We start from the raw sequence: 144,179 nt of genomic DNA, 5'->3' as shown, positions 1-144,179 counted from the left end.
AGATGAGGTGCGAAAAGATGATGTAAATTGATGTAAAAGTCCAATAAGATTAGATGAGATGTATTCTGAGTATTCCACTCACTTGATGTATATGAGAATAATCATATTTTGGAAATAGTATTGAGTACCGACTTAGGCAAGAGTTTAAATAACTCAATCCCCATAAACTACATAGCCAACATAAGATATGATTGTGTCATTCATTCGGTTGATTCCTTATAGTCCCAAAAGAGAACTTTTTATATAGATTCAGATATGATGAGATGTCTCTTACCCTGGCAAGGTATTGGACGGTTGTGGCAATGACACCTCTTTGATGTATCATCGCTAGCTCATAAGTGATGGTTGCCGGCTAAAGAATCTTTCTAAAAAGAAAGTATTATATTTTAATATATTGAGTTGTATTTATTACTGCATACCATTTTAAAGCACTATCTTATGTTACTACATTCTTTATTGAGTTAAGTTACATCTAGAGTTGAGTATCCTGACGTAAGTTTCTTTTGACATTTTACATACTCATATATGCCACATACTGACGTCATTCAACATGCATCATTTTACTATGCAGATACAGGTGTTAGAGATCATCGACAGGTGCACTATTGAGGATCTATCTTTCATAGCCTTTGGTGAGACCTCTTTGCATTCAGAGGAGATTCTTCATTGTTAGATTTATGTTATTTCATAATTTTTTGAGGTAGTCGTGGACTTGTCTCGGTACCTTCCTAGCAGTTAGTAGAAGCTTCATAGACTGAGTAGAGTGGAGTCATGTTAAGTCTTCCAAAGTCTATTTTGAAGATACGACTTTCATTATTGAGTTATGATATTGACTTATATTTTTATATGAGTACTTTAAGTTATCATTTAAAGATGGACGAGACTGTTTTTTAAAATTCCCACTTGATGTTACTCCTTTATTGAATTAAGTTTTCCGCTGAGTGAGTTAGCCAGATCAAGTGGTTCGCTTGAGAGCAGGAATGGTTTATGAGTGTTGGCCACGTCCACAGTGTAGGCTCGAGCGTGACACCTAGCTTGGGTCTTGACATGTTGTGATGATTATGTGTGAGGATGAGAGGAAATAGGAAATGGGTCACACGTCCATGGCAGATTCATATTGAAAGGAATTAGGAAATGGGCCATATGTTCATGGCAAATTCATATTGAGAGAGAATAGGGATCGGGCCATATGACCGTGGTAGGTGCATTGGACTGAAAAATCCCCCATAGGTCCCGGACTGAAATTCAGCAGGTGTGCATCGCTAGGAATCATGCATCACTCTATATGACAGTGCATTGTATTGCATTGCATTTCATCTTTGTATTCTGATAATACGAATGATGTTATTATTTGTCATTGTTGAATTATGGGAGACTTGGTGATGTGTGTGTATATATATATATATATACGTGTTGAGGTGTAAGTTCTGATATACTATTCATGTTTTGTTTTATTGAGTGAGATTTATTGGGTTGGACTGAGTTATGTGTAGGTTATAGTTGTGGAGTTCGGATGGATTATGATGGGATACATGCATTCTGTATTTCTTTACTTAGAGTTAGTTGTTTGCTTGTTGAATACCATTGTTATTTGATACTCACTTTCTTTCTTCTGCACTTGTGTAGGTTACAAGCTCAAATCTTTGTAATTATTCCTTCTTCCCTTCTACATCCGAAGCTTGTTATTGATAATTTGTGAGGTAGTTGTTTGTCATATCGGTGGACACCTCTTACTCTTTCATTATGTTTTTGTTTTGCTTTAGAAATAAAGACATTCGAACATGTATTTCTTTCAATTTCAATGTAATACTTAGAGACTTGTACACGTGACACCAGTTCTTGGGGTATTTTGAGTTATGAGTATAGTTACCCAAAATGTTGATATTATACTTGCCATTTTTTTTCTATTTTACTTCCGCATTTTCTTTACTATTTGGGCTTTAGGCTAGCCTGTCTTGGTGGAATAAGACATGTGTCATCACGCTAGGCATTTGAGTTGTGACACTTAGATACTCATGAGTAGTATTACTAGTTCCTAGTTTTGATATATTTTCTTGTGATATTATAGTTTATTTAAATATCATTGTTTATCCATCTTATTTTCCTATTTTAGACTTTATCATCTGATATTGGATATGCATTCGTTGTTTGTTGTGTTTGGGTTCACTAGACACATGATATGTTGGATATCATCATAATTTAGGTAAATTATAATGACCTATTCTGTCTTTATGGATAGTTAAAGTTATAGTATCTCTGTATAAGTATTCATAGTTAATGAGTTAGTGAAAATTGAAAATGGGGGATGTTTTCTGATTCACTTCCTAGTGCATCGTCATAGCGAAGTGGTGACTCTGCATGAAGAAGGTCCCCAAGTCTAGGAGGTTCACCATAGAAAATCTTTTCTTCGCCATAGCAAAGGTCGCGAGACACAACATGACTTAAGTCAGTTTTCACTCAAATTTTTTGTCAGAACTTAAAATATTCGACCTAGAGAACTTAGAGGCGATTTTTCCAAGGTCTAGTACATTTTCTCTCTAGAGGTAAGTGTCTTCATCCATATTTTCAACCTTTAATTCGATTTCCTCTTAGAATCGAAATGTATGATTTTTATGAAAAATTATAGTTTTGAACCCTAGAACTCGTAAACTGGGTGAAACAACATGTGGGGATTATATTTATGCATACTTTTATCTAAATTATTTTGTTTCGCTTCTTAGTATGGAATTATGAGTTTAGTTACTAATTATGATATTAAAAAATCTAAAAACCCCATAAAAATAGATTTATTGAGCATAGAAGTGCTCAAGAGAGCCTAATGGGGCTGAAACTCCATGAATGGGATTCATGTGATTATCAAAACTATTCAAATGAGTAAATAACCTTTGGGTAAATGATTAGACCTTCTTAAAATATAAAATTAGGTGAATTTGAATACCCAAGATCTTCAACGAGTAGATGATTAAACAACAACAACAACAACAATAACCCAATGAAATTCCACAATGTAGAGTCTGGAAAGGATAAAGTGTACGCAGATCTTACTCCTACCAAGGTAGGATGGCTGTTTCCGAGAGACCCTTGGCTCAAAAGAAGCATAAAAAGAGGTCAGATAAGGCTAAGAAGTTCAAAGCGTTATGGGAAAGCAAATAACGAATAACACAAATAACAAAAGCAACACAGATTAAAATACTAGGATATTTTATTTTTCTTAGACTTTAAGCAATCACAGATTATTTAGAGTTAGATTTTGCTTAGTTTTTGGTATGTGATATGAGTTGTATATCATGTTGATTGGTCTTCGAACATAGCATGTGTTGTTATAATTAAATTAAAGAATGCTTGAATGAATAACCATGTGAACTGTTAAACTATCTAGTTGTTCGATGATTATAATTGTGAACATGTGATCATTATATATTTAATGTATTGTCCTGAGAGATAAGTGAAATTGTGAGCATATTAAGATATGTGGATACAGTTAGAATACCTCTACTATTCTGATGGTGAGTGGCTTGTGTCTGATGTAAGCTTACGAATAAGTGATTGCGTGAGTGGTTGGATCAGGTACCATACTGGTACGATACATGAACAACTAGGGTCCCTTGTAGATCATGAATAAATGGTTAGAATTAAAAATCCTAGCATGTGTGTACAAATAAGAAACAGACTTGTAATTTATTGGGTGAGTGCTAGAGATGACTGTTTATACAGCTGGAAGGCAAGGGCAGATATAATTTCCATAAGTATGTTTGACTATTTTATATTTGACAAATATGTTGATGATTATTGTATTATTAATGATTGGTTGTTCGTTGTTTGATATGACATGTTAGAAAAAGGGAGGATATGGAATATGATATATATATATATACACACACATACTTGCATTTATAGAGTGTTAATGTGGTACTGTGCACTTGTTTGCTCACTGATTAATGATTGGAATATTCTAGAAGCGTATATATATGCCTATGATTGGTGATGATTTTAAGAAATGGTGAAACTATTGTTTTGTTTTGACTAGGTGCGATGAACTTGTCTACTTGTTCTATGACTGATATTATATACGTGTTACTTATCTTAGTCGACCTATAATGCCCACCAGTACATAGTATTTTTACTGATGCTTCTCCTGCACTTTTTTAGTGCAGACTGTGATTCAGAGATGTCCACGCGACCTCATATTTAGCACTGTTATGTTACAGATCTGAGGATGAGCTACTTTCGTCCAAGTTGCTGCAGGTCTTCTCATGAGAGATGCCTTCCTTCCAAACATTGATATATTTATTATTTATTTTTGCTACTCTTAGATAGTCACTAGTTTGAGTCTGAGTACGATAACTTTTGAATTTTAGGGATGTAATAGGTAGACTTTCTCTAATTTTTATTTATTTTAATTTGAGATTTCTATTTATTATGCTATGCTTCTACATTTCTGTCTAGCTACTTAGATGTGGCATGTGTTAGTATTTAAGTTAAGGTCCACCCACAAAAGAATTGGTTTGAGTGTCGGTCACGATAATTTGAATCATAACATAAATTGAATCTTGACATTATCAAAATAGACTCTAAAATTATTGAGGAAAACTAAATTATGAGATCAATTTTCGTATCTGAATTTTTTTATGTGTTTGTGGGAGGGGAATATTGGCGAGATCTCGAAGAGGGGTGATGGAGAAGGAAGACAACAAAAAATTCAGTGGAGACGAATAAACACTAGGTAATTCTTTCCATCTACTCTAGCCTTGGTGGACAGTGTTACATGATAGTTGTTGCTGGTGAGAGGTAACAGATATTTCGTGAAATTAATCGAGAAGCAAAAAAGTTGACCCGAACACCACGATCATAAAAAAAGGACAACAACAAAAAAGAAAGTACAAATACAGAAGGAGGGGGGGCTTTTATTTATTTTTCTCATTTACTACGAGACCAGCAAATACGATTCGGCAAACAAACGTTGCCATAAGACATGTACTATTTGTCAATTGTCATGACTAGTTCAAAATAAAAAAAATCACAAGATAAGAGAAATTGAGGGCTGTTTGGACATGGTTTGAAATCAGTAATTTAAAATCAGATTAATTTTAGATTGAAATTTTATTAACATTTAATTTTGATTTCTTAATTTTATTAAATCCCATATTTTCATATTCCTTTTATAAATAAATATATACGTTTACATGTCATTATAACCTTTCAAATACACATAATTTTATTAAGATTTACTGGTTCAAAAAAATCAACAATAATAGTTCCTAACTATTCTTTAATATAATCTTTCAACATGGTACAAATAATATATTCACATTGAGCATGACTTTTTTTTTTTATAAAACTTAAAATAATTGATCTATTTTATGAAATATAAACTTATGAGTCCAATTTTAGGTTTTGTTTTTAAAACAAAATTTAGATTTTGAAATTTAAAATTTTAGGTGATTTCAAAACAAAAATTGGCCTAAAGGTACACATAAAATTGGGATAGGAAAAAGAGAAATGAGGAGAGGATTATAAAGCTACAGAGTAGAAATTCAGATAGTTAACAAAATTACTAAGATTCTTCTAAATAATTGATTGATCTATGTTTATTTTTTTTAATAAAAAAACTTGAAGGACCCAAGGAGTAAAGTTGTAGTAGACTACTATATTTTGTGTAAAATACCTAATCACACCAATTGGCTCTCCCAATGACCCTCTTTTGTTGTTTCTTCTTTCACACAAAGCATCACCCACCATTCACGATCATCATAATTCTCTGGTTTAAAAAATAAAAATAAAGACATGAAAATTTGCGTTCTTACCTCTATTTTTCTCCCAATTGAAACTACTCACATGTTTTTCCTTCTCAGGAAATGTGTTGTTCATCATACTATTTCTTGTTGGCCCTCCAAACCCTTGTGATCCAAGATTCACTTTCCTTTTATATATACACACACTTAACCTCATCCCATCCCAATTACTACCTCCCTCTATCTCTCTCAGCTAGCCAACGTGTTTTGTTTTCTTCAGCATAGTGCCACTTTGGTAACAAGTTACAATCATCTTTGTATCAAAGCTGATGCCTTTATGAATTGATTAATGTAGCAAAACAAGATTCTTCTGCATGCTCTATTTTATCATTGACTTTATTCAGTTTCATCCAATTTCTATTTATTTTTTTTGGGCATGTTTGGTGTTAGATTTAAACGGGTCTAAATGGAGCAGAATGGGTACTGAGGATTTATCTTTTCCAATTTAGATTTTTGAGGTTTATCTAATAATTTTAACTAGGTCTGAAACAATTAATTGGTTTTAAGTTTATCCATATAGTCTCTGACTTGTTACTATGTTAAATTAATGATAAAGTGATAGTTTCATACGAAATGATTTTGTCGTTAGCATGATATATGTTGGAATCTATATATATATACTAGCTTAAATTTTGAAGGGGATAAAGGAGGGTGCGATAGGCTGACTGCTAGTGTAAAAGTAATCTAAGTAAGGTAAATCCTCTAACTAGTTTGGATTTAAGGCATACTTGATTGAAATATTGCTGGTTAGATTTACTTGTGTTATTTGCCTTGTAATTTAGGCCGTTCTTGATAATTTTATAACATTATAATTTGTTTCTTATCTGTGGTTTTTCTAGGAATGAAAAGAGCAGCGTACTACAACTGTGTACCCCAAATGCAGGATCATTGGCCTATCAAAAAGGCTCTGACATTGTCTGATGTTGATATCACTCATCCATTCCTCACTTTGTCTCGGCAACAAGTGGAAACCCACATTGTGTTGCATATGACAACAGAACAACAGGAGCATTTGAGAGCCCAAGGCCAAGTAGATTTTAATGCCCGAGATGATGATACAGGTGAGATGTATGTGATGAAGTTGAAATGGCGGGGAAGCTATTACAATCTTATTGGTAAGTGGGGCAGAGTTGTACGAGGGAAAGGACTTGATGTAGGGCAAGAGATTAAAATATGTTGGGAAAATGGGTGCTTGCACTTCTCGGTCCCACAGCAGCAGATTGTTGCAGTCCCGCCAATTCGGATGGTTGCAGCACCAGTAGTGCAGGACCACTGGCCCATTAAGAAGATCTTGACGCTCTCCGATGTGGACACTAATCATCCATTTCTCCCTCTGCCCTGTCGATTAGTTGAGGATCATATCCTTGTGCATTGGACACCTCAGCAACAAGAACAGCTGAGAAAGGAGGACCATGTGATTGTAAATGCCCGAGATTATGATACTGGCGAAGGTTATATAATGAAATTTAAGTGGAGGGGGAATTACTATAACCTTATTGGGAAATGGGGAACAATAATTCGGCAGAAGGGACTTGGTGTTGGGAAAGAGATCAGATTGCGCTGGACAAATGAATGCTTGTTCTTCTCAGTTCCCCAGGGGCGGTATGTTGCCACAGCCTCGGCAATGGATAACTGGCCTATTAAGAAGGCACTTACATTGTCTGATGTGGATACCAATCATCCATTTCTTACTTTGCCCGGCAAGGCTGTTGAAGATCATATTCTTTTTTACTGGTCACAGCAAGCCAGAGAGCAACTGAGAAATGAACATCAGATGAATATTAATGCTCGAGATGATGACACTGGTGATGCCTATTTGATGAAGTTGAGATGGCGGGGGAGTTACTATAATCTCATTGGAAAATGGGGAAAAATCATTAGAGGGAAGAAACTTCAAGTTGGAATGGAGATCAGACTACACTGGGATAATGGATGCTTATTCTTCTCAGTTCCTCAGCTATAGCATTGGCCAACCTGTAAATTTAGGTGAACCACCAAATGGCTTCTCCCATTTCAACATGGAATGTGCATTGGAAATTAAACTATTTCAGGCGAATGGCTTGGCAGAGCTGGATTTAAATCTATCCAGGCAGCAAGTGACTGACCAAGCACAAATTTTATCAGGTGATGCAAAGCAATGCAACAGTTTTACTTCTTATACTACTTCTGTGAGAGTCTGACAAGTGGCACCTTTACACCTGGGATAGTTCCACCCCTGCCTTACCTTTTGCGTGTAGTTTGGATTGGCAAGTTGATGTTATAGGATTGCTTTTTCATTCATTTGATCTTTGGTATTCCCCATCTTTTTATACCAAAAATTCTAGTTTGTGGCTATGGCTCCCTTATTTCTTTTTCATTTTTGATGTTTCACTACAATTGGAAAGGCATTACTTAAATGCAACTTCTTTATATCAATAAAATCTATCATTACTTGTAAAAATAAAATAAAACGAAATGCAACTCTTGCCATGTTCATACAATGCTTCCCTTCTTTTTATTTCACTCTTTTTTCTGATCAGTAAGGTAAGTTCTATTGATTTCAGAAGCACTAAGATGGGCTGGAGTGTGCCAACTTTTCCTCAACTCCTTGTTCTTTTCTTCTTTTTTTTGGATCAGGTAAACAGTTTCATTTCAAAAATCAAAAGCCAAAAATCGGCAGTAGACAGGAAGTATACCTAAAAATAAAGAAACTGCAAAAAGATATGGTTCTCTACAGAAACATTCAATCCTCTATACAATTCAGAACTACATGGGTGCTCCAAAAATAAATAAGGGATCGGACACTACTCCTTAACTGCCCAAAACTCAATTCTACCCCTTCAAAAGCCTTCTTCTTTCTCTCTCTCTCCAAATGATCCACGTCAAAGCCAGAGGAACAACATTCCACGCCTGCTCTTCCTCCTGCTTCTTCCAGCTTTCCACCAAAACGACAAATCGTTCACTGACTTTGGCATCACTCAAGACATACCAAACTAACTGAACATATTCCACCGCAGTCTCATCACATGGCAAGACTGCAGTGTAGTAGACGATGATAAACATCTTCACCTGCCTCCTTGCATAAGTAACACCAGCTGATAAAACAACTTTCCTTTTCCGAAGGTTTTCCGCCGCCAAAATGACCCCTCTAGCAGCTTATCATGTGAAAAAGCACACCTTCCTTGGCACCTTAGGAATCCAAATTGACTAGACTGGAAAAACCTCCTCCGCCCTCACCAAAGGCTTCTCATAAAAGGACTTGGCAGAAAAAGCGCATTTGTTCCCCAACTTCCATCTCATGGTATCAGATCATTCGACTGGCTCACAATGCTCTCAAGTCCTTGTTCCTTCATTTGTTTCTTCAACATTCTAGCAGCTCAGATACATGACTCATGCTCCTTAACATTCATAATTGCATTTGACTGTGCTGATTCGATTACTTATCCAGTTTAATCATTTCCTTCCAATTTCCCATTTCAAAGAATTCTTTGAGCAAAAAAAACCCAGTTTACATAGTCATGTTTTTCCAATGTCGAGTTTGCACGTTATACCTGTTTTCCCCCCTTTTCCATCTGTCTAAGCATTCATTTGTTATGAGCACCGGATTTATAATTCGTCTCCTTTTAATAAATGCCATCAACCTGCTTGGAAACAACTTTTTTAATCATTCTGTGGGGAGCTTTGCAAATATCTTATCGAAACTATCAACATGAGTGATAGGTCTAAAATCCAAAAATCAGTATGGTCTGTGTTTTGAATACTGTAACTCCCATCTTTTGGTGGTTTCGATCTAGAATGCCTTCCAACGATGATGTTGAAGGAACACATGCGCACAAGCAGTCACAAAATGTTACTCCTTTGTCCCACTTGATATGACATATTTCCCTTTTTAGTCCGTCCCAAAAAAAATGGCACATTTCTATATTAGAAAAAATCTAACTTTAATTTTCTCATTTATTTTACTCTTCATGACATTATCTTATAGCCATTTAAATCTCATTTTAAAGCAAAAAAGTTTTTACTTTTTCTTAACAGTTTGTGCCCAGTCAAACACCTCCACAGAAAATTGGATGGAGAGTAATATTTCCTTTGAAGTTGGGTGGAGGTATCAATGTGGAGAAAATTCGTTCGCAGTCCCAAACAGTGCATTTCCAATCTGCCACTTCTCTGCAGGACCAAAGCAAATGCGTATGTAGGCCAAATAGGATTTGGGTTAGTGTGTTACTGTTGGAGAAATATGTTCAGTCCCCAGACATTGCATTTTCCAACCTGCCACTTGTCTAGAAGACCAGTTGAAGACAAATGTGGGATGAAGCAGTACTTTCTGCGAGAAGACAGTTTGGTCTTTTGATTTCTCTTCTTAGAAAGTTTCTTATTTTAATTACTCACTTGAACTAGATTAATTTTTTCCCGTTTCCTGCTTGTTGATTAATGCTTATATAGTGGCTTTTTTCATTTATTTTGTTTCCCTAAATAATTATCTAAGATATTTGTAAATATTCTATAATTTATGACTTAGATCAGGGAATACACAATATATCAATTATTGTTTTCTAGTAATGTGTGCATTATTTTCTATTTTGGAACATGCATACACACTGTTTGACCCCTAATAGCTTCAGAGAGAAATCAAGTTGTGCATTCTCAATATCTCTCCCTCTCTTCGGCTTACTCTACAATTCTGAAGGACAACACTGGCTTTTGGTTATTTTGAGACTTAACTGCTGTGTCCAACTTTTTCAGGCTCTTTAAGATTTCAAAGACAAATTACCCATGCTATAGGTGAAACCTGGTCAACTGGATTTTGTCTGGACCAACAGATTGTCTCTGGTGAGCCTTCTGCTGCAGATTGCACGCATATATTTTCTGTTCAACGATAATAACTAGATGATTCCAGCTACTTGGAAGTTTTCAAGCCAGTCATAATCCTTGATGAGCTGTTACAACTGCAGTCAATATGACCTCGACCTTTGCTTTTGCTGAGAAAGGACAGTTGCTTTCTACCTGATGTTTATTAATTGGTTCTTTAGTACAACCAATTGGATATTCTTGTTTTGTGGGAATTCCTTTCTTACCAAAAATTATTAGGAACCTCGTAGGTTTTGGGCCCTCAAAGGAGAAATTCGGGAAGCCCTCAGGGTTGTCGTCTATTGGTAAGAGCACAACGAGTGATGTTTGGATTAGGTGCACGTCACAAGTTCGAACTCTGCCGCAGGCAAAATCCTAGTATTTAAGTGGAGAAGGGTTAATGTACAGGTCCATTATTCATCGAGCTTCAGACCGTGCACCAGTTGGCTCTCGAAATTTTTTCAGTTGTCAACAAAAACAGAAGAGATTTTGGGAGCATATACCTGTGAAAAGGAAGGGTACATAATTTCTGCATTCAAAAACTGGTAAAGCTAGGGTATCAGAAGGTGACTGCATCATAGGAGTTATTTGCTGTCATTAGTCTGCTGAAACTGAAAGCAGTAGACCCGAATACAGGATTTGATCAAATTGCTTCTCTACCTGCAAGAGTTTTTTGCATCTGCTGATGTATCCAAGTAAGCATCAAGTTTCATTAAAGTGACTTAGGCTGCCGGCCGACAGCTGTTGTTTCATTCTGTGTGTTCCCTTAAGTAGTGATGTTTTCTTGATCATGATTAGTTAGGATATTATTCGATTGTGATATATCAGGACCAAAGCTGTACCATGAAGGATAAGGTTAAGAATGTTGTTTGTCTTTATAATTTATGGTTTTGCTAGGAGAAGATTGAGAAGAGCATACATCTAAACAGGAAGTATGCTAATTGCCTAATGAACATTTCCCCTTGTAATATTGGACAAGAAAGCTCAAGAGCCAAAAATGTCTAGTGGCATACGTGCGCAAGTCATCCTTTATCTCTTGGTCTTCAAATATTTTGGACCAGAGAATTTTTTGTTAAATTGTGAAATTAGCATAGGAGACTCTGTAAATCTGGTGACTCGTACAGTGTGCTAGCATGTATGCTTTAACATAACTTGTGATGGAAACTAGGTTAGATCGGGGAAAATAACATGTTACCTATTCTCAGGACTAGCAGTTTCACAATTAGTGACTTCTAAAACTGAGTGAAGCCTCTTACTATTTTGGATGGGAAGATATGTTATCCCTATTTGAATTTGGTCCAGCATAAACAATTGATATGGCAATTTATTAGTAAAAAATGTTAATTTCCCCCAACGTTTACTTTCTCTTCCAATTTATATATTCTACATCCACAATTTTTGTCATTGTCGATCTTCTTCTTTCTCTCTTCTATTTTTCGTCTATCTCTCTTCTTTTCATATTTTTGTTACATCTCCATCCATCTTTTTCTGTTAGATATGTCGCATATCGAGGAAGCAGATATATAATCGTGGTGAGTATTGTTATCTAAAAATTCTGAGTACTCCATTGAACTCAGGTCGTAGATTTTTTGGATGCAAGGCTTCAAAGATTTATAACTATTCAAAAAATAAAAAGAATTGATTTTTTTTCTACATTTTTTCAGTTCATTACTGTTTTCTGGGAAAATGATGGATGTGGTTATTTTAGATTGATTGATCCGTCGCCTGAAACTGTTGATTATCAATTATCTATGGTGTCGTGTTTAATGAATAGATACAGAAATGGTGAAAATCGAGTGAGCGACTAAAAGAGAAATTGAAAGAGCTTGAAGAAGAGTGGGATACTTTGAAACTGAAATCGAATGAAAATGAAGATAAAACCCAAACCCAACAGACTTGTGATTGTTCTTCTGTCTATTAACTACAAAATGGTTCTCTAATATGGAGTAGTACTTAACATTATATTGTTAAGTTGTGTAGTTGTTAGGCCATTTTTTTTTATATTGAATTAGTTGGTCGTGTTTTGTATCAAATTGAAAGGGTGAATGTGAATTAGTTGACCTTGCTTTGTATCCATTGAGATAGTGAATGTCTTTGTGTACACTTGGTTTGTCAATAACAAATTGTTATAATTCATTTGGTTCTCATTCAATAATAGTACGGCTCATAATAACGCTCAAGTATACATCAAACAATTGAAGTATAAGCGATTATTTGCTATTTTTATCCCTATTCAGGAGTCAGGATTGAACCTATGAAAATAAGTATGACTTTGGTATTCAATTTTTGTGTGTAATTCACAATTCACTATTTGTTTGCAAGTTATGGAAATTTAAATTAGAAAATTTAACAGCTAAAAGTATCAACAATTCAATGGAATTCTATTTCGAACTTTGGTTTATCAATCAATAAAGAGAACCGGGGGATGTTCTAGAGGCCGTTTGGATTGACTTATAAGTTGTTTTCAGCTTTTTTTGAGTGTTTGGCTGACCAACTTAAAAGACATTTTGTGCTTAAAATAAGTCTCAATAAATAGTTGTGTTTATTTGGATGAACTTATTTTAAGCAGTTTATAAGTTGAAAACAGTTTATAAGTTAAAAAAAAAGTTGGGCTTTACCTACTCTTTTTTTTAACTTATAAGCAGTTTTCAACTTATAAGCTACTTAAAAATAAGTCAATCCAAACAGACTACTAGTTGGGGCCAATGATACGTAATTGGGTCATAGGATTTACTTAAAAAGGGCAGCCCGGTGCACTAAAGCTCCCGCTATGCGCATGGTCATAGGATTTACTTAACATAAGAAATTGCCATGGCAGCATTGATTCAAGCTGAATTTGTTGCTTCTCAACACAACCACATTTCACTTTGGATTTTCTCAAACCCAAAAGAGTATCAAATAAAACAATCAATTTAGCTCAAGTAAATCACTCTATTTCTAGCAGTAATCATTAAAGGAAAAATAACACATCTATTTAAGGGTTTATATTACAACTTATAAATGGACTTTTATACAATTACTATTTATAAATTATTAATTAAGGACTTTAACAAATCGTTATAATTCAATTTTTTTAATTAATTATTTTAATATATTTAACTTTTTCAGTTTAATAAGAAAGAAAAAGCAAAAAATGGTCCATTAATTATGTATAATGATATTCACTACAATTAAGGGATCACTTTTCCTTTTTCAACTGACACACGCCTCCAAACCCTAACGTCTCTAATGTACAACAACCTCCGTCAACTTCTCTCTAATTCCTCTTTCTTCATTTTGTTTCAACAATAGTCAAAGAAAAAAACCTCTATCTTTCACAAGAATTCCATAGAAACCATGATTTTTCAAATACGTCATTTTCAGTATCGTGTATAGAGGATTTGTGTAAGATGAAGAAAGCACAAAAAGTTGATCACACAACTCGGAAGAGTCCCAGATTTATCGAAGAAGAAGTTGCAGTAGAGATTGAGCCACCAAATTTTAATATATTAATCCAAACACCAGTCAAAAAGAATGTATCACCCGTTAAGAGAAATATCACCACTGCGATGAAGAAACTAACTCCTTTGAAGAAGAAACAAAGCCCAATAAAAAGGAAAGAAACCATGGCAAAGGGGCAAAAACGAAAGGAGAAGATGGTGGAATCCTCGTCAGATGAATGTTCAGACACAGATTTCGATTTTGTTAGTGAAAAACAATTCAAAAGGCCAAAGTCAGTTTTCAAAGGTGAGCTTTCAAAATCCTCCAAAACAAAAGACCCAGTTCAAGTCTCAAAGCGTATTCAAAAATTCCTAAGCCAAAAGAGGTCAAGACTGTTGTAAAGGTATTATTTAATTATTATTTTTTACAGATTTGGTTAATTTTTGTATGAATACCATGTTATTGAAGTTAATTTTGAAAGTACTATGAATTTGATATAACCTAATTTTTCTGTCGAAACTTATGTAATGCCATAAAAATGGTATTTTATTTGAATATATATATGTGTAAATGCATATAAAATATATTTGATTTTGGTATGAATTTTGTAGTGCTAAAATCTGATATGCACTGTGTAATATGTATATATAAAATGTCATTAAATTGATATGAAATTAGTATGCATCTGCAAATAGTATTTTTCGAAGTTAATTTGAAAGTTCTATGAATTTGATATAACCTATTTTTTTATTGAAAACTTATGTAATTCCATAAAAATAGTATTTTATTTGAATATACATGTGTTAAATGCGTATAAAATAGGTTTGATTTTGGTATGAATTTTTGTAGTGCTAAAATTTGGTATGCACCATGTAGTGTGTATATATAAAATGAAATTAAATTGGTATGAAATCGGTATGCAACTACAAATAGTATTTTTTTTGAAGTTAATTTGAAAGTACTATAAATTTGATATAACCTAATTTTTTTAGTCGAAACTCATGTAATGCCATAAAAATAGTATTTTATATGTGTTAAATACGTATAAAATAGATTTAATTTTGGTATGAATTTTGTATTGCTAAAATCTGGTATGCACTGTGTTCTGTGTATATACAAAATGGCATTAAAATGGTATGAAATTGATTTGCATTTGCATCATTTATTTGTGTTAAATATTGTGAATGATTGTGAAGTCTATGTAGTGATGATCACCATAAAAGTAGTTATTTTCATATATCTGAGATAGAAATTGGGATGCAGATGTCATTTTTATGTTTGTTTGTTTTCCTTTTGGAGAAGGAATTAAGGCTTCCCCAGTTATTCGGATAATGACTTGATTTACTTGATTTTAAAGAGCATTTGATTTAACATTCTGCTGAATTGTGGAAACATTGCGAGCTATGTTTATTTATCTCTTTATGTCATTTCTTGAATCGTCCTACCTTTTTCTTTGCCGTTGGAGATAATTGAAACATGAATTCTAAAAGTTTGCAAAGGGCAAGAAACATGATTGTGCTAAACTGTCATTTATTGACTTCTTTACCTATTTCAATATTTTTTTACTCAAATTTGTGTTAAATCAGACATTTCATATAATGTATAAATAGGATGGTTGAAATTGGCATAAATTTGATACTTTTTGGTGTCTTATTTCGCATTTTTTTGTACATAATTGATGTCCTATTTGAATATAAATGGTATGAGATATAAATATAATTGACATATTATTGGCATATCCAATCTATTATTTTTTATAGTTTGTACATGGGTGGTATCCTATTGGAATATAAATATTTGACATATTATTGGCATATCACTCTATTTATTGTTTTTTATTTTGTAAATGGTTAGTATGCATTCCGAGTATAAATTGTATGAAACATAAATATGACAGATAAATTTGACATGACAATTATGCCTTTAAGTTTTGAATTTTATGTTTTGTATATTTTATAGTTAAACTGGTATGGCATTTGTATATAATCTTATTATTTCAGGAAAGAAAGAGATACACACATTGGCAATCATGCACCAACATGAAAGTGTTTGATGATCTTAAAACATTCTTAACGGATGAGCAGTTCTGCGAGTTTTTGCAAACTTCGTTCGGATTTTTCAACGACATACCTTTTTAAAGTATCATCAACCCTTTTTTTTAAAGTAACACACAAAGAAAATTTGATGAAGAAATCACTGTTAACTTTTCTTTGATCCAAATACACACGTACACCCACATCATTATGTATCATTATTGGTGGACACCTCTCGCTCATGAGATACTTAATCTCCAATCTATCTACAGATGTGTCCACTCCTAACTGTGGAGATATTGCATTAACAAGGCCATCGTATAGAGTACTAATTTCATATATAATACCCTCCATTTGAAATCCAACATATTTATCTGTATAAAAAATATATACATAACTTATACAGAGCGCAGACAAACTAAGATCAAATACTGAATAAAAAAAAATTATTACATTATATACAAATTTCATACATAATTTATACAACATAGATACAACTTATTATTAATTTATACATAATTTATACAGCACGCATACCAACTAACACCACATAATTAGTAAAACAAAAATTTTCTAAAATTTAATTACAAATTTATACAAATATTACTGCCAACAAAAAAGTACTGACCATGCACATTTTCAAACTAAAAAAATAAAAAAACAATTATACACATTGGATATACAAAATAAATATCAAATATATATAATACAAAATGTATATTACTATCAAACAAATTATTAACATCGCATCATACCAAATTTACACAACTCAACTTATTATTTAATCAAATTTTATACAATATTCATACAACATATATTGAAATGAATTCATTCAACTATCGCAACAAGTAAATTGAACCCGGATTTTCAATATTTTGAATGAACAAAAAAAAGTTGGTTATTACTAACGTTATGCCGAAAATGTCATTTCATCATTAACTCTTACTGTAATGACCCGTTAGGTCATTTTGAGAATGAGTCCTCTTTCTTTCATAAAAGACCCTTTGCGTAAATTTTAAATTGAAAATTTTGGACTTTCGGTGACCACAGTTAATTAGTTGAGGGATGATTTTAGATAATTAATTTAGTTGGTGGGCAAAAGTGTTAATTTATATAATACGTTATACCACTTTATTTATTAAAATAAGAGAGTTTGTCACTTTTAGTACATAATTAGTTTGAGAAAAAAAAAGAAGAGAACAACGAGGAACTTTATCGTGCGGCGACTACGAAGCATAAGACCTGATATTCTTCAGGTAAATTTCCCATTTGATGATTGCTATTTTCTTTCTTTCGTGTATATATGTATATAATTGTGTAAAGGAGCATATCTGCTATTATTAAATGGGTAGAGTAAAAGAAAAATCTTGATGTAATAGTGATTGGGGTTAGACGTTGCTGCTGCACTATCACGGGAAGAAGAAAAGTCTATCATTATTGGAAATCATTGCTAAATAATTGACATAAGTGATAGTTGCATGTTACCTTTAAAAAAAATATGATCAATAGAATTAGGATAATGGTTACTACCATTGGTTCGTTACCAGTGTCTTCGATTTAGCTATTATTAATTTGTTATCAAATTATAAATTAAGTTTTGATATATTGATATAGGTAATTAAATGTTAGGTGTATTATATTATATGAATTCCATTAAATTTATGATATTGGAGAAATTGAAGCTTATTCCTAGGTTTGAAATTCAGAAAATGTGGGTGTTGTTAGTTTCGAAATCTTATTGTGATTATTTATTTGACTAGATTATATTGATTTGGAGGCCAACGAAAAGGGAAGGCTCAAGTCCCGAGTGATTTCTTGATTATTTGAGGCAAATGAACTTCTAAATCTCCGTTTAAGTTTGTAGATGCTAGTATTTCCTTATTATATGCGTAGGAGAGTAATGAAAAATTGAACTGGGTTATTGACTATAAGAGGTGAGGAGTATAAAATGACAATCTAATGATGTGTATTGGTGTGATCGATGTGATGAGATTATTGACTTATCTTGGACATGTGAAACGACTATATTGATATGAGATATGAAAATTATTATTGATATCATGGTATTATCGTGAATTGTATGAACATGAATTAATTCCATTGGTTCTGATATACTGTGCTCATACTGAAAATGATATGAAATAAAAAGGGCTCGGGCCACATGCTCCATGGCAGGTATTATGAAACAAAAAGATCGGCCACACACTCCGTGGCAGAATATGTATATTGAGGGGACGGGCCACATGTCCCGTGTCAGGTTACATGGACAGAAATGTTCTTCATGGATTTTGGACTGTGATTCAGCGGATTTGTACCGATATGACAAACATGCATCATTTCATTGCATTGCATCGCACCTTTTTGATATTTGTGAATCTTGTTTACCCCATATTGCTCTGTATATGCTGAACTTGACTTGATATGCTTCATTTGATGAGAATATTGATGAGTATTTGTGGACTATATTATTACTATTGTACAAATTGTAGAGTTGGGTTGATTTTTATGTAGGTTGTAGTTAAGGAGGTTCGGTTGGGATGACAGGAGTACTTGTAATCTATTGAGCTTTGCTTAGTTTTAGTTGTCCACTTGCTGAGTATCGCGTTGTTTGGTACTCACCCCTTGCTTCTACACTTGTGTAGGTTGTGAGTCTAGACCTTCTTGATCTCGTAGTGTTTCCTACCACATCCGATGTTATCATTTCGAGTGTTAAGGTAGTTGTTACATCCATTTAGCGGACACCTCTAACTCTTTTATTATGTTTTACTCCTAGTCTAGAGGCAAAGACATTTTCCGACAAGTCTTTCTGAATTGGAAGAGCAAGAAGCGGTGACTGTATTTTCTTTCATACTTCGGTACTGTATTAGTGGCTTGTACACGTAACAACCAATCTTGGGAGATTTTGAGTTTATTTTACGTATTTTTGATTAAGTTAAAGTTTGATTCATTTCATTTTCTTCCGCATTTACTTTCCGTTGGGTATTAGGTTGACTTGTCTCGATGGATTGATATGAGTAACATCACACCCGGATTCAGATTGTGACACTTACATCCACTGAATTTGTACAAATTTTATCATACGTTAAAATGAATTTAAGATTACAACTACGTAAAATCAAGAGTATACATTCAACAAAAAATAAATTAAATTTTCACCACAAATAAACTTTCTTAATGAAAATGAAAGCTAAATCACTGATTAACGTACCTGAACAATCCGATCTTCCACTATGTTAAACAAGTATTGATAAGAAACTTTCACTTTTCATGATAAATCTAATGAAATTTCTTTCAAAATGATGAAAAGTCGTTGAATGAAGGGGAGAGAGAAATGTTGGAGACAAAAATTCAAATAAAAATTTCAGTGTTGGAATATATCTTACCAGATTTTCAACTAATTGAAAAAATAAAGGAATTTAATTTCAGCATCAGTTATTAGAGTCCTAATTGAATGTTAATTATGTATTGCTATTAATATATTCGTTACCGTTTTTCATTTCTTTATTACATTTTTTTATTTCAATTTATTAATACTTTAATTAATGCATAATATTTTCAAATCTATTATAACTTATAAGTTTTTTATTGCTACAACCTGAAAGTTATAAACTATTGTCACAACTGGAAACTTCTTATATTAAATATGACATTTAAAAAAATTTCACATTATTAAATGGGTGTAAACCCAAGTCCTTATTAACTAATTCTTACCACTTTTTAAGCAAAATAAAAATTAATAACATAAATAGAGTTTGCAATTTCTAAATCAGAACAAAACATGAAGAACTCATTCATAATCAATATTCATTAATTAAAGCAAATCCGAGTAACCCAACTACAAAGTGTGACCCAACATCACACACCCTTAGATTAGAGATTTTAGCTACACATGCTGAAGGAAGCAAAAGATATACCAAAATTGTCTTCAATATCAGCTATAATCAATAGTAAGAAATCTTCAGAATCAATCACTAACAAAATCCAAGCTTCAACAATGGAGTAGTTTTCTTTCCAGAGGAATCTACATGGAATAGAATGTTACAGTTGTTTCATTCCCAAAAACGTTTACTTCAATTTTTCAAAAATGGCCAAAAACTCTGTACAAAAATACCCCCACATCATATAGTGTCCTTCACACTTGGCCAAGTGTCTTTTGCACTTAGCCCGCGAACTGTTCAATTCACTGTCTCACAAGTGCCTTTCATTTTTCCGCACTTCAAAGGGTACTTGATAATTTTTGTTTTCTTCTTTCAAATTCAGAGTGTTATCCAATTTTGCTGAAGTGCCTTTAGCACTTGAGAATTTTTCTTCTTTAATCAATTGTTGCATCATTTTCTTAGCATCTTTGGTCGAAAACTTGCTCATCTTCTTATGTTTAAAATACATGCAAATATGAGAATTTAGACACAAAAATCACTCAAAAATAGTGTTGAACAAGGCAATAATCTAAGCTTAACTATTCATTAAGTTCGTAAATTACCAATTTATCAAACCCCCAAATTTAAATTATTGTTTGTCCTCAAGCAATTAAGACATTCCCATTAGGTAAGAAGAAGATTTGACTCCATATTTTCACAAATGACTTCAATAACTTGACAAAAACACATAATTTGGTTGGCACTCCAATCACTCTTTGGCACAAAAGTTCTTGCTCAAAATATTTTCTCATTTTTACCAAAAAGAAAATGTATTTTTTTCTCATTTCCAATGAATGCACAATGTAATTCCACTCAAAACTAAAACTTCTCAAGGCATGAATCTAAACCTTCAAAACTTGCCTTCATTTCACTATGTACTTGTCTTTCTCACTCCCCTCAATTGAGAGTAAAATTTCACATCCTCATATTGAGGTTGAAATGCCACTCCCCAAGAGTGAGGATCCCACACACAAGAAACACTTATCACAAACGGAATGCTTGATAGAAAAAAGAAACACACTCTCACAAAGAAGTTCTAGATGAATGCAAAGAGAATCATAGAATTTTCCTTCATGTAGTCATTACTAATATAGATTCACACAGCTCAAAATCATCTAGGACTTGTGGTAATCATGATGGATAAGGTAAGGGAATGTAATATGGATAATCAAGTGACTCAAAATCTCCCTAAACTCTATTTGTTGAGCAATTTTATTCCTCTTCTTTTCTCATTTTCACCTATTTTTTTCTTCAAATACACAAAAAGCTTTTTCATAAGGCGGGTGCCCTCTTTCATTGACATATATTTTTGGAGCAGAATTTGCAAATTACATGATTATAAACTCTTTTCAACATGAGTGCTTTACTTTCAACAAGATTTTCCACATGGAACACCCCCTAAATTTAAACTTTTAGCCTGAGTTTCATCTATTTTAGAACCAACTTTCTCTTCTCCTTTTTTTCACAAGCATTTAAACACAGAAGGGTGTCAAACTGCAAAGTCTCAAAAAATGATAAGGTATATAATGTGGTTGCCATGGAAAAGATTAAGGGTCAACAAGGTGGACTAAGGCATTTTACAAATGAGTTGGTAAATATGATCAAGTGATGGTTCGAAGAAAGCCTAAGTTAATCTTCTGAGCACATGCTATCTAAAGTGTGATGAAGAGAGAATATATAGATGATACAAAAAAATTGTTCTTTTATATTTTTCATTATAGGTATATGATTATGTGACTATGCTAAATTTTAAATTATAATATTCTTAACGGAAAAGGGTAAAAAATGTCCTTAAACTATGCGAAATGAATAAAAATGTCTTTCATTTATAGTTTGGTCTAAAAATATCCTTGCCGCCAATACTTCGATCCAAAAATATCTCTATTATTACTTAATGGGTCAAAAATGCCCTTTTTCAAATAAATAGATTATTTATTTACCTTTTGAATGCATTCTTTTTCTAATAATATTTTTTTATTAGTAATTATTTATCCTACTCTAATTTGGAAAAAAAACTTATTTTATTATAATTATTTTTTTATCATTTTCTAAATGAAAATTAATGATGAGTTTACTATGAATTATGATCTCTTAAATGTGGCATATATTATCCATTAAAGGATTCATAAAGTCACTCTATTTTAATTGATATTGAGAAGGAAAAAAATTATTTCCTACATTTTTATTAGTTAAAACTAGTATATGTACCCGCGCGTTGCATAGAGAATTATGAATTAATTTAATTATAACAAATAGTTTTCATAAAAAATTGAAGACATATACACTCTCATAAAGAATTTCTCACATTTATTTTTGTTGTATGAGTAATGATAATGAAAGCTTTCCTTGTGATTGTAACGATCCGAACCGTCGTTAATTAAGACCAGGAGAAATCGCAAGAAAAATAATTCAACTAGGCCCCACTACACCGCCAGAGTAGGATAGTCTCGCCACAGTGAGGCCACTTCAGCAGAATTCCTACCGCCAGAGCAGAAAATAGTGGGACAGAACTTAAGTCACAATTTTCTTATTCCCCCACTTCTTTCAAAGGGTAAGTTGAGGGCGAGGGTTACTGCAAAACCCTCAAAAAGGCTGCTCAAGACTTGGAAAGAAGGGAAGAAGGAATCTAAGCCCCGGAGAAATTCTAACCGGTAGATTTCAAGCCTGTCTTGCTTGTGTAACATTTGAAATCAAGGATTAGAGCCGATGTAACTCTCTACTGCTGCTTGGAGCTCAGGTAAGCTCAACTTCTCTTTTATGAATAGTTAAATCAATACCTTTGCGTAATATGAAGGGAGTTAATGATAGGTTTCATAATTAGGCTCTTGGTCACGGGTCATGGGTGGAATTATAGGTATTTCAGTGGTCAAACTTGATGTGACCTGGGTAAGAAAGTTGTATGATGAATTTGGGGAAATTGGTAGTGGTTTTCTAGTATTTAGAATTGTGTGTTTGTAACTGCCCTAATTGTATGTTTAATGGTAGAAACTAAAATGAGAAGTATTGTGATAAACACTAAAGGTTATCTATCTATTTAATTGGGGGAAAGAGCCTGAGTAGTTATATATGCATTGACTTATTGCTTATTATGAATGTGCATGTGGATTGTTGTGGTTGTGAGGATTGGTGTCACGTTTGGACATGTTCTTGGATTGGGTGTGATATTTTGACAGATTAATGGATCGGGTGTCATGTTCTGATACATTTTTAGATTGGGTGTCATATTTTGACACATACATGACTGAGTCTAGATCCCATAAGAGGGCTAAGTATGTGTGGATGGTCCCATGAGAGGGCCCGATGATATCTGTTATTTGTGGAATAGTGAGTGTAATTGTTAATGAACTAAAGAGTAAGATTTTATGAAAGAGCCCCATCGATGCTAAGGGTGTTAATAGTTGAGGGCTAAGAGTCAGTATAGGCTCATTCGTGAGTAATAACGCGGACACTTATGAGGCTAGGTTGTGATATGTGGGATATTCTATATCTCCGGGCTTAATAGAGGAGGTGGCTTGTTGGTTGGGAGTTGTTGTCATTGGAGATTCGCTCAGGTGGTAGTGGTTGTAGTAGTTGTTGCATAAGAATCAGAGTTAGTCATTAAGTGTGTTTATGAGATGGTAGGTCATTTTTGGTAAGGTAAATAGGTCAAGGCTGGTGGTAGTTATGTTGCCCGTGAGTGGCTAAGATTGTCGACTTGGTAAATATTAGGGTGATTAGAGGAGGCATGGTGGGCTGATAACCCACAAGTCTCAAGTTTATAAATCGGAGTTGGTGGTGAACCCGTGGTTAGTGAAAGGGTGAAGAACTCCAAAGGGTGAGAGTAAGGAGTTTATTAGCACGTTGGTGGTGAACAAGCTTATAACGTTTAATTGCTTATGATCTCTCTTATTTATATATATATATATATATATATATATATATATATATATATATATATATATATATATATATATATATATTATGCGGTGGGTATCAGATTGATCGATGATGCCTATCAATACGTATTATTTGTACTGATACTACTCTTGCTATGCTACTAGGCATAGTCTGGTTCCAGGATCAGTAGAGTTTCCAATGTGAACATAATTGCGTGGACTTCTATAAATAGTGGTTAGAAAGGGGAAATCATGACTGAGTGGTATGCAATAGCCTAATGATAAACCGTCATATGATTTATAATGTAAAATTCTAACCTGATTAAGTGATGCATTTATTTGATGGAACGTTATCCCTGTTGTTATAGAATACCTATCGTGAATACGGTAGGGGACAAAAATAATGAGTAACTGGACAAACAAAAGAAGGGAAAGACGGGTGGTTACGGGATTCAACAGCACTAAGAAATTGATCACCGTCACAAGAGCTTTGTGAAGTCTCACTGGTGAACTTCCTGGTTTTTGAGATGGGTCGTATCGCAATTAACTTATTGTTAAGCATACCGGCATCCGCACGGGAGCAGATTTATCGATGGATGGAAGGCTACTACTCTGTCTGCTATCGAGTTAGAGAAAATCTAGATTTAAGATAGTCGAGAATGGTTGGGAGGTCATGCAAAGTGGGTGAAGTTGTACCTACTAGACTGTGGTTATAAACGGGTTCTTTAAAAATAAATTTTTTGATGTATTCTCCCCAATAATCATAGGCATCTCTGAGTGTTGCGCGTAGGTTGTTATGGGGGGAGGGGTTTCCGAACGTGTAGTGCTGGGTAAAATTCTGTGAGAGACCATGTTGAACTTCACCAAGAATAAGTCAAGTGGGCTAAATCATAGCCTTGCGAATCGTAAAGGGATAGGAGACAAGAAAAACTCTAGGGGAGTTTTTCGAGGGTTCTGTCCCAAAAAATCTCACCATAGCGGGAATATCCCGCCAATGTGGGCCTGCCAGAGCAGAAAATATACCGCTAGAGCAGGTTGAAGCGAGATGGAATCCCTAAGGGTAATCCCCTGTTTTCCCCTGTTTTGAAAGGAAACCCGAGGCACAGTATGAATAAATCTCAATGGTCAATGTAGTACCCAACAAGTATGAACAGTGATAAGTTGGGTTATATATGCATGTACGAACTACGTTAGTAAAAGATATAGCATCAATGTTCTTACAAAATACGAGAAGTAGCGAAGAAAGTAGTAAATTATTTGTTATATGCCCAAACGAGGAAAACCAAATGATAACAAATCCTAATGGGGTGAAGGGGAGTGTCAACATCCGAGTCGAGGTCTTTTAGTGGGCGATGTCCTATCTAGGCCTCATTCAGGAAATGGAACTCGATGAAATCTATTGGATCAACACTGGGGATCTCTCTCTGGGGAGCAACGCAGGAGAAGATCACTTTAATGTTCTCCATATTCGGGCCATCAGGCAGTCTTGCTCAGTGTTCTTCCTACATTCCTATCGCAGCTGGCGGCAAAGCATCTCGACCTCCAAAGCAGTGGAAGGTGGCACTAAAGCAGAGGGTCTGGCAAAGATACCTAATAGATGACTTTGGACCACGGCTAAGTCCTCCTCCATACATGAGGCTGAAAGAGGTGGTTGCAACTGAGTGAAAGGGACCCCTTCCTCCTCCTCTCCTTCATCCACCCATCCCACCATTGCCGGCTACTCTTGTCCCTGTCCGTCTTCCTTTTTTTCTACCCTCGTGAAGAAGCCCGTCTGATTAGTAAGGGGAGAAAGGTGGGTTCTATAAGAAGTACCTTATCAGAATCCAAAAGCAGCACCCCGACCATCTTGCACATGGCGAAGATTAGACTAAGCGAGAAGAACGCCTTCTTGTTGCTCCGATAGAACATCTTCCATTCTAACATGATCTGGGCCCCATACTTAGGCTTATCCCTTGAATGAAGCAAGCCACCACTATAGCCTATGGAAAGGTCACATTAGTGCGGTTGTCGAAAGGGCAGATCCTCTTGGCCACGAGGTGTAGCCATCTCTTGGCATCGTCTGACTAGTAAGTACTAGTGATGCCCTCTGTAATTTGCCAATAGACCCTGTTTCGGTGCTCTGGGATACTAAAGTGTCCCTTAACCACTCCAAGTTCATCTCCCTCAACTTGTCCTCATACTCATCATTAGAGACATAGGTTACCTCTAGCAAGACATTTATGTAGTGGAGACTCAGTGGGATGTCCACTCCTCGGATATGGATGGTAGGGTGAGAGTCATCCCAACGCACCATAGGGAGTAGGGAGTAGAACTCTCTCACCTAGCTTGTGCATGTAGAGGAAGGAATTTCAGTCAAAAGGACATACCCAAACTCCTCCAACCGAGCATAGACAGTGGGTGCCTTGTCTGCCACTCTAGTCATAGAGAATCCCCTCTCAACTAAGAATTTGGTGTTCTTGTAGTCATTGCATCTCTCCCAGTCAGCGTCATAGGGAAAGCAGATAAGTGGGAGGTCAGCGTCATCGTTATAAGCCATAGTATTGAGAACTGCAAGTTGTCATGAAAGTACAATTAGAACTCAATGGTATAAGTATAACAACTGAGGTTAAAAGAACGAGCGGGAGGAAAAGACTCCAAAAAGCGAGGTCACTGCCTGGCAAAATCCCACTAAAGCGGCAGGATCCTGCCAGAGCGACCCCACCAAAGTGGGATAAAGGCCGCCAGAGCAGCCTTCATCTGGGATGAACACCCATGCTTGTTCATGGAACCCCCCACCCCACCCCAAATCACATGTTTTCTTCTAAGTTTTTATAGATCAGTGCTCTTAAGTACCTAACACCCTTTATTACAAAGAGTTTTGTTTTAAAATTCTAAATAAATTAAATGGACTAATCGATGTTTTGGCCAATAAAATCCTTGCAACTTCCACTCCCTTTTCAAAACTGATTCAGGTGAGATCCTTTGTCAACCTTACTCCCAAGACGTCATGAAGACATTGTGAACATAAGGGAAGGGTCCATGCTATGTTAATCTATCAATGCAAGCAAGTTATTTCAAAAAGTTAAAAAAACTACCCAGGGCCCTTTTTACTCTATTGATTCTCAACATGCAATCGTTAGAAGTTAAATCATAATGTAATCTAAAGATTGAGTTAGATTCTTACTGTAGAGTAGACGTTCGGAGTGAGGAGTTAGAGAGTGTTTTGGGAAGTTTGAGGGTGAGTGTAAGAAGAATTAGGAGAAATCATTCTTCTCCCCACCCTTACTATCCGCCATATCCTGCCAAAGCAGCAAGAATCTCGCTCCGGCCGCTGCGCTCCAATGGGATGAATCCTGCCAGAACGGGATGGTATGGACAGTAATGTTTGTTAGTCGGGGTCAATTTCCTTTTGTAATCCTCATCGAGTGTATATTCAAGGTAATTTTATTCATGTCGTCCAGAGTACATGGGCTTTCCATAGGACTTGGACAATAGTCATTCCTTCAAGTGTGTCGCGATGAGTTTGTGCCCTTTCTCCCATATATCTTTCGGGGATGAACGAAGGATAAATTGGTATCTATTGTAATAACCCGAATTAACGTTAATTATATTCAGGAGAAATCTTAAGAAAAATAATTCAACTGGGTCTCACTATCCTAGGAGAGAAGGATAGTCCCACCACAATGAGGCCACTCCAATAGGATTCCTACCTCTAGAACGGGAAATCATGGGACAGAATTTAAGTCACGATTTTCTTATTTATCCACTTCTTATAAAGGGTAATTTGAGGGTGAGGGTTACTTTAAAAACTCTCAAAAAGGCTTCTCAAGACTTGGGAAGGAGTGAAGAAGGAATCTCAGCCCCTAAGGAATTTCAACTAGCAGATTTCAAACCTGTCTTGCCCGTATAACATCTAGAACCAAGGATTAGAGTGATGTATCTCTCCACTGCTGTTTGGCGCCCAGGTAGGCTAGACTGCTGCGTAATATAAAGAGAGTTAATAATAAGTTTCATAATTAGGCTCTTGATCACGGGTCACGGGCGAAATTATATGTGTTTCAGTGGTCAAACTTGATGTGACCTGGGTAAGAAAGCTATATGATGAATTTGGGGAAATTGGTAGTGTTTTCTAGTATTTAGAATTACTTGTTTGTAACTGGCCTAATTGTATGTTTACTGGTAGAAATAAAATGAGAAGTATTGTGATAAACACTAAAGGTTATGTATCTATTTTAATTAGGGGCAAGAGCCTAAGTAGTTATATATGCATTGACTTGTTACTTATTGTGACTGCGCATGTGGATTGTTGTGGTTGTGAGGATTGTTTTCATGTTCTGACACTTTTTTAGATCAGGTGTCACATTCCGATACATATATGGTTGAGTCTAGGTCCCATGAGAGGGTCAAGTGTGTGTGTGGATGGCCCCATGAGAAAACCCAATGATATCTGTTATTTGTGAAATAGTGAGTGTTGTTGTTAATGAACTAAATAGTACGATTTTATGAAATAACTCGGTGGATGCTGTGGTGTTAATAGTTGAGGACTGAGAGTCATTATATGCTTATTCGTGAGGAAGAATTCGGAAACTTATGAGGCCAGGTTGTGATATATGGGATATTCTTTATCTTTGAGCTTAATAGGGGAGGTGGCTTTTTAGCTAGGAGTTGTTCTCATTGGAGCTTTGGTCAGGTGGTAGTGGTCATAGTATTTGTTGCGTAAGAATTAAAGTTAGTTATTAAGTGTGGTATGAGATGGCTAGGTCATTTTTGGTAAGGTAAATGGGTCAAGGATGGTGGTAATTATGTTGCTCGTGAATGGCTAAGGTTGTCAGCTGGCTAAATGTTAGGGTGATCAGCAGAGGCATGGTGGGATCATAAACCATATGTCTCAAGTTCATAAACTGGAGTTGGTAGTGAACCCGTGGTTAGTAAAGGGGTGAAGAACTCCAAAGGGTGAGAGTAAGGAGTTTATTATCAAGTTAGGGTGAACAGGCTTATAACACTTAATTGTTTATGATCTCTCTTATTATTCTATATATATTATGTTGTGGGTATCAGTTTGATCAAGGATCCGATATGTGTTGTTTGTACCGATACTACTCATGCTATGTCATTTGACATAGTCTGGTTGCAAGGTCAGTGGAGTTTCCTAGGTGAAAGCAAAGATGATCCCCTAGCAGCTCCTACATTTCCTCCCTTGTAGTTGGAGCTGTATCTTTTCGTTTGTCTTATGTCCTGTTCTATAGAGCTCTTGTACCTGTTTAGACTAGCATCCTTGGGGGTTTAGAACAAATCTTGTATAAAACTTGAGTTTGTGACTTATTGTTGGCTTAATAGAACTTCTTGACTTATTATTTAATTTTTTTTAACTTCCGTAATGCTTATTTCATATAAGGGATTAAGGATTTTTCCTACTTAGGTCATAGAGTGGGTGCCCGCACAACCCGGTGGGTTGGATCGTAACAGTAATGAACTGTGAATATCTATTAATTTGTAATTGGTAACATCAAACACCATATCCATAAACAACAATCCTACAACAATAGATCATTATCAAATCAATGATACCATAAATCCATATTCAATCAACATATAATTATCTAAAGCCTAACCACAATACACCCTCAACTAATTTTTGAATATCTTCACAACATATCACAACCCGATTTCTCAGGTCATGATGACATCTTCTATAACCCACCAATAGGTAAGCTAACCCGTGAACCTGGAACGACAGGTAATGGGTTTAAGAAAAAAAACTAATCAAGAATGGAAAATGCCCAAATTAAACAGAATAATTAAACAGAAGTAAAACCAAAACCTGATATATACAACTAAAGATCCCTCCCAGATCCTAGAGGTCATAAGTACAGAGCTACTACAAAATAAAAATACGAGTACAAGTCTCAAAAGTGGACTAAAAGTATATAAAACAACTGTCTAGTCTCAAAATGGCAAAAGACGAGCCATTCATACTGAAGGAGACAGAAATGATCCTAAAATGCCAAGCGCTCACCCTAGTCTCCGAGCTAACTGGAATAGGCTTGATCTATCAGTGAAGATAACTGGTGCTCGATCTTGAATCTCAAAAGTAGATGTAGAGTGTAGTATGAGTATCAAAAAAAATAGATATCCAGTAGGCATCATAGGCCGACTGAAAAGGAAAGCTAAAAACAATATGACAATGAGGAATGAACCTAAATAGGAATCATAGCAAGCATCTAAAGTAACAGGGTACGATCTAAGATACTACAGCCAACTAAACCCAACTGGGCCCCCATAAGCCCAATCGGAACACTCGTACGCAAGTTAAATAAAAACCCTATAAGTCCATCGAGTACACAAAATAGCTACAACTACCAAAGATAGAAACCAAGAATTTGAGATACCAAGGGCCGAAGAATTGCGTTATTTTCGAACCAAGAATCTCCAAGAGTTGATGAACCAGGAATGCTTTAGGGATTGAGGCCAGTATTGGGATCCATATGCTCTCTCAAATATTCAATGTGACTAAGGCCGGGACTGGGTACCCGAATGCTCGCCATAATATAAAGGTACAGTTGAGGCTGGGGTCGGATACTTGGATGCTCGCCGTAACATATTAGTAAGATCGAGGCCGGGTCTGGGTACCTAGATCCTTGTCGTAACACATCAATACAATTAAGGCCTGAGCTAGGTACCTGGATGCTCATCATTCTAGTAAGCCGGCAGAGGCCAGGGCTAGGTACCCGAATGCTCCCCGATGGACTTTCAAAATGGAGGTCGGGACTGGGTACCCGGATACTCACAGATGATTTATCCCATGGTACCAAATATTCTTCTTTCAAACTGAACGATAAAAGCTTCGAGGATCTCCTCTCTAATGAATCAACAATAAATCGCCAAGGCTTGAACAGGGGCCGAAATAGAACAATCGCAAGGTCTAGTGTCGCTAATGCATCTCGAAAGTCATGATTATGTCGAGGTATGAGTAAGGCTATTCATAAGAGCAAATTTATTGCCTAGCTAAAGCCAAACTATCAGGCACTAGCCAGCTACACCGTTCTACAAGGATCTAAGCCTGCCGGAGCGACACTGGGGCAACTAAAGCAAGTTTACAACCTATGCTAAGGCCAACCTACTCCACAATATCAACAACATAATCATTCAACTCCTCTTACAATACTAAAAATATATCAGAAATGGTCACATGCTTTCAATTACCCAAAAAACCCAATAAAAGTCTAAAACATGATTTCTAATAGGGGTGGGCATAAAATACCAAAAACTGAATTACCGAACCAAACCGTTTATTTTGGTATTCAGTAATTCAGTAAGTCGGTTCGGTATTCGATACTGAAATATAACATTCGATATTTCAATTTTGGTATTTGGTATTTACAATTATATCGTTCGATATTCAGTATTTATCGAATACCAAAATTAAATGACCAATAGTCCAATATTAATTAATATATTATATGTCTGTAGGGCCTAAAGGACTCCTTTTAAACATAAAGGGCTATAGGCCCATTGTAAAAATATTTTAAGTCTAACCCAATTGCCCAAATCCCTAACCCAGTAATCCAAATGACAATGTGTGATAATATTTTTATTTCTTTTTAGTACCTACACCACTCTTTTCTCCTCTTCAAGTTCCAAAAGTTTCTTTCCAAAATGTTGCTTTAGCACCATGGTATCAAAGCCTCCATAAAGTGGACTTCGACTTCAATATGGTATTACTGAATACCGTACCGAACCAAAGTTTGATTTACCGATTAACGAATTACCGAACTAAAGTTTAAAAGTTTGGTATTTGGTATATACTTTGAATTATCGATTATCGAATTACCAAACCCGAACTTTGAAAATATTGAATCGAATACTGAATGCCCATCCCTAATTTCTAATACCTAAGATATAAAAACAAGATACCTAACCCAAATTCCAACAATCTCAACATGTTTTCACACAATTCAGCTCAATCTAAAGAAAGGAAAGTCGAAGCCTACCTGTAGGCTGAACACGCACTCTCTAAATCACTATGTCGGAGCTTTTCCCTTCTGAACGGCCTTGAAATGCTGCCACACTGTAAAAAAAATAGAGTCACAACATTGTTACGGTCGTTTAGACATTAATTTTATAATTTTTGAAGACGAACCAATTTTGGGGTCTAAAATGGAAAATGTGGGACACACGTCCAAAAATTCTAAAATTGACCCCAAAAATAGGTTCTGAACAGCACTCCAAGCTCGAGGATCAATTTACAACACAATGCAAGGTTGGAAAAATCAAACGAGTCGATCATGTAATAAATTCCTAAATTTTAAGCTAAAAAGATGAATATGGCAGCATCTTTGACCAGTGATTTCTCTCAAAGAAATCTCTACAACTCAAACCAAATATACTAAGATGTTTCTTGTGAAAACCCTCACATTGTAGCCTCAAAAATTACTAAAAATGGAGCTAAAATGGCCAAGATACAATCCTTCAAAATTCAACATAAATTAAATCCGAAAATGACAAAAGGCAGCAACTAGTTTCATAAATTACCTCACACGAAACCTCCCCTCAAGTTTCCGAGCTCACCAACGGATTTCCCATGAAATTCTCTTGAACTTAGACCCTTGAACCACCAAAATTGGGTTTATATAGACCAAGAAATAAATTCTCAAAAATCTTCAAAAATTCACTTCAAAAATGGACATTGCAGCAACTAGAATCAAGATTTTACCTCAATCAAATGCCCCAAATCAGTTTCTGAGCTCCCCAATGCATTCTTCTCAAAACATCTCACAAGTTTACCATTTGAATCACCCAATTTGGAGCTCTAGAACTCAAGTAATGGGGTTTTAAAGTTGGAGAAAATACACAAAAATGGGTATTTAATTTGCACCAGCAATGCACTGTTGCACCCTCTTTTTGGCACAGTCCAAAATCTTCGATGGGGTCCTCAAAATTTATTCAGAATTTGATAAAAATAAACCAGATATGCTACCCCACTAAATTCGATGTTTCGGACTCAACGGCACATTCAAAATTATCATACGAGGTCATTTTAATGAAAAGTAGATCCCACACCCAAGTGTCATTTTAAGTCAAATTTTACAATGGGCCTCGAGATTAGAACGGAAGCCTTGGGAAGAGAACCAAGAGTCGTTCTAGATCAAACTCAATATTTTGTAACTAACATTGCTATCACAATTTTCATCCGAGCGCGTTTTTCAAGAATGTTGATCAAAGTCAACTATATGCTAACTTTCAAAGTCAAAAGAGACAAATAACTCCAAACTCGTATCGATTGCCTCGATACTCATTCCAACCATTCTTCTAACCTAATTTGATCATTCCGAAGCTGATGGAACCATCAGAATTTAAATTCGAAGTCTCCTTGACCCGAAACTCGAAAAGACACAACTAAACTAACTTAGGCGTTCAAAATATAAAAACGGGCTTGGGACCTCTAAAAATTCAACCAACACTTCTCCTACACCAAAAATCATCCCCCGAATCCAATAGAGTCATCGTAATTCTATTCCGAACATCGAAAATTTAAAACTTGACCAAAGTCAAACTTTGGCCTAAAATTTCTTAAATTCTCAACTCAAGACCACAAATCTTCATTACAACTCCAAAATTGATTCCGTAAACTCTTCTAGGCGAATTTTCACATTTCGGAGCTACTAAAATTGACAAAATTTCATTCAGAGACCCGTAGCTCTGGTTGACCTCAAATAGTACTTTTGAACACTTACAGCTTATTAAAACTCAAAATTTTCAAAGACTCAACTATTGATAGAATATTTTAAAAACCAACACCCAGTACCAATCATAAATGACTCGAGGCAACTAAAAGGAGGGGTGAAATGGTCATTTTATAAAAATTCTAAAAATGACCTTCAGATCATTACACAATATTATTAAATTGAATAACTCATTATAGAACTAGACATATCTACTATATTTAGATAAACTCTCAAGAGCACTTTAAACAAAAAAAAATAGTCAATCATTGAATGAAAAAAATGTATAACGTATCAATGAGTGAGCTAGATCAATGTCTATAGAAGAAACTTATGAATAGTTGTAATAAATCCCATTTTATAGATTAATGCACATAAAAATATTATTTATAAAAGGAGAAGACTTCAATAGGTAATCTTTGTTGCTGTAATAAATCACAAAACAAATTACTTTACTTTAAACTAAGCTCCATAAAAAAAGTCTTTTGCAAAATTAGAAGACTTCAAGAGGTGATGACCCTTTGTTGCTTGTGGCTTGTTAAGATAAATAATTAATTTTAAGTTATTTCCAAGTAGCTTGAAAACGACAATATTTATTCAAATAAAGCAAATAAAATATGAATACATATAAATAAGTTAAGTTAAAAGTTATTTTCGTCAAATAAATAGCTTCTTTACACCAACTCAATTTTATTCAAAATTTATAGTTACCTAAATCAACCTATGCAAATGCCCACCAACGATATAAAATAAGATTTTAACAAATGTATAATATTAAAATATGTACGAAATTGTTGATATGTGTACCTAGAATATCCAATATTCTTGTTTCTTCGGGTAGGACGTCATCTAATAATAAAATTCATGTTGCCTCCCAAACACATTCAGGTCGTGACATTGAATTTGATAATAGTAGCATAGCAAATAATTGTCGAAGATTAGATGGCATTCTCCAGTTACTTGCCTCCTTTATGGCATCCTAACTGCCTCCTTTATGGCAGCTACATATTCTTTGTCATCATCTAATAAATTCAATGCGTAACATGCATCTCTAAAAATTAGATGAACATGATTGTTTATTGTGGGAAGATCTTCATAGAACTCTGGACCTCTAATTACATTCAGCAATATTCTGAGGTAACATTGTTCTCCACTTCCGGGTGGTACAAAGAATATTCTACTAATAGAAATGCAATTTTTTTCTTTTTCTCCACTCTTTCAACTTTTTATTCCATACAAATTTAAGAGGAAATTTTGCATAAGTTAATTCTCATGCATCTTCAGATATCTTATTTGCCTCAAACCAACTTAAAAATTCTCTCTCTCTTACACTAGACCTATTGGCAACATCATCAATAGGATCATCATCATAGAAAATAATTGATTGTTCATTTGGTAGATGAAATGAAAGCTTTTTTACTACAGGTTCTCTATGATGAATTAGAAATCCAAAAATAGCCCAAGTAGCTTCACATGGTGATATTTATCAACAATCATAATACATATTAATTTCACTAACAGTGGATGAATCTTCCTCATGCACACTTTTTGAAAAAGCAACAGTAACACGATCATTTTCCTTATTAATGTACTTAAATAAGTACTTTATTGATGTAGATTGATTGCACCATTCCACATTAATATGTGCACCATACTTCAATAATAAATATCTATTGTGTGTCACCACATAACTGTTATCCAAATGAATACCTTCTCTCTCAATAGTTCTACCATTATCCCTTCTTTTATACTCAGGATATCCATCTTCATCGATTGTGGTATTTGATACAAACTTTTTAGGAAAGTGTTTTGTAAATCTGTTCCCAACACATATTATATCTTAGATTAACGGAAGATTTCATGCCTAGGCCTTCGGACACGGAATCTGGATGGTTGAATGATTGTCAAATTGTTGTTTAAAGCAGGAATGCATGATATGGGTTAGGATTGCTCTATAACCAGTGGTAGTGGTCTGATCTGTGAACGTAAACCTTGGTGAGAACTGTTGAGAAGAACAATGACTCTTGTGAGATTAATTGTAGGAAAATAGTTGATTCATAATGAGATCGTGAGACTTGTGGGTATAGACTATTGTGTACATATAGGGAAACAATGACTGTATGTTCATGCTGACTATTCCCTGTAAAAACTGGAGTAATGCGAATCATGAAATAAAGGGTGAATGTGAATAATTTCGTGCTGATAAACCTCATTCCAAAAATCTATTTGATTTTATATGGCTGTAGATGATGGGTTTTTTCCCGTCTGTGTTATATGTGCTTGTTAACTTCATTGATAGTATTGCATGTGTGTATCTGAATATGGGAAAGATGGAATGAACCTAATGAAATGTCTATTGTGACCAATTGCATGCAATGAATCTGTTACTTAATTGTGTAAGAGTGTGAACTATTCATTGTGGATTGTGATTATGATTGTTGGAGGGGGTGTCATGCTGACACATATTGAATTGGGTACCACGTCGGTACATATTGGATTGGGTGTTACATCGACACATATTAAATTGGATATCACGCCATTACATATTGGATCGGGTGTCACGCCAACACATATTGGATAGGGTACCATACTGGTACATATTGTATAGGGTGTCACACCGACACATACTATGTAATGACCCTGAAGGTCATTTTTAGAATTTTTTATAAAATGACCATCTTACCCCTTCCTTTAGTTGCTCCGAGTTATTTATGATTGGTACTAGGTATTGGTTTATAGAAAATTCTATGAAAAATATGAGTTTTGAAAAGTTTGAGTTTAAAAGGCTTAAGTGTTCAAAAGTGGTATTTGGGGTCAACTGGAGCTACAAATCTTAAAATAAAATTCTATCTATTCCAACAGCTCCAAAATATGAAAATTGGTCTAGGAGAGTTTATGAAATCAGTTTCAGAGTTGTAACAAAGATTTGAGGTCTTGAATTGGGAATTTGAGAAATTTTAGGCTAAGGTTTGACTTTGGTCAACTTTTAGAGATTCGATGCACTGAATAGGATTCCGACGACTCCGTTGGATTTGAGGGATGGTTTTTGGTCTAGAAGAAGTGTTGGTTGAATTTTTAGAGGTCCCGGGCCAACTTTTTGAGTTTCGGGTCGAGAAGACCTCAAATTCAAGTTTTGATGATTCCATCAGCTCTGCAATGGCCAAATTAGGCTAGTAGCATTGTCTTCATGAGTATCAAGTCAATCGATACGAGTTTGAGGTCATTTGACGCTTTTGACTTTGAAAGTTAGCTTATGGTTGACTTTGATCAACATTTTTGGAAAGCGCACTCAGATGAAAATTTTGATAGCGCGGTTAGTTCTAAAATATCCAATTTGGTCTAGAACGATCCTTCATTCAATTCCCGATGCTTTCAGTCTAATCTCGAGGCTCATTATGGAATGTGGCTTAAAATGGTACTTGGGTGTGGGACCTATTTTTTATTAAAATGACCACGTATGAGAATTTTGAATGCGCCATTAAGTTAGGAACGTCGAATTTAGTGGGGTAGCATATCTGTTTTATTTTTATTGGGTTCAAAATAAATTCTGAGGGTCCATTCGGATGCCTTAAATAAGCCAAAAATCAGAAAAATCTGGTGCAGTGCAAAAAAAAATCAGTTTTTTCTATCAACTTTGAACCTCAATTTTTTGAGATTTTCCAGACAAATCTAGCAATTCAAGAGTCAATATTCAAGAGATTTTATGAGGAATTTGTTGATGAGCTTCGAATCTTGAGGAGAGGGTTCCATGTGAGGTAACATTTCGAATTTATCCGTTGTTCTTCTCATTTTCGAGCAAGATTTTCTATGAAATTTGAAATTCGATTTTCTGACCGTTTTAACTTTGTTTTTAGCAATTCTTGGGGCTAAATTGCAGTGTTTTTCACAAGAAACGTCTTGGTATGATCAGTTTCGTCCGTTGTAATGTCATTTGAGGTAAATTCCGTCCCTACGGGACTGCCCTATTTCTTGAATTCTCCATTAATTATGAAAATTATGCATGTATTGTTTTCCTTCATTTTGAGCATAGGAATGTGTTGTAATTTGGAACACAAGTTCATTAAGCTCAAATGCACCTTTTCACGGAATCAATTTTTGGATTCCCATCATAGGTCCGACAATTCCATTTTAGACCCAATTTTGGGTCCGTCTCCAAAAAATTCAATTTTAGTGTCAAAACATTCGTATTAAAGAGGTGATAAATATTTTAATGGTGTAAAGGTATTTGGAGTCATTTTTGGAGCAAAAAGCTACCAGAAAGTGGACTTGTAGCGCGCATGCTCGGCTTTGAGGTAAGCTATGGTCTCTCCCTTTTTGACTGAACTCTATTAGATATTGTATAGTATATTTTACATGTGTCTTAGGTGAGTATTTGTTGATATTATCATTCTCTTCATCCGATTCCGTCTTCTTATTCCCGGGTGAGCTTTAGGCTAAAATAGTCATATAATATCCTTAGATTAGGTTGTGGGTCTTGGTTGTGGTGTTGACTTAGCATTATTATCCTGTTTAGGGCTGATATTGATGGACTTAGGCTTGGTTTGAACCTTAGGTGCTTTATTAGGTGTTTATTGCCCTCTTTAGCGAGGTGTAGCTTTTGATAGGCTTATTATGGATAGAATACCCTTTATGCTAGTGCCTAAGACCTCTAGGCTCGTCATAGCTGTCGGTTTGGCTTAGTTGCGCTTGTTAGGAGCTGAGGTTCCATATTTTGGGTAAGGTATCGACCCTAGAGATATTTCTACTCTTGGTGATTTGATCTATGTCTTGATTGTTCGCTTTTATTTAGTGATAGGTTTAGGATGCCTCTTTTTCTATTAACTTTTGATTGGGCTCGAGGCCATGCTCGAGGAGCGACTTGATTCCATGGATCCCAGGTTATTCCCTTTTTGCTTAGGCAGTGTGGTTTAGCTCGATGTTACTGTTTGTATTGTTGTGGTTCTTGTTTGGATGCTGGTGATGGAAAGCTTGCATTGATTGAGCATATTCACTTGTTTTGTGGTACGATCCTAGTATTTCATTGGTTTTTAACTATAATTTTTGAGAAGGATTTCTCATACTTTTACTACTTTTAAACTAGTTTTAAAGGGAGTCGTACCAGCTGGCATATTGGATACTAGTTTTGAGACCTACGAGACATTAAAGACGTCCTTATTTATACTGAAAATTTTAGAGGCATCGAGGATGAGCTCAGTTTTATTGATTAACCAGCGCGGCGTCGCCCTTTTATACATTGGCTACATCCGAGATGTCTTAGCCTGTACTTGATTATTCGATGCGGCATCTCTCTTTCTATATTGGCTTGGTTGCTCGCTCTCCAATACCACTACATAGATTATATATATATCTATGTAAGACCTGGTTCGGCCTCAGACAGTGTACACAAACTTCTCGTATCCCCTATGGGCCCCTCTGGCCAGTGCACCACTAAATTAGATGAGGGAGTCACATTGGTCCCACCTGGCAGGTCGGAGGCCGGGGTGGGTCTATACACTTGTTATTGTTGCTGATCTCTGAGAGCCATCGATGATGTTACTAGATTTTACTACAAACTTACATTCATTAGCATCGCTTATTACTAGTATACTTGTATGGTGTGGTCCCCCGATTTTTTGGGGGTCGAGAGTATGTTTGTTATTATTTGTACCTTCTAGGGCATGGGCATCCGGTCGGTTATTGTCTGATTTTACCTGTTCTTAACTCTTATTGCACTTGTTGTTGGGTTACAGCGTGTCTTAGTTTGGGTTGTTATGGTTGGGGTTTTCCTGTTAGACTCAGTTGGTTTGATTCTTAGTTTATATGTGATTAGCTGTAATAGACAGTGTTTCTGTCCTTGTTTAGCTGGCTCCTTTAGCGCTCATTTCTATAAAATGGTTGTGGATGGCGTGTGCAGTGCATTTTTTGGCTCATCTTCTATAGCTATATATATATCCTACCTTTTTAGACTCATTTCCTGGTTCACTTTGTGTTAAATCTTAATTGTTTACTTTTGTTATATTTGTTTGATTACTTCTGAATTATACTTGCTTTATCTGTGGAGCTCAATCGATCTATGCCTATTGATTACCATTCGTTTGGTACTCATACTACACTTTTGTCCTTGTAAATCATAGTATGGGTTATCGCAATTGATTTGGACTGGTGCAGAGCAGCTTCTGATTCAGAGATTTGGTGAGCTCCTAGCGTTTGGAGTTGCCAATTTCCATCCATGCTGAATTAGAACTAGTCTTTAATTCCTTTCGAAAACTGTCTGTACTCATATTACATTTGTAGAAGTCTTGTACTCCTATTTCAGTTTCTCTTTTTCTTCTCATTATTAATTATTTTCCACTTTATTTATTCATCTTTCACTTGATAGCCCATTGCCTTTGATTTTGGGCTAAAGATTAAGGGTTGGGCTTACCTGCTGGTGGGTGTTAGCAGGTACCTTCACGGCCTAAGAAATTGGATCCTGACAAGTTGGTATCAATGCTCTAGGTTGACCGACATCATTAGTTTGTGGGCAATGCCTAGTAGAGTCTTGTGAATCGGTGCGAAGATGTCCGCATACTATCTTTGAGAGGCTATGGGGAATTTTTAGGGAATTTTGTTCTTGACCCCTTATCATGTGTCCTTGTTTTGAATAATTACTAAAATGATCATTTGGAATCCGTTCCTTTTTAGATGGATAGCACGAGTTTCTCGATGGACACGATCAGAGCGTCAGTATGTTCTACCAGAGTTTCTGTAGGTGCTTCTCAGTCTAATTATGAGTTAGCGGTTCATCGACAGGGTTCATCCTCAGTATAGCTTTATGTCATGGAATTTCTTGAGTGGGATGGGAATAACTCCATATTATCCCCTACGTATTTGGATATGAGTCGGGAGTTCATCGGGAGATTATCTTTGCCTCTCTATTTAGCATCGGAGCATTTGATAGAAGCTGGGTCTACCTTTCCCCAGATTGCTAGCCACGTAAGGGCAGTGGAGTAGGCATGCTTTGAGGCGTACGGAGGTAGTGGTAACATGCTTCTCTATCAGCACAGTGGTGATAACATCCCACTTCACGATGAGTATCAGTATCGTGAGGATCATCTTTCTTCTCGACCCATCAGGCCCACAATGATAGTACCTTAAGTCCAGAGGTTTTGAGGTAGGATTTGGGGTTTACAGCGGATAAAGTTCAGGTCAGACTTCTCAGGGTGAGTATATTGGGCCTTTAGGTATTGGAGCTTATCTTATCCTATTTGGGTCCTTTCAGCGGGATGTCATTGGTGAAGGTTGCTATGAGTCTAGGGAGCATCGCAGGGCCCTGTGCAGTGGACTAGGGGAAGGGACACTTATAGCAGTCTACCCCATCAGAGTGGTCCTGGTGTGGGCCAGCGCTCAAGAGGATTAGATTCGCTCTCTTCCTATCATGGCAGAGTGATTACAGGGCGTTTAGCATCAGGGTGTTTTGACTGTGGTTCACTTGACCACTAGTCCCGAGAGTGCCCCAGGTGAGATTTGATATTTTAGACTCCTCATAATCACCAGATCAGAGTTGTTGGATTTTTTCGTACCTGTGGAGAGCTTAGACATTGATCTAGAAATTATCTCCGACATAGGACCCATGCATTATTTGCTCAGCCAGGTTAGTATCAGGGTTTTATGCTACCTTCAATTAGAGGTAGAGCTCATAGGGTTTCTGATGATGCTTTATTTGTTCAGGTCGAGGTCACGATCCATTCTATGCTTTCACTAGTCAGTCTTAGGCCGAGGATCAATGTATCAATCAAATTGCGTAAATTTTATTTCTGGGACCTTCATTGCTTGTAGTGCTTGGGTGTTGGGTTTTTCGTACCTATCATTGTTTACTTGACCTATTATTTTCATATTGTAAGTCGGATGGCTTCTTTACTTGGATGTATGTGGGTGTGCTTACTTAGCATGATTACTTGCCTATTGGTTTCTATAATAATTTTACTTGAAACTATGTGTAGGTGTTTGTCTTATGTAGGTGATGTATTTTAGTAGTGGATCATTTTGGTTTTACAATTAGGTTGTAGTAGGGGTAGAGTTATACCTTGTTGATGTTAAGCTTAGTTGATTTCTCTGGTGGGCTTCGTTTAGCTATTAAATGGTTCTCTTGGGTTAGTTTGTCCCCCCTAGTATGCTTAGCTGGTCTGAGGTTGCTGCGAGAGAAAGGTGTGTCAGTAGTTGTGGCCCTTGTGGTATACTATAGATCTTGTGCGCCGATTCTTTCTTTTTTTAATTTCCTATTCTTAGTTTCTAAGGTGGCGAAGCTAAGGTTTTCCCTTCGGATTGGTTCGGCTGTCTCTTCAGGGTAAGTTTGATGGTTTAATTATCGGTTCAGCTGGTTATATAATGCGGTGTCAGACGGCTATGTTTGAGTTGAGAAAATTAGAATAAATTATCTCTGGTTATTCTAAGTATGGTGATGTTTTAGCTAGTAGTGTCATGTCACAAGGATTCTACTGGGTTTATGGAAATGGTGGTTTTATTAGGTTGTGACCGACCAATAATTAGCAAGAAAGGATGATCGTGGGGCAAGAGCATTCATATTGATGAGTCGTGGTTTATCAAAATTGCCTTGTTGTACTCCTATGATTATTGGAATTTTAGGTGATTAGTCAATAGGTTTTGAAAATCTCAGTCAAAGGCTTGTTCTACCATACAACTAGGACTACCTTTAGTTTTGGTGATTTCGTGTCATACCTTGGTTCTACCGATAAGCTACTATGAGTGTGTCGATAGTTCAAAGAGTTAGATTGTTGAATTGGGTCTTTTGTATGGTATGCTTTGACTAATTCAAACCCTTGCTTCCATGGGCGAATAGAATTTCTCAAATGACTCTCCTTTAGAATGGAGTCAAAGTAATTCGTGGAATCATATTTTTGTTTCTTGTTCAGGGTGTGAGATTCGCGCGTATTCTTGTGGTATTTCTTAAGGTGATAGTGGTTATAAGATGGAGGAGCTGGACTTAGTGCGGCCTTGTCCTTCTCGGGGTAAATTGGCCCTTTGGAGTGGAGTGTTCAGTTCAGAAGGTCAGTTTCAGCTTGGTTTCATATTTTTTGAAGTTGAGATTGGGATTTGGGGCTTTGCCCGGGGCGTCTTCTTGTTTTGGTTGTTTTCATCCTTCGATGTTCAGATAGAGTATGTAACGCCTTCGAGGTTAGTGTTGTATGGTTTAGTAGGCAATTTTTGGATGGCGTTGTAGGTTTTCAGGATAGCTAAGGATTGTCAGAATGCTCTTAGTGTCTTGGAATAAATGATTTGGAAGCATAAGACAAGTATTTGGAATTTTAAGTGAGTTGTATCTGCCATGGTCCTGTATTGCTCATTTTGGTGGTTTTGGTTTAGTTTGGTCGCCCTCAGTTGAAATCTGGAGTTTTTGGTCAAGTTTGGGCTAAGCAAGCGAGAGTTGGAGCCCAAAAAGGACTAGAGGAGTTTTGGAGTTGGAAGTGAATTTGAGGATTTTCCTCTCAGCCTAAGTTCTGTGATGGCGTTTTTCAATCTTAGAGGGTGTCCGAGGTTCTAGAAAAGTGTGCGGGCCTGAAACCCTCATCCTTTCTTGCCTCCATGTTGTGACTATACTTTTATATTTGTGGATGAAATTTCTTTTAGTAGTGGATGATGTAATGATCCTGAAGGTCATTTTTAGAATTTTTCATAAAATGACCATCTTACCCCTCCCTTTTAGTTACCCCGAGTCATTTCTAATTGGTACTGAGTGTTGGTTTTTAGAAAATTCCATGAAAAGATGAATTTTGGAAAGTTTTTTAGTTTACAAAGCTTCAAGTATTCAAAAGTGGTATTTGGGGTCAATCAGAGCTACGGGTCTCAGAATGGAATTCCATCAATTTCAGCAGCTCCGAAATGTGGAAAATTGTATAAGAGAGTTTACAAAATTAGTTTTGGAGTTGTAACGAATATTTGAGGTCTTGAGTTGGAAATTTGAGAAATTTTAAGCCAAGGTTTAACTTTGATCAACTTTTGGAGATCCGATGCATAGAATGGAATTTCGATGACTCCGTTAGATTTGGAGGCTGGTTTTTGGCCTAGAAGAGGTTTGGTCTAGAACGATCCTTCATTCGCTTCTCGAGGCTTCCGGTCTAATCTCGAGGTCCATTGTGGAATGTGCCTTAAAATAGTATTTGGCTGTAGGACCCACTTTTTATTAAAATGACCTCGTATGAGAATTTTGAATGAGCCATTGAGTTCATAATATCAAATTTAGTGGGGTAGTATATCTGTTTTATTTTTATCAGGTTTGAAACGAATTCCGAGGGTCCATTCGAATGCCTTAAATATAGCCAAAAACCATAAAAATTAGGTGCAGTGCAGATTTTTTTTAGTTTTTTCTCTCAACTTTGAACCTCAATTTTTGAGATTTTCAAGTCCAAATCTAGCGATTCAAAAATCTATCTTTAAGAGAGTTTCACAAGAAAACTGTTGGTGAGTCAGAATCTTGAGAGGAGGGTTCCATGTGAGGTAAAATCTCAAATTTATCCACTATTCTTCTCATTTTTGAGCAAAACTTCTTATGAAATTTGAAATCCGATGTTGTGGTCATTTTATCTTCATTTTCAGTGATTCTTGGGGCTAAATTTTGGGGTTTTTTACAAAGAGCATCATAGTGTGATTAGTTTCATCCGTTGAAGTGTCGTTTGAGGTAAATTTTATCCCTACGGGACTGCCCTCTTTCTTGAATTCTCCATTAATGGTGAAAATTATGCATGGGCTATTTTCCTTGATTTTGAGCATCGAAATATATTTTAATTTGGAACACAAGTTCATTAAGCTCAAATTCACCTTTTCATAGAGTCGTTGTTGAGATTCCCATCGCGGATCCCACAATTTCATTTTTAGACCAAATTTTGGGTCTGTCTCCGAAAAATACAATTTTAGTGTCAAACGGTCGTATTGATGAAGTGAATAATATTTTAATAGCATGGAGGCATTTGAAGTCGTTTTTGGAGCAAATAGCTATCAGGAAGTGGACTTGGAGCGCGCATGTTCGGCTTCGAGGTAGGCTACGGTCTCCTCTTTTTTGACTGAACTCTATTAGATATCATGTAGTATATTTTACATATGAATTAGTTTAGTATTTATCGAGATTAGCATTCTCCTCATCCAATTTTTTCTTCTTGTTCCTAGGTGATCCTTAGGCTAGAATAGTCCCGTAATATCCTTAGATTAGGTAGTGGGTCTTGGTTGTAGTGTTGACTTAGCATTATTATCCTTTTTAGGGTTGATATTGATGGTCTTAGGCTAGGTTTGAACCTTAGGTGCTTTATCAGGTGTTTATTGCCCTCTTAGCGAGGCATAGCTTTCCGTAGGGCTTAGTATGGATAGGATACCCTTTATGCTAGTGCCTGAGCCTCTAGGCTCATCATAGCCGTAGGTTTGGCTTAGTTGAGGTCGTTGGGAGCTCATGTGACATATTTTGGGGTAAGGCGTCGACCCTAGAGATATTTCTCCATTCTGCTGATTTTGAGCCATGTCTTAATTTTTCGCTTTTGTTTAGCGGTAGGCTTAGGATGCCTCTTTGTCTTGTACCTTTTGATTGGGACCTGAGGCTATGCTCGAGGAGCGATTAGATCCCAGGTTAGTCCCTATTTGCCCAAAAGTGTGGCATAGCTCGATGTTACTATTTGTATTGTGTGGATCTTATTTGGATGCTGGTGATGGCATGTTTGCATTGGTTGAGCATATTCACTCATTTTGTGGTATGATCCTGGTATTTCATCAATTTTTAACTATGGTTTTTTAGAAGAATTCCTCGCACTTTTACTACTTTTAAGCTGTTTTAAAGGGATTCATACCACATAGGATATTGCATACTATTTTTGAGACCTATGTGACACCGAAGATGTGCTCCTTTATACTGAAAGTTTCAGAGGCATCGAGGATGCGCTTAGTTTTATTAATTATTCGATGCGGTGTCGCCTTTTTATACGTTGGATGCATTCAGAAAGACTTAGCCTGTACTTGATTATTCTGCGCGGCGTCGCCCTTTCTACATTGGCTTGGTTACTCGCTCTCCGGTACCACTATGGAGATTCTATATGTCTATGTAAGACCTAGTTTGAACCCAAACTGTGTATACGGACTTCCCGCATACTGTATGGGCCCTTCTGGCCAATGCACCACTAAACTGGATGAGGGAGTTGCATGGGTCCCACCTTGCAGGCAATGGGCCGAGGTGGGTCTATACACTTGTTGTTGTTGTTAATCTTTGAGAGTCACCGATGATGTTACTAGATTTTACTACAAATTTGCATTCATTAGCATCACCTATCACCAATATACTTGTATGGTGTGGTCCCCCAATTTTATGGGGGATGGGGTATGTTTGTTATTGTTTGTACCTTTTGGGGGTATGGGCGTCCGATTGGTTATTGTCTAATTTTACCTGTTCTTTCCTCTTGTTACACTTGTAGTTGGGTTGCAGGGTGTCTCAGTTTGGGTTGTTGTTGATGGGGTTTTCCTGTTAGACTCAGTTGGTTTGGTTCTTAGTTGATGTGTGATTAGCTGTGATAGACAGTGTTTCTGTCCTTATTTAGTTGGAGATTCTATATGTCTATGTAAGATCTGGTTCGAACCCAGACTGTGTATACGGACTTCCCGCATACTGTGTGGGCCCCTTTGGCCAATGCACCACTGAACTAGATGAGGGAGTTGCATGGGTCCCACCTAGCAAGTAGTGGGCCGAGATGGGTCTATACACTTATTGTTGTTGTTGATCTCTGAGAGCCACCGATGATATTACTAGATTTTACTATAAATTTGCATTCATTAGCATCACCGATGTTTGTTATTGTTTGTACCTTTTAGGGGTATGGGCGTCCGATCGGTTATTGTCTAATTTTACCTGTTCTTACCTCTTGTTACACTTGTAGTTGGGTTGCAGAGTATCTTAGTTTGGGTTGTTGTTGATGGGGTTTTCCTGTTAGACTCAGTTGGTTTGGTTCTTAGTTGATATGTGATTAGCTATGATAGACAGTGTTTCTGTCCTTATTTAGTTGGCTCCTTTAGTGCTCCTTTCTGTAAATAGGTTGTGTCTTGCGCGTGCAGGTGCGTTCTTTGGCTCTGTCTTCTATATATATATATATATATATATATATATATATATCCTACCTTTTTAGTCTCATTTCTTACGTCACTTTGTGTTAAATCTTAATTATTTACTTGTGATATATTTGTCTGATTACTTCTGAATTATACTTGCTTTATCTATGGAGCTCAATCGGCTTATGTCTACTGAGTACCATTCATTTGGTACTCATACTACACTTCTGCCCCTACAGATCATAGTACGGGTAATGCTGTTGATTTGGACTAGTGCGGAGGAAGCTTTTGATTCTAAAATTTAGTGAGCTCCTAGCATTTAGAGTTGCCAAATTTCCATCCATGATGAATTAGAACTAGTCTTTACTTGCTTTCAAAGATTGTTTATACTCATATTGTATTTGTAGAAGCCTTGTACTCCTATTTTGATTTAGATGCTCGATTACTGATGGATGCTAGGTCTTGGGGTGGTTTCTTGTGTTGCTTCAGTTTCTCTCTTTCTTCTCATTATTACTCACCTTCCACTTTATTTATTCATCTTCCGCTTGATAGCCTGTTGCCTTTGATTCTGGCTAAGGATTAAGTGTAGGGCTTACCTGCTGGTGGGTGTTAGCAGGTGCCATCACAACCTAAGAAATTGGGTCATGACATATTAACTATTAGAAACAGGTGTCACACTGACACACTAACAGTCTGGGTATGAGTTTTGTGAGAGGACCAAGTATGTGTTATGATTCCTTGAGAGAAACAATTGATTGTTATAACAATAATTAATCATACCCATTATGTAAACTGAATCAAGTTAAGGACTGGAAGTCCAAGTGGTGCTATAATATGTGATTGTGTATTTTGATTATATGTGTGATGATAAAGGAACTGACACCATTATAATTAAGCATGCTCATTCTGTGTAATAATCGATATGAAAAAGACCAAAAGTCCAAGTGTTTCCAATTTTCATACCTTAGTGGTGTCGTTTGTGTTATTACGTTGTGGTTTCTCTATGCATCCATATCATAGGTATGAGGTCATGGGTATGCAAGTAAAGAACAATTTTTGTGTTGTTAAGTGAGATTAGTGACTTAAAGTCAGATATTATTAGTGTCATGTTGGTACGTGTGTTAATGAGGGATTTGGAAATGATTTAGAGATTTTGAGTATCTAGAAAAGCATGAATGTTCTGTTGAAAGAGAATTTTTAGAATCTTAGAATATAATGTTCAAAAATAGTAAAAATTAGAAAGAGAAAAAATAGAAGCAACAAACAAATTTATATGTGAAAAAAATTGATAAAAGTAATAATGATTGTGTACTTGCATTAGTGTTAGATTTCAAGTTGAAAGGCAGAAATGTAAGATTGTGGTTCTCAAATCAACAAAAGGATTTTTCGTGTTTCATATGCACATTTTGTTCTTTCATGTGACTTTTTTATCTTCTTCTTTATCAAATAACTTAGAAATGAATTTTATGTGAAGTTACATAAAACTTTGTAATAGAAAGAGCACTAGTTAATAGTGTCACGATCTAATTTTTCAGATCATGATGGCACCTACTATGATCCACCAGTAGACAAACCGACTCATATTTTGAAACTGTGAGTAATGAGATGTCAGGATTAAAGACCAACTATTTAAATGTAAAATAGTAATAAAATAACAGGAACACAAATGAACGATTGAAGAAAATCAAAAAATATATATACAAATAAAAGATGGACCACAGAAACAAGATTGTCTCAAAAAGCAAAAGACAGACAAAATATATATACAGAGGGAGACGGGTAAATTCAAAACGTTGTGTGCTCACCCTCGCCTCCAATCAAGACTGCAGCTGGCTCGAGATCAACGCGGATAGCTAGCACTCATACTTGCATCACGAAAATAGATGTAGAGTGTAGTATGAGTACCAAAATAACAAGTACCCAGTAGGCATCATTGGTCGACTGAGCAAGAAAAGCAAAAGTAAACTGAAATGCAGAAACTAACACAACTAGAGACAGCAACAAGAAATAAACTAGGTATGTACACGAGCGTACTCACACACAAGGGGAAATAGAGAAACTAGCTAAATCTGTTGGGCTCCCATAAACCCAATGGGTATGCCTGTGCACAAGTCTAAAAGTAACAACCCGAATGGACCCCTATAAACCCGACAGGATCAAAGATAGTTAAAGCGAGTCGAAGGAACCTAGTGAAGTACCAGTAGTGCCATAATACCCCGCGGATTTGAACCGGACCATTCCAAGTACCTAAAGCTTGCACCCAAAGCATGAAAGAGTTAAGGACTTGAACCGAAAAAATATAAGAGGATCAGGGACTTGAACCAAGATTTGAAAGTAACCAAGGAGTTGAACTCAGGTTTGGATATTTGTATACTTGAACTATGTGCAAAAGAGACCAAGGACTTGAACCAAGGTAATAGTAGCTATGGACTTGAATCAAGGCTAATAAGTAGCTATGTACTTGAACCAAGGCTGATAGCGGCGGTGGACTTGAACCATAGCTAAGTAAAGCCAGGAACTTGAAACGAGGCACTAATACCAAGGCAAGGACTTGAACCGTGCTTGATGGAGTGATTTGGAGACTTAAACCACGAATAGAGGTGAATCGATCAGAATTAGGGTCAGCGGCCAATCTAGCGTCATAGGGAGTACCCCCAATCCGAGTACTATCAATAAATCACTCCAGCCAGAACCACATCCAATCAGAACTGACGAATAGACTTCCCAAACCAAGAATCAGGTGCTACAAAACCGATGAAAGGTGAGAATTATGGATATAAGGTTCCAAAAATATACTCCTACCTAAGGCCCAGACTATCAGACTTATGTCTGCTATACCAGTCTACAAGGAGCTAAGTTTTTTGAAGTGACGTCGGAGAATTTCCAAGGCCTAACAGCTCCAAAATCAGGCAAGTCTATGGCAAACACTAGTCTAAGCCTAGACTAAGGCCAAACATGCTTTCAATTACATAAACCAAACACATAGTACACACCACAAGGTACGGATGATCAACACTAATAAGAGACATGCTTCAGTAGCCCGAATTTTCCAGAAATAGAGCCTACGACATGAATTCGAGGAATTTAACATGCTCGACACCCAAATACCCCCAAACTCATACAAACCAGAATACAATTGCCTAAACATGCTCAGTCTAAAGAGGGAAAAGTCGTAGCCTATCTATAGGCCGACTGCGCATGCTCCAACCCAAGAACTGAAACGTTTTTCTTTTAAACGACCTCAGAATGCTACCACACTATCAAAAATATAATCACAACGTTAACACATTCATTTTAACACTAAAATTGCTAAATTCAGAGATAAGTCAATTTTAGAGTCAAAAGTGTAAATGTGAGACCCACTCCGTAAATTATAGAATTGACTCTGTGAAAATGTCTTAAACTCTATCTGAACTTGTGTTCCCAAAAAGAACACAATTCGAGGCTCGAATCACCCCCAACAACCAAGATGCACCAAATCACAACTTTAAGCTAAGGAATTCATGAAGGACAGTAGATTATAATAGGATTTTACCTCACACGGCTAGTCTCCAACTATTTTTGAACACCAACCCACGTAGCCTCGATAATTTTGGATATTTAAAGCTTTGAATCACTAATTTTTATGAAGAAACGAGAGAGATATGGGGTTTTGAATCTTTGTAACTGATGTTGGTTTGTGTCTGATCTTTAATTAAAAGACCAGACGAACTACCCATCCCGATAGCGGAGAAAAGAGATCACGATCGCGAACAGCCAAGGAAAAGACCCTTGCGATCGCGGAGGTTTGACCTTGCAATCCCGATGACCAAAAATGGTCAACGAGTGTCAACTCCTCTCCGCAATCGTGATAGGGGACAACGCAATCGCGAAGGGCAAGGGACCAGACCCTCGCGAACGCGAAGGCCATAGTGCCCTATACCGGCAAAGTGCTGCAACAACATATTTTGGCAGTGTCCAACTCTCGGACAGAGTACTCGGAATTCGTTCGGAATCCCGTGCTGCACAAACAAAATATGCTAATTCACCAAATAGGCATTTTGGACTCAACGGAATATTTAAAACTCCCATACGAGGTCATTTTAATAAAAAGTGGGCCATACCCAGTGCAATTTTGAGTCATATTCCACAATGGACCTCAGAATTAGATTGAAAGTCTCGAGAAGCAAACGAAGAGTTGTTATAGACCAAACTCGATATTTTAGATCTAACCGTGCTGATAAAATTTTCATCCAAGCGCGTTTTTCAATAATGTTGATCCAAGTCAGCCATAGGCTAAATTTCGAAGGTAAAAAGGCCAAACGGCCCCAAACTCGCACTGATTGCCTTGATACTCCTGCCGACCATGCTATTAGCCTAATTTGGCCTTTTGGAGCTGATGGAACCGTAAGAATTTCGTTCTGAGGTCATTTACCCGAAGTAATGACCAAAATCACTTTTTCAAGTTATAAAAGCTTCAAAAACAGAGAAACAGGCCTAAAATCCAAACGAACGACCAGGCGACCGAACAATCAGTGTCAGCAAGTCATAAATGACTTGGGGTCGCTACCGGAAGGCTCTAATGACGAAATGAATGTTTTAATTAAAAAATGATCTGAAGGGTCATTACAAATAGGGACATGACAATATTTTGCATTTTTTGTAAAATTTAATTATCAGTTCTTTTTAAAATTATTTTAAAGTTAACTAATTTTTATTATAACAGGAATTTCAGATATATTATAACATCAAACTTTTATAAATAGAAGTTTTCATAGATTTTTGCTTCTTCATTATATATTTATAAAATGTTAAAAAAAATATTTTTTCTACTACATGATAAGAAAATATTATTTTACAAAATGTAATTTAAAGAGAGACTCTTTCAACAAAATGATAAGTAAATATATTTTTAGAAAATGTAAAGAAAGTATCCTTTCAACAAAACAATTAAAAATATCTTTTTTAAAATGTAAAGAAAGTATCTTTTTGACAATGATAAGAAAATATAATTTTATAAATGTAAAGAAAGTAGCCTTTTTAAACAGGATAAGAAAATATTCTTTTACAGAATGTAAATAATATTTTTTTTTACAAAATAATAAGAAATATACTTTTACAACGGTAAGAAAATTAAAATTTCTACAAAATGTTACGAAAATATACTTTTAAAAAATGTGTATAAAGTACCCTTTTTAAATGAAAATAAAAATATATAATATAACGAAATGTATCAAAAGCATGTTTTCTATATAAAATATGTATACTATTATATTTACAACATGATTAAAAATTAATTTAATAAAATGTAAATAAATACCCTTTCCAATAAAATGATTTTTAAAAAATGTACTTTTAAAGAAAGTGAAGAAAGCACCATTGCTAAAACATGACAAATAAATAAATAAATAAATTATAAATGCTAAGAAAGTAATTTTTTTACAAATGTTATGAAAATATAATTGTAAAGAATGTAAATTAAGAACCAAGCTACATATTGCTTTTAGAAAATTATAGAAATGTAGGGAAAAAAGTGTACTTTCCAAAATGATAAGAAAATTTTAGAAAATGTAAAAAAAGTACCTTTTCTAAAACATGATAATAAAATATAATTTTAAAAAATTGTAAACATAGTACCCTTTATGCGAAAGGATAAGAAAATATACTTTAACAAAATGTATATAATGTACCATTTATAAATACGTAATTATTTTCATAAAATATTGAAAGTAACAAGAACAAATTTAATATATAATCCCACATAGCAGGGTCTGGATGGTAGAATATTGAAAGTGATATAAAGAATCGAAGTTGAGTATTAAAATTTCAGTGACACTATTTAGGATAATTGATAAATAAAATATTAAATTGGCTGAATAGTTAAAAATGTATAAACAGTTTAAAGATTTTGTAAAAATAACTTTTTTCGACGAATATAAACGTGTGTTTCAATGTAATCAAATTATTTCAATTTTATCAATGTGTAATATTATTTTAAATTAAAAAACAGTTGTATTACGGTTTATGATAACTACTCTACGTAGAGGGTAATTATGATGTGTAAATAATTGTTTTATATTTGTTTTATGTATTATTGATATGTGAAAGTGATAATTAGTTGAGATACATTAGGAGTTGGTAACTTCTCTATTTTAAATTTTTTATAATTAATTAATTTTTATTAATAAATGTGATTTTATAAATTTTTTGTTAAAATTTTTTAATGTATTTTTCATTTGTTTTATTGGTTATTCAGAATGTGTTGGATTAGAATGTGAAAGTGAGAAATACTAGAAATATATTAGGAGTTGATAACTTTCAAATTTCAAAATTTAAAACTAAATTATTCTTAATCCTCTACGTAGAGCGTAATTATAATGTGTAGAATGTGAGTGGGAAGTAGTGAAGTTATATTAGGAGTTGGTAATTCATTTGTTTTATAAACTTTTTTGTTTTAGACGTGATTTGATAAACTTTTTTCGTTGAAGAGTGTGGTGAACAATTATAAGAGAAGTTGTAAACGTGATTTGATGTTGGAGCAGTTGATAAAATATAATTATAAATAAAATAATTGGCTAAATATTTAAAGAATTTATAAATAGTTCAATATTTTAAAAAAAATAACTTTTTAAATGAAAATATACTAATCAAATTATTTCAATTTTATCCGCGTGTAATAATAATTCATTTTAAACGTATTTCGAAAGTGAAAAGTAGTGGAGATATATTAGGAGCTGATAAAGATTAAATTGTTTTTCTTCATGTATGTGCATACTGCATAGGGCAGTTTATATGCATCATTTTTTACTTATTTTGTTTAGGTCATTTTCATTTGGTTTTTTTATTCAGAATGTTTTGGTTTAAAAATGTGAAAGTGGGAAGTAGTTGAGATATATTAGGAGTTGATAACTTCCAAATATCAAATTTAATTTTTTTATTCCGATATAATATTTTGACTTCCAAATATCAAATTTAAATAAAATATTAAATTGGCTGAATAGTAAAAACTGTATAAATAGTTTAAAGATTTTATAATGTGAAAATGAAAAGTACTGAAGATATATTAAAATTGTTAATCAAATATTTAAAAATAACATTTATACAACACGATAAGAAATTATACATTAATAAAAAGTAAATAAAATACCCCTTCTAGAAATAAAGTGAAAATTAAACAAAGCTTATGTAATGACCCTTCAGGTCATTTTTGGGTTAATGCATTCATTTTGTCGTTTAGAGCATTTCTATAGCGACATTGTCACGATTCGATTTCTCAGGTCATGATGACACCTGCTACACCCACCCATAGGTAAGACTAACCCATAACCCTTAGCCCGGAACCAGAGGCAACATGCTACCAAGCAAAGATGAACAAATAAAATGGATGGTAATAGCAATGAGAAGTAAAAGAACAACTTAAGTAAAACACAAGGAACCCCTCCTCCCCAAGACCTGGCATCAGTCGATAATCGAGCATCTAAATCAAAATACGAGTACAACACTTTTACAGATACAATATAAGTGCAGACAGTCTTCGGAAGCAAGTAAAGACTGGTCCTAATTTAACATAGATGGAAATCGACAACCTAGGAAGCCAGGAGCTCACCAAATCTCTGAATCAAGCTGCTCCGAACCAATCCAATTCCGGCCCCTCCGCATCAAGATAGTCAATCGAGAAAAGTCATTCGCGCCTGCGTCAGCTCAAAATAGGAAGGAAATTCCTACGGCGATAACCCGTACTATGATCTGCAGTGGGCAGAAGTGTAGTATGAGTAACAAACGAATGGTACTCAATCACCGCATTTGGGAGGTACATGTCGCATTCACGGAGCCTGATGGCTTTTCCCTCCGTGTTCGCGGTGGCCCTACCTTGTTCGCGGAGATTTGAGGGATTAGCCTCCGCATTCGTGGAACTTTTCCTCCGTGTTCGAGGAAGAGCATTTCACTAGTCTTTTAATTAAGACACTAACGCGAACAACCCTGACTCCCTTTTTTTCTTCTATTATGTAAGCTAGGGAGCTCCAATTTGAGCTATTCCAAGTTTAGTGGGTTCGTATTGATTGTGTCTACATGTTGGTATATTTGGAAAACTATGCAAGGCGTCGGTTTGAGGTAATGTTTGCCTCAAAGGGGCTGTCCTAGCTTAGTTTCAAGCTTTAATGGTGATTTAATTTGTTGGGTTGATTTCTTCCATTTTGAGCATCCATTTGTGCCCCAATTTGGGGTACAATCTCAATAATGCATTTAGAACTTTTTTATAGAGTTAAATTCGGAATTCCCATTGTGGGTCCCACAATTCCGTTTTAGACCCAATTTTGGGTCCATCTCCAAAAAATATGAATATGGTGTCAAAACGTCCGTATTGACGGCATGGTCTTTATTTTATTAGTGTGGCGGCGATTGGAGATGATTCGGAGGTCAAAATCTTCATTTTAGTGGACTTGGAGCGCTTGTGTTCGGCTTTGAGGTATGTTATGGCCTTTCATTCCTTTGATTGAGCTTTATGAGGTTTTTTTTAGTATAAATTACTTTTAGTTTGGATTGTATATGATGGGTTACTTCCTAGGTTCTTGGTTCCTTGTCCGATATGAGTCGTAGGCTAGGTTGCTTTTATGAGACCATCAGTTTAATTGGTAAAATTATTGATTATGCCTTAGTTTGGCCTTGATTATCCTATTTTAGGTGGCTTGATCGGTATTTATGTGATTGGCTGAATTGTGCCATAGGATTGAGTTTGAATTGACCCTTAGTTTATATAGCCGTTGTTGGGATTTTTGAGACTTAGTGTCCTTCACTATTGGAGCACCTATTTTGGAGTCTTGGTGTAGTGATTTTCACCTGATTAAGATTGTCAATTACTGTTGGGTCCCATTTCTGGATTTAGAGTTAGAATCATGTATGCCTTTATTTTGCAGGTTTGGAGGAGCTAGCTATGTTTGTACTTTTGTGGTTGTACTTTAGTTGGATCTGGAGCTATTAATTGACTAGTTGAGCACCCATTTCCTCATATCCTCATACATATTTTCTAGTTAGGGTTGATCTCCCTTTTGGGCCTTGTTGTTGAGTTAGAGGAGTAAAGTTGAGCCCTAGGCCTTGGTTAGAGGTCGATTGCATGTGTTGTCCTGTTTTTATACTCTACAGGGTAAGGTGTTTGTGGTGTCATTATTGTATGTGATTATGTGTGTTGTTTGGGTGCTGGTGATAGCATGCATTGCATTGGACTCTTGTTTTCTCACGGATGTAGACGACCCCGGTGCATGCATTGGTTCTGGACATTAATTTGAGAAAGCTGGGTTGTAACCCAAACTATTCTATACTGATTTTCTAAATAGAGGTCGTACTACCTTTATTACTACTATTTACAATGGATCGGAAATATCGAGGATAAGCTCATCTTCTTATATTGGTTTGGTCGGAAAGAGTTTCCAACCCTTTATATATTGATTTGACTATTTATCTCCAGTCACCGCAACGGAGCGAATTCTAAATGATCGGCTATACAAATTGATATCTATATTGATATAAGACCTGGATCGGGACTAGAAAGGTATATAGAGGTATTTCTAAGCCCTTGATAGCGATCCTAGAGAAGCGCATGGGTCCTACTTCCTGGCCGAGACTGGAAGTAGGTGTATATATCTTGATATGAGGCACTTGGCACTGATGGTACTACTCATTTTTTTGCATAACTCTTATTTATATATGCATTGACTATCACCGGCATAGTTATTTGTACCTGTTTGTAGTATGGAATGCCGTGTGGGTTTACCTATTTATGAGTGAACTTCCTGCGTACACAGGGGTTCGGAAGGTATTGTCTGGCTATTTGCGAACTTGTGATGGTATAAAAGGTGGTCTCTTGTTTAAAAGTAGTTTCCTCCCTTGTTCGTATTAATCTAACCTTTCTGTCTAGGAATTTAGTTATTGTGGTCCTTTGGGCCTTTATGTGATATTTGTGTTTACTTCTGTTAGTAGGTCGTCACTTAGTTGTCCTCTTTCATAGTGTGTTGTTGTGTTTAGGTTCTGGGCTGGCGCCACTATGTACGTCCTTTGTTTCCTTGTTTGTTTCCTATCTTCTTCCTTCCTTGTATCAGATGTTTCTTATTGCAGGCTTCTGTATTATTCTTGTTAGTCACTTATGATATATACTCCTTGCTTACATGTTCTTTATACTTGCTTTATCTTTGAAGCTCAGTTGGCCGATTCCTGCTGAGTGTCACTTGTTGATACTCATACTACACTTCTGCACCCCGCAGATCATAGTAATAGTTTTCTCTACTGATTTGGATATTGTGCGGAGTAGTTCTTAGATTTTGGAGACTTGGGTGAACTCTTGGCGTTCGGAGTTGCCTATCTCCCTCAATTTCAGTTTGGACTAGTCATTATTTTGCACTCAGGGACAGTTATGCTATTATTGTATCTATAGAAATCTTATACTCCTTCTTTATTATTATTATTATTATTATTATTATTATTATTATTATTATTATTATTATTATTATTATTATTATTATTATTATTATTATTATTAGTATTAGTATTAGTATTAGTATTGTTATTATTGTTATTATTATTGTTGTTATTATTATTGTTATTATTATTATTGTTATTATTAACAACAACAACAACAACAATAATAATAATAATAATAATAATAATAATAATAATAATAACAATAACAATAATTATTATTGTTATGGTCGTTGTTGTCGTTGTCGTTGTTGTTGTCGTTGTTGTTGTTGTTGTTATTGTTGTTGTTGTTGTTATTGTCATCGTTATCGTCATTGTCATTGTTGTTGTTGTTATTGTTGTTATTGTTGTTATTGTTGTTGTTGTTGTCGTTGTTGTTGTCGTTGTTGTTATCGTTGTTGTTGTCATTGTTATTGTTGTTGTCGTCGTTGTTGTCATTATCATTGTTGTTGTTATTATCATTGTTGTCATTGTTGCTGTTGTTGTTGTTATTGTTGTCATTGTTGTTGTTGTTGTCATTGTTGTTGTTGTTGTCGTTGTTTGTCGTTGTTTTTATTGTTGTCGTTATTGTCGTTGTTGTTGTTGTTATTGTTGTTGTTGTCGTCGTCATCATCGTCGTCGTCATCATCATTGTTGTTGTTGTTATTGTTGTTGTTGTTGTTATTATTATTATTGTTGTTGTTGTTGTTATTGTCGTTGTCGTCCTCGTCCTCGTCCTCATTCTAGTCCTCATCATCCTCGTTATTCTTGACATTATTGTCGTTGTTGTCGTTATTGTCGTTGTTGTTGTTATTGTCGTTGTTATCCTTATCGTTATTGTCATTGTTGTTATTATTGTTGTTGTTGTCGTAGTTGTCGTTGTTGTCATTGGTGTCGTTGTTGTGGTTATTATCGTTGTTGTCGTTGTTGTTGTTGTTGTTGTTGTTATGAAAATTTTGTCATTAGTTAGTTTCGGAATATCGAGTTTGGTCTGAAATGACCTTTTATTCATTTTCTGAGGCTTCCAGTCTAATCACGAGGCTCATTATGAAATTTGGCTAAAAATGGCATTTGAGCTTGGGACCCACTTTTCATTAAAATGACTTCGTATGGAAATTTTGAAACACTGTTGAATCTAGAACGTCGAATTTGATGGGGTAGCATATCTCATTTGCACGCACGGGATTTTGAATAAATTCCAAGTACCCCGTCGGAGACTTGGATAATGCCAAACTTCAAGGTTGCAGAAGTTTTGGTGCAAGCCTCATTTGTGCTTCACGTTCGTGGGTCTCAAGGACGGATTCGGGGAATCCCATCCACATTCGCGGAGGCTTATGGGATTGCCTTACGCATTCGCTGAGTGTCTATCGTGTTCACGGAGGCCAAGGCACTTTCTTTTCACATTCGTGAAGGCCCATCCACGTTTGTGAAGGCCAATTCTTGTGACCTCAGCGTTCGGCCCCTATGGCCGTTTTGCGAAGGCCAATTCCCTAGTCTTTTAATTAAAGACCAAGGACGAACTCAAATTATTCTCCAACTTTCAAAACGTGATTTCTCCCTCAATTCGGGTTAGAATTTGATGATTCAAACTCCTATGGATTGATAATTATTGTGGCTACGTTGATTTGTGATCATAAAGTGTCGAGGAAGCATCATTAGAGGTAATTTTTTTGTCTTAGGCTGTTGTCCTAGCTCTCTTATGGTGCTTTAATGGTGGAAAATATTGCATGTCTGTGTTTGGTCTATTTTTGAGCTTCGAATTGTGTTTCATTTTGGAACACAAGTTAGAAGAGGTATTTAGAATCTTTTCACAAAGTCAATTTTAGTAATTGGAACGGGTTCCACATTTCTATTTTTGACTTCAAAATTAATTCGTCTTCGATTTTGATAATTTTAGTGTTAAAGCAATAGTAATAACATTGTGATTTTATTTATGATAACATGATAGCATTTCGAGGATGTAAGAAAGGAAAAAGCTCCAGTTACGTGATTTGGAGTGCGCACAGTTAGCCTACATGTAGGCTACAACTTTCCACTCCTTAAACTGAGCATGATTAAGCATTTGTATATTGACTTGTATGAATTTGGGGGGATTGGTGGTTGAGCACGTTAAGTTCCCAGAATTCATGCCTTAGGCTTTATTTTTGGGTATTTCGGGTTATTGAAGGATGTCTATTGTAATTATTGATCATCCATACTTTGTGGTGTGTATTTGTGTAGTTTGTTTATATAGTTGGAAGCACGTTTGGACTTAGTATAGGCTTAAACTAGTGATTGTCGTAGACTTGTATACTTTTGGAGCCGTTAGGCCTTGAAATCTCTCTAACATTACTTTGGACGGCTCACCTCCCTGTAGACTAATATAATAGACTTAAGTCTAATAGATTGGGCCTTATCTAGGCAGTAATACCGCTCTTGGAACCTCTTATCCATAATTCTCTGATTTTGTTAGTTTCGAATTGCTTGATTCTTGGTTTTGGAAGCTACTAGTCGATTTTGGTTGGATATGGTTCGGGATGGAGTGATTTATTGATGACACTCGAATTGGGGGTATTCCTCGTGATGCTTAGTTAGCCACTGATTCTAATTCTGGACAATTTGTCTCTATTTGTGGTTCAATCCACTAGGCATGGTTCAAGTCATTGCCTTGGTATTATAGCGTCGGTTTAAGTCCCTGACTTTCTTCAGCAGTGGTACAAGTCCACCGCCTTTTGCAACAGTGGTTCAATTCATAGCTACCTTTAGCCTTTGTTCAAGTCTATAGCTACCCTTTAGCCTTGGTTTAAGTCCATAGCTATTTTCACTTTGGTTCAAGTCCTTGGTCATATTTATACGTGGTTCAAATCCACGATTATCCTTATCCTTGGTTCAAGTCCTTAATTACTTCAAATCTCGGTTCAAGTCCTTGATCCTTTCATCTTAATCCGGTTCAAGTCCTTGATCCTTTCATCTTAATCCGGTTCAAGTCCTTGACTTTTTCCAGCTTTGGTTTAAGCTTCAGGCTCACGGTTTGGTTCAGTTCAAATCCGCGGAAAGTTGTGGCATTGATGGAAACTTTGTCGGTTTCTCTTATTTTACTTCTAATCTTCTTTGCACCTGCCGAGCTTATGAGAGTCCACTCAGGTTTTACCTTTAACTTGTGCAAGAGCGTACTCATCGAGTTTATGGGAGCCTAGTCAGATTTAGTTAGCTACTCTCTTTTTCTTTGTGTGTGAGTACGGTCGTGTGCATACCTATTAGATTTCCCATTCTTATTTCTGGTAGTGGTTTAGATGCTCGCATTTCATATTACATTTGCTTTTCTTGCTCAATCGGCCCATGATGCCTACTGAGTACCTGTTGTTTTGGTACTCATACTACACTCTGTATCTATTTTCGTGATGTAGGTCCGAGCACCATCTATCAATGTTGATCTCAAACCAACTGCAGTCATATTTGGAGGCGAGGGTGAACACAGCATCGTGGATATACTCGTCTCCTTATGTGTGTGATATTGACTTGTCTTTTGCTTTTTGAGACAATCTTATTTCTGTGGTCCACTTTTGGGACTTGTACTCATTTTGTTAGTAGCTCTGTACATGTGACTTTCAAATTCTGGGAGAAATATTTTATTTGTATATAGTTTGGCTTGCTTCCGCTCATTCATTTATGGTTCCTATTGTATATTATTATTTTTAACTGAATGTTGGTCTTCTATCCTTACATTCTATTACTTGTAGTTCCGGGATATGGATTAGCTTTCCTACTGCTGGGTCGTAGTAGGCGTCATCATGACTTGAGAAATTGGGTCATGACAGCTTAATAGGATTCATATTATAGAAATCGTATAATTACATAAAATCATATATTCTTCTCCTTTTTAACAACTTTGCAGGCCTTATTACTAGAGAGTTGACAATTCAAGTTGTCATCTACTATGACTGATTTCTTTTTATTTGAGGATCTAGTTCTCTTGTCATATTTCGTCAAAGGAGACATCATGTGATTTTCATCCATAGACTCCTATAGAATAAAAAAAAATTATAATTAGAATAATAATCACATATCCATCCACATTTATAAGTAAAAATAGGTGTACTCATCTTTGTATAAAATTTTAAAGGAATACGATGTAACTACCTTGCATTCAATCTCTGCATCTAAGCCTTGAGTAGTGTGGAAGTCTGTAACGTCCCATTAGGTCGTTTTGAGAACTAGAGGTCTTATTTCATAAAAGACTCATACCATAAATTATTAATGGGTATTTGGACTAGTCGATAACTACGGTTATTTAGTTGAGGAATAAATTTAGATAATTAATTTAATTAGTGGATTAAATTGATAATTTAGTTAATATGTTATACCACTTGTCCCATATTTATTAAAATAAGTTGTGGAATTTAACTATTATTTATTTATTGGTTCATAAATAATTACCCTAATTTGTAAAAGAAAACAAACAAATAGAGACAGAAGTTTACCTGCTGCGTGAGACGAGAGCACATTGCCGCGTCAGGTAAGAGCTTCGAAATTTTAGCCCTTGAATGCATATTAGTTTGCTGAATTCATGGGTTAAATGGTGCTCTAGTAATTGGAGAAAGAATATTATAATATGGGTGTTGAAACCAATTGAATCATCCAAATTGATACTGCCTGCAATTGTGATCTCAATGTTTAGTTTTTTTTACATGCTATCGTATGATAATTCAAGTTTTGGTAAAATTAGTATATATAATTAAATATTAGGTCTATTGTATTATATGAAAATCATTAGAGTTATAATATTGGAGGAATTGGGGCTTAACCCTAGACTTGAATTTTAGGGAATTGATTATAGAATTAGGTGAGTTGTTGGGTCTAGGTTAAACATATAAATAATATTGGTGTCTACGGACTAGTTTACTTATAAATATTATATATTTGATATATTGAAAATGGTCTGAGGCATTGAAGAAAGGAAGGACATTGGTGGATTAGCTTGCTTTACTTCGGTTCTTCGGTTGAGGTGGTTATGGTTTTATTCTATATCATAGATAGACTCTTAATAGTGATTGATAGTCATTGAGTAATGCGTGAAGTTTACTATGCATTTAACTATTGTGGTTTGGATGGTTGGTATGTTGTTGTGATTTTCTGAAATCTCAAGACCGTGAAATTCATAATCTTGAACTTGCTCTATCAAAAATGGTGCCTTGAATAAAGAAGGCTTAATGAAATATTGTTAATGAAGTGGAATGTAATCATAAAGAATGATAAATTAATTATATTTGGATCGGGTGTTACGTTCCGACACGGTATATTTGGATCGGGTGTCACATTCCGACACGGTATTATTAGATCGGGTGTCACATTCCGACACGATAATATTAAAGAAAAACAACTTAAAATAACTTAATGCTACCCAATCTTCAATAACTTATTTCCCAAAAGAGCGTGATTTGGAGGCCTTAGTTCTCATGTGTGATCTTGATATTATTGACTAGTTATGTAATTGTTCATTACGTTGTCACTTGATCTTGTTCTTGTTGGTTGCCACCTGTTAAGTGCTATGGTTGATTTCCCGCTATTACTTTATGCATATTAATTTTTATTTTGAGTCGGCCGATGATACCTACTTAGTACATATTGTCCTATACTGACCCCTACTTGTATTTTTTTTGTTTTATTTTTTGGAGTGCAGCGAGTGTTCCATCAACTTCGACTCGACCTCACCTCTAGTCAGTCTCCAGTTCATCAGATTGCAGGGTGAGCTATCCTTCTAGCTCGTGATAACTTCTCTCGTTCATGGCATGGTGTCCTTAGTTTTCGGACACGTTATGTTAATTGTTTATTCTGGTGTTTGATATTTTCAAACTTAGTTTTAGAATTTAGATATCCTTTATGTGATGACTTTCAGAATTTGGGGAACGTTACGTAATAGATTTTAGTGGCTTTTGTTATGTCTTACTTTAATAAGGTTTGAGCTTCCGTATTATTACCGTGGTTTATAAGTTGAATCGTTAATGTAAGTTGGGTTTGTATCGTTGGTTCTCCCACCTAAGAGGTTAAGTGTGAGTGTCACTCATAACCCATTTTGGATCGTGACAAAGTCAAGGTCCTATGAAATATTATAGCATAACTTTGTTTTAAAATTCATACTAATTATGAAAAGTAACATAAATGCGCTAAATAATTTAGTATGACTTTTTGTAGAAATATGACATACAATAAAGGCTTCAGATTCTTTAGGTGTGTATTTCTTTATCATTTCCTCATCATCTATAAGCTTAACCACATTATATACTTCATCATGATTATGAATGTTTGAGATCTTGACAATCAACTTAAACATGAGTTTTCTGTGTAGAATATTATCCAAAGCTGATAGATATGCAAGGTCATCATCAATGCTAGTATTCTAGAGAACATATTTTAGCGTTAGATATTATTTAAATAACAAAAAATGAATGTCATTATTAATTATATACTCAAGTAATTCCTTTTGCAATTCCTTAGTGGACTTGCCAATAAGAGACACTGTGTCGATGTTTCAGATCATGAGTGAAATAGATCCAATCCCGTCCATGACATTAACCTTAATCTTGTACCTAAATATTTATTATTTTAGATATACATATTGTTTTGAGGAATTAACAAACTAAAGAATATATTATTATCTAATGACCGCTGAAGAATCTTCATATCTATATTTTATGTTCGTACAGACATAAATGTTTTCCACTTGTCTTATTTTTTTCTGACACTTATTGCAACCTAAATATGACCACCCTCTGTCAAATTGTATCAATTCAGTAGTTGCGACAATTCAGCAATGACAATCTTCATATTTAATAATTGCATCAATTCATCACATACGTATATAAATGCATGAATAAATAACTATTTTCGAAACACAAAATGACAATCATAATTTAACACATTCTTTATATTAAATACTGAATTTTCTTAATATATTTTTAAGTGAAGAAGATAATATCTAGAACAAATAATTAAAATTATATACTAACTTCCATGATCTACAATAATTTGGCAATTGTTTTAACTTGAAGGGTGCCTTTATCTAATTCATTTGATACGAAGAAATTTTGTTGTGAGATTTCTGAGTTAATTTGTCAGAGTTTATATATCGAACTGATATTAATTTAAATATAAAAAAGAATAAAATATTACTACGTAAAATAAGATATAATACTTGAGTTTAATGAAAAAAATTTAAAAAGTATATTAAACTGTTTTTAAATTCTTCAAATTGATGATCTGTTGAATTAATACAAACCCTTGATGCATTTCAAGTATTGTGCACAAAATATGAACCTACCATATATTGTATGTGTTATATATAATGAATTTTTTTTCCTAAATAGATATGAGTACATAAGTTTTACCTTGAAATCTGTGTGCTTATATAAGTTGGAGAACGACAACAACGAGTTGAGCCAAATAAAATAGATATAGAATTTATAGTAGATTATATTATGAATTCCATATGTAATCTGCAAATAATTTTTATTCTTACTCATCATTAACTAGTTCCACATTCATAAACCTTCTAAAATATCCACCTATGTTGTGCGTGTGAACTTGACTAAAACTGATGATTTCTCCGATCACATTAAAATGTAAAATATGTTAAAAACAATAATAGAAAAGATAATACTTAAAAATTTAAGGTGTTATTTTTTTTTACCAAATAACTTACGCTCGTCCAAGTCTTCCCTATTTATCAATTAACTGAATGGTCGAAAATCAAAAAAATTAATGGGAAACAGTGGATCAGATACTTCTATCACATTTGTTCATTGAGTAAAGGTAAGCCTCAACTTATGTTTTGTGGTACTTAACTTCTGAGTATTTTTACAAACTAAAACGTTCTCCATAAGATATAAGGCACGCTCTTTAATATTGGATTTGATGAATTATTTCAGCATTGATTTTCCCACATAAGCATGCATTCGATCTCCCTACAAACAAATAATTTCTATTAAAAATTGTGAATAATAGAATAAAACAAACAAACTTAATTTATTTTTTCAAACTGGATAAAATACTTTTTCATCTTACAGAATCAATTCTTTTGCGAAAATAGTATCACGATTCGATCTTGAACTTCTCATAAATGAACTACCAGAACTTTCAACTTTCATTGCATTTTTGTTATTGTTATATCACTGATGAAGTTTGCCATTTTTAAAAAATATTGAAAGAGATATAAAGAAGTGAAGTTTAATTTTAAAATTTCAGTGTCACTACTTAAAGTAGGAGATGTCGTATTTCGAAGAGTAAGATGAGCAAATATAGGGGAAATTGTAAACGTGGTTTTGATGTTGAAGCAGTTGATAAAGGATAAAGGATAAATAAATGACTGGCCGAACATTTAAATGATTTATAAATTGTTTAAGGATTATCAAAAAATAACTTTTTAAATGAAAATATACCTGTGTTTTAATGTAATCAAATTATTTCATATTTTTTCGTTATCAAATTATTTTAATTTTGCATTTTTTATTAATATACATGATTTTATAAAAGTTTTTGTTGATTTTTTTATTTATGTATTTTTCATTTGTTTATTGGTTATTTAAAATGTTTTTGGATTAGAATGTGAAATTGAGAAGTAGTAAAAATATATTAGGAGTTGATAACTTTCAAATTTCAAAATTAAAAATTAAATTAATTTTAATCCTCTACGTTAATGTTTAGAATGTGAAATGAGAAGTAGTAAAGTTATATTAGGAGTTGGTAATTGATTTGTTTTATAATTTTTTTTCATTTTTACGTGACTGTTTAAACTTTTTTTGTTGAAAAGTGTGGTGAGCAATAATAAGGGAAGTTGTAAACGTGGTTTGATGTTGGAGCAGTTGATAATGTATAATTGATAAATAAAATAATTGGCAGAATATTTAAAGATTTTATAGACGGTTTAATTATTTTGAAAAAGTAACTTTTTAAATGAAAATATACGTGTGTTTTAGTGTAATCAAATTATTTCAATTTTAAAATAATTTTTAAATAAAGAAAACAAGAATAGAATTCCTTAAAAGTAATATTCTTATTAGGAAGGAGATGTGTTTAAAAAGAAAAAAATATATTGCATTTTTGACCTATTTGATAGCAATAAAAGTATTTCTGGACCAAATTATTAACAACAAATGTATTTTTGAATGAGATTATTAACAATAATGATATTTTTTGATCAAACTATAAATTAAAGGTATTTTTTGTTCATTTCACATAGGACATTTTAAACCATTTTTTTTGTATTCTCAATTTTTAAAAGAAAATATGCATTTTATTATTTTTATAATATTAGTTTTAGGAAAAAGACTCATAAATACCCCTCATCTAAGAGAAAAGACACATAAATACCCTATTTTAACTTTTTGATTTAAAAATATCCCAAACCTATTTTTTTGGCTCAAGAATACCCCTAACATATTAGTGTCAAAAAAGAAGAGTTTAACTTTGGTGTATTGTCAGTGTATTATTTTCTTACACTATCAGGTAATATGACCTACTATTACAGGTTACCAAGTATTTTTGATTTATTTATTTATTTGTAAAAAGATTAAATACAATTATTATATTTTCTCTTTCTTCTCTATCGTTCTCTCTCTCTTTGCTTCACCTTCTGTCCTCCTCACCATCTGTGTATCTTTCTCCTTAATTATTCTACAAGCATACATACTCATTTCTTTCTCCTTCAGTGCAGTCTTTTGTGCATCCTTCTTTCAATCCATAATAATTGCATTTTTTCAATTCTTTTTTTTATATCTACAATCAAAGCTAACTTTTTAAGATTAGTTTTTTTTGTTTATTGTTTTTAGGATTTGTTGGTATTGTCTCATGAAATTAAGAGCGCGTTTGGATTGACTTATAGGTTGTTTTCAGTCTTTTTGAGTGTTTGACTGGCCAACTTAAAGTCATTTTGTGCTTAAAATAATTCCTAATAAATAACTGAGTTTGTTTGGATGAATTTATTTTAAGTAGCTTATAAGTTAAAAACAGCTTATAAGTCAAAACAATAAGTTGGGCTGCACCAACTTATTTTTTTAAACTTATAAGTCATTTTTAACTTATAAGTTGCTTAAAATAAATCCATCCAAACAGACTCTAAGTGTTTTCTGAAGTGTTTGTTTCATCATTCTATTGTTGTATTTCTCATGAAACACAGAAAATTTCTCGGATAATTTCCTATATCTTTCATCTCTTTCAAAATCTTTCGATTACACATTATATTATAAATATAAATGTCATGAATTAGATTTTCTTAAAATAAAAAATGGAAGATGAACATACTAATTTAAGAAAATAGAAGGAATAAAAAGAAGAAAAGAGAAGAACTATAACACCGTCGTTTTGTGACTGTCATGGCAAACCTACGCTAAAGAAAGAGATAGTGTGCAGGACTAGGAAAGAAAATAGTCTAAAAACTAGGAAGAAATTTAAATATACACATTACATTTAATATTTTTCTAAACTTAGAATTATAATTTTTTTTCGAAAAGGTGTAAATACTACTTGAAAAAATTATGATAATTCTCGTTAAAATTATCTAATAGTGTAAAAAAATGTGTACACTTAGAGTGCACCAAAGTTAAACTCAAAAAAGAATACTCCTAACCTATTGGAAATGGCTCAAAAATACTCTTCCTCCACCTTTTGGTCTAAAAATATGGATATGCACAAGTACCCCCTAAACTATGATCGTAATCCCAACGACATACCTTAACTTAACTAGGGCCCTATTACCCCTCTAAACTATTTTAAAATAGAATAAATATACCCTAAAAGCTGACGTGACATAGAGAGTGTGCACTCTCTCTTGAAGGCAAGTGATAATCGAAAAAATGGACACATGTCTTTTTTAATTGATAAATTTATGTTAGTTAGTACACATAATTATTGATATTAATACTTATATATACTTAATTATTTTGATTCTTTCTATGTAAAATGTTTATTTTAATTTCTTCCTCACTTTAAACTTCTTTTTTCTTTTATTAATTTCTCATCTTTTCACTTTTAATTATTTTAAAAATATTATGTGTATATCTGTTAATTTTAATGTTTTAATTTTTTTTAATGTTTTATTTGATTTTCTTCACTTATTTAGATATTCTTTCAAAATTATTTGAGTTTGGACATCTTTTCTTCACTTATTTAGGTAAACAATGTCAGTGAGGATGGACGTTTGGACATGGTTGAGTTAAGATTTGAAAAAGGAATAGAAAAAGGCCAAAAATACCTCTGAATTATAGGAAAAAGTTTAAAAATACCTTCCATCCACCTTTTGGTCTAAAAATACTCTTTCATCCACCTTTTTGACTAAATTTAACCCTTGAAACTAACAACCCTCTATTTATTTTATATTTTTTAAAAGTATTTACCATATGTAATTTTCTCATTCGATGAAATAAAAATCTACCTCTACTAATTTTTTTCATAATTTATCTAAGCCAAAAAATATACCTCTTCAAGATCCCAATTTTTTTTAAAAATATCTAATAGTTTTTTATTGGTATAACTTTTTCTTCTTATTTTTTTTATAAAGTTTGTTTTTAGATCATGAAGAGGGATATTGTTTTGATTTGGATAAATTATGGGAAAAAATATAATTTTTTTCTGTAGTTTTTTTTTTAAAATTTAGTTTTTATGGTTATCAAACATGTATATTGTTTTGGTTTGGATAAATTATGATTTGTTTTGAAAAACTTATTTAAAAAATCTTTTTAGTTATACGTATTATTACAAGATAGTTTTACAATAACTATCTAAATACTATCTTGTAATAGAAAAAAATTATTTATTTATTTTTAACTATATTGTAATAATTAATTTAGTTTAATTTTTTTTTACTATCTTGTAATAACTAAAAATAATTTAGTTATGCGTCTAACTAATTTTTTGTAGTTATTTTATTTATACACATTGTAAAATAATAATAATTATTAAACAGTAAAGAACAATTAAGTCAAGAACTAAAACAAATCTCGTCTTTTTTTTTTCTAGTTAATCGGATAAAAAAAATCTAGTCTTGTTTATTAATGTAGCTTTAAAAAAAAATTGGAGGGGGGAGGGGGTCTTGAAGAGGTATATTATTTTTGGTTTAGACAAATTATGAGTTTTTTTTAGTGGAGGTGGGATTTTTGTTTTATTCAATAAGAAAATGACACATGATAAATACTTTTAAAAAATAAAAAATAAAAAGAGGTTTGTTAGTTTCAAGAGCTATATTTAGCCAAAAAGTTAGATGGAAGGGTAAATTTATACCAAAAAGATAAGTAGAAGGGTATTTTTAGACCAAAAGGTGGATGAAAGGTATTTTTAAATCTTTTTCTATAGTTCAGGGGTATTTTTGGCCATTTTCCGGAAAAAAAAGGTCCAACGTTGAGTTAAGATTTGAAAAAACAAAATAATAAAAATATTATTTCAAAAAATGTTTATATAAATAATTTTTTTCAGTTTTAATATTTTTTTTCTTTTTTGGATTTTTTTCTTTCATTAGTTTCTTATCTTTTCACTTTTAAATATATCTTTTAAAATTCATGTGTATTTTTTAAAAAACTAATTAAAAAGTGTCCGTTACTTTTAATGTTTTAATTTTCTTATGTTTTATTTATTTTTTTCACTTATTTTGATATCCATTCGAAATTAATTATTTTAAATACAATGAATTTGGAATTAAATTTAAAATCAAATCAAAACGGAAGACAGAGAAAATAAAAAGAGTAAATAAAATCAATAGAAAAATAAAAGAGAAAAGACAAAGAATGAAAGTAAAAGAAAATTAAAAAGGTTTAAATACAAGAATTTTTTTTATAAAAAAATTATGTGTATTAAATTATTTTAAATACAAGATAAAGAAAATAAGAATATTTAAAAATAATTTAAAACTTAAGGAAACTAAAAAATTATTTTTTCAAAAACAAAATGACGTGACAGGCGCGTGTGTACAAGTAAAGTCAATTTACTTGATTGAAGGTGCCACGTTAGCATAAAAGGTGCACGAAAATGCAAAAAAAAAAAAGCTCAGGGGGTAATAAGACCCTAGTTAAATTAAGGCGTGTCGCTGAAATTTTCGGAGGGGGGGGGGGTACTTATGCATTATCCCTCTAAAAATATCCTCAACTTTTGTTATTGGTTCAAGAATACCCCTCCTTCCACCTTTTTAATCTAAAAATACCATCAAACTTTGTTATCTCTTTATATTTATATATCTAATATTTATGATTTTAATATCGTTTAAATTTTTACCATATAAAAATCTGTAATTTTATTAATTGAACTAAATTAATTTTTTTGTAAATAGTAAATTTTTACTCGACTAAAAAATTAAAATCGATTAGAGAACTTCTACTTAAAATTTGAATCAATAAATAGTTACATATTTCTTTTTAGTATTGAGGATAAATCGTTAAGTCTATGAAATGTCGATTAGAATGTGTCATCTCTAATATAATATTTACACGACTAAAAAAATTAGTAAGTAAACATCTTACTAGAAAATCTTCTACTTATAATTTGAATCAATAAATAATTATTTTCTTTAAGTCTATAAATATATTAATTAGCCAAATTTTATCCTTTTCTCTTTAATCTCTGGTACTAAAAAATTTGAAAACATCAAGAATTTATTTTCATTTCAAATATAGTTAGACTTAAATATTTTGGGATGAGCTAATATTAAGAATTTGAATAAATAAAAAATTATCTTTTAGAAAAATACAATAATTAATTAATTAGTAAAAAAATTCAATTCAATTGAATTTGAGTTGATGATATCCCTGGGGAATTTTGGAAGAATGCGGGTAGGGTTGGATTGGAGTGGCTGACTACGTTGTTTAATGTCATTTTCAAGACATCGAAGATGCCGGAAGAATGGAGGTGGAGTACAATCATTCCCATATACAAGAACAAGGGAGACATTCAAAGCTGCAACAACTATAGAGGTATCAAGCTGCTAAGTCACACTATGAAAGTGTGGGAAAGGGTGATGGAAATGAGGGTGAGGAGAAGTGTGTCTATTTCAGAGAACCAGTTTGGATTCATGCCGGGGCGCTCGACTACAGAAGCCATTCATATTGTAAGGAGATTGGTGGAGCAGTATAAGGAGCGAAAGAGGGACTTACACATGATATTCATTGACCTAGAAAAAGCCTATGACAAAGTGTCAAGAGAGGTCCTATAGAGATGCTTGGAGGCAAAATGTATACCTGTGGCGTACATTAGAGCAATTAAAGACATGTGCGATGGAGCTAAGACCAGGGTAAGGATGGTAGGAAGGGACTCAGAGCACTTTCCTATCACGATGGGGTTGCACCAAGGATCGACTCTTAGCCCATTTCTATTCGCCCTGGTGATGGATCAATTGACAAGACAAATACATGGTGAGGTGCCTTAGTGTATGTTGTTCGCGGATGACATAGTCCTGATTGAAGAGACTCGCAACGGAGTTAACGACAAGCTGGAGTGCTGGAGATAAACGTTGGAGTCTAAAGATTTAAATTGAGTAGGACCAAGACAAAATACTTGGAGTGCAGGTTCAGTGGCCTGCCACGTGAGGCTGATGGGGAAGTGAGGCTTAGTACCCAGGCCACTCAAAAAAAAAGAAGCTTCAAGTATCTTGGGTCTATTATACAGGAAGATGGGGATATAGACGACGATATTGCACACCGTATTGGTGCAGGGTGGAAGAAATAGAGGCTCACCTCTGGAGTGCTGTATGACAAGAAAGTGCCATCAAAACTCAAAGACAAGTTCTACAAAGTGGTGGTTAGACCGACTCTATTGTACGGGGCAAAGTGTTGGCCAATCAAGAAACTTCATGTCCAGAAGATGAAAGTCGCGGAAATGCGAATGTTGCGGTGGATGTGTGGGCACACTAGGATGGATAGAATTAGGAATGAAGATATCCGAGACAAGGTGGGAGTGACTTCGATGGAGGACAAGATGCGGGAAGCGAGACTGAGATGGTTTGGGCATGTGAAGAGGAGAGACACAGATGTCCAATGCGGAGGTGCGAGAGGTTGGCTATGGACGGTTTCAGAAGGGGCAAAGGGAGGCCAAAGAAGTATTGGGAAGAGGTGATTAGACATGATATGGCACAATTGCAGCTCATCGAGGACATGACCTTAGATAGGAGACTGTGGAGGACTCAAACTAAGATAGTGCGCTAGGTGGCTTATCTTTTCTCCATAGTAGTCGTAGTTTTGCTCATTTGTTTATTAACATTTGATTCCTGCTTATATTTGTTGGTCCGGTTTACTTTGGGTATCCTATTTATCTATAGTAGTTAATGCTCCTTTCTTTCCGGTCTTTCCTACCCTGACTTTCTCGCTCTCATTTCTCATATTTTTATATTATTTTCGATATGCTTGGCTCTATTGACCTATGTCTTGTTTCCCTTGTTTCTCCTCTCTTGTTCTTCTCTCTTAAGCCGAGGTTTTTTTTGGAAACAGCCGCCCTACCTTTCAAGGTGGGGGTTAGGTCTGTGTACACTCTACCCTCCCCAGACCCCACATGGTGGGACTATACTGGGCTTGTTGTTGTTGTTGATATTTTTAAACTAAAAGATAGAAGAAGGGGTGTTTTTGAAGTAAAAACAAAGATTGAGGGTATTTTTAGACCAAAAAATAGAGTAATTTTTTTTTCCTTAATTTTATGGTGGAATATTCTGAAGATTTCTAAGTTGGTCCACATTGAATAATGATACGAAATGAGTCATTAAAATGGGGAGTTGATATAGCATGTATATGACCTATGAATTAAAACTTGAAAGAGAGAAAGCAAGAAGGTCAGTAATGTTGAGTTGAATCACTTTTGACATGATGAATCTTTCTTCCATTCCTATTAAAGCTAATAATGCAAACCAAATGACCCTCCAACTGCAATGGAGAAGGCCAAAAAACCTAGTGACGAGAAGAAGACATAGTACAAGTAAGACATCTTTATTTATTTTTAGAGATATGAAAAATGCAATTTTCTACCATTATTTTTAGAGAGATATAAAAAGGCCATTCGGTTGATGTCAGTTCCTTGTAAAATTTGATAATTACCATATTTCTGATTTATTTTTCCGTTTAATTTAATAAATTAAGATGTTCCTTTCCTTTCCCTGTGAAGTAGAAACTCATTTGCACCATTCCCATGGCCTTATCCTCACTATCCCCTCCACCAACACATGTTGTTACTCATTCTTCAACCAAACTTTATCTCTCTTATTCCACATCTCTTTCTTTCCCTTCTATCCAAAATCCTCATAATACCAACACTTGTCCTCTCAATAAAAAATGGCAGACCAATGTTTCTTTCTTCCCTGCTTTCTTCAACAGGACCAAAGACCCTACACCCATTAAACAAGAGCTTCTTCAGGCCATTGCACCTCTTCATCGTGGCGCTGACGCCACTCCTCAAGACCAGCAAATAGTTGATCAGGTTTGCTTAATTCTCTCTCACTTTCTTTTACTCACTCCAAAAAGATTATATGTACACTTGTATACTATGTGATATTGGCTTTTCCATTTTGTTCTTAATTACATGCTGTTAACATGATAGGAAAATGTTATGAGTCAGGTTAGTAAGAGTTCCTAGCAAAGATGATCCATATAATTGGTTGTTTTATCTTCTGATGTTTTCTGAGAGGTTGTACACATCATGTTTCTTATAGTCTGTCATCCTTAACAATGTTATTTGATTAGATTGCTCGCAAACTTGAAGCTTGCAATCCAACAAAGGAGCCCCTCAAGTCAAGTCTTTTGAATGGGAAATGGGAACTTATATACACTACATCAAAGTCAATTTTACAGATTCAGGTGAAAACTATAACCATCATAAAATGTTTTACTGAATGTCATGAAAATTCTGCCTGTAGGTTCTTTAATGGAACTGTATACGTTGTTTAAATTCGAACCAACTGGGTAGATTTTTGAGTTTGTGAATGTCACGATCCAATCGTATATAGGCATTTTATGATCAACATAAGGGTCGATGAAGACAATCTTAAATGAGTTTGTGAGAATCTATACAATGCTTCAAAAGGAAATGGAAATCTGTACAGGAGATGGGGAAGGAAAATCAATACATACATCTATCGAGTCTATCAAAATTATAACAACTTTGGCTGCTTTGTAAGAATTGAAACATGGCTAGGTCACCAGAAAAATGCAATTCATTATACCAGAAGCAGTACAAACAAAGGATGGGGAGACATTGCCACCAAAATTCTTTGATTTCTGGGAAATCAGAGCAATCTCAGATTTAATCACATGTTGAGTCAGCTAGGCTTCCGCAATGGTCATCTTCTACCAAGGTTTTCCCCAATGAAACTCAAAATGGTAATGTTGCAGATCTGGATATGGAAAGCTCTCAAGTTCTAGCCAGAAGTTTGATCGGATGCTTCAACAACTCCTTTCATCATAGCCCCAATCCAGAAGGGGGTCAACTTTGGTGCTAATCAAGGAGGTTGGTGGTGGAATGGAAAAGTCCAAGGCAAAGTGGAAGCAAAGAAGGATGCATATACAAAGTTGGTGGAGTGCGTGGACGAGGAAGAGAAGCGACACTTAAGGAAGTCTATAAGACATGAAGACAAAAGCTAAGTTCGGTTACGACAGCTAAGATGGGAGCTTTCAAACACTTGTATGTCGAGCTAGGGGACAAAGGTGGGGATGCCAATTCCATTTCGCCGGATTGAAAGAGCCATCAATCACTATGATCTTTTTCTTAGAAAAGAAATTGCGTAAATTTTGCCTTTTTTGATTCTACTCTAGCGAGAGAGAAAAAGGCGTGTAACTTGGATCAAGTGAAGTGCATTATGGATAAGAAAGGCAAGGTGTTAGTGGAAAAGACCTCCATTAAAAAAAGATGGCAGACATGCTTCCACAAATTCTTACGGATAAAGACATTATGTTGGGTGATTTTGTGCACTCTGAAAGACTTCAGAACTTTGGGTATTGTAGGTGTTTTAGGATTGAGGAGGTTAAACGTGTTAGTAATAGGATGAGCAGGGGAAGAGCGATCAGACCTAATGAGATTCTGGTGGATTTTGGAAGAGCACAAATAAGACAGGTATGGAGTAGTTAATTGTATTATTTAATGCTATTTTTAAAACGGCAAAAATGGCCGACGAATGAAGGTGGGGTGCAATGGTTCAATTGTACAAAAACAAAGGCGATATCCAAACTGTAACAATTACAAGGGTATGAAATTGCTAAGCTACACTATGAAAGTTTGGAAGAGAGTAGTGAAGATGAGGGTGAGGAGAGGGTTGCCCATTTCTGAGAATCAATTCAAATTCATGTTGGGACGATCGACTACTGAAGCCATCCATCTTGTATAGAGACTGTTGGAGAAATATAGGGAAAGGAAGAGGGACCTACATATGATATTCATTAACCTTGAAAAGGCCTATGACAAAGTCTCGAGAGATGTCCTCTGGAGGTGCTTGGAGGTTAGAGGTGTCTCGATAATTTATATTAGAGCGATAAAAGACATACAATGGAGCCAAGATTCGGGTTAGAACAGTGGGAGGAGACTCAGAGTACTTTCAAGTTGAGATGGGGTTGCATCAGGGATCAGTTCTTAGCCCTTTTCGATTTTCTTTGGTGATCGATGAGTTGATGCGATTCTGGAGGAAGTTCCATGATGTATGCGGATGACATAGTACTGGTTGATGAGACACGAGATAGAGTTGATGCGAGGTTGAAGGTTTAGAGACAAACTCTGGAGTCCAAAGGTTTAGGTTGAGCAGGACCAAAATGGAGTATTTGGAGTGCAGATTCAGTGTTGTTTTGGATGAAGTAGACGTTAAAGACTTGAAGTTAGGCTTGCCGCACAAATCATTACCAAGAGAGAAAGTTTTAAGTATCTTAATTCGTAATCTAGGGTAGTGGATGACGTCACACATCACATTGGGGTGGTTGGATGGAATAGAGGTTTACCTTTGGAATCTTGTGTGCTAAAAATGTACCTCCTAAACTTAAAGTTAAGTTCTACAGAGTGGTCGTTAGACCGTTCTTGTTGTAAGGGGTGGAGCGCTGACTAGTCAAGAACTCACATGTTCAGAAGATGGATGTCGCGAAGATGAGGATGTTGAGATGGATGTGTGAGTATACTAAGAGCAACAAAATTAGGAATGAGGTTATCCAAGAGAAAGTGGGAGTGAGTTCAGAAGATGGATGTCGCGAAGATGAGGATGTTGAGATGGATGTGTGAGTATACTAAGAGCAACAAAATTAGGAATGAGGTTATCCAAGAGAAAGTGGGAGTGACCTCTGTGATGGCCAAGATGAGGGAAGTTAGACTGAGATGATTTGAGCATGTGAAGAGGAGGTGTGCAAACACCACAATAAGGAGGTGTGAGAGGTTGGTTGTAGGGGATACACGAATGGGTAGAGGTGGGCCAAAAAAGTATTAGGGAAAGCTGATTAGATAGGACATGACACAACTTCAAATATTACCGAGTACATGACACTAGATAGGAAGGAGTAGAGGTCGCGTATTGAGGTCGAAGGTTAGTAAGGGCAGAGTATTGTCTTGACTTCCGAAGGCTTAGGCTTGTTATTGCTTGTCGTAGTACTAGTCATACCCTTATAATTCTTGCCATATGTAGTTATTGTTTCTTTCTTGTAGACTTTTGCACTACTTTTCTTATTAACTGCTATGCTTTCTTCATTGTTTTCTTCTTCCTTTACCAAGGTTTGGTGCACTTGGGCCGAGGGTCTTTCGGAAACAGACTCTCTACCTCCATGAGATAGTGGTAAGGTCTGCATACACTCTATCCTCTCCAAACCCCAATTAGTGGGATTTCACTGGGTATGTTGTTTTATCCCAGCGTTTAATCAAAATCCTTGTCTAAAATAACCTCAAACTGAGCTTCCAATATCCAAAATGGGTGGTACAATGAAAGAAATCCAGAAAATCTGACTTTTATACTCGGGTGAACCTTCATCACGATCGTGACGTGCCCACACGCTTGCGTTACAGCTTGATCGAGACCCAACGCGATTATTACCGCGCTTTCGGAAAGGCCAAAAAGCCTAGACTTTGACCTTCTATTGACTCTACACAATTGCAGCAGGGGGGTCCGCAATCGTGATGCGCACCATTTTCCTTAACTGCGACCGCGATACCATTGCCTGTACCAGAAATCAGCATCAGCTGAAATGGAAAATTGTATGCGAAACCCCTTAGATCTCAACCTAAACTGTACCAACAAGTCCTAAAATATTAAACCAACTAGTAGGAAGTTTCAAAACATAAAATTGAACGCAAATACTCCAAACTAGGGGTTGGGTTATCACGTAAAATACTTGTTTGAGGTCCATTATTGATCACTTCTCTTTTGTAGAATTGCTTTATTCTCATGTACTGAACTGTCATCTTTATGAAGAGAGCATAAAGATCCTTCAGATCATTCTGAATTGGACCCTAGTTGGCCTAAGTAGTCACCAGACCAACTTGCCATTGTTACCATTTAATGGCATATGCAGTTACAAGAGAATATTATGGTTGTAGGATCATTATTCACCTATGACTGGTCATGCTATGTTCATTGCCAAGTATGACAGCTTATATTCATATTTATTGGCAGAAACTTAGTATCCCTTCTGTTAGCTGAAGCAATTTTACTTGTAACGGAAATTCCAGTTTTGTAATTGATGACTGGAATTAGTTCTCTCTTCTATTTTACGGTACAAGGAAGTCAATTTACTAGAGACAAGATTTCCTTGATGTAATTGGTATGTGATTGCGTGCTCAATTGCTAAGAAAGGTTAGGTAAAGGAAGAGGGTGAGATACCGAGTGCCTAGCACTTTCTAGTTCCCATATCACAGCTACTGATAATCAAGTAGCCAGTATTGTGTTGATGTTAGTCTTCTTGTTATTTCTAACAGTTATATAAATGGAGGCACTCATAGCTTAATATTTTGAACAGAGACCCAAGATTTTGCGATCTAGATTGAACTACCAAGCAATAAATGTAGATACACTTCGGGCTCAGAATATGGAAGGATGGCCCTTCTTCAACCAGGTATTTGATTTGGAATCAATTTTTTTGTTTTGTTTTAGACATACCCAACAATGTTATATTGAAATTCATTGAGAAGTTAACTCCCTTGTTACTTGTTAGTACTAGTAATCGTGGAAATACTCTCTATTTATGAGCTTGCAGCTTCAAACCGATAAATTGACTTCAGTATCCTTCCCCCTTTTTGGATTTTGTTTCTACGAAATGTCCTACTAAATGTCCAAAGGCTAGGAACTTGCAGTTTCTTTTTTTTTTTTCTTTCCTTTTCGTCTTTCAGACAAACATGAAACTAGAATTCATGGTTGAATTATGGGGAAAAGAGGAAAGAAATGTTTAGATTTCCTTTTGTAATTCAGATAGTGATACTTTAAATTTGATTTGCCCCTGAAGTTTGGTGATAGATCAAACCTCAAAGGGAAGTAACTTTTGTGTTTGAGCTGCCATTTCTGATATTTTCAGACTTTTAATTTAATTATCCCTAGATCGTTATGAGCAAAATTACTATAGTTAAATAATATAAAAGTTACTTTATTACTATGTCTAGGAGTACTTCCATATTCACAAGCACATAATTGCAAATTACATTGTGAAAGTATGAGACTGTAATTTCAGGATTTGAGATTTTTTAAATCTTAACTATGGCTCGGTTGTGTAACTATATATACATGCCCATCCTTTACCCCTTTTATCCCATAAAAGATGTTTGCACAATATAGTTAAATAAAAAATGGTAAAATAATAAGGGGTAATTAGTTGTTTTTTATTTTTTTACACTAATAATAAATAAGTTAAAAGATTTTTTGAAGATCAAACTAAGGGAGGTAAACGTAGTATTATAAACCACAAGGAAGGTTAGTGTGATGAGGCGAAACCTGAGGGGAGGTCTCTGAAGTTATTTCTAATATTTAATTTCATAACTTAATCTCAAATTGACATATAGCTAAAGTTTCAATGATTTTCTCTGGATAATATTTATACTATTTGAAAATTTTCTGAAAAGTGAAACGGAGAGCAAAATTATTTAAAAACTGCAAATTAAAGACCAAACTGATGTGTATTTATTGTGTAAGGTCCAGTCCATGAGTTTATGGAAGATGTTTTATTTTCCTTTGGTAAAAATTATCATGCCTTGGAGATGTGGCCAACCGGCCAAAATATTTGTTCACACTTTGTTGAAATTGACAAGCGGCCAAAAGATATCTTCACACACCTTTGTTGAAATTGGCAACCGTTCAAACGATATTTTCACACACCTTTGTTGAACCGACCAAAAAGATCTGTTCACATTAAAATATTGAAATTTCTACATTTGCTTATGTCATCAGTGACATAGGGAGGTTTTTTTATCTTCTTATAAATAGGACACTCTTGCTCATTTGTTAAATGACACCAAGATAGAGAGAAAAAAAATATTAGAGAACAAAGTGAGGTATACCATAGACTATAAGAAATAGTCTGTGAAGAAAAATAGAGTGTGAGAAATATTTTAGTAAGGTGGAAAACCAAAAGAGTGTTATTCCTTTTGAGTGTATTGTGGTCACTTTGAGTATTGTACTCGTGACTATCTAGTGTAAAGTTCCTTACTATAGTGATATCAGTTGCTCCTCTTGGCCCGTAGTTTTTTCCTTATTTAAAAGGGTTTTCCACGTAAATTCTTGGTGTCATTATTTTTCCATTTTAGTTCCGCTTTTTTGACCATATATATTTTTTTGTGTTAGTCCGTGTTTTCCCAACATATTGGTGGGTATACATTAGCTTCAACTTACTCTATTCTTGTAATTTCTAAGGTCCAAAATCCCAAAAGGACAAGTTTGGATGTTAAATAGTAAACAGACATTATTACGTTAGGGAGGAAAGTAAAAATGCACCAATATTTCAAATATGGAGGACTTCTAGTGTTCCATGTTAAAGGTGCTATGTCTAGTATTCAAGGATTAATGGTACTTTGTCAGAGTTCTCAGAATGCATTGAGAGGTCGAATTAAAAGATCCTCCTTTATTTGGAGGGTCTTACACTTGGAGAAGAGGTGAGAATCATCCAACTGCCTCCACAATTGATAGAATTATATATTCATCTCATTGGGAGGAGTTTGTTTACCCTTATTAAGCAGTCCACATTACCTAAATTGGGATCTGATCACAACCCAATCCTTTTGACTTGTGGAGATTTGAACTTCGAGAAATCTTACATCAATTTGAAAATTGATGGATGGGAGTTGTGAAGGCTTCAAGGAGAAGGTGATTCTGTGGTGGCCATCTAAGGGGCTCCAGAGTTTATGTTAGCTGAAAAGTTGAAACTTTTTTTAAAAAAACTGAAGGAATGGGGCAAGAATAGCACGAACAACTAGAAAGAACAGAAGGAAGAAATTTTGGACCAACTGACCATGTGGGAGACTATTCAAGAACAAAGAATGCTTACCAATGATGAGCTTGAACAGAAATCAAACCTAGCTGTCCTTATGAACAAGTGACTGAAAATGAAGAGATAGGGTGGAGACTAGAATACAGTGGCTGACACATGGGGATAGAACATCAAATACTTTCATAGGAAAGCTACTTCTCATGAATGATTCAGCTCTATAGATTCCTTGAAGGTAGATGGAAGCAATACCAATGATCCTTTTATTTTTAGATGAAGTAAGATGTTGTCATTGATATATGACAGCTGAAAGGTGCCAAATTACCAAAGCAGAAGCCAGTAGGCTTTTGAAGCAAAAATAACCTGTTAGCCCCTATTACAAAAAACCTATACCAGTACCATGGAGCTAACAAAGTCCAAAAAACTGTCCATGCTATTAACAGGAGTAAGAAAATTCCAGCTAAACAAAACAACTAAGCATCTAGCTTTCAGGGGTTGAGTTGGAGTTGATATCCCATCGAAACACCTACGGTTTCTTTCGTTCCACACAACCCAAAAGATGACTGGAGGAACCATTTCCCAGACCTTCTTGATGGTTTTGTCAACTCTCCAACAAATCCAGCTAGTGTAAGCTTCCTTTATGGTCCGAGGGAGGTTCCAAGATAGTCCAAAAATAGATAGGAAAAAATTCCAGATTTCAGAAGTAAGAGAGCAGTTAAGAAGTAAGTGATTGGCACTCTCTAGGTTTTGATGGCATAGATAACATCTGTTAACTAAAGCAATTTTCCTTTACAGAGGTTGTCTTGAGTTAAAATTGCTTCCCTGAGAGCTGTCCAGGTAAAGCAAGAGACTTTGAGTGGCATTTTGGTTCTCCAGATATGTTTCCAGGGACTTTTCTCAAGCACACCATTTTGAGAACACAACATTGTAACCTTCTTTGACTGTGAACTTCCCCATAAGAGCGTATCTGGTTCCTGATCTGTGAATGTGAAAGTCTCCAAAGTGGCTAGGAGAGTTATCAGATCAATGATCTCCCAGTCATTTAGGTTTCTTCTTAGGAAAGGTCTCCATATATTGTCCTCTCTATTTTGAGCCACAGATGAATCCTGGTTGCTAGCAATAAGGCATAAGCCAGGATAAGAGTCCTTAAGTGTTTCATTACCAATCCACCTATCTCTCCAGAATTTCACATTCAAACCATTTCCAACTTTAAAGTATATGTTCTGAAATAGGGCCTGATGGAAGCTGCTGATATGTTTCCAGGGGCCAACACCATGAGGATCTGTGCTATCCTTTGGACTCCACTGATTCTGAGCTCCAAATTTGGCAATAATGACCTTTTTCCAGTAACCTGCATCTGGTTGTCCATACGTCCACAACCTTTTCATTAGCAAGCTTTGATTATGTAGTTTAAGATTCCTGATGCCAAGTCCTCCAACAACTTTTGGTTGGGTGACAATGGGCCATTTCACCAAAGAGAATTTGTGAGTCTTGTTGCTGCTTTCCCACAAAATTTCCTTCTTAAACAGTTCAGTTGTTTTAAGACCGGGGCTGGCATAGGATATAATGACATAATGTAGGTTGGGATGCTGTCGAGCACACTACTTATCAAAGTCAATCTTCCCCCCCCATGGATGGGTACTGCATTTGCCATGTTGCAAGCCTTTTTTCCACTCTTTCTATCACTCCATTCCAGATTCCGGTGGATTTATAATTCACACCCAAAGGCAGCCCAAGGTATGTCGTGGGTAAGGCACCAATTCTGCAGCTTAGAGCTTTTGCTAATACCTACAAATTTTGAACGTCATTGACCGGATAGATAGTGCTCTTGAGCATGTTAATGTGAAGGCTTGTTAAAGCTTCATAGAGGAGTAGAATGAGGTTGAGATTTATGACTTGAGATCTCTCAGCATCGCAGAATATCAATGTGTCATCTGCGTATAGCAGATGTGTAACACTGATTGAGTCAATTGGGTTACTGCCCACCTAGAAACCTTTTATCCACTGAAGCTCCTTTGCTTTACATAGCATCTGAGTGAGACATTCCATTGTGAAAATGAAAAGGAAAGGGCAGAGAGGGTCCCCTTGCCTTAAGCCCTTACCAGGGGAGAAGAAACCTACAGGATTTCTATTAACCAGTACAGAGTATTTCACAGTTGAAATACAAAATTTTATCCACCTTATCCACCTAGCTCAAAATCCTATTTGTCTTAGGATTTCAATGAGGAAGGACCAACTCAATTGATCAAAAGCCTTTTCAATGTCTAATTTGCACAGTAGACCTGGTTCACCACTTTTGATTCTCCAATTCTGAACCTCATTAGCAATCAATGATGCATCTGTGATTTGTCTGTTCTTAAGGAAATCACTTTGTTGTTCTGATATCAGTTTGCCAATGACTCCCTTCGATCTCTCTGCTAGTGCTTTGGCCACAATCTTGTATACACTTCCTATTAGACTAATAGGTCTATAATCCCTAAGCTCTATTGCCCCCTTCTTTTTAGGGATGAGAACCATGAATGAGGCATTACAGGATTTTTCCATGTGGCAATTAAAGTGGAAGTGATTGATAGCCCCCATTAGATCTGCTTTGATGATGCTCCAGGCCTCTTGGAAAAAGACCATTGTGAATCCGTTGGGCCCTGGAGCCTTATCAGGAGCACAAGATTTTAGTGCTGCCAAAATTTCTGCCTCTTCAAAAGGTATCACCGGACCCTCTCTCTCTTCTGCTGATAAAGGGGTCAGGTTCTCGAAGGTTGCAGTTGGTCTCCATGCCTCCTCTGTATATAGTGCCTGATAATAATTCAAGATTTCCCCCTTTATTTTATCTTTGTTCTTATTGCTATCAAAAGCTTTTGCCAAAAGCTTACAAGGAAACAGAGGAATGGAGGCCAGAGCTACAAGTACAACTACAGAGGGATACATGCATCTGTCTGGACGAGCAGATAGAATTGCAGAGACCATTTAGGGAGGATGAGATTCTGGGCTGCAGCAATCTATGTGCTATGGAAAAATCCCCTGGAACTGATGGTTGTCCTATGTCATTCTATCTCACTTTATGGGATTTAATGAAAAAGTCCAGGGTATTCCAGAATTTCTATATCAGCCAAAAGAAAGAGAGAAGCTTCAATGTTACTTTTGTGGCACTTATTCCTAAGAAGGCAGGTGCATCTGAATTGAAAGACTTTAGATCAATAATCTTGATCACAGAAATGTATAAGGTGCTAGCAAAGATACTTGCAGAAAGGTTAAAAAAGGTAATGGATAATCTAGGTTCCTCAAAAAAATGGTAATGGAAAATCTAGTCAACAAAAATCAAATGACATTCATTAAAGGAGACAGCTAATGGATGTTGCTCTTATTGCAAGTGAATTTGTTGACTCAAGACTGAGAGGAAATGACCCTAGGGTAATGTGCAAGCTGGACATTGAAAAGACATATTGATCATGTAAACTAGAAGTTTATGTCGAACACTTCGAAACAAATGGGTTTTGGAGATTGATGGGTGGGTTGGACAGATTCTGCATCAAAACTGTCAGGAATTCTATACTTGTGAATGATGAACCAGTGGGATTTTTTCCACCAGAAAGGGGAATTATACTGGGTGATCCTCTGTCATCCTTACTGTTTATCCTGGCAATGGAAGGTTTTGATAGTTTGATGGGGATAGCTATACAAAAAAGCTGAATTAAAGGCTTCTAGATTAATGGAAACAATGTTGAATTTAAAGAAATTTGCCATTTATTATATGCAGATGACACAATCGTCTTCTGTGAACCCAAGGAAGAACATATAAGATTCATCAAAACAATTTTACTATTTTTTGAAGCTGTCACAGGTCTAAAAGTGAATTGGGGGAAAAACAATTTGTTCCCTATTAAGGAGGTGGCCAATATTCAGAGTCCGACAAATATTCTGGGTTGCAAAGTGGATAATATGCCCACAGTTTATTTGGGCATGCCTTTGGGTTATAGACACAAGTAGGGCTGAACACGAACCTAATCAGAAAACCCCCCCGACATTTATTTAGTTTGATTTGGTTTGGTTTTTAAATTTAAAAACCGACTATATTTGGTTTGGTTTTGATTTTAAGTCTAAAAAACCGAAAAAAACTGACTTTATATATACATATTTTAAAAATTAAATTTGTATATATATGTGTGTGTATTTTAATTTTTTTATGAAAAAATTACAATTTATATTGGGTTTTTATACTCTTGATCTTGGGCCATGCTTTTGAATTATACTAGATTGGGTCAAAATATTTTGATGGACTATTCTTGGCAATACTATTTCAACTAAGTTTAAATTCAAATAGTGACTACAAGGTGTTTTAAAAACCGACAAAAACCGACAAAAACCGAATAGTAAAAATCCATATAGTTTGGTTTGGTTTGGTTTGACAATTTGAATAACCGACTCAATTGGTTTGGTTATTTTTTAAATAAAAACCGATCCAAACCGAACCGTGATCACCCCTAGACACAAGGATGTGGAGATATGAGAAAACATAGTGGAGAAGACAGAAACGAGATTAGCCAGATGGAAGGGACAATATTTATCACTAGGGGGCCGGCACATTTTAATAAACTCAGTGCTAGATGCTCTTCCAACTTATGTTATGTCACTATTCCTATTACATTCAAAGGTGTTGAAGAAATTGGACAAAGAAGAGATTTTCTTTGGCAAGGATGCAAAAAGATTAAAGGTTACAACCTATTTAAATGGGAGATAACTCTGAATAGCAAAGATAGATGAGGCCTGGACATTAGAAATTTGAGGAAGCAGAGCAATAGCTTGTTGATGAAGTGGTTGTGGAGGTATAGTGAGGAGGAGAAAGCACTGTGAAAGGCCATGATCAAATGCAGATAAGGAGAAGATGGAAACTAGAGCAACAATGCCAACACTGACACTTATGGAGTGGGGATATGGAGAACTACAAGAAATATGTGACCAGAACTAAAGGTCAATCTGCACATAAAGGTGGGAGATAGTAAGAGAACTAAATTTTGGATGGATCTTTGGATTAATCAGTTGCCTTTGAAGGACTATTATCCAGATCTGTTCTTATTAAGCAACAACCCAGAGGCATGTATTAATGAATGTTGGACAGCACAAGGTTGGAACCTAACCTTTAGAAGATTTTTGAATGATTGAGAAGTGGAGAGAGTTGCCAAACTGTTAGAAAAAATAGGGGTTTTCCAGGCACCAACAGTGAACCTAATTCTGTGAGATGGTCACACAGTGAGGATGGAGTCTTCACTGTTGGCAGAATATAAGATGGAGAGTCTCCAACAGGGCAACAATCAGCAAAACCTGTGGAGAAAGGTATGGGAAAATTCAACACCAGCCAAAGTTAAATGTTTTACTTTGCTGGTTGTTAGAAGGGCATGTTTGACACATGAAGTTCTAAAGAAGAAAGGAATTATCATAGTATCTTGGTGTTCACTATGTGGGAATACAGAGGATACCAACAACCATCTATTCTTGCACTGCAGCTTCACATCATAAATCTGGGCCATATTCCTGAACAATTCAGATATTAAGTGGACCATGCCTGAACACTCTGCAGTTTTATTTAGTTGCTGGATTGGGACAGGGGGTAGTAAGAGACAAAAGACATGGCGGAGTTTGATTCCACATTGCATATGGTGGACAGTTTGGACAGAAAGAAACAGTAGAAATTTTGAGAATATTTCCAATTTGATTCATAAGGTTTAATGGAATTGTATTGTATCTTTATTTTTTTGGTATATTTAATTGGGACTTGAGGATTACCAAGTTAAAAATATAAAATGAAAAAATTAGGCCTAGAGGTTTCAGAATAGTTTTAGAATTCTTGGATTCTTGTTAATATTTTTTTTTTCAGTTTTGAAGGTCCCCAACATCTCCTTAATGCTGAAGAATACAACATTACGATTTTCCAAAAAAGAAAAAGGATGTCTTTGAGTTTAAAGTCAAAGTTAAGAGGCTATTTTTGGCCTTTACTCCTATTTCTTATAAGAAGAGTAATATATAGACAACAAAAAAGGTTAATAGGTCTTGGAGAATGAGATAAACAGACCTATTGAGTCTTGGATAGAATGAGGGACTTTGACTAAGTCAAAGATGATTAAGTGAGTTGGATGCTGATTATAATTTTTAAAATGTTGGGGAACAAATTCCTTCTAAAAAAAAATGTTGGGGAACAAATAGTAACATCGAAATATTTTCACTTACATAGTCAAATTTAAATTTCCTCTCTTCTCTCTTTCTTCTCTCCTTCGCCCTCTTTTTCTTCCTTTTCTTCTCCTTGCTTAAATCCTTCGCATTTTTTTTCTTTGGCTTCTTATTTTTCATCTTCCTCCTTCCTTTTCTTCATCTAACGTCTGTCTTCTTTTTCTTCTTTCTGATTTGATTGTGAAGATTTGGGAAAAAAAGTTTTAAGATCACGGAGGAATTTTGCAGTCCATCAAAAAATAATAGAATTGTTTCAGTAACTGAGAAACGTTGTTTAAACAACTGAGTTATGTAAGCAACCCTGGTCGTTTGGTTCAAACAAACTGAAGGTGTTTAAACATTAGAGAGATGTTTAAACATTTGGAGAAATGTTCTAAACATCCTCAGTTGTTTAGTTAAAACAATGAGGAAAATTTTAAGCATCAACTAGTTGTTTGGAGAGATGTTTAAACATCTGCTAGCTGTATGAAAAGATGTTCAAACATCTACCAGTTGTTTGAAGATGGTGGTGGAGATGGAGGAAATGGCGGTGGTTGCGGAAGTGGAAGAGAGGCGATGGTGGAAGAGGGGGACGATGGGGCTGAGGGGGAAGAGTAGTGGCGGTTTTCTGTAAATAAGAATATGGATTTTTAAGATACCTGTCATTAGCACTAATTAAAAAATGTCCCTTCTACCTACTTTTTAAGATTTGGGTCTTTGAAACTTAATTAATGTTTCAAAAATCCCTAATAAGTCAAAGGACAAACTATTAATTCTTTAAAATTTCGATTGTACTGTTCCAAACTGTTCGTGTTCTATTAAGATGAATCTGAAGTTCAGTTAGACCCCCCCCCCCCCTCGACTCCCCCAATCTCTTTCCTACATAAGGGTTAAGAGCACCCTTCATATCATAGTGACTTAACCTTTGTCCAGTTGAAAACGATAACACAATGGTATATTTCCTTGCACATTTGCTCTATAGAAGAGAGAAAGCATATTAATTAACTAGAAAGCAAATACAAAAGTTAAATGATTGTTGCCCAAGCAAAATATGTACATATATCTTGTCATTTCTTTCTTTCTTTAGTAGCATCTTTCCAAATTTACCATTTACATCTTCAATCAATGTGTGCTGAAGGTTACTGCAGATTTGACTCCTCTGAATGCAGAAAAGGTGGCAGTAAAGTTTGATTATTTCAAAATTGCTGGACTAGTAAGTTCCACATCCTTTACTCATCATTTTACTACAAAGGGGTTATTTTGCTTGTAATGCATTCTATACACTTAACTGTTTTAAATACAGAAAGATGAGCTGCTAATGTAACTTCATGACAGCTTGTGAGGGTTTACATAACATGAGAATACAAATATGGATCAGTGTTTTTATAATCATTTTTCTAAACATTTTGTTTTCTCTCAATGTATCCTAACGTACTTCGGTCTCGTCGTTGATGGCTGACAGATACCTATTAAAGCTCCTGGAAGAGCTCGAGGTGAGCTTGAAATTACTTACTTGGATGAAGAATTGAGGTGAGTTTATGTATTGTGTTGTAATTCATGTATTCTTGAGTCTTTAGATGCCGAGGCTTAATTTTGTTAAAATGATATGTCTATAACATCATAACTGGTTTCTTGGTTGCATGTGTTTGCTGCGTCACATAGTACATAGTTTTGTAAAATAAAATCAATATTATTAAACAAAATTTTGAGTAAATATTATAAGGCATGAAACATTGGCAGTCATAGCTTATGTTGCTCAAATTAATATTTAAATTAGTTTCTTTCAGAAACAGTCTCTCTACCTCGGAGAGGTAGTGATGAGGACTACGTACACTCTATCCTCCCCAGACCCCAGTTTGTGGGATTTCACTAGGTGTGTTGTTGTTGACATATTAAAAAAAAGTTGTATGGTCTAGTAGAATACTTCATATATAATAAGAATTGTATAATTGAAGTCTTTCAAATATTAATTTTTACAAATTTTAATAGCAATGTTTCAGTGTGAATGTGCTTTGGAGTGATGATAAATATTGGTCGAATATGTCAACTTTTCATCAGTTTGAATTTGCATTTTCTCCCCCTTCAAAAGGCACATCCAGTTCTGCTAAAGTGGTGATGTAATGCATTGGCGTGATGCTGACGTGTATATTCATTACTGTAAAGTGTTTTCTTGTTCATTTCCCTTTTTCTTTTTCTTTTTCTTATCCTACATTTCATTCTTTTTTTCTTACTCTCTGCTACTTCCACCTTATCTCTCCCTTTTTTCTTCATTTTTTTTTCTTTTTTCTTATTCAATTTATTCTCTTTTCCATTTCTTCTTTTCTAAAATCAAATTAGCAGAAACCTTCCTGAAGACTGTTATATGGAGTAATAGAAACTTAGTAATTATAAATTTTTTCCTCAATAATTTAGAAATTAAGAAATCAAGAGAATTGAACATTTTTTCCTCTATAATTTTAAAAAACATCAGTTCATGGAGTTAAAATGGCTTGTTATATGGAGAAATATTTTGTATACATTTGTGTTAAAATGTGTATATATTTTTAAGATTGACCCTTTCTTGTTATAAGGTGGATTATAAACTCAAGAAGGGTAAAGAGCAGCTCTTTCTTGATCAACAACAACAACAACATACCCAGTGAAATCCCACAAGCGGGGTCTGGGGAGGGGAGGATGTATGCAGACCTTACCACTACCTCATGGAGGTAGAGAGTCTGTTTCCAAAAGACCTCGGCTCAAAAGTCACAATTCCAAGTACGAGAAAAAAACAATATATATAGCATAATAAAAAATAAAATAACTAATAAAAATAAATATAAATAAATAAAAATAAAAATAAAGTGCAATGCAAAATTTACAAGACAAGAACAATAACTATAGCTATAACGATAGCAAAGTACTGCGATAATCAAAGGTAATAGCAACACAACTATAAAGGCACTCCTAGACCTACGACCACCCTAAACCGACACACGACAAGACACCATTCTATCCCTACTAGCCTTTTATCCTAATCTGCGACCTCCACTTTTTTCTATCTAAGGTCATGTCCTTGGTGATATGGAGTAGTGCCATATCTTGTCTAATCACCTCGCTCCAATACTTTTTCGGTCTATCCCTATCCCTCCGCATAGCCCACAAATCCAACCGCTCGCACCTCCTAATTGGGGCATCGACACCCCTCCTCTGCACATGCCCAAACCATCTCAGTCTCGTTTCTCTCATCTTGTTGACCACAGATGCCACTCCCACCTTCTCCCGAATAACCTCATTCTTGATCTTATCACTCCTAGTGTGTCCACACATCCGTCTCAGCATCCTCATCTCTGCAACATGCATTTTCTGAACATGAGAGTTCTTTACTGGCCAACAATCCACTCTATATAACAACGCTGGTCTAACTACCATTTTATAGAACTTACCTTTAAGTTTAGGTGGTACTTTCTTATCACACAGGACTCCAAAGGCTAGCCTCCATTTCAACCATGCTGTCCCAATGCGGTGTGTGACATCATCATCGATGTTCCCACTATTCTGGATGATGGATCCAATATATTTAAAGTTTTTTGTCTTGAGGATAGGTTGGGTGGCAAACCTCACTTCCCTTCCCTCTTCATCCATCGTAACATTAAATTTGCACTCCAAGTATTCTGTTTTGGTCCTACTCAATCTGAACTCTTTGGACTCCAGCGTTTGTCTCCAAATCTCCAACCTATCATTAACTCCGTCCCAAGTCTCATCAATCAAAATTATGTCGTCCGCAAATAGCATACACCATGGAACCTCCTCCTGAATAGACCATGTCAGCTCATCCATCACCAAGGAAAAAAGAAAAGGGCTCAGCACAGATCCTTGATATAGTCCCACCTCAACAACTCTTTCTTGATCAGTAAAGAAAAAATTATTCAACAACAATAACATACCTAGTGAAATCCCTCGAGTACAGAGAAATTTATTCATGCGAGTAAAAATTAGGGACAATTTCAAATATATACAATAAACTAATTAGTTTACAACAATATAACCATGCTTTATTTATATAAAAAATAGTCAAAATCATAGAAAATATACAATGACTATACAATATAGCTTGCCAAAAATTATAGAAAGTATACACTGACTATACAATATAGATTACTTATACATGAGCTATACACTGAATATACATTATGATACACTCTATACATAAAATATACATCGAATATACATGAATATACAGTGAATGACCATTTTTTTGGTAATTAAAATGACCGAATGTCCATCTACTGTTTATCCCTAAAAATTAAATATAGATTGTGACATAATACAAAGAATGAAGACATATCAATTAATGGAGCAATAGAAACTGAAAAGGCAAAATAATAAATATAGCATTTTCGAAATGAATCTATTTCCACAACAATGCACAATCTATATAGATAAGGAAATTCAGAGTTGCACTTTTGGATGAATTCAGAATTTGGACACTAGCTTCTTTTCTTATATTCTTTTAATGATTTTTGTTAGAATAGGAACAGGTGTACACAATCGTTCTTTGAATAGGAATAGGAATAAGAATAGTATATAGTATCCTACTTGGTAAATGATTGTATATAGTGTCTATAAATAGGGTCTGTGTAATAATGTAAATCCACAATTCAATATCATTGTTTTCATATATTTCTCACATAGTATCAGAGCATTGATGAGAAGATTCCAGGGAAGAAACAAGTCATCGTGCGTCAATTTCCGGTGGCTGTTGGGACTGATTTGTGTCATCTTTTATTCTATGGGCTGTTGTGCGAAAACCAACACCATCCTGAGGCTTGGAAAGCTCAGGCGATCGAACCTCAGCCAGAACCATCGGAAAATATCACCCACGTGCTCTCACGCGTAGATCGGAGTTGATAGTTTCTGGCGAGATCTGGATCACGCGCTAGTGTGTGACAACTGTTTCGGTGGATTTTTCTTTTGTTGGGATCATCCAGCCATTCCGACCAGACCCGTACATTTTTTGGACCAAATCTGATTGCCGGAATTAGGGTTCCGGCGACAAACAAGTTTTCGGCGAATTTCTGGCAAGATCTGGATTTTCGACAGCCAAATCTCTGTAATCAAGTGTTTCTTGCTGTTTTCAAGACAAATTTCGCATAATCTTTTTGGTTCCAAAAATATGGGGATTGGAAGTTCGAACCCGATAATCACTTTAGAACCATTTATGGGAAGTTCAAACTATTTAGCTTGGCTTCTTTGGTTGAGTTGTGGTGCAAGGGTCAAGGTGTCCAAGATTACTTAACGAACAATGCTTATGTGGTAGATGAAAAGGCAAAGGCCAGTCAGGAATATGCAAAAGTCAAAGCACAATGGGAGAAAGTGGATGCTCAATTATGTAGTCTCCTATGGTGCTCTATGATTCCAAATTGATGCCCTTGTTTCGTCCATTCCAGACATATTATACAGTTTGAGAAAAGGCTTGTGCTTTATACACTAATGATATATTATGATGTGATATCTCAGATGACCTACTTAAAGAAATAAGAATCCGACATGTCAACTTACTTGGGACATGTATAGGCAGTCATGGAGGAATTTGAGACATTGATGCCAGTCACTATGAACGTGAAAAAACAACAAGAACACATGCAAACATTGTTTCTAGTTCTTACACTCGTTGGACTTCCTACTGACCATAATTTGGTGCATGATCAAAATTTAGCTAGTCTTATAGTTCCTACAATTGATGGACTATTTTCTCGTCTACTTCGTCTTGCTGCACCTCCCAGTCACAAAATAGTTTATCACTCCTGTTGACTCCTCTGTTCTCTCATCTCAAACCATAGAAAAACGAACATCAGTCTATGGAGATTTGGTGGTGAAGAGGGTGTTCTTGGAAACCTCGATCCAAGTGTAGTCATTGTCATAAACTTGGACACACTCGTGACATATATTATATTTTGCATGGTTCACCACCCAGTTATGATCCTGTTTCTCTAAAGGAATATAATGAGTTCCTTCGGAATCGCACAAGTAAGCAGACATCTCAACAAGTAGCATCTGATGCTTCGCCTAATCAACCATCCAATAATGCTCATATTGCTTAGATAGAATATGATGAGTTCCTTCAGTATCGAGCAAGTAAGCAAACACCTCCATAAATAGTTTCGGTTGCACAACTTGATGTTTCTGTTGCGGGTATTCTTTTGCTTGTGTTTCACAGTCTAGTACTCTTGGATCATGGGTCATGGGCTCAAGCGCTTCTGATCATATCTCTAGTAATAAATCACTTTTTTCCGATATTGTTTATTCACAATCTCTTCCTGCTATTACTTTAGCTCATGGGATCCAAACAAAACCAAACGGGGTTGGAAAACCCAAACCTTTATCTTCTGTCACTCTAATCTCTGTTCTTTAAGTCCCTGGTTCTCCTTTTATTCTGTCATTCGTTAGTCGTTTGACGCGTGCCCTACATTCTGGCATAACTTTTTTTTGATGATTTTTTTCTCATGCAGGACTGTAGTATGGGATATGTGATTGGCATAGGACATGAATCACAAGGCCCTTACTATCTTACCACTTCAAATTCCTTCACAATATGCTCTATTATAGATATCTTCTAGATTTTATTCACAAACGTTTGAGACATTCGAGTCTATCCAAGCTGCAAAAGATGGTGCCTAGTATGTCTAGTTTATCCACATTAGATTGTGAGTCGTGTCAACTTGGGAAACACACTCGTGCTACATTTTCACGTAGTACTGAGGGTCATTCAGAGAATATTTTTTATTAGTTCATTCTGATATTTGGGGTCTTAGTAGAGTCATTTCAACCTTAGGATTTCGCTATTTTGTTAGTTTCATTGATGATTATTCAAGACGCCCTTGGATTTTCTGAATGAAAGATTATTTGGAGTTATTTTCTATATTCAAAAGTTTCTTTGCTAAAATACAAAATCAGTTTAGTGTTTCTATTTGTACTTTTCATGGTGATAATGCCTTACAATACTTGTCCTCCCAATTTCAGGAGGTTATGACTTACCAAGGAATTATTCACTAGACATCTCTTTCGTACACCCCTCAACAAAACGGTTTATCAGAAAGGAAGAATAGGCATCTCATTGAGACCACTCACTCTCTTCTCATTGAATCCCATGTTCTGCCGCCTTTTTGGGGAGATGCAGTCCTTGCGTCTTGTTATTTAATTAATAAAATGCCCTCATCTTCTATTCAAAATCAGGTTCCACATTCCATACGGTTTCCTCAATTACATCTCTACTCTATCCCCCTCATGTCTTTAGGAGCACATGCTTTGTGCATAACTTAGCCCCAGGGAAAGATAAATAGCCCCTTGTGCCGTCAAATGTGTCTTTCTTGGTTACTCTCGAGTTCAAAAAGGGTATCGTTATTTTTCACTTGATTTTCACCAATACCTTATGTTTGCAATCTCAACCTTACGATACATCTTCTGATCATCCTGATTTTATCTTAGGTCTTACCCATACCTCAAGCCTTACTTGTACCGATTTTTGAGGAATCTACGGTTACTTCTACATCTCCAGTTGTAGTCCACCACTCTTGACTTATCATCGTCATCCGCGTCTAGCACTAGACCCAGATAATTCATGTCATGCACCGGACCTTGCTCCTACTGCGGACTTGCCTCCTCCTAGCCAACCGGTTGCACTTCAAAAAGGTATATGATCCACTCGAAATGCTACCCACATTATACTTTCTTGAGTTATCATCGTTTGTCTTTACCACACTTTGCCTTTGTATCATCTTTGTCCTCTATCTCCATTCTTGAAACTACAGGTGAAGCATTTTCTCATTCTGGATGGAGGCAGGCTATGATTGATTTGATATCTGCTATACATACAAGTGGTACTTGGGAGCTTGTTTCCCTTCCTGCAGGTAAATCTACTGTTGGTTGCCGTTGGGTTTATGTAGTCAAAATTGGCCCAGACGGTCAGGTTGATCGGTTAAGGTTCACCTTGTTTCCAAAGGGTATACTCAGATATTTGGGCTAGATTATAGTGACACTTTCGTTCCCGTGGCGAAGATAGCATCTGTCCGTCTTTTCTATCTATGACTGCCATTTGTCATTGGCCTCTTCATCAGTTGGACATGAAGAATGCTTTTTTGCATGGTGATCTTGAGGAAGAAGTCAATATGGAGCATCCACCAGGTTTTGTTGCTCGGGGGAGTCTCGTAGCCTTGTATGTCGATTGTGTAGGTCACTCTCTATGGTTTGAAACAGTCTCCTCGAGCTTGGTTTGGGAAGTTCAGCATAATAATTCAATAGTTTGGCATGACTCGTAATGAAGCTGATCACTCTGTGTTTTATCGACATTTGCACCAAATCTATGCATTTATTTGGTTGTTTACGTAGATGATATTGTTATCACCGGTAATGATCAAAATGGTATCACTAATTTGAAGCAAGATCTCCTTCAACATTTCTAGACTAAAGACCTCGGCAGACTGAAGTATTTTCTAGGTATTGAAGTTTCTCAGTCTAAATCAAGTATTGTTATTTCTCAACGCAAGTATGCCTTAGACATTCTTGTGGAGATAGGAATAATGGGATGTAGATTCATTGACACTCCTATGGATCTGAATGTTAAACTCCTTCCAGGACAGGGGGAGCCACTTAGTATTTCTGAAAGGTATAGATGACTGGTTGGAAAGTTAAATTATCTCGAAGTGACTAGACCTGACATCTCTTTTCTTGTGAGTGTTGTAAGTCAGTTTATGACTTTCCCTTGTGATAGTCATTGGGATGCAGTTATTCGTATTTTGTGATATATAAAGTCATCTCTTGGTAAAGGATACTCTTCGAGGATCAAGGACATGAGCATATCACCGGATATACAAACGCTGATTAAGCAGGATCACTCTTTGATGACGTTCTACATCTGGATATTGTGTTTTAGTAGGAGGTAATTTAGTGTCGTGGAAGAGGAAGAAACAGAGCAGTTGCTCGATCTAGTGCAAAAGCAGAATATCGAGCAACGATTGTAGCAACTTGTGAGTTAGTTTGGATCAAACAGTCGCTGAGCAAACTAAAATTTGTAGAAATCAATCATAAGGAACTTGTGTGTGATAATCAAGCAGCCCTTCACATCGCATCAAATCGAGTGTTTCATGAGAGGACTAAGCACATTGAAATTGATTGTCACTTTGTCAGAGAGTAGATACTCTCAGGAGATATTGTTACAAAATTTGTGAAGTCAAGTGATCAACTTGTAGATATTTTCACTAAGTCCTTCATCGGACCTCGTATTAATTACATTTGCAACAAGCTAGGTACATATGATTTGTATGCACCACCTTGAGGGGGAGTGTTAGAATAGGAATAGGTGTACACAATCCTACTTAGAATAAGAATAGTATATAGTCTCCTACTTGGCAAATGATTGTATTATAGTTTCTATAAATAGGGTCTTTGTATAATAACGTAAATACACGATTCAATAACATTTTTCTCCTATATTTTTCATAGTTTTACAAATATTAGTGCAAGCAGTGAGCCTAAACACTTACTCAAATTCCAGAAAAAAAAATCTCACATTATTTCATGCATAGAACCAAGTTATATATCAACAACAACAACATACCTAGTAAAGTCTCACTAAGTGGGGAACCAAGTTATATATCAGTTAATAAAATCTCAATACAAGTATATACAATCTTTATATTCATGTCATTTTTAATCATAACATGCATACAACATAAAATACGAAGTATATTTTCTAAGATTTTCTACCCTAATAATATAAATAATTAATTACATAAATTTCAAAAAAGATAGATAATCAAACAGTAATTAGTAAAGTAACCAGAACCCATAAAATCTTTGCAATATGTGATGTCTAGTTCAAAAATTGCTTTCGAACTTTTTAGAATCAATTGACTTCACACTACTTGAAACACAATGCTATCTATTATATTTAAAAACAAGGACGTTCCAAATTATGATTATTGGCGGCAACTGCATCATTTCAAAACTATATTGGAGAAGCGAAACATCGAATCAGAGTCGCTGGATTAACAGGGGAATTTCTTAATTCATTGTTATGTTGCTGCAAATACTTTTTGTCAGATTTTTGTGGAATCTCTCTCCTGTTAGTAACCAAAAGAAATAATCTTGGTTTAGTTTCATCTCTGAAGATATTTCAGCGCCTTTTTAATAGTCCAAGGGGTAAAGACTTGTAGCATAGGCATGAACGGTATAATGTTGTTTTCCTCAAACTTGGGATTCAGAGGTTGAATTGCCGTTTTCCATAGTCACGAGTCTACATTGATACAGAGGATTCTTTCAGAGGGATGGAAACCACTATGGAATTCAGCAAATAACTTAGAGAAATTGGAGGAATTAACAGACAACATGTAGATACAATACGCACATATACTTCGAAATGGCAATCTACTAGCGAAAGCACTAGCCAATCAGGATGAAGTGTCCAATAAATAACCCAGTTCTTGGAATATTAGTACATGAAAACATATGTGAAAAAATGACGTGAGAGAGTGATGATAAAAACCAACCATTGGTGTTTCATTGAGGAAAAATCAAGATCATGGAGCAACAAACTGATTATCTAGATAATCAGTGATTGAAGTAGGAAAGAAAGAAGTAATTGAAGAATAACATTGCTTCCCTCGACGATTTGCTTGGGGCACATTTATAACCTTCATTTCTTGAGCAAATGAACCTAGGTCCTAACCACATTTCAAAACCCAAAACCATTATTATCCATATTTTTGGCAGTGTTGTAGGCTAATGAGATTATTTATTTGGGTTGGGACTTTATGAATTAAAGGATGTATATCTCTGTGTTGTAATATGATTGACTTTGAAGAGTTCTCAATATGGATGGTGTCATCAAGTTCTTATTGAAACCCTTGAACCGTGTTTATGTTAGTGTAGCCCAAGTGACCATGCACTTGATATTGCTCTACTCACATCTACTATATATTATTGCTTTTCGATGATGCCAAAAAGGGGAAGATTAAATTGTATTTGATTGTATAACTGAATAACTTTGATGATCATTGATGAAGAAAGAACCTAGTTCCTGACGTACATGCTGGAAACAACTGATGAAAGAAGTAGGTTCCTATGCAGAGTTATGATTGAACCTGATCTTTGAGCAAGAAACATATGGATATAATCAGTTTCACAAAACCTAGCCACCTATTGGATTGCGATGAGTGGAAGATTAGTCTCATGGAAGACTTAGTTAAGAGCACACATCTTACTAAGTCATGATGATCAATATGAAGTTGGTTCTTAGTGGGGAAAATTGCAACTGAGTGCACTTGTGACTACACTGATTGAGTTATGTTTTGTTATGGGTTTGGCATCATTAAAAAGGGAAATATTGTTGAGGCATTGAGCCAAGAGTCATTAGTTAAGAGCTACATGAGCCAGGGAGACCTATGTAAACTAGAGAACTATTTACTAAGCTAACATTATGATGTTTTGATGATAAACAAATGATAATCAAAAGTAACAAAACACATAAGAACCAGATCTCATACATATCTCAAATAGGGACTTGATAGTGATTATGACACTGAACTACTATTGAAGAACCAATTTCTTAACATGTCTACTACAAGAGGTGCTACTAAGAGTACACTACAAACGTGAAGGAATGAGGTCCATAGTAGACTGGAAGAAGACAGTTGATCAAGGCAAAAACAGTAACCAAGAAGTGGAGAAGAATTCCTTGAGGAATTAGGATTACGACTAACCCAATGATGTAATGAGCAAGAAGAATATGGAAACATTACTATTATTTGAATACTTGGAAAAAGCTTCGAAATAGGAGAAGGAAAACAGTGGCCAAATGAATGAAGGAAAGAACCAAGTCAAACTAGGATTAAAATTTTGATTTCTTGATCTAATCCATGTTGAATTGGGAAATCAAGATGCGACCATCTACGTCTATATAAAGAGTCTCATTGATTCGTTTGAAGACATTCACACAAAGAGAGAAGTGAGCATACAAAGGAAATATCAATTGTGTCTTCGTGTGTGAGAGAGTCAACTGGAAACATTGTAAATAATTTGTTCCCATCAAGTTTTATTCATAATAGTTCTTGTTGTCTAGTTGATCCGGTATGCTTTAAATTGGAAACCTTTTCATTCCTAGTGATTTATATTAGGTTGTTTTTTAATTGTAAGTGCTTACTTGACTGACTAGATTTGTTGAATAAGTTAGCTACAATCAGGTGTATTCTAGAGGGGGGAAATGTGCTATAGTAGTTAGCTCCTTGATTGGTTGCAACCTAAAACTTGTAATCCAAATTAAGTGGTAATTTGAGGGAGAGAGACCATGGTTTTCGACTCCTGGGAGTGGAGTTTTCCACATAAAATCCTTGCATTGCCCTACTTTATGTCACACTTCTTGTGTAGTTGCTGAAGAACCAGATTCTTTAGTACATAGATGACAACACAAAATAACACTTCATGTACTAGTGATAGTACCTTGTTTTTAGGAATTTGAGCTTCTGAACAATGAGCAATTAAGCCGATTTAGTGACTCTGTAATCAACTATGCTTCGTGAGATGAATTTGATACTGCAGTTCAAGGTTATCTTCAACTAACTCTGTTCTGCATAACATGTTTACTGAACGAATTTGTTTGATCAGAAATTGATTACTACCATCAAATATTAGTACAATTTCTTAGGGGTGTGATAAATGGCGGTTTGGACTTAAGTTGGGCAGATCAAGATGTGCTAAATTAATAAATGGGTCAATGCCCAATCCTATTCAAAATTTACTTGAGCTAAGATAAGTTAAATAATGAGTAATAGTTCAACCCGTTCCAACTTTTATTCTTCCTTTTTAGGGGTATTAATAAACATTCTCAACCAGTATATCCAATTAACTTTTCATACATATGACACAAATTATAAATTTATACAAGTCCTTTGTCTCTAGATAGTTGAGCATAATAGCGCAACTAAAAAAAAAAAAGCTTCCAAAGAATATATCCTGATATTTACATGGAAGATTATTGTTTTGAAAAAACTTGGGGAGTTTTTAGGTTCGTGCTTTTTGCCTCCTCATAATTCTCTGTATTGTAATAGCTTCCCGTACTTTACTTTTTTCATAATTATCCGTCCATGATGTAAATGCTCATTCGATTTGAATCCTGAAATCACTAAATAGAGAAACAATTAATAACAAAAAAAAAGAAGTTACCACAGCTACCGATTTGCCATTCTCAAAAAATTAATAAGCTACCCATTTGAAAATTTCAAAAAGAAAGACAAAAGAAACAAATAACAAGAAGCTGTCATTATGATTAAGTACATAGCTACTTACTTATAATCAGCAGCATCCAAAGGTCATCATCTCCAATGGGTTGCCAATACCATTGTAGTAGACCAAACAACTTAGGCTATTATGGCACGCAAGATATCTCTTCATAAACTGATGTTTGAAGCCAAACTGTGGATTGGTTTAATTTGGTTTGGTTTTTCAATTTAATCAAATTAATGCACACCCCTACTCGTACCATTGTAATTCTTTATCTTATTTTTGACAGGGTATCAAGAGGTGATCTTGGCAACTTGTTCATTTTGAAAATGGTTGACCCTTCTTACAAGGTCCCTACTTGAGATGGTACTATCAACTTTACTCTCCTCAGGGAAGTGTTACTAATTAGTGTCACATCTGATATCATTCTAAGTCTGTGCAAATGATTCGCAAGTTTTCCCCCCTCCAATTTAAGTCTACAAAATTGCATTAAAAAAGTGAGTAATTTCAAATCTGTGTACATGCAAATTTATCACAATTTCTTGTCATAATCAACATGAGCTAGTATTGTGTACAAAAAAGCACATTTTTCTTCTCTTCATGTACTTAATGTTTTTATGAGAGCACTTGTATTTCTTCTTCACTTAGGTTTTTTCTTCTTCTTACTAATGACTACGAATTATTTTAAAATAAGTTAAATTTCTTGAAATGCTTATGATATTAAAATATACAAAGGCATTGAATAAAAACATCAAGCAGAGTGCATGGACCTGAAAAGAAAGAACAAAAATAAATAAATCCTATTACGTGTTTATTGGTAGTGAATCTTTCTTTAGGAGCATGGACCAAAACCAAAATAATCAAGAAATCAACACAACAAAAACTCACGGCTCCCATAGCACAAAGCAAAAAGTAAAAGTACCATCATGATAACAACAATAAGAAAAAATTTAAATAAAGGCATACTATACTGTAAAGATATTCCTCCTTATAATAACGACTAAAGCTTATTTTGATGCCTTTGAATCTTTTTGAAATTTCTCATAATGTTTAAACACATAAAAACTGAAAGGGAAGTTAAATTTGAAGGAGATAATTTGAAAGTGAGTAAGAAATACTTGAATGAAAAAAAAAGAGAAAAGGGAAAGTATTTAGCTTTTACTATTAAATTTTATACACATCAATTTTTGGGGAAGAGAAAAAGAATCAAAATATTTAAGACTCTCGAGTTTTTAAGAGTAAAATAAAGTGAAACATGGAAAAAAGAAGCATAAAAAATAGCTATGTCACATCACGTTATTTTGACCAGCAAGCTAATAACAAATTTTGACACTTCTTTTTTATGAAAAAGAAACGACTTATAACTAGATTATGTTTGGGTTAATTTATAAATTTGGCTTCTTTATAAAATATAGTTAATAATTATTGTTTATACATTGAGAATATAAAAAATCTGTATAAATGAGAGACGATTTTTTTTTTATTTAGCAATAAAATCAATAGAAATATCACCCGCTTTTGCCTTTTAAATCACAAATTCTAACACATCTGAAATTCTATTATTAGAGGGTATGTACCTTGGATCAAGACGTGTGAAATTGATATGTAAAATTTATGATGTAACCTGTTGATGCATTTTAAACGGCATAATTGGAGTTTTACTTGATAAATGCAAATGGTTTTATTGATAGTTCAACATTTGAATGTAAGAGGAATAAATAACTATATCTACCCAATTCAACATATAAATTTACATAAAACCATATACTAAGAAAAAGGAACAGAATGGTATTTTATGTTTTTTCTTAGTGTTTGATTTTGCAGGTATTATTGAATTTCATAACATACATGATATAATTGCAAAAACAATAACACATATCAATATGGATAAATAACAAATTCCTAACCTCTGATATAAAATTCTAAAGGATAGGGAACCAGATTGATTGAAGAATTTCAACATAATAAAAAGAGCCCAAGGGGGATACAACTATGGGAAAACTACATAATTACACATACTTCACCATCATACTTACTATTATTACCTATATTTTCAAAATATTACGTATCTTACCACTAATTAAGAGTTCTCTTACCATATTTTGAGGAAGACATATTTAGAACATGTATTTTTGCTACCAACACTAAAATAGGGAGAGAGGCGAGCGAGATTTATATGTATACCAGATACATGCGTACATGCGAATCACACTATATACATGTATCTGTATGTAGCTAACGTGATTCACATGTATCTGAGATATCACATACGTGCGAGAGTGGTGAGGGAGATCGGAGATAGGTGAGTGAGATTTGTTATGTATTCCAGACACATGCAAATCTACTTGAATACAATGTAACCAGAACAATTGACACCTAATATTGACCCCATATATTCGAAGATATATGTATATGGACGTATCTGAGTGTATCTGGACGCACAAAAATATGATAAAATATGTAATATTATAAATTTTAGAGCGTATCTAAGTAATTAGCTCCTAAACTAGCGGTATTTATACATGTAAGTTCCCATGCAACTATTAGTTATAGGCCCATCACAAAAAATGAATGCTAACCAAGTCACAAGCATGACCAATCTACAAATATCTGAAGCTTGAAGGAAACCCTAGTTGATGTTGTGGTATCAGTCTCCTGGGAGATTCAATCTATCAGAAGAATTAGTAAAGACGTGTTCATATATCTAAGATGTACAACAAATTAATAGAGTGTAGGATATACTTACTACTTGACACTTAACCAAAATTCATTGGTCAAGGACCATTCCTATTCCTATGACCCAAGTGCAACCCGTAGGACGTTGTACAAGCCTTAGAAAATTGTTCATAGGCCCATACCTTCAGAAGGGCACTCAAAACCCTTCCTACAAGTTAGCTGGATGAGTTGTAAGTGGTCCTATGACCCGTAGGAAGGGGATCGTAGGTTCATTTTCAAAAACCCAGAAAAAGTACCTGAATTCCTACGAGTTGGTCACTACGACTCGTAAGAAGGTCTACGACCCATAGGAGCTATGCAAATTCTAGTAAAGTCCAATTTTGGATCATGGCTTCTATGAACGGTCTTCTACGGTTCGTAGAAGTGTCTACGGTTAGTAGAAGTGCCCGTAGACGGCCCAGAACCAATTTTAACAAGGGTTAGTTTGGTCTTTTCTCACCTTTCCCAAATTAAATCCAAGCCATTTTGGGACTAAAATTAATCCCCTATCTGTACCCAAAGGGGTTTTCCCTCCCATTAACACTTAGAACTTTTGAGAGCGACGATTGGAAAGAAAGAGAAGAGTTAGGGTTCAAGGTTTTCAAGCAAGGTCTTCAATTTTCGATTAGACGATCGTCGTTCTAGGTAGGTAAGGTTATCACAACATTGGACTACGTTCGTCTTTGTGCCTTACATGTTCATAAAGTCAATTGAGTCATGATGTTCGAGTTTCTAATCCTATAAAAGTGATTTCTTGGTGTTTTTACGTAATCCTTTATTGAGTTTTAGTATGTATATTATATTATACTTGATGAGTCAATGTTGAGGTCACAGATTCATGTTTGTATTACATGAACCCTAATTGAGGTTTGCATTACATACTTTATGCATCATTGATGTTAAAAGAGTGATGATTCATCCATGTTAAATGAATGATGAGTTGAGTTAAATGTTGAGTTAAAGGAGTCTTTTGATGTCTATTTTCAAGCATGAGTTATAAAGATCTTTGAATGTCATATTTTGAGAAGTCGATGAATATTTTAAATGCAGTTGGTGAGATAAATGCTATCTATAATTAAGAGAAGAGATGATGATGAGAGAAGATGATGTAAATTAATGTAAAAGTCCAATGAGACTAGATGAGATGTAGAGCATAATGATTTTTCGGGAGTAGTATTGAGCGCCGACTTGGGAAAGAGTTTAAATAACTCAATTCCTATAAACTATGTAGCCAGCGTAGGATAGGATCATGCCGTTCATTCGGGCGACTCCTCATTGTCCCAAAAGAGGACTTTTATATGGATCCAGAGATGATGTGACGTCCTTTACCCCGACAAAGTATTGGACGAATGTGGAAATTGTATCTTCACTAGTTCATAAGTGATAGTTGTCAGTTAGAGAATCTCCCTAATAAAGTAAAAGTGCTATATTTTATTTTACTGAGTTACAGATATCATTGCATGACTTTTAAAGCACTATTTTACTACATTACATGTTCTATTGAGTTGAGTCTTTTTCAGAGATGAGTTCCTTGAATTGAGTATCTTAATGTAAGTTTTCTTTTGTCATTTTACATCCTCGTATATTTCATGTACTGCCATCATTCAACCTGCATTGTTTCATGATGCAAATAATGTGTTAGAGATCATCAACAGGCGCACCGTTGAGGATCTATTCTTTCAAGATTTTGGTGAGACCTCTTTGCATTCAGAGGAGCTCCTTCACTTCTCAGTTTCTTTCATTATGTTAGTTCTTTGGAGGTAGCCGTGGGATTGTTTCGACACCCTATTGATAGTCATTAGAGGCTTCATAGTCTGAGTAGAGTAGAGTCATCTTGAGTCATTTGGAATCTCTTTAAAAACTACGGTTTTCATCATTGAAGTTATGATATTTGGCTTATATTTAAATGAGTACTTTAATTTATCCTAATATTTGATGATGATGTAAGTGATTTCCCACTTGATGTTACTCCCTATTAAGTTTGAGTCTTTCACTGAGTGAGTTAGCCAGGCCAATTGGTTTGCTTAGGACCATCAATGGTTTTTGAGTGTTAGTCATGTCCAGGGTATAGGCTCGGGGAGTGATAAAATTAGAATCAGAACACAGATTTCAAGAGTCTTAGGGTGTCTATGAAGCCGAGTCTAGTAGTCCTTCTTATTGGTGTGAAGTGCGCCACATCTACAATAGGGAGGCTATAGGACTTTATAAATTGTTCCACTTCTTTCTTACTCCATCTAGTTCTATAGAGTTTAGCTCTATGAAATCTCCTTCTAACTCGTGCTTTTCACGACTTCAGATCATGCCTTTGAAGAGAATTTTAAGTTAGAGGAACGTTGTTGAGGATGAGATTCTGCAACCGTCCAATATGCAGACCCGAAATCGATCACGAGTTGCTGAGAGTGAGAATGGGTCCCAGGAGGTTCTGTAGATTGCTCATCCATCATTGGCTTCTTGGTTGAATTTAAGCGAGCTATTTCTATGCTCACCCAGTTGATGGCTGCATAACCTGGTTGCCAGAATACTTCGGTTCCAAGCTCTTGGTTGAATTTTCGGGAGTTGTCTGCTGTAAACAAGATCCGTGATTTTCTGAGGATGAACCTATCAGTCTTCACTAGGTTCAAGTTTGATGAAGATCCTCAAGAATTCATTGATGATATGTGGAAAATCTTGAAAGCTATGCATGCCATAGAGGTAGAAGGAGTTGAACTTGTCTTTTACTAGCTGAAAGATATTGCCAATGTCTGGAATAACCAATGGGAGGAAAGTAGAGGTGAGGATGCTGAACCTGTTGTCTGGGATGAGTTCGAGAATGCATTCCTAGACCACTTCTTTCCATGAGAGTTGAGGGGGGCGAAGGTAGAAGTGTTCATGAACTTGAAGCAGGAAGGGATGATACTTAAGGAATATAGCCTCAAGTTCATTCAGCTGTCCAAGTATGCCCCGAAGATGATTCTCAATGTGAGAGCTAAGATGAGGAAATATGTTTTAGGTTTGGGCAGGCATGTGAAGAAGGAATATCAGGCAGCCTTGTTGATCTCAGATATGGACACCACCAGACTCATGGTGTATGCTAAACAAGTTGAGGACAAAAAGAAGAAGGATAGAGAGAAACACCAAAGTAAGAAGGCCAAATCAACATGAAATGAGTCTAACCAACAGAAGGTCGAAAATGGAAATCTTCTTTCTTCTAGAATAGGTCTTCTTATTATGCACCATCTGTAGCAAGTGCACCTGTACCCAACATAAGGAGTGATCAAAGGTCGTAGAATTTCAGAGCACAAGGTTCTTAGTCTCAAGGAAGTATGACCCAAGGTATTGTGCGGGCACCGCCTTGTGGTAAGTGTGGTAAGCTCCACCTGGGAGAGTGTCATGTTGGCACAGATGGGTGTTACAAGTGTGGCCAAGTAGGTCACTTCCATAGAGAATATCCGACAGGGAGAGAGAGTAATGAGGGCAACAAAGCCCAATCTTCTTTGGCAGCATCACTGAACATATGTAATTAGAGAGGTGCTAATTCAGGGACAACCAGAGGTTCAAACCATCTGTATGCTATGGATAATCTCCACGGCTAAGAGAACTCGCCAGATGTTATCACTGGTATGCTTCAAGTCTTTTCCCATGATGTTTATGCTTTACTTGATCCAGGTGCTATCTTGTCTTTTGTGACTTCTTATATAGCCGTTAAGTTCAGAATTCTTCCTGAACGAATCTTAGAACTATTTAGTGTTTCTACTCCAGTTAGTGAGTCCATCATTGATAACAGAGTTTATCATGATTGTATAGTCTCTGTCTATTATAAAGACAATTCTGCAAACTTAGTTGAGTTAGACATGGTCGATTTCGATTTCATTCTTGTCATGGACTAACTTTATGCCTGTTATGCCTCAGTTGATTTTAGAACCCGAGTTGTGAAGTTCTAATTTTCATATGAGCCAGTCTTAGAATGGAAAGATAGTCCAGCTTTTCCCAAGGGTCGATTCATTTCACACCTTAAGGACATAATGTTTGTTTTTAAGGGGTGTATTTACCATATTATTTGAGTTAGAGATGATAGTGTGGAGACACAATCCTTTCGGTTAGTTCTTGTCATAAATTAGTTTCCTAAAGTCTTTCTTGAGGATTTACCTGGAGTTCCTCCCGATAGGAAGATAGACTTCGGAATAGATGTTCTTCCCGATACTCAGCCTATTTCTATTCCGCCATATAGAATAGCTCCCGCAAAGTTAAAAAAGCAGTTGAACGACCTTCTAGATAAGAGATTTATTAGGCTGAGTATCTCACCATGGGGCACTCCTGCCCTATTCGTGCGTAAGAAAGATGGTTCTTTGAGGATGTGTATAGACTACCGTCAGTTGAAAAAGGTCACTATAAAGAATAAGTACACTTTTTCGAGAATCGATAATTTGTTCGACCAACTTTAGGGTGCCATCTATTTCTCCATGATTGACCTCAGGTCAGACAATCATCAGTTAAAAGTAAGAGAATATGAGATCCCGAAGATAATTTTCAGAACCAGGTATGGTCACTATGATTTTCTAGTCACGTCCTTCGATTTGACTAACACTCCTATAACATTTAAAGACCTCATGAATAGAGTGTTCAAGCAGTACCTCGACATGTTTGTTATCGTGCTTATCGATGAGATTCCGATCTATTTGAGGAATGAGGAGGAACATGCCAACTATCTCAGAATTTTTCTGCAAACTCTCAAGGAAAAGGAGTTGTATGCTAATTTTTCAAAGTGTAAGTTTTGTCTTACATATGTGGCGTTCTTAGGCCATATCATTTCTGGTGAAGGTATTGGAGTGGATTCGCAAAAGATTGAAGCCCTTAAAAACTGGCCCAGACCCACATCCGCGACATATATAAGAATCTTCTTTGGTTTGGCTGGTTACTATAGGAGATTTGTCGAAGGATTCTCATCTATATTGTCACCATTGGCCAAGTTGACTTAGAAGACTAAGTTTCAATGGTCCGATGCTTGTGAGAAGAGTTTTCAAAAGTTGAAAATAAGGTGACTACTGCTCCAGTTTTGTCCCTACCTAAGGGAACAAATGGGTTTGTGATTTATTGCGATGCGTCCAAAGTTGGACTGAGTTGTGTTTTGATGCAGAAAGGCAAAGTCATATCTTATGCTTCCATACAACTTAAGGTTCAAGAGAGGAATTATCTAACTCATGATCTAGAGTTGGCACCGATAGTATTTTCTCTCAAGATTTGGCGCCATTATCTTTATGGCATGCATGTACATGTGTTCACCGATCACAAAATCCTACAATATGTATTCAATTAGAAAGAGCTCAACCTGAGAGAAATGAGATAACTAGAGTTGCTCAAGGACTATGACATGAGTATTCTCTACCATCCAGGTAAAGCTAATGTTGTTGCTAATGCTCTTAGCAGGTTGTCCATAGGGAGTACCACTCATGTTGAGAAGGGAAAAAAAGAGTTAACCAAGGAAGTGCATAGACTTACACATTTGGGAGTCTGTCTTGTGGATTTTGATGAGGGAGGTGTTATCGTCCAGAATGGAGATGAATCTTCATTAGTGGTAGAAGTAAAGGAAAATAAAGATCAAGATCCTATTCTTCTTCAATTGAAAGGTGATGTTCACAAACAGAAAGTGGTGGGTTTTGCCAAAGGGGAGTGGGGTGATAAGGTATCAAGGTAGATTATGCGTTCTAAGTGTTGATGGTCTTAGAGATAGAATCTCCAAGTATTCGATTCATCTGGACTATACAAAGATGTACCATGACTTGAGAGAAGTCTATTGATGGAGTGGAATGAAGAGAGATATAGCAGAATTTATGTCCAAGTGCTCGAATTACCAACAAGTCAAAATTGAGCATCAAAGGCCTTATGGTGTAGCTCAAAATATAGAGTTGTCGGAATGAAAGTGGGAGATGATTAGTATGGATTTCGTAACTAGTTTACCCCACTCTTATAGACAACATGACTCTATATGGGTAATTGTGGATAGGATGACCAAATCAACCCACTTTTTGGCCGTTAAGACTACAGATCCGGCAGAAGATTCTGTAAGGTTGTACATTCCAGAGATAGTTAGATTTCATAGAGTTCCATTGTCCATCATCACAGACATAGGTACCCAATTCACTGCCCAATTTTGGAAGTCCTTCTAAAAGGGTTTGGGTTCAAAGGTAAATTTTAGCACCGCTTTTCATCCACAAATAAATGGTCAGGATGAGCGTACTATTCAGAATCTTGAGGATATGTTGAGAGCCTGTGTTATTGATTTCAAAGGTAATTGGGATGACCACTTGCCGGTTATTGAGTTTGTTTACAATAATAGTTTTCATTTGAGCATTCAAATGGCTCCATATGAGGTTCTCTATGGGAGGAGATGTAGATCGCCAATTGGTTGGTTTGAGGTTGGCGATGCTGAGTTGATAGGGCCAGACTTAGTTCATCAAGCTATGGAGAAAGTGAGGACGAAGGAAAATAATGAATCCAAGGCAGAAGCAATTGAAATTGGAGCTATGGAGAAAGTGAAGATTATCTAAGAAAGGTTGAAAACTGCGCAAAGTCATTAGAAATCCTACGCTGATGTTAAGAGGAGAGCTTGGAGTTTGAGATCAATGATTGTGGGAGTATTTTAAAGTTTCTCCCATGAAGGGAGTTATGAGGCTTGGGAAGATAGGAAAGTTGAGTCCGCGTTACATTGGTCCTTATCAGATCATAAAGAGAATTGGCAATGTTGCCTATGAGTTAGAGCTTCTACCAGAGTTAGCTACCATTCATCCAATGTTCCATATTTCCATGCTTAAGAAATGCTTGGGAGATCCTTTCCTCATTGTTCCTACATAAAACATTGGGGTGAAAGATATATTGTCCTATAAGGAGATTCTTGTCCAGATTCTTGATCGTTAAGTTCGTAAATTGAGGACCAAAGACGCCGCTTCAGTCAAAGTTTTATGGCAAAATTAGTTTGTTGAGGAGACTACATGGGAAGATGAGGAGGATACGAAGGACAAGTATCCGCACCTATTTTTTCCTCTTGGTGTCGATGTTGAAGGTACTATTCCTACTCCTATATTTAAGTTAGTCCCTTTTTGAGTTGATGTAATTGAGTGAGTTACTCTTGATGATGATGTATTGAGTTCGTGCGTTATGTTCATGACTTAATATAAATTCTTGACTTGTCTATCATTCGAGGACGAATAATCCCAAGGAGGAGATATTGTAACAACCCATACTATTATAGACTAGACCAAGTTCGCGAACCAAGAGAAAAGTTGATAAAAAAGAGAAGGATAGACTGTCAGTGGCCTACGACCAACTTTACAGCCCGTAGAAGCTTCTACAAGTCATAAGGAGGGGCTCGTAGGGTCTCCTGATACTTAGCCAAATTTTATAATGAAAGGCCTGTTCCTACGAGTCATAGTTACAACATGTAGGAAGAGTTACGAGCCGTAGGGAGGCTCGTAGGAAAATGTTCAGAAACTTTGAAACCTTGGTCCGTTCTACGACCTCTAGGAGATGGTCGTAGATCCTCTTCACACTTAGCCAAAATTCATTGGTCAAGGACCATTCGTACGACCTAAGTGATGACCTGTAGGACATTGTACGGGTCGTAGAAAATGGTCCATAGGCCCCCACCTTCAGAAGGGCCCTCAGAACCTTTCCCACGAGTTAGCAGGACGAGTTATAGGTGGTCCTATGTCCTGTAGAAAGGGGATCATAGGTTCTTCTTCAGAAACCTAGGAAAAGTGCTTGAGTTCCTATGAGCTGGTCACTATGACCCATAAGAAGGTCTACGACCCGTAGGATCTTGGTTGTAGACCCCTTATGCAAATTCTAGTAAAGTCCAATTTTGACCATCACTTCTACGACCAGCCATCTACTGTCTGTAAAAGTGTCCGAAGATGGCCCAAAGCCAATTTTAATGAGGGTTAGTTTGGTCTTTTTTCATCTTTCCCAAACTAAACCCAAGTCATTTTGGGACTAAAATTAGTCCCTTATTAGTACCCAAAGGGATTTCCCCTTTCATTAATACTAAGAACTTTGCAGAGCAAGGATTGGAGAGAAGGAGAAGAGTTAGGGTTCAAGATTTTCAAGTGAGGTCTTTAATTTTCGATTAGACGACCATCGTTCCAAGTAGGTAAGGCTATCACAACGTCAGACTAAGTTTTTTTTGTGCCCTACATTTTCATAAAGTCAATTGAGTCAGGATGTTCGAGTTTCTAATCCTATAAAAGTCATTCCTTGATTTTTTACGTACTCCTTTATTGAGTTTTAATATGTATATTATATTATACTTGATGAGTTAATATTTGAGGTTACTGATTCATTTTGTATCCACATGAACCCTAATTGAGGTTTGCATTACATATTTTATGCATCATTGATGTTAAAAGAGTGATGATTCATCCATGTCAAATGAATGTTGAATTGAGTTAAATGTTGAGTAGAAGGAGTCTTTTGATGTCTATTTTCAATCATGAGTTATAATACACATTTGAATGCCATATTTTTAGAAGTTGATGTATATTTTAAATGCAATTGATGAGGTGAATGCTATCTATAATTAAGAGAAGAGATGATGATAAGAGAAGATGATGTATATTGATGAAAAAGTCTAATGAGACTAGATGCGATGTATTTTGAGTATTTCACTCACTTGATATGTCTATATATATATGTGAGCATAATGTTGTTTTTGGGAGTAGTATTAAGAATTGACTTGGGCAAGAGTTTAAATAACTCAATCCTTATAAACTACGACCAACTTAGGATAGGATCGTGCCTTTCATTTGGGCGACTCCTAATTTTTTCAAAAGAGGACTTTTATATAGATTTAGAGATGATGTTACGTCTTTTTCCCTGAAAAAGTATTGGACGGATGTGGCAATGACATCGCTTCATTGTATCGTCACTAGTTCATAAGTGATGATTGTCTATTAGAGAATCTTTCTAATGAAGTAAAAGTACTATATTTTATTTTACTGAGTTACAACTATCATTGCATGCCTTTTAAAGCACTATTTTCTACATTGCATGTTCTATTGAGTTGAGTAATTTTCAGATATGAGTTCCAAGAGTTGAGTATCTTGATGTAAGTTTTCTTTTGCCATTTTACATACTCATACATTCCATGTACTAATTTCATTCGACCTGCATCATTTCATGATACATATATAGGTTTTAGAGATTATCAACAAGTGCACCTTTGAGGATCTATCCGTCCGAGCTTTTGGTGAGACCTCTTTGCATTTAGAGAAACTCCTTCACATTTCAGTTTCTTTCATTATGTTAGTTCTTCGGAGGTAGTCGCGGGCTTGTTTTGGCACCCTCTTGATAGTCAATGGAGGCTTTATAGATTGAGTAGAGTAAAGTCTTGTTGAGTTATTTGGAATGTATTTAAAAACTACAATTTTTGTTATTGAAGTTATGATATTTGACTTATGTTTAAATGGGTGCTTTAATTTATCCTAAAGTTTGATGATGATGTACGTGATTGCCCACTAGATGTTACTCCTTGTTGAGTTTGAGTCTTCCGTTGAGTGAGTTAGTCAGGCCAAGTGGTTTGCTTGGGACGAATAATGATTTTTGAGTGCCGGCCACATCCGGTGTGTATGCTCGGGGGCATGACACCTAGCTACCCTCTAGAATCTTTAGCATGGCTAGGGAGTGAGATTCTATCTAGATATGTACTCTTTGTTGTTCAATGTAATGTTGAATACCTTATTGAATAATTGTTGTCTTTACACAAATATTGTTAGAATCCCCTAGTCTCCTATAAAGCTTTTCCCATGATTGCCTCTGCAGGCTTTATTTATGATACATTTATATCATCTAGGTCAGGGTCTCTTCCATTGAATCAACTGGTCCTTTACCCAAGGTTTGTAACTTCCAAGGTGAAGGACCAGTTGTGGCCATTGATTTAGAATTCCTCTCATCCTAAAATACTTTAGTTTAACTAGTTTGAATAGGTTATTGTTGATATCATGTAGGACCATCCATCTTCTCATTTTTCACGATCTAAAAATTGAGCCATGAAGGCACCTACTATAACCCTCCAGCTGGTAAGCCAATAACTCAAACTAAAGAGAAATTATAAACTAAAAATGCATCAAAAGGAATCAGAAAAGAGATGAATGGCATGTATAGATATATACGTAATAGGCATAAATTATACAGTTCAGGCTCTAAGAAACTAGAAAAATAGTAAATATATACAAGTAGGGCGGATCTACATGGACTCTAAGGGATTCATCCGAATCTCCTTTATTGAAAAATTACACTATATATATATACATGAACCTACACTAGACGGAAAAGTTGCTAGTTAAAAATTGTACATCGCCAATCAAAGAGTCGGTGTGAAATAGTGCACTAGCAAGAATTTTCAACATTTGTGCTGAACTGGTGTCTGCCCATGGGGATTAGAGAACCACTGCTCCAATGCAAGTTAGGTAATGTTGAGGAATCTTTAATTTTGACTCAGGGAAGACCAAAGTCGGAATTTGACCACCTTTCCCCAAACCCCAAATGCCTAACACCTTTCTTCTTCCTCCATATTCATTCCCCATACACTCCACTTCCCTATGTTCTTCTCCCCACTCCTTCTTTAAACCATCCAACTTCCAATCCTCCTTTCTCTCCTATAAAATCCCCATTTCCCATTCTTCTATCCTCACTCTAAACCTCAATCTTTCTAAATTCGAAAAGCTTAGGTTTTAGCACTTCTTGAGTTGAAGTTGCAAGAAAACTCCATTGAAGTTCTTAAGCTTTTTCCTCTTCATTCTTCAATCTTTGTTATGATACTCTATTTTACAAATTTTAAGCTTTCATAATATTTAAATGTGAGTTGTTTCCATGCTAGAACTGATCTTTCGCAAAATTCAAGTATTATGCTCGAATTTGTTGCTATGAAAATGGAATTTGTTTTCTTTGAAATGAGTAGATCTAAGTTGTTTGAGCTTGAATATGATGAAAACGTTTTAAAATATTATGTAAATTTCTTAAAATTTGAGTTGGATTTGAAGTATTAGTAACCCATTTATATTTATATAGTACATGAATTGTCCCTATGATGGATTGGGTGACGTTATTTCTAAGGGTAAATTCTTCATTATGTGAATCTTTAAGTTGTTGGTTGTGAAATGTGATTGAGTGGCATCAATGAGTATTGTAGAATTGCTTTGTGTGATTATAATTTTGTGGTGACATTGAAAGTGCGAATGAGAGGTGTTAAATTATTGAATGTCTTGATTGATTATTCCCAATGATAGATGGGGTGACATCCTTCTTAAGGAAATCATCAAAAATAGTTTAAATTGAATTGTGAATCCTTTGGAAAAGTCTGAGTACCCATTGGTGACATGCTTGTTGAGTTGTTGAAATGAATGGGACCATTTTTGGTCGAAGTGGTAACTGTGAAACCTTGGCGTTGCACAATTATTGCCTTGGATTTTGCAGTGCAACACCGGTTAAGTTAGGGATTTCAAAATCCCATTGAGTTAGACCAACGTTTCACTTGCGAGCTGCATGTCTTTATTGGCGAGATGACGGTCTTATGCTGGGTAGCCCAAATAGTTTCCATGCTTCTGATTGTAGCCGACACTTGAACTAGTGGTGTACAATTTCACATTTGTTAACCGCCGGTGAAACGCCGGTGCTACTGTGTACGAAATATTTTAATTCTTTTTGCACTCCTATTCTTTTTGTTTTCTCAACTTTTTCTAGGAGTGTTTTTAATTTCCCAAATGAAAAAACCAAAATTATTTAGGATTAGTGTACCTCATAGTTTCTCTTGCAGAAAATGAATTCTCGCAAGGGCCAATCTAGTATGCATAATCAAAAGTCCTTCTCCTCCTCCAAAGCAAGGCCAAGAATGAAAACCCCCAAAATATTGTCAATGAAGAAGAGAGAATATGTTTTGGTATCAAGGGAATGAAGGAGAGGTACACCCTTTCTAAGACCAACCAGACCTTCACGTTGGAGAAAAGGTTCACTTTAGCTGGTTTGGGGGAGAAATTCTCTAATATTATACAACAACTCATTGCAAGAAATTGGCTATCTCTTACTAATAAGCCAGGAGAGTTCTTCCCCGAATTGGTCATTGAATTTTGTACCTCATATCAGGAGAGGCAAGATATATTGGGCCTTCGTGGTCTAGTGGAGAAGTACCCCAACTTGCCTTCTGTCCTTGTGTAGGGTGTGGAGTTGGACATCACACCATAAACTATCAACTCCCTCTTTTGGTCTGAAATAGTATCTGCGTTTCCGGAAAAGGTGGCATCCAAAGGTTATCATCTCCAATGGGTTGCCAATACCATTGCAATAGACCAACCAGCTTGGGCGATTATGGGAGGAAAGATATCTCTTCATGAACTGATGTTTGAAGCCAAACTGTGGATTGAATTTATCTGTGCTTGTATTACGCCCTCCAAGAATGATAAGAGGGTCCATAATGAAACTGCTATAATCATTACTTATTTGATAAAGAGTGTTCATGTCAACTATGGAGAAGTGATGGTTGTGCAAATACGGAGAAGGACTTTCCAAAAGGCTTTCTCTATGCCTTTCTCGGTCCTAATCAGCAAATTATGTTTCCATGCATACGTGCAATATTTTCTCTTTGATGTTGCTTCACCTTCTTTTGAGGTGATTGATTTAGACTAAAGGATATATGTCGAGGCTCCCAAGATCAAAAAGCGCAAGATGCAAGGTTTGGGAGAATTGTAACCCACTCGTGCTACTCTGGAAACCCCAAATCCCGTGGAGTCAGGAAATGCCTCAATGAGAGAGGGTACTACTTTGGTTGGATCATCATTATATCCCCTCCTAAGATAAAGCGCCTACGACAGATTGGTTGAAGTGGCTTACTTCAACGATCACCAACTCATAAAGCTTGCTAGATCCTTGCCTAAGATGCTTGTGACTGCAACAGAAAATGCAATGCAAAGCTTGGTAGAATATGTGAACAACCTTTTCAAAAGTGTTGATGAGGTAGAGGGTGCAATCAACACCCTTGACCGACATGAAATACCTCAAAGGAAAATCTCCAATGAGGCGGGGCGATATGTCTATGCTAGAGAAAGCAATAAGGACACTGAGGACCACATCTGGACCAATGGACATGAGAATCTCGGAACAAGAGTTTGATGTAGAGGCAGCAGGTGTGAAGAGGGAAATATAGGAGTCATTGAAGCCAGATCACCAATAAGGGGTGGAGCAAAGTCTAGCATGCCGTTCGAGCACTGTTAAGATGATGAGGATGATAAAGATAACAATGAAGATTGATTCAGGATGTGTTCTCCCACTATACCTTTTATGATAATATTGGGGACAATGCTAAATTTTTGTTGGGGGTGCTTCTTTGATTATGACTATTGTTATTTTTTGTTTGGTTAGCTTTTGATGCCCGATTTATGGATGATTTTGCTATTTTATGTTAATTGGTGCCCTTGATGTGGATTGTTGGTTAATGATGTTGGAAGTACTTGTTGGACTTATTTTGACTGTTGAATTGTGCCTTGTCGGGCATGCTTTATTAATTGTTTTATGTTGGATGTTGATGTTTTAGCCGGGTTGGTCTTACATTCACCTTTTGTCATACTACCCGTGCTTGATAATTGCTCTTAGTAACCTTAGTCTCTCAATGAATTTATGAGTGAATAGTTTAAAATTATCTTTGTGAATAATAGTTAATTAAATAAACTCCAAATATTTTCTTCATGCCACGTTTCTTCCCAAGGAACATTTTAAAAATCTTTTTCTTATCTTTGAGTCTTTTTGTGTTGTGCCTTGTTGACATTTCCCTATGATAGATTGAGAGACAACTTTCTTAAGGAAAAATTTCAAGTTTAGTTTTAATTGAGTCTTGTGTTACACTTCTTGCAAGAGAGACCGCCAAAAAATTTGTTTGGCAAAGAAAGGTTGAAAATGATTTTAAAAATGAAGAAATAAGTGAATTTAAAGCAATCTCTTGTCATGGGTCTTACATTCTTCATTTGGTTTTGTGATTTGCAAGCGGGTGTAAACTCCATTGTAGTTTGTCACCTTTCATTTGGTTCAATTAATTTCAAAATTAACTTGAGACCTTCTTGGGTTGTGATACCTTGTGTAGTGAGGTTTTTGATTAATTCTTGTGTTTGTCTATTGTCTAAACTTGCCCTCGAAAGTGTTTCAAGGTAAAATTCTAGATATGAATTTGCTTGAAAGATGAACCTAGACCCTTTTTGATTCGTCACTCCACCCAAAATTTTCCTTTCCTTGACATTGATCTTAGTTAACCCCATTGAGCCTAGACCTATTTCTTGGGTCACCATGTTGCACACCTTGAATTTTTTGAATTCTTGTTTTGTCACCCTCATCTCCCTAATTGCTAATGAGGAAAATATAGGTTAAAAGGATAAGTTTGGGTGAGAAGTAAAGAATGAAATTGTGATGTAGACAAAAGACTAAGTTTGAAAAGTTGTGCACCAAGAAAGAAAAATAGGAATAAGCTAAAAAGTGTTTAGAGCATCAAAAGTTTCAATTGAAAAGTGTCTAATGAAACCATATATGAAAGAATGGAAAGAAGAAAAATAAAAAAATGGTGTCAGCTTATGGTTTCACATACCTTACGTGAAAAGAAAAATGGGTGTATGATTGAGTTAATGATGTTTTGAATAGGAGAAATAAGGTAAAAACATGTCAATAATGTGAGAGATATGCTCAAAAGATATGTGATAACATTAGGGAGGTTTTTAGTCACTTTGACCAAATGATACCCTATCTTTTGCTTGAGCCTAAGTTTAACCCAAAAGTCCTTGGTGATTTTGAGCCTTTTCAATCTACATTAATGGCATTCATATATCGGACAAGCCTATGGTTCAATATATGTATGCTTGAATTTCTTTGTGAGTGTGAGCAAAATTGCTTGATTTATAATCCTTGAAATTGATGTTCATAATTGTGAGTGAGATTCTGTCTTGTGTGAGCGACATTATATCTTTCAAGTGAATGGTTAAGTCATTATTTCAATTGGGCTGCGTGATTGCAATAAATTTGTGTGAATCTTTTGGCAAACCATGAAGGTTGATGCCATTATCCAAGATCTATGCTTGAAAAGATTATTTTCAATTGAGATTGGTTTTGAAATTGGTCGGGCCCTTCCTCGGACCCTGCGCATAGCGGGAGCTTTAGTGCACCGGGCTGCCCTTTTGTGACCAGGAGGTCACGGGTTCAAGCCTTGGAAACAGCCTCTGGCAGAAATGCAAGGTAAGGCTGCGTACAACAGACCCTTGTGGTCGGGCCCTTCCCGGACCCTGCGCATAGCGGGAGCTTAAGTGCACCGGGCTGCCCTTTTATTGGTTTTGAAAGGAGAAAACCTTTTCCTTTTTAATGATGGTGGAACCAATTTTGAGTTGTGTTTGTATATAGAGTCTTTTGTTGTTGATATTTTTGGGTCTTAGTGTTTAATTATGCAGATCTTATGTCGTATGTGGCTGAGTGCAAATTTTATGTTCAGTGAATGATTTTCTTGAGGATAAGAAATAGTTTTAGTTTGGGGGTTTGATGAGTTGGTTTTTTACCAACTTATTGAGCTCATAATCATGATTTTTTGCTATGTTTTAATGCTAATTGAGGGGATTTTAGGCCCTAATTCTCTTATGTGTATGCATTTCTTAAAAAAATGAAGTTTGAAGGATTTGGAGCTTAAAATCACTTAAGTACACTGTCGAAGAAATCGACACCCATAGAAGCCAACTGGCGTCTCGCTGGCTAAACATTGGCTTGAATGGATAAATATGACCTCAGGCATCTACGAGCAACTAGTGCTGAATAATTCTTAATCGACGTTATGCTGATCACCAAGTATAGGTGCAACTCAAGAGAGAATGATGACTAGTTATTATGAAATAAGTAAGGAAGATAAATGTGAAAATGATAGAAATGAAACATGCAAGGAGAAAGAATGTGTAATATCTAGAAAGTTCCTAAGCCCAGAGCAAACCTTGAAAATTAGAAGAAACTAAAAAGTTGCAGAAAAGGATTTGTATGGACCCTTTCACGGACCGTGAATGGAACCATGGGCCATGAAGAGAACTGTAGACTATATCTCAGAGTTTGGAAAATTGGTTGATTATTTCACGAGCTCCTTTACAGACCGTAAAATCTTCCATGGGTCATGGAATGATCCGTAAAACCAAGTCCCCATAACTCAAGATTTTCAGTCTTGTATGGGAGTTTGTACAACCCGTGAACTTATCCATGGACCGTAGAGGCATTCGTATAGAGCGACCCTCAGACTCAAGAAATCTCTCTTTATTATGGACATCATCACATACCATGAAAAGTTGTACGGTCTGTGGAAGTCTCCCGTGAAAGGTCCTTGTCAGTTTTTACTCAGGGTTAATTGGGTCTTTTCCCATTCTTTTAACTCCTATATTATGTCATTTTGGGATTATTTAGGAGGTCTTAATTGATCCCTAAGTCTCCTAATCTCCGCTTCACTCTCATTCTCCCAAACCCTTAGGAAGATAAATCTATATTATAAAATAATATAGATTCTAATGCATTCCATTAGGTTCCCGATTAGTCTTATCTCCAATTTGCTTAGTACTACATTTTGTGAGTCCTCATGTTTCGAGGAAGATATTATCTATCCATTTCAGTATTTCTATTTCAGTTTTAGAATTTAGAGTTAGTCAGGGGCATGTTCTTGCTACTCACCTATGTAGTAAAAACTTTCATATAAAAAAATGATTAGATTCCACATATGTATCCTCAGATACTGGATTTTGCTATATGAGACTCTTGTTAGGCTATTAATGTTTTCTTCTATTTTTTAGTTATGTCTTATGTGGTTTTATGAATCTTAGTGTCATGCTATGTCATGAGGTTAGCTTGGGGGAGCTTCTGTCTCGACTAGGGGTAGTCTTGGGTCATGATAAACTTAGTATCAGAGCATCAAGTTCTAGTGTCTTAGGGTGTTTGAATGCCGCGTTAAGTAGAGTCTTGTTCAAAGGTATGAAACGCACCATATTTATTAATGAGAGACTATGAAATGCTAGGAAATAATTCACTTATTTCATGATCTTAGTCGTGCGATAAAGTGTAACTCTATATAGTTTCCTCACCTATTGCTCTATGTGTTTAAAATATCATGTCTCCAAGAAGAGCTTATGTTCAAAGGAATTCGAAAGAAGAGAAACAAGCACCTCTTTCTCCCCCCGACCCTTTGGCCGAGCAAGTGGCTCATGCTGAGTTTAGGGATGCTTTCCAAGTACTAGCCTAAGACATGACTGCTTAGCCAAATTGAGAGGTTGTGGCCTTGGTCAATCCTAATATGAACACGGCTACTACTAGAGTATGGGATTTCACTCCTATGAACCCTCCATAATTTCATGGTTCTAAGTTTGATGAGTATCCATAAGAGTTTATTGAGGCTATTTTGAAGATCATTGAGATCATGGGCGTCACACCGATTGAGAGTGTTGATCTAGCTACTTATCAGATGAAGGGAGTGGCTCAGATTTGGTTCACACAATGGAAAGAGAAAAAGTTTATTGATGCATGACCATTGGATTGGGACTAATTCAAAGGAGCTTTTCTAGATTAATTCTCCCCCTCGAGATGAGAGAGGCAAAGGTGCAGGAGTTCATTAACTTGAGGGAAGGCAACATGAGTATGAAAGAGTATTCTTTGAAATTCACTCAACTTTCCGAGAATGCTCCGGCCATGGTGGCCGATTCTAGGGACTGTGTGAGGATGTTTGTTTCCAGTGTCTTGGAGAGGTGGTGAAAAAGTGTAGGACATCTATGTTGATAAAAATATAGACATTTCTGGGTTGATGACTGATGCTCAACAGATTGAGGAAGAGAAGGTTAAGGAGAGTTCTTGGGAGACTAAGAGGGCTCAGACTGATAGTGGTGATTACTCTCATTAGAGATCCAGTGGTGGTGGTCATTCTCAGTTTTGTCAAAGGTATTCAGGTTCGACTCCATCTTCGACTAGTGCTATGGTGCTTAAGTATAACAAGTGTAGGGTTCCAAACTATAAGCCATAGGGTGATTTTAAGACCTCGGAATTGGAAAGTAGGAAAGCAAAGTTTATAAGAAGTTTCCTAGAAATTTTTCTAGTTTCTAGCATCAGATGGACTTCACAGAGTCCTTCACGGCCCGTGAAGAGAACTACGGGCCGTGGAAAGCTCACATGGTCAAAATTTGAAAGAGGGCACTTAGGGGTGGAGGACCACGAGAGGGTTCAAGGATTGTGGGATGCACCATGAGCCGTGGTGGTGTCCCGTAGCTCGACCCCCTCAAGGGTCCTGAGAAGTCCACACCACATGTGACGTCTACAATCTATGGAGGTGTCACGACCCAGACCTGGGGCCTAGACATGACACGACAAATGAGACACCCGAAGGTACCTCATCCAAGCCTCTTAGCATTCATTAAGCATTTCATTGGTAATGATAAACAAATCAAGCGGAAAAAGGGGATATAGGGACTAAAGAGCTTCACATTTAATAAGAGTTAATGACAACATAACATATTTTTATATGTACAACCATACCTTCTACCTTAAATACTTGGCGGGGGCTAAGACATGTCCCTAGCTCACCCTTAAGATTTAGTCAAAAATACCAAAATTCAACGTAAGAGTCTAAATATAACATAAGCTAGATAAGATAGGAGTGTCGTTCCCGGAATGTGGGAACTCACCAAAGTGGTAGCCTTCAACGATCAACTTAGCCATAGGAAGGAGGGTGAGGAGCGACATCGATCCCTACATGGTGATATCATGTAGGCAAAAATATGCGTTAGTAATTTGAATGTACTAAGTATGTGAGTATGCTATTAAATGAAGAACATAAGAGAGAGACATGAGTATGCAATATGCATAGGTGAATGCATGCATTAGACATCATCATATGAAACCTTAAAACATTCATTTTTTGGGGAAGTGGCCATAATCGACATTTAATTCATGTGAACTATTACATGAAATCCAATATATCCCCCTATGTTGACACGTGGAGACTACTTGCCAGGTAGAACTCCGATCAACTTTTAACATTCTTTAACTTTAACTTTAACATTTGATGGCTATAAAGGCCTAGCCGACAAGGCCTCCTATGGTGGCACATAATTAATGCAACATGAGACTTTACTTAAGAACCCCTTCGGTCGAGTCCCCATCTACATGCTACATTCAGTGCTAGGTCAAATCCCATAAAATAACGTTTGAACATCAATATAGCAACCTTAATATTAAAACATCAATCGGTGGATGGTATTCCGGATACCATGCTGATCGGACCTACCTTTTGGAAAAATGTTCAAAATCATTGGCGACATATAGGGATGTCATACATGTCATATCATAACCTTAAATATTTCATTTGATTCAATGTGAGGATTGTCTTTTCACATTGAAACTTACTCTGGCTAAGAAGCCCTTTCATCAATAAATCATTTGATAAAGACTCCCCTTCATAAGCATTTACTTCATAACATTGATTGGAGTCAAACTTTATTTCAACTATACTTTATCATAGGAAACTAGGTGGGTTCATTTCGTAAAAACCTTTCAATGCTTTTAAAGAATTCTTGCTTGCATAAGAGTAATGTAAAATACACATTCTCAAAGCAACCATATATGTCTTAAAACTATTTTGAAGCGTTCATATAGTCACTTTAATGACATCATATCTTCATGAAATCAAGAGTCAATATCCATCAATGTATGTAAAGAAACTTTAAATATATCATAATCTATGCATTAAATGTCATCATGTAAAAGCCTATAAGATTTCATCATTTTGAATTGAAATGCTAGGTTGAGAAACATTTGGACTCCATGGGTGAAAAGACCCATGGATGAAAACCCACATACCTTAGAGAGGAACTTGAAGAAGAGTTGGAGAAGTATTGATGTTAGGTCTTCAATGGGAAGCTTGAATCCTTGAGTTTGAGGGCAAATTTGTTGGAGATGATTTGAGAGAGAGGAGGATGAAGTTTATGGTTTTGGGGAGGCAAAAGACTGCAAAAATGACCCCAAAACGTGTCCAAGTTCATTTATATATATTCAAGGAATTGTCCAAGTTGCCCTTACTTGAAATTGGAAATTTTGCTAAATTTTGACTAACTAGGAACAGGTCCGCAATGCGGAGGTGTTCCCCCACAATTCATTTTTTTTCTAAATTAAAATTTGAGCCAAGATTGACACCATATGCGAAACAGACTTGGCGCGCACCCTTTTGGTTAAGAGGACATAACTTCTTACTCCGAATTCCAAATAATGCAATCTAGGTGGCGTTTGAAAGAAGACTCAAGGAACTTTAATTTGATAGGTAATAGGACACCTAATTCGTTATATACTAGGAGATATGGACATTTGAAGTTGACCCTATTTCAGACTAATACGAATCCTTAGATGATAGAAATTCTTTGGACTCGGCTTGGTGTTAGAGATCTCTTATGACCCTACACCATATATAACACTCTTTAAATACTTAGAAATTGATCCTAACTCATATATACAATTAGAAGTCATCGAGTTTGAGACACAAAATGGTCCTCTGAAGCCATTTTCCCCTACTTTACCCTAGTATGACATATTCCAACCTTTAAACCATGCGGGACATTACAAGAGGCCACCACGGATCGTGGTGGTATCTATGAAGGAACCCCTTGCTAACTCAACTCACCAAAAGTCCAAGTCCCTCAATACGACCATCACCATGGGCTGTGGTGAGCTTCATGGACCATGGTGGTCCCTCCATCATGGTGAAGTTTCAGTTAAGTTCAGGGGTGTTGTGGTATTTTCCCTAGTATCTTATTAATGATTGTGGACAATTTTTGGGGGTTCATACTAACCTATTAACTACCCTAAGCCCTCCAACCCTCTTATCCAAACACTGAAATCCCAAAATCTTCTCTCTAAAGTCTTTTTTCAAGAATCTTCTTTTTCCTCAAGCAATTCAAAGAGAAAATCAAGTCAATTTTTCAAGCAAAGAACAAATTAGGGCTTCTAAGATCTATGGTATGTGGGAATTCATCCATGGTCCCTTTCACCCATGGTGTCCCAAGGTTCTTCTCAAATTCTGTTTATGATTTCTTCTACTAAAGCCCTATTTTCATAAATTTGCATTGAGTCTTCTAAATTATGATATGTTTTATTGTTATTAGTCTAATTATGCATAATTCACATCATATTGCATGATTTCAAGTTGAATTTCAATGACCTATGCTATGTACTATTTTTAAGTATGTTTTCAAGTATTTATGATCATGAACTATGAATGATTTCAATGAATATTTTGTGAATTATTATCAATTCTTATGAATGACTCATGAAAAGTAATGAATGTTGATGAACTATGATGTTATGATGATTCTTCAAGCAAAGTTTAAAGATTATGATAGGTTTGCCTCACACACTCATGTGAAGATGATGAATGAGTTACTGTCACGACACGAATTAGGTCCATGCCGCGACACAACGATTGGAATGCAAGGGACACCAACCAAGCCATCTTAGCATACATCGCATCAATAAGATAAACAAACTTGTTGAAATAAGCAGAAGTAATCAACTCAATGGGATGGGACTAAGGGATAACAACTTAAAGATGTCCTATCCGGACTACATCATATAGTGTCTAAACATGCTTCTAGTTTAATCCTTCATGGGGTCTTAGGACAAGTTCCTAGCTCACCCGAACAATAAGAAGTCAAATAATAGAAATAAGGAACAAAGTTATTACCCTCGATAAGATGAGGACTCCCCAACTCTTGATATCTAATCAACTCTAACCACGAATAGGATGGTCGTGAGTGTCTTCCTCCCCTACATTATGAGATAATATAGGAAAAATATGTTTTAGTACATTTGAATGTACTAAGCATATGAGGTATGCATGAACAAGTAAAGGGACATAAATGATATGCCATAAGATGCATGACCAATCATAATGAACATGAGTAAAGCTTAAAAGCGTTTGAAAACATATAAAACTCATGGTTAATGCATATCATAAAACTCATAACTTGACATTTAACTTTTTGGGATAAGACCTTTAACTGATATCTAAGACCATGCGACCTATTACATGGAATCTGATGGAACCCTTATCGAGAAGGGGGAGGATACCTTGTCAGGGTATACTCTGTCATGGTACTTAGCTAAACTCAACTCATCTGTGCTATATGTGGATCCACTAGCTACACCATGAAGGAAAATATTATGCGGGCAACGTAGTTTGGGACTTTAGGTTGCTACTAGGATTCTCTTGAGTAACTAACTGCGTTACCAGAATGAAACCCACCTAGAAGCCCTCTCGATACTTAGTCAATATCCCAATCGAAATTCATAAAACATGGTCATAACATATTAGGGAAAGCTAGTAACTACCTATCAATCCATCTGTATAAATATATTAGGAATAACTTATTAACTTTAGTGATTCATAAGAATCCATAAATTCGGTGGAATTGTACTTATCACCATCTTTAACATGATTGTATGAGAATTTAACTTATCATACCATAATAACTTCTTTGATCATAACTTGATTCATAAATTTATAATCTCAACTTTAAATCATAGAACTTTCATTGAAAATCATGGAACTCATAATCTTTTCATGAAAATCATCTTCAACTTCATAATCATAACTTGGAAATAGCTTTATGCATGGGTATTCATAATTCAACTAGAAATCATGCAATTCATACGAAAACATGCTTGTAATGATCATTGATAATGTCTAAAAATGGAATTAAATCAACCTAATGTAACTTATAAAAACTAGGGTTCATAATCAATTGAAAATTAAAAGAAACTTTGAGGAAACTTTGAGACTCCATGGATGAAAGGGACCTAAGGATCAATCCCTACATACCTTGATTAAATTCACTAAGGATTTAAGAAGAACCCTTGAAGAAAGATACCCTAGCTTGTAGCTTGGAGAAGAAACCTTGACAGACTTTGTTCTTGCCTTAGAGAAATTTGGGAGAGTGATTTAGAATGAGGGAATTTTGAAAGAATTAGGTAGATATAGGGTTGAACGTAGCCATAATTGTGTCTTGGTTCATTGAATCGAACTTGGGAAATGACACAAATACTCTTTATTAAATCTTCAAATCTGACCCTATGGATTGACCCTACGAGTCGTAGGGAAGATGACGAGTCATCAAGACGACTCGTCCTGCAGGCTTTGGAAAGGACCTAGAAATCAGGTCTCTGAAGTTTGCAAATGAGTCATTATTATGATTCGTCAACTCATCTATGGGTCATAAACTTGACCTGTTCTGCAGGTCCCAAATATGTAGGTCTCTGAAGTTTAATTATGAGTCATTCCTACGACTCTTAACAACCTCTATGAACCGTCCTGTCAAGTCGTAGACTTGACCTTGAGGGACTTCTGAAACTTAACCTCTGAAGTAGGGTTACGTCTGGGTATTACGGGTCGTAGAAACTACTATGACTCTTCCTGTTGAGTCGTAAGGTGTCATCTAAGGTTTGTTCTGGACGAACCCATGGGACTCACTCTACGACTTGCTCTTACGATCCGTAGAAAGCTCTACGAGTCGTAGAGTGACTCGTAAACATGGGTCAGTTCAAAATTTTGAGACTTTTCTCCTTGATTCAAACTTTTCGACTTTCGGGGTCTTACAACTACTCATATGTTTATTTTATAATGTTAGATTGGTATCTATTATAACTTTTCCTAATGATGTTAATGACTATGTTTTCATGAAATTCCATTGGGATAATGACTAAGCATCGAGAGGACTTTATGGTGGGGTTCGGTCCGATAGCCAAAGTAACGTCCCAAGGGAATACTAGCTACAAACTCCGCTATGTACTTCTTCATGCTATTCCACCAATACACTTTCCTCAAGTCACGATACATCTTGGTGGATCCCGGATGAATTGAATACCGAGAACTATGGGTCTCATTCAATATCAACTCTCTTAATCTATCAACATTTGTATCATACAAATGACCTTGGTAATGTAGTACCCTATCTTCTCCTAGGGAGAAAGCCTCAATAGATTTTTCGGCAACCGACTTCTTCAATTCGATCAAAATTGAATCATTCTCTTGTTTGGCCTTAACGTCTGCCGCAAGAGACGGTTCTGAACCATTATGTATAAGAACGCCTAAATCATTGGAATCAACCAAACACATACCTAAACGTGCCAATCTATGGACCTCTTTAACCAATTCCCTTTTATCTTCCTCAAGATGTGCAACACTACCCATAGACAACCGACTAAGGGCATCAGCTACAACATTTGCCTTACCCGGATAGTACAATACACTCATGTCATAGTCTTTTAGGAGTTCAAGCCACCTCCTTTGCCTAAGGTTCAAGTCTCTTTGACCAAACACAACCGCCGCAAGTTTAGGATCATGGGTTGGATAGTTCCTTTCATGCACTTTAAGTTGTCTAGAGGCATAGGCTATAACCTTACCATGTTGCATCAAGACACAACCCAAACCAACACGCGAAGCATCACAATAAACAACAAACCCATCCTAACCTTCAGACAATGTCAAAATAGGAGCTAACGTAAGACGATCCTTCAATATTTGAAAACTTTTCTCACATTCTTCCGACCATTGGAATTTTGTCTTCTTTTGTGTCAACTTAGTTAAAGGCGAAGTAATAGATGAGAACCCTTCAACAAACTTTCTGTAGTATCCGGCTAAGCCCAAAAAGTTTTTAATATCCAAAGGAGATAATGGTCTAGGTGAATTCTTAACCGCCTCCATTTTCTTTGGATTTACTTTAATCCCATCACCGAGCACCATATGGCTAAGAAATGCAACCTCCCTTAGATAAAATTCGCACTTACTAAATTTAGCGAATAATTGCTTGTCTCTCAATGTTTGCAACATAATCCTCAAGTGACCCATATGATCTTCCTCATTCGAGAATAAATCAAGATATCATTAATGAACACCACTACAAACATGTCCAAATATGGCTTGAAAATACAATTCATCAAATCCATGAATATAGCGGGAGCATTAGTCAAACCGAAAGATATTAAATTCATAATGACCATACCTTGTCTGAAAAGCCATTTTAGGAATATCACACTCCCTTACCCTCAATTGATGATAACCAGAACGGAGGTCAATCTTAGAAAAGTAGCTTGCTCTTTGTAATGGATCAAAAAAGTCATTTATCCTTGAAATTGGATATTTGTTCTTTATGGTGACCTTATTCAATTGCCGGTAGTCTATACACATTCGGAGTGACCCATTCTTCTTCCTAACTAATAACACGGGAACACCCCATGGTGAAATACTCAGTCTTATAAAACCGTTATTCAACAAATCCTTCAATTGTTCCTTCAATCCTTAAGTTCCGACGGAGCCATACAGTAAGGATGAATAGAAATAGATTGGGTATCGGGAAGGAGATCTATGCCTAAGTCAATTTCCCTTTCGGGGAGGAATATCGGGCAAATCATCGGGAAACACATCAAAGAACTCATTAACTATAGGGAGCGACTCAAGAGTAGGAGTTTTGGAATCGATGTCCCTAACTTACATAACATGATAAATGCACCGTTTGGAAATCATTTTTCGGGCCTTAATGCATGAGATGAATCGACCCTTAACCACTGAATCATTGCCCTTCCATTCAAGAATATGCTCATTAGGAAAGTGAAACTTAACCACACGTGTCCTACAACATATGGATGCGTAAGCGGCATGTAACCAATCCATACCAAGAATGATGTCAAAATCAATTATATCAAGTTCAACAAGGTCAGATGGAATAACTCTGTGCAAGACCCATATGGGATAATTTCTATAAGCTCTCTTGACTAATACCGAATAGCCAATGAGAGTATAAATCGAAAAGGGTTCTATTAACACCTCGGGGCACACATCAAATCTCATATCAATGGAAGGAGTAACAAAAGACAAGTTGGCACTCGGATCAAGCAATGCATAAACATCAAAGTTAAAGACTCATTACATACCCATGACCATATCAGGAGCCTCATCAACCTCTTGTCTAGCATGAAGAGCATAGAGTCGGTTGTTGCGTTATCCACCCTTAGGTTGAGTTTGGGCGCCTTATTTCACTTGGCCTCCTAGAGGACGACCTTCTCCACCCTTTTTGGGAACAAAAGGGCACTCAGATAGCTTATGACCCATCTTGCCACATCCATAACAAGCGCCCGTTTTCTTCATGCACTTTCTTCCATTATGCTTTCCACACTTTGAACACTTAGGAAAAGAAGGGTTAATAGCATTTACACCTCCTTCTTCTTGAGCTTTAGGGTATGGTACCCTATCTTTATCATACTTCTTCCCCGAGCTTTGGCCTTGATGAGAGCGTCCACTACTACCAACGATCCTAGCATTAGAGAACCCACTTTCATATCGGGCCCTCTTAGAATCCCTCATCCTCATTTCCTTGAGCTTTTCTCCTTCAATTTGTTCGGCAAAAGTAATGAGCCGAGATATGTCCATCTCTTTAACAATCATAGCGGTGCGATGTTCCTTAAAAATTAAGTCGGACACCTTCGATATGAATTTACTCATTCAGGCACGTGGATCGGCAACCATTGAAGGAGCATACTTGGATAGCTTAGTAAACTTGATGGCATAGTCCCTCATCCCCATATTGCCTTGTCGGAGATTTATGAACTCCAACACTTTAGCCTTCCTTAACTCAAGAGGGAAAAAGTGATCAAGGAAAGCAAGTTTGAAAGCTTCCCATTCAATAGGACCTTCATCCACCCTTTCCAAATTCCATTGAGTGTACCATATTTGAGCAACACCCTTAAGTTGGTAAGCCGCCAACTCCACTTTTTCTTCCAAAGTCACCCCATAATACTCACTATTTTGTAGACTTCATTAATGAACTCTTGAGAATCCTAATCAACTTTTGAGCCATGAAACTTCGGAGGATTCATTCGTGCAAAGTCCCTTTCTCTTGAGGCTGGAGTAGGAACATTAGGAGGAGTCACAACATCTTGGTTTGTCGCCACTCAGGCTAGCATAGTAATGGCGGTTCGGAACTCCGCATTAGTCTCTTGGTCTAGTAGAGGACCATTGTATTGAAGAATTGAGGGAGATTGAGATTCATTAACATTATCTCTCTTTGGAAATGGTGGTCTTCTTGGATCCATCTTTTTGAAAATCGCAAAGAAAGACCGTTAGGGAAAAGAAGTCTTACAGTAAACTCTATAGCACGACATGGATCATGAAAGAAGTGAGAATTCCTAAAATGCCTCATAGCCTCCTACTCATAAGTGTAGCGCGCTTCACACCCATGAATAAGACTCTACTTGACGCGTCATGTTGGACCCCCTAGGATACTTGAAAAAGAACCTTATGCTATGATACCAAGTTTGTCACTACCCGACCTAGGGCCTAGTCATAACATGGCGATTGAAACCTCGAAGGGCTACAACCAAGCCTCTTGTACATATCATAATCATTCATAAGGTAAAGAAAAATTGGAAACATCATAAGAGAGTCTAAATAATGAATAGAAATTTAAGAATAACACATGACAACATAAACTCAAAACATTTGTCAAACTAGATGCCTCTACTCATGAATATGGGCGGGGACTAAGACATGTCCCTAGCTCACCCACAATATAAAACATAGCAAAAATCTTTGAAAATAATAACTAACTCGATAACTAGTTCCTGATAAATGAGGACTCACCACAACCGCTGGATAGGAAAGCTTAATTACCCACGTAGATGAGTGTGATCTTCAACCTCAACACCTATATTATGAGAAAATGTAGGCAAAAATTATACATTAGTATGTTGGAGTGTACTGAGTATGTGGGCGTGATATGCAACGTAAATCATGGAATGCAATGGTCAAGCAAGTCACATGGTAAGATGAGGTAAGTAAAGACATGAGAAAATCATATTGACCAAAGCATTTAAAAAGAAAAATTTAAAATCATAGCATACCTAAGAGATCATACATATGTGGAATAGAAACCATAAGCGACAATAAGACCATATGAGCTATAACATGGAATCCCCGTTGTCTCTCCATACAACAAAGAAAAGGAGAATCTACTTGCCAAGGTAGACTTTACCCTGCTAAGCGGGTCATGCATATGCTATATGTGGATCCACTAGCTAGGACATGAAGGCAATCCTACGGTGGCACATAGTTATGAGACAAGAGACTTTCTATAAAGACCCCATATTTTGATCCCCCACCTCAAGTCCACATTCGGTGCTAAGTCAAATCCCACGGAATACATAATAGCATAGAAATCCTAATTTCATATATCATAGTCATAATCATAGGTTTGAAATCATGGAGTAGCTCATTTTCATAACATACTTGTAATGTGAGAATTGTCCTTTTATCATTACAATTATATTTGCATAATTCATATCGTTTGACCATAGGTCACCACATAGGGCCTAAGTCATCTTACTTCATAACTTGCATGAAAATAATCCTTCGAAACATATTTATAGTCCGTGATCATAATTGAAATAGGTAAGACATGAATGCATGATATATTGATTTGAAAATCATGTAATTTACTTGAAAGTATGCATGATCATAAACTTTATATTATCCCATACATAATTCATATAGATAATATCGTTAGAAAGTATAATTGAAAATACTCATAATTTTCATCATGAACCTTAGAGATCAAAATAGGAGAATTCATGGAAAAGCTCTTCAATTTAATGCAATAACCATCAATTTATATCAAAATAAACTCGTGATCATACTTTGAATCATAATTCATGCAATAGGAGTAGAGATCATAAGATCCATAAAATACCATACTTTAATTTGATAGAAAACTTTGAGAAATTTATTGGGCTTCATAAATGAAAGAATCCATGAATCAATACCACATACCTTAAGTGAGAACACCAAATAATTTGGAAGAACTTGAGAGTTTTGATGGAGAGCTTGAGTGAATTTGCTTGAAGTCTTTAATGGAGTCCTTGAGAGTCTTTTGTAGAGAGAGAAATATTTGAGTAGGTGAATTATAGAAGAATGAATAAAATTAGAAGTTTAGGTTAATTTATAGAGTTGATAGGTCCAAAAAATATCTAGTTTCATTAGCTAACAAGTTAGGGAAAACTCTGAAGTGCCCTACTAAAAACTAAATTCGGCCAAAAATACACAGCTAGGTCCGTGACGCGGAGGCAAGCAAGTCTGTGACGCGGACTAATTGTGGACCTTACTGGTTTGCGCAGTTCCTTGGGAAATCTATGTTTTGATCTACGGGTCCTAAAAATCCATTGAGACTATTCTCCTACATGTTTTGTGTCATGAACCAACCCCGTGGGCCACGACTGGGGTCCAACCCAGACTCCCGTATACGTAACTTTCAAATATAACCAAATTGAACTATGGGTAATGTGATACAACCCCCCAAAACCCCAATGGGTTAAAACTTTTTCATGTTCATATAGCCCCCTTCATTCATATCGTATCATGGAGGAGAATGCAAGCCGACAAGGCTGCCATAATGTAAAAACATTTACAACGTGCCGTATAGGCACAACCGAAATAAACTCATGAACAACTCACACATACATGTCTACAGATCTCTAAGAATAGTACGGTAACATATGGCGGGACAGGGCCCCCAGTGTACCCTTGAATAAATAAATATATATATACATCGGAGGAACAGTACAAAAAAATTAGGCTCTGGAATAGTGGAGCACCTCCAATCATAGGTGAGCGGAAATCCTGAGCTGGCGGATCTCTGAAATGAACGTCTATACCTGTGGGCATGAAACGCAGCCCCCTGAAGAAAGGGGGGTCAGTACGATACATGTACTGAGTATATAAGCATAACATAACTGAGATAACAACTGAAATAGGGATGCAGGAAACTAAGTATAGCATTTAATAGGGTACTGTACCTGCACCTCACAAAATAAAGTCCTGTATACCATTATCGCATATCGTATTCAGCCCGCTCGGGGACTCGGTGTTACAAACACATCATCTATCATGATAGGCATGTATATACTATTAGCGTTGTGGAACGTACAACCCTATCCATGTATATAGCAAGCACATGCCGAGGAACGATGGCCCGATCCACATATCGTGTAATAATGCTGAGAAACGATGGTACGATCCATATATCGCATGATAATGCCGAGGTACGATGGCCCGATCCATATATCGCATGATAATGCTGAGGTACGACGGCTTGATCCGTATCTCAAATATTAGTGCCGAAGAACGACGGCCCGATCCGTATATATGCATATTATATAATAATGCCGAGGAACGACAGACCGATCCACATATCACACAACAATATATATACTAGCATGTAAGACTTGGTAACACATAAGACGTCCCCCAACTATTATCATAAATATGCCTAAGAAACCCCAGATTTAGGAATTTACACACCCAATCACTATTTAGCCTATAGAAGGCTCAAGGGTCTTAGTTTAACTACTTCAAGACCCTTAGCATTTAGGAGTGAACTCGAGTCATAAGTTATACTCAGGACTTACAACTAGAACTGCCTTTACACTCATATCATACCTTAATTCACTTACATTTAAGACATTCCGAAGGGAAGAAGAGACAGGCTTTACACATTAGGGAGAGGTTTCACTCCAAAGAAGATTCATAAGAAAAAGAAGAGAAAGAGGAAGAATGCACGAAAAATCCTATCCTAATAGGGCTCGCCTCCCGTTGTTCTCTTCGGTTGTAAAGTGCTGCTCAAGCTGAGCTAACTACAGGTCCGAATGAACTGGGACACCAGACCATTCTTATCTTATACCACCTTTCGTCATATAGAAGCCCTAAAAGGCAACGACTCAATTAATACAGGAGTTCTAATATCACGAAGTCAATGAAACTCATGGATCATGCTTGGAATTTATGAATGGAATTACCCCAAGCTCAAATACATATCATTCATTACTAACGTCTAAGACATGCCAAAAAAGGAGAAGAATAGCTTTACATACTTCTGCCAAAAATATGCCAAAAGAAAGCTTCACATACCTCGTATGGACTTCTCTTAATCACGTTCACATCGTCGTCCTCTGACCCTATTTAACATGGAAGAAATGCGAGTATCAACAACCTTAACTTTTCAGTTCCCTCAGTTGCACCTTAGCATTCATGGAACCTATTTCCTTATTCGTTTCCTCGACTAGTTCTTTAATTAGTTAAGGCGTTAACGAAAATTGGGCAACACCTCCCCTATAAAGTGCCCTATCCAAATTTCCAATTACATCCCCAATTACTACAGCCAACCAACAACAACACCCTGTATCACATAAATATAAAACATGGCGACATCACGCAACACAAGCTCCAAACAACTTGCTGAAAATTACGACACCAAAATAGGGTTTCTAGTCATTATTTCGCAAAGCCTTTATTTATAAAAAATGAGGGGTCATGTGGCTGTTACCAGAAGCACCCACACCCCTTTTAGAATACATTTAGGCCCTGCGACAAACCCCCACACACCTGCAACAGTACACCACAAGCACAACACTTCACTTCGACGACAATTCAACTATAGCGATTCCAATTTAGTTTATTTCGATCGTCAAGCATTTCTATGATGTTTTCACATTTCCAAACACTTAAACAACATATAATACACTTCATAACAACACCATAAACCCCAATGTGAAGGGAAAGGTCTCACCTTACCCGAAATTGGCCAAAGCTTTCCAAAACTGCATCTCGGAAACTTCTTGGTATGCTGAATTGGGGCGGACTATTTGTGCCCCTTTTCCGCTGCCCCAAATTTGAATTTTATATTATAAAACACCCCTACATAATTGTGGTATACCTTAAAAATTTAATTTACGGAACAAAACTCTGAGTCTTACCTTGGCAGCCCCAAACCCGTAGCTCCTCTTCTTGCCCTCCAACATTTTCCTCTTCTTCTTTCACACTTTCTCTTGTTTGTTCCAAGTGTAAAGCTGAAGGTATGGTTCCGTAGGTATTATAAAACACATATATACATCTCTACATGCTTGAGGAACACCGTAGATAATTAATTCATGGAGGAAAACGTTGGAAAACTTACCTTGAACTCTTTCAAGCCATGGCTGCCTCCTTCGCTTCTCTCACATTTTCTCTCTATTTTTGGCTTATGTTTTTGTATGGAAAATGAATTAAGACTCAGCCAACATGTATATATACACCTCCTTAGGAGGTGACACGTGGCCGCCCCCTAGGGGTGACATGTGGCAGCCTCCTAGGGTGCCACCTCGTCCAAGCTTCCAAAAATGAATTAAGAGTCATCTAACATGCATATATACACCTCCTTAGGAGGTGACACGTGGCATCCCCCTAGGGGTGACACATGGCAGCCTCCTAAGGTGCCATCTAGTCCAAGCTTTCAATCCAAAGCTGCCACATGGCAGCGTGGGCCCCATCCCAAGTAGGTGAGTCACCTACTTGTTTGTCACCTGCTTGCTTGTCACCAGCTTGCTTGTCACCTGCTTGCTTGTCACCTACTTGCTTTATTTTCGTAAGTTTGGAAACTGGTTTTTGCTCCCTTTCGTAGGTTCGTCACCTCGTCTCATTTTAAGAGTCTATGCACTCCTTTCTACTTAAGCTCGACGTATACTCAAGTAGCTTAAGTGTGTAGGACTTCTAAATTAGTAGCTTACGCAAGCAAGTCGAGTTCCACGATTTGTTAGTTGGCCTCCAATTCCTTCCAAATACTTATAACTCTATTTCCAACCTTTACTCTCATAGGGCATCATATCCTCCCTTCCTTAGAGTTATTTGGTAACGTGATAGATAATAGGGATCATATGGTGATTTTCAAGAAGCTTACGAACACGTCTCAAGGTACAGAAGTACGGGATATAACATCCTTCCCCCCTTGAGAACATTCATCCTCGAATGTTAACTTGTCTTATAGAGTTTCAGGGATATTTTGGGCATTCTCTATAATAGTCGCCATCCGCTCCATTTAGGAGTTCAAATTACCCTTGGATATAGGGAATAAGTACGAGTATCTTTCCTCGATCTCCTTTTTGACTTCTCAGGTTATCCCATCCCTTTGTTTTTGTTTTGCCACACTTCTTTGACGGAAGTCACATCTTCAGTTTGCAACCTTTTAATTTGCCAATCCAAGATGGCGATAAGTTTCTCCTTGTAGGATAACTCTTCCATTTCATGAACTTCATTTATGGGACATACTCTGGGTGGATCACCAGTACATTTGCGAAGTATCCATATCTGATAGACTGGGCGTATGGTTTCCAAATCAGGTGGTAAGTTCAGTTTACAAGTAACTTTGTCTATCTTACGAGCAACTTGATAAGTTCTAATGTAGTTTGGTATAAGTTTCCTTTTCTTGCCGAATCTTATTATTTCCTTTTCCTGTTCTGGGAGAATTTTGGCAGAGTTTCCTCTATATTTCGTAACTATCCCCAAAACCTGCATGCAGGAAATACCAACAATGCCTCACAGGGCCAACATATATATTCATCTCACATCACAGCCACATAGGGCTTTCAATATCACCTCATATCGCAGCCACACAGGGCTTTCAATATCAATAATAGTATAAAAATAATAGACTTACCTCGTATGTCCAACTTTGAACTGCATCTGTTACACTTCCCTGTCTACTTTCCTTTCAGTTTTCAACTTCATATTTCAATCATACTTCAATACCTTACCTGGTACATATATTTCATGCCTTTGCTTACCTGTGTGCTTGGTAACTTCCAATATCATCAATCACTTTCTTCTATCAATGCTATCCTTCTGCTGAAATCAGAGGTTAGTATAAGGAATTTCACTTCCTATGACTCGACTCTATTGAACGATCTTTAGATATGAAAGAAGAGTAACATCCTAAATGTCTTGTAGCCTCCTGTTTATAGATGTGGCGCGCAACACACCGATAAACAAGACCCTACTAGACACGGTCTGTAGACAACCCAAGGACGAACTGCTCTGATACCACTTTTGTCACAATCCAACCCCGTGGGCCGCGACTGGGGTCCAACCCAGACTCCCGTATACGTAACTTTCAAATATAACCAAATTGAACTATGGGTAATGTGATACAACCCCCCAAAACCCCAATGGGTTAAAACTTTTTCATGTTCATATAGCCCCCTTCATTCATATCGTATCATGGAGGAGAATGCAAGCCGACAAGGCTGCCATAACGTAAAAACATTTACAACGTGCCGTATAGGCACAACCGAAATAAACTCATGAACAACTCACACATACATGTCTACAGATCTCTAAGAATAGTACGGTAACATATGGCGGGACAGGGCCCCCAGTGTACCCTTGAATAAATAAATATATATATACATCGGAGGAACAGTACAAAAAAATTAGGCTCTGGAATAGTGGAGCACCTCCAATCATAGGTGAGCGGAAATCCTGAGCTGGCGGATCTCTGAAATGAACGTCTATACCTGTGGGCATGAAACGTAGCCCCCTGAAGAAAGGGGGGTCAGTACGATACATGTACTGAGTATATAAGCATAACATAACTGAGATAACAACTGAAATAGGGATGCAGGAAACTAAGTATAGCATTTAATAGGGTACTGTACCTGCACCTCACAAAATAAAGTCCTGTATACCATTATCGCATATCGTATTCAGCCCGCTCGGGGACTCGGTGTTACAAACACATCATCTATCATGATAGGCATGTATATACTATTAGCGTTGTGGAACGTACAACCCTATCCATGTATATAGCAAGCACATGCCGAGGAACGATGGCCCGATCCACATATCGTGTAATAATGCTGAGAAACGATGGTCCGATCCATATATCGCATGATAATGCCGAGGTACGATGGCCCGATCCATATATCGCATGATAATGCTGAGGTACGACGGCTTGATCCGTATCTCAAATATTAGTGCCGAAGAACGACGGCCCGATCCGTATACATGCATATCATATAATAATGCCGAGGAATGACGGGCCGATCCACATATCACACAATAATGCATATACGAGCATGTAAGACTTGGTAACACATCAGACGTCCCCTAACCATTATCATAAATATGCCTAAGAAACCCCAGATTTAGGAATTTACACACCCAATAACTATTTAGCCTATAGAAGGCTCGAGGGTCGTAGTTTAACTACTTTAAGACCCTTAGCATTTAGGAGTGAACTCGAGTCACAAGTTATACTCAGGACTTACAACTGGAACTGCCTTTACACTCATATCATACCTCAATTCACTTATATTTAAGACATTCCGAAAGAAAGAAGAGACAGGCTTTACACATACCACCTTTCGTCATATAGAAGCCCTAAAAGGCAACGACTCAATTACTACAAGAGTTCTAATATCACGAAGTCAATGAAACTCATGGCTCATGCTTGAAATTTGTGAATGGAATTACCCCAAGCTCAAATACATATCATTCATTACTAACGTCTAAGACATGCCAAAAAAGAGAAGAATAGCTTTACATACTTATGCCAAAAATCTGCCAAAAGAAAGCTTCACATACCTCGTATAGACTTCTCTTAATCACGTTCACGTCGTCGTCCTCTGGCCCTATTTAACATGGAATAAATGCGAGTATCAACAACCTTAACTTTTCAGTGCCCTCAGTTGCACCTTAGCATTCATGGAACCTATTTCCTTATTCGTCTCCTCGACTAGTTCTTTAATTAGTTAAGGCGTTAACGATAATTGGGCAGCACCTCTCCTATAAAGTGCCCTATCCAAATTTCCAATTACATCCCCAATTACTACAGCCAACCAACAACAACACCCTGCAGCACATAAATATAAAATATGGCGACATCACGCAATACAAGCTCCAAACAACTTGCTGAAAATTATGATACCAAAATAGGGTTTCTAGTCTTTATTTCTCAAAGCCTTTATTTATACAAAACGAGGGGTCGTGTGTCTGTTACCAGAAGCATCCACACCCCTTTTAGAACACATTTAGGCCCTGCAACAAACCCCCACATACCTGCAAAAGTACACCACAAGCACAACTCGACGACAATTCAACTATAGCGATTCCAATTTAGTTTGTTTCGATCGTCAAGCATTTCTATGATGTTTTAACGTTTCCAGACACTTAAACAACATATAATACACTTCATAACAACACCATAAACCTCAATTTGAAGGGAAAGGTCTCACCTTACCCAAAATTGGCCAAAGCTTTCCAAAACTGCATCTCGGAAACTTCTTGGTATGCTGAATTGGGGCAGACTATTTGTGCCCCTTTTCCGCTTTCCCAAATTTGAATTTTATGTTATAAAACACCATTACATAACTGTGGTATACCTTAAATAATTAATTTATGGAACAAAACTCCGAGTCTTACCTTGGCAGCCCCAAACCCGTAGCTCCTCTTCTTGCCCTCCAACGTTTTTCTCTTCTTCTTTCACACTTTCTCTTATTTGTTCCAAGTGTAAAGCTGAAGGTATGGTTCCATAGGTATTATAAAACACATATATACATGTCCACGTGCTTGAGGAACACCGTAGATAATTAATTCACGGTGGAAAATGTTGGAAAACTTACCTTGAACTCTTTCAAGCCATGGCTGCCTCCTTCTCTTCTCTCACATTTTCTCTGCATTTTTGGCTTATGTTTTTGGATGGAAAATGAATTAAGACTCAGCCAACATGTATATATACACCTCCTTAGGAGGTGACACGTGGCAGTCCCCTAGGGGTGACACGTGGAAGCCTCCTAGGGTGCCACCTCATCCAAGCTTCCAAAAATGAATTAAGAGTCATCCAACATGTATATATACACCTCCTTAGGAGGTGACACATGGCAGCCCCCTAGGGGTAACACGTGGCAGCCTCCTAGGGTGCCACTTCGTCCAAGCTTCCAATCCAAAACTGCCACATGGCAGCGTGGGCCCCATCCCATGTAGGTGAGTCACCTACTTACTTGTCACCAGCTTGCTTGTCACCTGCTTGCTTGTCACCTACTTGCTTTACTTTCGTAAGTTCGAAAACAAGTTTTTGCTCCCTTTCGTAGGTTCGTCATGTCATCTCATTTTAAGAGTCTATACACTCCTTGCTACTTAATCTTGACGTATACTCAAGTAACTTAAGTGTGTAGGACTTCTAAGTTAGTATCTTACGCAAGCAAGTCGAGTTCCACGATTTGTTAGTTGGCCTCCAATTCCTTCCAAATACTTATAACTCTATATCCAACCTTTACTCTCATAGGGCATCACATCCTCCCTTCCTTAGAGTTATTTGGTAACGTGATAGATAATAGGGATCACATGGTGATTTTCAAGAAGCTTACGAACACGACTCAAGGTACAGAAGTACGGGATATTATATTTTGATCCCCTGATCGATATTCCGAACTCAGATTTTCTAAAAAGCTTAAGGATAAAGCATTACTTGAGCGGTCTATTCCTAAGTCATTCTGACGGCACCTATGTGCATTTTGAGGGATGTTACAAATATTTATGATAGCTAATGGTTATGATTATGGTATTCTTTGATATGAAAGAGTGAATGTTGGTGAGAGGCTTTCTCACCTAAGCTAATGGATTTTTTATGTATTAAAGACAATTCCTGCATACTTGAATCATTAAAAGGTTTTAAGGAGCTATTCTATCAAATGATGATTTGATATCCTAAATTATAAGTATGTTCATATTACAATGATATTCTATTTTGTGGGATTTGACTTAGCACTGAATGAGGCTTGAGGTGGGGTTTAGTAAGGAAAACCTAGTAGAAACCTCTTATTTTATTAACTATGTGCCAGTATAGGAGCCCTTGTAGGCTAGGCTAGTGGATCCACAAATGGCCATTTAATGTTAAAGTAATGAATTTTGATGGAGTTCTTCTTGGAAAGTAGTCTCCCTTTCCAATGTAGGGGGTTACGTTGGATTCCTTGTTATAGCTCACATGGTCTTAATGTCGGTTATAGTCATCTTCCCATAAATGAATGTTTTGAATGCTATTTACTTGATTACTCATGCATGTCCTTACTTATGTATTTTACCTCATAAATGTCTTAATGTGTTTCCATTTTATTGCATACCTACATACTTAGTACATTTAAAATACTAATGCATACTATTTTGCCTACGTGATATCACCATGTAGGGATCGGCGTTCCTCCTTGTTCTCCTCCACGTGGCTAGTTGAGATTTTGATGAAGGCTACTCTTGGTGAGTTCCCATGTTTTGGGAATGATATTTCCTTATCTTTCTAGCTTATGATATGTTAAGAGCTTTAGACATTTATTATGACATTTTATTCTACTTTGATTGAGAGTGAGCTAGGGACTTGTCTTAGCCCCCGCTAAATCTAAAAGTTAGAGGTATTGTTGTACATATGTAAGTTAAAGCTTGACTATTATGGTTCTTATTATGATGTTTCCCTTAGTCCCTCTTTATCCTTGTTTTCCACTTTTTTATTTATTTTCATTAGCAATGAAGAGAAAATCGAATGCTAAGAGGCTCGTTTGAGGTATCTTTGTGTTCCTCATTCACTATGTCACGTCTTGGCCCTAGACTTGGGTCATAAAAATTTCTTTATCTCCATTGTGTTCATATGGATGTGTTCACAGGTCATAAGAGTCTTCAATATGTCTTTAATTAGAAGGATTTAAATTTTCTCCAAAAGAGGTGGTTTGAGTTGTTGAAAGAGTGACATGAATGTTCTATACCAAGCGGGTAAAGCTAATGTGGTGGCAGACACTCTTATTAGGTTGTCCATGAAAAGTGTTGCTTACATTGAGGATTAGAAGAATGAGTTATTTTGAGATATTCATAGGCTTGCTTGTTTGGGAGTTCATTTGGTGGATTTAGAAGATGGTGGAATTATTGTCCAAAATGTGTCAGAGTTGTCTCTTGTGATGGATGTTAAGGAAAAAAATGATGATCCGAACATGGTTGAATTGAATAATGTTGTTCTCAAAAAGGCATTGAGGTTTTCTCCTAAGGGGGTGAAGGTGTGCTTCATTATCGGGATTCGTTATGTGTTCAAGATATGATGAGTTAAGGTAGAAGATATTATAAGAAGCTCACGATTCTCAATATTTTATTCCCCAGAGCCACTAAGATGTACTGTAATTTGGGTAAAGTCTAGTGGTGGAATAGGATAGAAAAGAATATTGCAAAATTTGTGGCTAAAGGTCCAAATTTCCAACAAGTTAAGGTTGAGCAGCAGAAATTAGGTGGCTTGACTTAAGATATTGGTATTCCTACTTGGAAGTAGGAATAATTGTATATGAACTTCATTACAGGTTTGCCTCGCATGCATTGATAGTATGGCTCTATTTGGGTAGTTATAGACTGAATGACTAAGGTAGCACATTTCCTCCTAGTTAAAACTTCCTATTCAGCCGAGGATTATGCTAAACTTTACATTCGAGAGTTGGTAAGGTTGCATGGAGTTCTATTTTTCATTATCTCAGATAGGGGTACTTAGTTTACCTCTCAGTTTTGAAGATCATTTCAAAAAGGTCTTGGTACTCAAGTTGAGCTTAGCACAACTTTTCATCCATAGACTGATAAACATGCCAAAAAGGCTATTTAAACTTTGGAGAATATGTTAAGAGAATGTGTGATTGACTTTAAATGTAATTAGGATGATCACTTGCCTTTGATTGAGTTTGCCTATAAGAAGATCTACCACTCTAGTATTCAGATTGCTCCATTTGATGTTCTTTATGGTAGGAGATGTAGGTCTCATATAGGATGGTTTAAGGTTTGTGAAGTGGCTTTTATAGGGACCAATCATTTTAACGAGGCTATGGAGAAATTTGAACTTATTAGGGAGAGGTTGAAAACTTCCCAGAGTAGCCATAAATTCTATGCTGATGTGAGAAGAAGAGAACTTGAATTTGAAGTTGATGACTGGGTCTATTTGAAAATCTCACCTATGAAGAGTGTGTTGAGGTTTGGTAAAAAAGGGAAGCTCAGTGCTAGATATGTTGTCCCTTATAGGATTTGAGGCATTTTGGCAAGGTGGCCTAATGAGTTAGATTTGCCCGCAGAGTTGGAATCAATGCACCTAGTGTTTCGTGTGCCCTTATTCAAGAAGAGCATTGGTGATCTGACTTCAGTTGTTCCTTTAAAGTATTGGTGTGAAGGAAATTCTCTCTTATAAAGAGGTCTGAGTTGAGATTTTAGACCGTTAGGTTTGTAAGTTGAAGAATAAATAAATCACTTTAGTGAAAGTCCGTGGGAGGAATCAGTTAGTTGAGGAAGCTACCGAGAGGCCGAAGCAAATATGATGGTGTAAGACCCCAAAATTTAAAAGTTGGAACAAAGAAAATTTCAAAAATGGGACTATCCCAGAGTTTAAGACTTGGCCTATGAGTTCTAGTGACTTCTACGGGTCATAGGAGTGGCTTGTAGGAATTGAATTTGAGGTTGGAAAATTTGCCAAGTCTGGAGGGGAGTTTACAAGTCAAGGTACAACTCATAGAAAAGGTTACGACTCATTGGAGTGAGTTGTAGAATCAGTGTCTGAGTTTGGTAAAATAATGAGCCTCAGTACTTTTGGAATGACTCAACAGGATGAGTCGTCATTTGGAGTTGTAGAAGGGGATCATGAATTTTGAACTTTGTCTAAGTGTGGGCAGGTGTGAAGAGTCATTTGTATCACTTGTGTAAGTGTTAATGACTCATACACACAATTCATTGTTTCATTCCAGTAGCTTACGATTTTTGTGCACTACTTTGATGACTCATATTGACGACCCATAGACTAAATGATGAGTCGTAGAAGCCATCTGTAAGGTCGTAAAAGGTGATTATTAATTGTTCATAGGTTTTTAGGTCAATTCCTCTATGTGGGAATAGATTTGGAAATGTTTTAAGGTCACAAGAATCCTCTAGCACAAAGTCGAGTTGAAAGCTTCCTTACCGCTTAAGTTTTAGCAAAAGATTTTACTTGGATCAACTTCAAACGATCATATCTCATAGAATATATATAATTAGGTAGACAATTACCTATTATATTATGTCTTTGAGTCCTTTTTCCAACGCCACCAAGTTTTTCTCATTTCGAGTTCAGAGTAAAAAATTATGACTGTTTTACTAGGGGTTGCCAGATCATGAAAAGTTACGACTCAATTCTACGACCAGTAGAGTTTTCTACGAGTCCTGGATGTCAAATTATCAGATGGTTTATGTCGGTTAATGATTGCTCTCAAAAAAGGTAAAAAGGCTCTCTTTAAATGTTTAAGGTATTTCTTACTATAGAGGTATCTCTCACAAAGTAAAGTATGAGCTCTCACAAGGTTAAAGGTTTCTCTCAAAGGATTTATGGTACACTTTTTTTACGATTCAAGGTATTTTCAAAGTATATGTTTTCCTATAATAACTCATAATTTCTATTATAGTGTTTAAGTTCTTTTATGACTCATGATGGTTCCTATATTTCATTGGCCAAGACTCATGGTTTCAAATAGTTTTTCAAATGATTTCATGGTTTTTAAATGGTCCATTATATCACTTTATTGTCTCATGGCATATTTTATTGCATGCTTACATACTTAGTACATTCAAAGTACCAACCCATACTTCTTTTTTTGCCTACATTGTCTTATAATGTAGGGCTTGGTGATCACCCTACACACTCTCATGGCTACATAGAAGACTTGTTCACTTAATTTGGTAAATC

General features: G+C 36.0%; 2 protein-coding genes and 1 long non-coding RNA gene across 10 annotated transcripts; all 3 read left to right on the top strand.

Moving 5' to 3' along the window:
- The first annotated feature begins 5,692 nt into the window (after window positions 1–5,692).
- LOC129902335 (uncharacterized) lies at window positions 5,693–11,631 on the top strand. Of its 7 annotated transcripts, none has more exons than XR_008770078.1 (4): window positions 6,099–6,212; window positions 6,632–7,916; window positions 9,807–10,108; window positions 10,515–11,631. XR_008770078.1 is itself a non-coding variant. In XM_055977555.1 (2 exons), exons 1-2 carry the CDS (start codon window positions 6,107–6,109, stop codon window positions 7,753–7,755), a joined length of 1,230 nt encoding a protein of 409 aa, XP_055833530.1. In that variant the 5' UTR covers window positions 6,099–6,106; the 3' UTR covers window positions 7,756–8,124. The 7 variants fall into 7 exon arrangements, 1 of the variants encoding a protein (XP_055833530.1); XR_008770079.1 differs by lacking the exon at window positions 10,515–11,631 and adding an exon at window positions 8,336–8,408 and having other exon boundaries at window positions 9,807–10,230; XR_008770081.1 differs by lacking the exons at window positions 6,099–6,212; window positions 10,515–11,631 and adding an exon at window positions 5,693–6,034 and having other exon boundaries at window positions 9,807–10,230.
- A 61,466-nt stretch (window positions 11,632–73,097) lies between these two features.
- Window positions 73,098–100,456, top strand: LOC129902780 (probable plastid-lipid-associated protein 4, chloroplastic). 2 transcript variants are annotated; one of them, XM_055978179.1, is made up of 6 exons: window positions 73,101–73,459; window positions 73,723–73,836; window positions 77,956–78,051; window positions 87,743–87,817; window positions 88,067–88,134; window positions 100,145–100,456. In XM_055978179.1, exons 1-6 carry the CDS (start codon window positions 73,172–73,174, stop codon window positions 100,215–100,217), a joined length of 714 nt encoding a protein of 237 aa, XP_055834154.1. In that variant the 5' UTR covers window positions 73,101–73,171; the 3' UTR covers window positions 100,218–100,456. The 2 variants fall into 2 exon arrangements, with proteins under 2 accessions (XP_055834155.1, XP_055834154.1); XM_055978180.1 differs by lacking the exon at window positions 73,723–73,836 and having other exon boundaries at window positions 73,098–73,459.
- Window positions 100,457–111,428: 10,972 nt separating this feature from the next.
- Window positions 111,429–140,924, top strand: LOC129904050 (uncharacterized). Its single transcript, XR_008770353.1, has 2 exons — window positions 111,429–111,787; window positions 140,649–140,924. It is a non-coding gene; the product is annotated as an uncharacterized LOC129904050 (long non-coding RNA).
- The last annotated feature ends 3,255 nt before the right edge of the window (window positions 140,925–144,179 follow it).

Source organism: Solanum dulcamara, chromosome 9, assembly GCF_947179165.1.
Source record: "Solanum dulcamara chromosome 9, daSolDulc1.2, whole genome shotgun sequence".
Taxonomy (NCBI): domain Eukaryota; kingdom Viridiplantae; phylum Streptophyta; class Magnoliopsida; order Solanales; family Solanaceae; genus Solanum; species Solanum dulcamara.
This window is presented reverse-complemented; position numbering and strand designations above follow the sequence as displayed.

Bases quoted from the DNA above. Each gene is read 5' to 3' on its own strand.
- LOC129902335 (XM_055977555.1), top strand. From the start codon at position 6,107: ATGCTCTATTTTATCATTGACTTTATTCAGTTTCATCCAATTTCTATT. The intron at 6,213-6,631 runs GTACTGAGGATT...TGGTTTTTCTAG, and splicing joins GTCTAAATGGAGCAGAATGG to GAATGAAAAGAGCAGCGTAC.
- LOC129902780 (XM_055978179.1), top strand. From the start codon at position 73,172: ATGGCCTTATCCTCACTATCCCCTCCACCAACACATGTTGTTACTCAT. The intron at 73,837-77,955 runs GTGAAAACTATA...TATTTTGAACAG, and splicing joins AGTCAATTTTACAGATTCAG to AGACCCAAGATTTTGCGATC. The intron at 78,052-87,742 runs GTATTTGATTTG...TGTGTGCTGAAG, and splicing joins GATGGCCCTTCTTCAACCAG to GTTACTGCAGATTTGACTCC.